At 35.6% G+C, this 144,179-nt stretch overlaps 6 protein-coding genes and 1 non-coding gene across 10 annotated transcripts; 4 read left to right on the forward strand and 3 right to left on the reverse strand.

The window, feature by feature from the left end:
• The first annotated feature begins 6,670 nt into the window (after positions 1 to 6,670).
• LOC112747887 (uncharacterized) lies at positions 6,671 to 8,092 on the forward strand. Its single transcript, XM_025796097.3, has 2 exons — positions 6,671 to 7,334; positions 7,450 to 8,092. Exons 1-2 carry the CDS (start codon positions 6,784 to 6,786, stop codon positions 7,634 to 7,636), a joined length of 738 nt encoding a protein of 245 aa, XP_025651882.2. The 5' UTR covers positions 6,671 to 6,783; the 3' UTR covers positions 7,637 to 8,092.
• Positions 8,093 to 11,424: 3,332 nt separating this feature from the next.
• Positions 11,425 to 53,331, forward strand: LOC112747894 (uncharacterized). 2 transcript variants are annotated; one of them, XM_029293120.2, is made up of 63 exons: positions 11,425 to 11,691; positions 12,659 to 12,762; positions 14,003 to 14,137; positions 14,224 to 14,274; positions 15,236 to 15,330; positions 15,433 to 15,542; positions 15,923 to 16,024; positions 16,888 to 17,076; positions 17,158 to 17,318; positions 17,926 to 18,096; positions 18,772 to 18,864; positions 18,978 to 19,296; positions 20,204 to 20,308; positions 20,421 to 20,516; positions 21,395 to 21,462; positions 22,175 to 22,295; positions 22,394 to 22,588; positions 22,678 to 22,881; positions 22,989 to 23,098; positions 24,347 to 24,443; positions 24,534 to 24,632; positions 24,729 to 24,890; positions 24,970 to 25,044; positions 25,119 to 25,604; positions 25,685 to 26,158; positions 26,977 to 27,090; positions 27,168 to 27,352; positions 27,535 to 27,643; positions 27,805 to 27,948; positions 28,068 to 28,358; positions 30,355 to 30,999; positions 31,150 to 31,341; positions 33,037 to 33,140; positions 34,584 to 34,873; positions 34,962 to 35,046; positions 35,147 to 35,470; positions 36,014 to 36,373; positions 36,472 to 36,961; positions 37,736 to 37,899; positions 38,315 to 38,477; positions 38,613 to 38,882; positions 39,011 to 39,208; positions 39,857 to 39,899; positions 40,131 to 40,255; positions 40,334 to 40,843; positions 42,232 to 43,002; positions 43,099 to 43,172; positions 43,330 to 43,678; positions 43,759 to 43,857; positions 43,940 to 44,092; positions 45,084 to 45,265; positions 45,580 to 46,092; positions 46,736 to 46,913; positions 47,016 to 47,152; positions 48,065 to 48,191; positions 49,164 to 49,385; positions 49,489 to 49,848; positions 50,643 to 50,801; positions 50,881 to 51,165; positions 51,241 to 51,456; positions 51,589 to 51,641; positions 51,911 to 52,019; positions 52,470 to 53,331. In XM_029293120.2, exons 5-63 carry the CDS (start codon positions 15,315 to 15,317, stop codon positions 52,806 to 52,808), a joined length of 12,585 nt encoding a protein of 4,194 aa, XP_029148953.1. In that variant the 5' UTR covers positions 11,425 to 11,691; positions 12,659 to 12,762; positions 14,003 to 14,137; positions 14,224 to 14,274; positions 15,236 to 15,314; the 3' UTR covers positions 52,809 to 53,331. The 2 variants fall into 2 exon arrangements, with proteins under 2 accessions (XP_029148953.1, XP_025651886.1); XM_025796101.3 differs by having other exon boundaries at positions 11,445 to 11,691; positions 15,425 to 15,542.
• A 3,526-nt stretch (positions 53,332 to 56,857) lies between these two features.
• Positions 56,858 to 65,442, forward strand: LOC112747896 (lon protease homolog 2, peroxisomal-like). Its single transcript, XM_072218498.1, has 18 exons — positions 56,858 to 57,073; positions 57,181 to 57,314; positions 57,639 to 57,751; positions 57,851 to 57,953; positions 58,198 to 58,367; positions 58,958 to 59,049; positions 59,355 to 59,534; positions 59,619 to 59,702; positions 60,454 to 60,581; positions 60,746 to 60,947; positions 61,039 to 61,245; positions 61,751 to 61,881; positions 62,317 to 62,530; positions 63,026 to 63,328; positions 63,542 to 63,736; positions 64,202 to 64,447; positions 64,599 to 64,700; positions 65,000 to 65,442. Exons 2-18 carry the CDS (start codon positions 57,208 to 57,210, stop codon positions 65,081 to 65,083), a joined length of 2,661 nt encoding a protein of 886 aa, XP_072074599.1. The 5' UTR covers positions 56,858 to 57,073; positions 57,181 to 57,207; the 3' UTR covers positions 65,084 to 65,442.
• Positions 65,443 to 66,034: 592 nt separating this feature from the next.
• Positions 66,035 to 83,384, reverse strand: LOC112747895 (uncharacterized). 3 transcript variants are annotated; one of them, XM_072218497.1, is made up of 24 exons: positions 83,353 to 83,384; positions 82,899 to 83,067; positions 79,260 to 80,246; positions 78,619 to 78,734; positions 77,668 to 77,879; positions 77,456 to 77,575; positions 77,183 to 77,311; positions 76,951 to 77,076; positions 75,462 to 75,517; positions 75,235 to 75,334; positions 74,759 to 74,876; positions 74,403 to 74,609; positions 73,882 to 74,206; positions 72,653 to 72,746; positions 71,706 to 71,814; positions 71,360 to 71,622; positions 71,105 to 71,229; positions 70,395 to 70,629; positions 69,498 to 69,686; positions 69,128 to 69,411; positions 68,260 to 68,464; positions 67,942 to 68,181; positions 67,471 to 67,556; positions 66,035 to 66,558 (listed from the first exon to the last, which is right to left on the reverse strand). In XM_072218497.1, exons 3-24 carry the CDS (start codon positions 80,099 to 80,101, stop codon positions 66,399 to 66,401), a joined length of 4,341 nt encoding a protein of 1,446 aa, XP_072074598.1. In that variant the 5' UTR covers positions 80,102 to 80,246; positions 82,899 to 83,067; positions 83,353 to 83,384; the 3' UTR covers positions 66,035 to 66,398. The 3 variants fall into 3 exon arrangements, with proteins under 3 accessions (XP_072074598.1, XP_025651888.1, XP_025651889.1); XM_025796103.3 differs by lacking the exons at positions 82,899 to 83,067; positions 83,353 to 83,384 and adding an exon at positions 81,655 to 82,129; XM_025796104.3 differs by lacking the exons at positions 82,899 to 83,067; positions 83,353 to 83,384 and adding an exon at positions 80,862 to 81,998.
• A 3,951-nt stretch (positions 83,385 to 87,335) lies between these two features.
• LOC112747899 (regulator of nonsense transcripts 1 homolog) lies at positions 87,336 to 99,580 on the reverse strand. The gene is made up of 29 exons (XM_025796108.3): positions 98,711 to 99,580; positions 96,816 to 97,067; positions 96,559 to 96,729; positions 96,381 to 96,431; positions 96,139 to 96,231; positions 95,899 to 95,994; positions 95,019 to 95,069; positions 94,815 to 94,933; positions 94,157 to 94,265; positions 93,385 to 93,507; positions 93,214 to 93,285; positions 93,057 to 93,128; positions 92,865 to 92,931; positions 92,348 to 92,490; positions 92,198 to 92,269; positions 91,993 to 92,121; positions 91,698 to 91,853; positions 91,396 to 91,509; positions 91,185 to 91,283; positions 91,028 to 91,105; positions 90,761 to 90,895; positions 90,455 to 90,529; positions 90,211 to 90,325; positions 89,140 to 89,507; positions 88,977 to 89,039; positions 88,818 to 88,889; positions 88,524 to 88,655; positions 88,309 to 88,428; positions 87,336 to 88,159 (listed from the first exon to the last, which is right to left on the reverse strand). The coding sequence occupies exons 1-29, from the start codon at positions 99,233 to 99,235 to the stop codon at positions 88,037 to 88,039; spliced, it is 3,795 nt and encodes a 1,264-aa protein (XP_025651893.1). The 5' UTR covers positions 99,236 to 99,580; the 3' UTR covers positions 87,336 to 88,036.
• A 21,419-nt stretch (positions 99,581 to 120,999) lies between these two features.
• LOC112753231 (small nucleolar RNA R71) lies at positions 121,000 to 121,103 on the reverse strand. The gene has a single exon (XR_003177624.1). It is a non-coding gene; the product is annotated as a small nucleolar RNA R71 (small nucleolar RNA).
• An 8,406-nt stretch (positions 121,104 to 129,509) lies between these two features.
• On the forward strand, positions 129,510 to 133,174 carry LOC140179070 (uncharacterized). The gene is made up of 5 exons (XM_072217665.1): positions 129,510 to 130,106; positions 130,206 to 130,754; positions 130,857 to 130,981; positions 131,092 to 131,335; positions 132,740 to 133,174. Exons 1-5 carry the CDS (start codon positions 129,510 to 129,512, stop codon positions 133,172 to 133,174), a joined length of 1,950 nt encoding a protein of 649 aa, XP_072073766.1.
• The last annotated feature ends 11,005 nt before the right edge of the window (positions 133,175 to 144,179 follow it).

The following is a 144,179-nucleotide window of genomic DNA, read 5'->3' on the forward strand; positions in this document are numbered from 1 at the left end:
CACAACAGACACGCGTGTCTGACGAGTGTCGGTGAGTGTCGTATATAAAATGTGTCCGACACGCAGACACGGCAACTCAGCGAAGTATCCATGCTTCATAAATAACTACTATTTTAAAATATATGAATAATTAAAGTCAAATTCTATAAAGTTTACCATAAAAACAAAACTCTAGAAAAATTGACTTGCTAATTGTCACTATGTCCCAACATATTTGTTCTTTTATAAATCGAAAATGCTATTTTGATAATTGAGTTCTATAATTCATCCAATAGCTCAAGAACATTCTATATAAATTTGCAGAATTAATTCTTAAATTGGTCCTGAAAAGATCATGCAATTGTTATTTTCATTTTCGAATAATTTTTTTAATCAAATTAGTCTCCAAAAGATTTAACATAAATCGTATTTGTCATTCTGTTAATTGTTTAACCCATTCTGTTAACGTTGTTTTACGTGTAGCATTAAGTGAAATGACACCATTTGTGGTAACAATGAGTTATGCTTAAAATGACGTCGTTTCTTACTTCCTCAGCCTCCATTACTCTTCCCTCAAAAAAGACAAAACAAACACAAAGAAGAGGAAGAATCGATGACCGTAGAAACGGCGGAGGCACCCCTTCATCGGCAACGCTTTACCGACTACGACTGCGCTTGAGCGGCTCGGTCTCTAGGCCACCATTGTTTGGGCGTCCTGGGCTCAGTCTTTTCCTCCCAGTCAAGAGAAACAGAGAGAGAAGACGAAGAATCAACGATCATTGGAATAGCAGAGATGTTGTCATCGACTAAAATCACATTTCATTATAAATTAGTATTACCCACATCCATTGTTTATGATAATTGATTTATTTCTCTAACCTTGTATAAAAACTTTATACTTGATGAGCATAGTCAAATTGATCAAATTACTCCACATATCCATGGATTAAATTAACGAACATAGCCAATTAATCATGGTAGTAGTATTATTTTTTGTTGGGTTTTTTCTCTCCTTTGTGAGGTCCAAGCCCAACTTTTTTAGGGGTGTATTCTTGCATCCTAGTGTCACAACCCTAATTCAAATTTTGGGATCATTTGAGAGAAAGAGAGTAGCCACCAAAGAGAGAAAGAGAAGGGGGAAAACAGAATTCCTGTTTTTGCCCAAAGCAGTAAATTTTAAATGACAATTTCTCAGTTGTTCACCGTTGGATCGGCTTTAAATTTAAACTGCGTGTTTCTATCATTTTGTTCTTCATCTGGTCGGTGGAGATGTTGATTGGAGATTTTCAGTGAGAGAAATTGGCTTCACAAGAGAGAAATTAGGTTTTCCATTTTTACACAGAGCAGCAATTTTGGAACGGCAGTTTCTCATTCTTTTACCGTTGGATCAACGTGAAATTTGGACTGTAGATTCTTCACATCTTGTTCTTCATTCTGAACGGTGAAAATTTTAATTGGAAGTATGTAGAGGGAGAAATTGGCTTCGACAGCAGCTATATTTTTGGGTATATTTCATCTTCTTACTTCTTATTTGTGAGCTTTGATGCTTTGATATTTTGACTGGTTATATACAGGTTTTTGTGCTTTGTTTGAGACTCTCTTGTACCTCATTTGATTATAGTGGAGCTATTTCATTAGTCTGGACGACCCGTGATTTTTACCTCTCACATTGAGGGGGTTTTCCATGTTAAAATCTCGGTGTGTTCTTGTTATTGCTTTACTTGCTATATTTGCTTGTTATAGTTGCTACCATATTGAGTTGTGAGTGCTTCCATATTGTTCTTGTGTTGGATATTTGTGTCGTTTTCGCTGCTAGGCTCTTTCATACGAGAAACTGAGAAACTGCCATTTGAAATTGAGAAACGTAAATTTCAACAGGCTAACGAGATGTCGCATTATGCTAGGGCGGCTGACTTCGAGGTTAGTTGTGTTCTGTTTGTTTAATCTAAGTATGTAGCCTGAAGCAGTTATGCGGTGCCTGAAGCAGCTTCAGCACCTTGTTGTACGACTATTTCCAATCCTTGTATATTTGTGCAATTGCCTTCTGTTTTTTCATCCACACCTTTCTGTAGGATGGTTTGAAATAATAGCTTGCCTGCATCGCACCTTGCAAAACTGGAATACTCACAGAGGGGTTGGACTGAATCAACGGCAATATGACCCTGTAGATTAGACTGCTGTCTAACTGATGATGGTCTTGAGACATGGTGCGTGCTAGACAACTGTGCGCTCCACCAACCCTCCGAACCTCCCTGAACACAACAAAACGGTATTGCTTCAGGCATATCTCAAACCTACTTAATATATAATACAGAAGTATTAAAAAGCACAATTAAAGTTACACTTACCAGTATCCGAGGTTCTGCCAAAAGGCCAACGGAGGCTCCATTGACACCCACTTTCAGCTTGAAGACACTGCACATGGTACTTTAATTGGTCTAATTCGATCATCCGGTACTCCGCACTCCTGTGAATATTATAGTTTTTCACACCCTGAAGCACTGTCTCTCAGTTTTTGAACCTGTGGCCGACCTAAAACTCTACCCGCCGTATGGGTTGTAATTCTCTTCACCCGTATCAAAAAACGGAGTCCTCTCATGCATGGCGTCTAGATCCAGGCTGTGATAGTGACTTGGCACTGCCGATAGCGTCGGAATTGGGTGAGGTGGCAGCAGGACATGGCGCGCCACAGTCTGGGCAAGTGTCTCCGGAACAAACTCATCCTCATCCCCACCATCGGACGAATCACTATCTGCACTGGCCGCCACGTAATCATCTTCCAACTCCTCCTCGCGCTCCTCTGCCTCATTCACTGTAATGGCGACATGAATGGCGACATGAATGGTCCTGTACATAGGTCGAGTGTACGGAACCACCACAACCACTATGTCTCATCTCGGCGAAAAGCTCCATTATATGCTCCACCATGATCCTCCCATGGATGTCGAACATTAGTCGCACATGCTTGTCCCCTTGAAGTTGGAATAGTCGAAACTGGAAGACTACGTTACCCACGGGTGCCAGCAACCTATACGCCACCCTTCCGATCTCCCTCACTTTTATACCACCGAACTTGCTCAATATCAAACTCTTCCAATTCGGCAACGTATTCACACGCTGACCGCGAAACAATATCGGATCCTCACACTCAAATGTCACCCGTTGTCGCTATTTCTCATATGATAATTAGGATAAACAAGCACAATTATGTATGGACTGTTACTGGCCATTAATGCCTTATTTTCGTGAGAAAAACCAGACATAAAAAGGATAGAAAATGTTTGTGAAAAATATCAAAAGTTACACATCCTTTTATAGCTGTCAATTTGTCTTCTATCTATTTCGTTTACACAGTAAACGAGATGGACATTTCATGTATCTCACTTACAGAATTATATATATATTTCGTTTATACTGTAAATGAAATAAGACCGAAAAATTTAAATCGATAAATATTTTTAAAATTATTGATTTTGATAATTATTATATTTATTTTATTTATAAAAATAAAAAATCCGCAAAACAGTCTATTACAACTTCTAATAGTTAAAACATTTTAGTTTAAATTTGTGATATTGATACTACCTAGAAAAAGTGCACATCATCTTTTATTTTAAATATAAAAATCAAATCAAATGAAAACAATTATGTTCTTAGATTGATTACGAGGGTGATCACTTCTAGAGAGTAGAGGTTGTGCCGGTCAATGTCGGGCGTCGAATAGCGCAAAATGTTTCCAAGTCACAATGAAAATGATGACGATGATTTGAGCGAGTTACTACCTGAAAGGTACCTCAACTTTTTAAAAGTGTAATTATTTTTGGGTGTTTTTAAAAGTTTAGTATATTAAACTTCTAATATTTTAGACGCGCTTAAAATTAAGTAAATTAATATATCTAAAGTTTAATATATTAAGATTAATTTATTTGTCAAACGCATGTTATATGTATTATTTATTTAAATAAAATAATTACTTAAATACAAGTTTGTTTACAATATAAGAATACCTTGCTGTTCATTATTTTATTAGTACCTCTCATGAAAAATCCCTTGTTCTATTTTTATATTTATTTATCAACCATGATTTATTTATAATTTGAAATTCTTCGAGCTGAAGTATATTGCCACTTCAATCAGGATTCAAGCCGGTTAATGGTATCACGAGACATTTGTGACGGAGTAGGACGGTTAATGGCATCAGGTGCAAGAATGGTTTGATTATAAATTTTGAGTTAGTTTTGAAATTACAAAAAAATGTTTTATTAGCAGAATACTACAGCCTTCGAGAATTTTTATAAAGTCATGTTAAATTAGTCAAATTTGTAAATAATAAGGTCCATTCCAATAATAACTCTACAAAACGGTTTACGCAAAGTCTAAAGTCTAACATAGCTCAGTTGAAAACACAATCCAACATTGTGTAAGGGAAGGAGGGATGGTTAGTGGTATTAAATTATGAGTTTAGTTAAATATATATTTTAAGGAAACATGTTAAAATATTATTTAATTTTTATAAAAAATATAAATTTAAAAGTAATTAATAATTTTAACATATATCTTTAAAACATGCATTACTTAAAACCCATATATTACAGTAAACTATTAAAATCAATATTAATTTTAAAAAAATATTGTTGAAAATGTCTTCCACTTTCGATAAAAATAAAATATTCTCAAATATTAAGCAAAATAAAACATCTTTAAAATATTTTAAAATATGACAAAAATAATAACTTTTTTTATAAGTGACAAACATAATTAACCTATATATTTGATCTAAGATTTTGTGTAAATATTTAAAAATATATAAAAATAAAATAAAAATTTGATCTCTAGAATTTGTATAAAAATATTATGAACTATAATAAAAAGAATTGCAAAAAAATTTAACTATACATAAAAAATGATAAAATTATCTTTTTTTATTTATATTTAAAAAATTACATTAAAATTTAACTTTAAAATATATTTTGAAAATATATATGTAATATTGGTTTTCTATTACATTATGAAATATTTTTACAGTTAAAAAGAATAAAGATATTTTTATTTTTTTATCAGAAAATTGGGAACGGATTTATCCCTTGTACTATACTACTATTAGTGTAGCATAGTAATTAATATGTAGTACTATACTGCCATAGGAGTATTATTTTGACAGCGACAAAAGTAAAGAAAGGTTATGGTTAGTGGTTGAAAAATTTGAAGTGAGGAGGTGGTCATAAATGGGGGAGGCAGGTGGCCCGTGGACCCAGTAATTTACCATCTGAGAAAACCACACACCAAGACATTTGACATTGGGCGGTGGCTTGTATAACTTGTGACCGTTACACCTACGCGCTTTGCGCGAGTTTGGAGGGGTCACTCTTTCTTTTCTTTCCTTAACTTAACCCACTACGCTTCGACGTGGACAGGAAGGGGGGGACATGTGCGGTTTGGTCGCACCTGGGCCCCTACCACTTCGGACACACTCAAATACTCCTCAACTTGCAAAGATCTTTCCCCTTCTTTCTCTATGGGACTATAACCCCCTCCTACTTTCTCTAAATCACAAAATTGCCACTAACTCAACCACCCCACAAACTCCCTCACAATGGCATTATTGAAATTGTTTCCAATATTAGTGGTAGCTGTCTTCACCCTAGCTACCATTGCAAATACTTTTTTTTTTCATTTGGTAATTTATTTATCATTGCAAAGCCGAATGCTTTTTTTTAAAAAAAATGAGAAGTAAAACTTGAATTTCGAGATTTTTAGATAAAAATAAAAAAATTATATATTCTATTTGAGTTATAATTTGTTGGTATTGCAAATCCAAATGTTGAATAGGCTTAATTAAATTAAAAGTATACTATGTGATTCAAGTGTTAGGCAAATTTTTAAACAAAAAATCTTATGCTCCAAGAGACAAAGACGGATTCTTAACGACAAAGAAGGTAAATAAAAGGTTTCATTTTTGTATATGATTATTGTAAAAGTTTACAGCAAAAAAATAAATAAATTTTTGATTTTTTGATTCATAAATATTTAAGTTTTTAAAAATTTAAAAATATATTTAAATTTTTAATTTTTTTAAAAATTAGACACATCAATTTTTTTGTTAATTTAAATTTATTAGACCTAATAGAAAAATCAAATGTGGTTATTCGTTATTCTGATTTGGCCGATACATAGATGCACATATGAGAGTGTTTTTAAAATAAAATAAATTAAACTCAAAAATTTATATATTAAGATCTTGAGAAGGTGAAAGACTTAAATATATTTTTAAATTTTTAAAAATTTAAATGTCTACACACTAAAAGGTTAATGATCTATTTGTCATTTTCTTCCGTTTATATTAATATTTTTGTTCTTTTAAAGATATTTACTCTTAAATATAGTGATTAATTTTTTTATTATAAATAATTTCATTTTAAGACAATATATTTGTTTAATTATTTTTCTCAATTTTTTTAACACAATTAATATGAAACTTAATTAGTCTTGTTTATGTATAATTAATTAATGAGACATCATAGTTAAAAAATAGATTTATTTTTAATATTAATAATTAAGTTATGAATACATACAAATTGAACTAAAAAAAAAGAATATAATAAATAAATAATTATTTAAAAGATGTTTTTAGTTCAAAACTAGAAAAAAGGATCTTAATAGTTAAGGTGTTTTATGAAAAAAAAAAGAGAGTATAATTATAATTTTCAATCAATGTATTTATAATGTTTTTCATTACAAAAAAAAACACCTAATAAAACCAATATAAAATGGGAATATAATTTAGTTGAAGGGGCAAATGCAGGCATGTATTTTTGGGCCGATGGATTCATGACTAGGACGGATTCTGATAAGTTGAAAAACCAAGGATTGCCGTTGTTTATTATAGCCCCCACTTTTGTATTCCGCATACAATCAACCACACTCTATAACTATCACCCTTTCTTTCTTCTTCCCCCTTCACCACCTACCTTCAACCTCCTTTTCTTAAAAACCACCCTCCCATCACACACTCTTTCTCTTTCTCAAACAAACGCATTTCTCTTTGCGAACATGGCTGCTTCAAATAACCAGAGACATTGTTTCTTTGACGAAGACGATTCTGTGGTTGACACAGAGCCTGGCCATTCAGGTCACAACTACTTCCAATATCAACACACCCTTGTTTCCAGGACTATGGGATACGCTACCTATTACAGAAACCCTGGCGTTAGAGGAGCACCCTTCTCGCTTTCTTCGCCGAGATCTGCCGCCAGATTCTACGATGCAAGATTCGAAGATCACCAACCTCACTTCCTCCATTCTTGTTTCCTCTGCAAGAAGCCACTCGGGGAAAACAGAGACATCTTCATGTACAGGTTAGAATCAAGATTCAAGAATTCCAGATCCCTTTCCCCAATTCCGCAATGGATTTTTGTTATTTTAGATTTAGGGTTTGGATAGTTGGAATCTGATTTTGAAATTTGATGGCAGGGGTGACACTCCTTTCTGTAGCGAAGAGTGCAGGCTAGAACAGATTGAGATAGACGAAGCTAAGGAGAAGAATCGGAACCTTTCTTCTTCCATGAAAGCTTTGAGAAAAAAGGAGCAAAGAAAATCCACATCACCAAACAGGGCTCAAGAGTACTCTTTCCGTACAGGAACGGTTGCTGCCGCTTAGATGAAAAAACCAACCACCTCGATGCAATTTTAGGGTTATCAGAGAGAGAGAGAGAATACACTAAAAAAACAACAGAAAAAAGAGAAAAGTAAAAACAAAAAAAGAAAAAGTAGAAGAGAAGGTGTTTCTTTTTTTTCTTTTTTTTAATTTTGGGGATAGATCTTTCTTTCTTTCATCGAAGAAGGTTCGAGAGAGAAGAGATCCAGTTGTGGAAGTAATTTTTGTTCATCAAGCTGTAAATGTTACGCCTGTTCAGAAGAGTGTGTGTACTGTAACGCTTGCGGGATCCTCTCTCCGAAATGGCTTATTTTCTGGGGATTTTTTTTCTTTTTTGGGGTGGGAAAAGTATACCAAACGTTTTGGTTTTCTGCTACTTTCATGTAATGTATTTACTGTTATGTATGTTGTCTCAAAAATGTTTCATAATTTTAACGAAGAAACTGAATACGAGCTAAATTTCCTTCTTCTTTCTTTTGTTCTCTCTTTAATTTTTATTTGTTCATGATATTGGTTTAGAGAAGAAATTGATAATAATACTAAGAAGAACAGAATCTGATTCTACCGTTTACTAATTACCATGGTTGTTGATGATTGTATTCAGTTCTTTTACTCTCTTTCCCATTTGATATTACATTCGTATTCTGGAGTCACAAAAGAAACACAGCTGCTAAAAATTTCTTTCCATTTCAAAATTAAAACCCAAAGGTAAAAGGTGTGAAGTTCATTCAGCACATCAATCTTGAGACAAGTTCCTATAGCTCAGTACCTCAGTGTACTTTTGGCTTTTTTCGGTTACTAAAATATTTTCTAAATATATATACGATGCTCTGGTCCGTACGGTAAGACATGAAACATGTCTAAGTAGTTGCTGCTGTAGAGTGCTATGAGTTCTCATACCTGTAAGCAATCATCCATCTTCAATTTTATTTTGTTTTCCCCTCAAGAACCACAAAATTAAAGTATGATGAGGTAAAGTAAAAAGTGTAAAACTCCATTTAAGATATCATCTTCAATATTCATGTAATGAAATCCAATTATTCTCGGCTGTATGGGGTGAGCATAGCATCCCATGACCGACGGCGAAAGCAAAGCATACTTTCTTTAATCGCTTATATTAATCAAGATATTTAAGGCAGCTGAAACTGAAAGGCAAAAAGTTATAAACCCGTGACATATTTGGTTAAAATAATGTTAAATGGTTACTTCAACTTTAAAGAAGAATAATAAAAACTCCACATTAGTTACTTCCAAGTTCCAAAATATGTTCGGTGGTGGAGGGCATCTAGAGAACTTAAGAGAAGTGAGTATTAATTGTCATTGACTTATTTCTAATGGTGAAAGGCCAAAACCATAGCTTCATTGTCCAATAACTTAGCTTCCCAAACCCAGTTGCCAGAACCGTTGCTGCCAATTACTTTTCACCATATATTCTGTTGCCATTGGGTATTTTGGAATTAAATGTTCTAGCCCTTATTTGACCTGTCCTATTTTCTTGTCAAGACTTTTTCTCCTGTCTTCATTACCCTTTGGTAAAAATAAAATTTCGGAATATAGCATAGTAGTGAATAAAAGTTACTTCTTTGTTCTGATCAAGAGCCATGAACATTCTTATCATTATTGTTTGGCTACTTGTTATAACGAAAACATCAAGCTTTTGCAAATTTATCCCCAGCAACAGTAGCTGAAATGTGAGCGTGATAGTAATTCAGGAGGGGAAAAAAGTCATAAACTGATAATAGAAAACATGGTGCTAATAAGCTTAAAACATTAGCAAAAACGTCTTTTGCGGCATCAACGTTAACTCTGAGACGCATCGGGCTTTGCAGAAATAAAGCTAGAAATGGACGCTGTTTTGAACCCAGCAGTATTGAAGGGCCTAAATGGCGTTTACCTTGCGAAGAGGCTTTTCCATGATCCACATTTTTCTCTTATTCGTTTTCAAGTGGGTCATCCCTCTTTCCTCAACCCACCCACTCCCCCACCAAAAAAGGCCTTTTAATTTCCTTTTGGTGGAGCGTCTAGTGGGTCTATTTCAATAAATAAACAAATTTGTAGAATGAACGGCCTTGGCCCCGTAAGAGATGGTAATCAACCTCAAATATTGAACACACGGTCTTGGTCTTGCTGCAGTGGTCATCTCTAAAATTTAAATTTTATTTTAGAGAATAAAATATAATTTTTTATCATTAATTTTATAAATGGGATAAAAAATAAACATAAAAAAAAACTATTCAAAAGTAAAAAATCACACTTTATTTTCTAAAGTAAAATTTAAATTTTAGAAAATCCAAATCCCGTATGGTTTGCAACAAGTACACTCGGATTCGAGATTTAACTAAGCCAAATAGCGGATAAAATCTTTAAATACTGTGTGTCTCGTATTGTGTTCCGTGTTTATGTGCAGTTTATATGGAAATAAATCCCCTCCAATGAAAAAAAACCCGTGAAAGAATAAAGTGTGATATTTTACTTTTAATTCTCTAAGTAGGACTAAAATTAAATAAAAGAAAAAAATAATAAAAAATTAAATTACACACTATATAACATCTAATTTTTTTCACTGAAAAGGATCCACTCTCCACTCTCCACTCTCCAGTTTATGCATATGATGATGAAGTAAACCTTTGGTTTTTAGTATCAAATTTAAAATTAAAAATAAATATTGATTAAGAGAAAAAGGTTTTAATTTTTTCATGAATTAAACACATAAAATATCTAGTCACCAAATTTTTTTAAAATTGTTAGTTGATTTTTGTTGAAACTTTTTATTGATAATATTTTTAGCAAATAACATGACCCTTTTAATCTTTTATCCTAATAAGAAAGCTTTCGTCTTAGTTCTTAGTTCTTACTCTACTTTATTTAATACAGATACAGGTAGTGGTAGATAGACGCATCGACGTCATGGTCATGGTTAATATAATAACAGCGTTATACAAACTTCTGGCTACCCACGAAGGCCACGGCATGCAAGGTGGCGAGCTGGCCTGCGTTGCTGGCGTTGTGCCGGTGTCAGTGTTGGGCGCATCGCGCCACGTTCATAATTAATACTACCATCCTTGCATTAGTGTGCCACACCGTTTTTTCTCTTCAGTTTTTTCTATCTTTTGCTTTAAAGATACGTATTCATTTTATAAATTAATTTTTAATAAAAAAATTAATTTTCACTTTTTTTTTTCAAAATTGCAAATACAATCCACCATAATATCTTCTTTTAAACAAGTAATTGCCACTCGTATTAGGTTTTATGGTTTTTAAACATATTCTTTATTGCTAAAGAAGTTTAGAAATTGTCACATCTCACATGTTAAAAGAAAGAGGAATTTAACCTTCTTTGATATTTTGGGGCACCACAATTAATTATAAAACTATATTTGCAGTAAAAAAAGAGCATTAAGTTAGTTTGTATTTCATTCAATATTTTATGATAAAAATAATGTAGATATTTGTGGGTAAGTGCAAATTAAATTATCAATTTTAATTCATTTTATAAATACAGGACTTTTCATCGAGAACCGCCTCGAGGTATTCCGTATTCGCATGTGCTGTAAGCAAATTAAGAATAAAAAAGCTCGCCGTTTCCAGTGCGGTCTGCACCTCAGTATTACGCTTCTGTTCAAATGCCATCTTAGCATAACATGACCTCACGTGGTCAAATGCTCCACGTGCTCAACTCTTAATGGTTAAATAAATTAGTGTAATGTACACCCTCATTTCACAGGATCCACACTCTTGCTGTACCTTCCAGTCCTCATTTTATTATTTTTTTAGATATTTATTTCTTTTTTGATGAAGTATACAATAACGAAGACGTGGCATTAAAGCTCCGTATCACTCATTTCTTGTGCGTTTTTTTTTCTTCTTGCTGCTTCTTCTGATAAACCTCTTCGTCGTCTTCGTCTGTATAACCATCACGATCATCGCTGTAATGAGTACATGATCATCACAGTGGAACAAGATGCTGGAGGATCAGGTAGCGTACCTCTTGCAGAGGTACCTTGGCAATTATGTCAGAGGTCTCAACAAAGAGGCTCTCAAAATCAGTGTCTGGAAAGGTTCGCTAATTCCTCAGTCCTCGTTTTCTTCCTTTCGTTTCTTCTTTTTAATCACTGTTCGATTGCTTCCTGTAACAGTAGTTGCTAATTCTTTTTATTAACTCCACTGCTGAGTTGAGATTAGTGTGAGGCTGAGTTTGTGAGTAAACTGTAGTGGTTGAAATTGATATTGAGAGCACGATGTTTATATTCGATGAATCGAATTCATGTCTTCAATCTGTTGACTGTGCTGGCACAATCGAAGCGATAATGCGCCAGTGATGTATTAGCAACTTTTGTTTGAAATTTTTTTCCCTCTCTGGTGAATGTGAAATTCATGCCGTAGTTTAACTGGATATAGGTGAATGAGCGGTAAAAACGGCAATGAACAAATGATTTTGCGATCAGCAGATGACACTTAGCTACATTGCTTGTTCAATGTTGCTTCTATATTTCTCAGTGTGTTGAGATTTGCGAAAGATGAACACCACTTCACGTTTTATAGCATTTTAGGATAAACTAGCCTTGTTGCTAATTGTGTTCCTTGCCGTAGATATTGGACCAGGTTTTAAGTTGGTCGCACAAAACTTGTTGCTAATTTTGTTACTTGGTCATATTTTTTACTTGCTACTAATTTAGCTGATGTCCTCACACTTGATTTTGTTACATTTATCTATGGTGAATGGAATTATCAACCACTTCTGAAAGAGTGTAAACCAACCTTTAGGAGAAAAAAGAAATGGATATTTCAGTACTTGATTTGCTTTAGTTGTCTTGATCTATTGGTGTGTTGTTCCGAGGTGAATGCACATCTTTGGAGATGATTAAACTGTGGCAACGTAGAAGTAATACACTAATAATATTGTACTATCTTAAGATTTTGAAAGATCCTATGGATATACACGCTTGTCTGCCCTGTCATCAAATTTACTTAAAGCATTCTTGATCTCTTTTGGTCTTTATAACTGGTGACTAAAATATGACACAGGTGATGTGGAGCTGAAGAATATGCAGCTTAAGCCTGAGGCTCTAAATGCTTTAAAATTGCCAGTGAAGGTTAAGGCAGGTTTTCTTGGATCAGTGAAACTGAAGGTTGGTGGTTGGTTAACTGCATCTGATACATATATTTTGAATTGTGATATTGTTGAATGGTCAATACTCCTGTGTTTTTTCTTATGGTTGTAAGTTACTTAACACATGTACACATATTCACATTTTTGCATTTCTTGTTCTTTTCCGTTTGCTTCTGTAGTAAATCTCTTTGATCTAGTATTAGAATAGAGGAAAATAAGAGAGTGGGGAAGAAGTAAATGTCAGGAAAAGGGGGTGGGTCGGGGGGGAGGAGGAGAGAGAGAGAGAGAGCTTAGAAGTTGGAAAATATGAAGAGATAGCTTGTATCTATTTCTCAACTTGGTGCCTTCATCATTTTCGGTTAGGAAATGAAAAGTTGAGATAGCTATGAAGTTCGAAGGCATCTATTTCAATTATTTCCATTGTGAAATTTGTCTTTTTGCAGCTCCCTTTGCTAACATTGTGGTTTAACCATATATTTCATTTAACATTTTTTCCTATGGGTTTTTCAATTATTTATTTATTATTTTTTAAAAAATAAATTTCAAATGTTTTTTTTTCATAGTTACGAGGTTAGATATATTTCCATCCCTATATTTTTCGGTAGGTGTTTGTGCCCTTGACTTGGAGCAATTTCCGTTGGTTCTTTTGCAAGGCTTTTGAAGAATGAGGCATCTATGTGTGTGTGTGTGTGTGTGTGTGTGTGTGTGATATTTTACATTTTACTTCTTTTTATTGCTGTTTATTTTTTATTATTTATATCTATTTTTTGTGTTGAAGGATACTTATAGTTGTATTTGTTAGATATATAATTATTCATGTACCTCTATCTAACGACTTAGCCTTAAGGAGAGATGGTATTGTGACATGATATCAGAGCTTCTATGATTAAAACATCTAGAGTTTAATCCTTGCTCCCATTTTCCTAAATAAAGATAGAGTTTCTTTATAAGTAAAAAAGAGACCTGTACTTATATATGACATTTATTTGTTTCATGACAGTATTGCATGATTTTTTACATTTTCCTTCTTGTTCTTGCTGTTTATTTATTTTTTTTTTTGTATTGGAGGGTACTTTCCATCCTTTTACTTGTAATTCACTTTTTCCCTTCCTATTGGATCAAGTTCCTTGTATCCATATAAAGAGAATCTGGGTTTTTATGCTTATCTTAACTTATGCATAAACTGAGCAGGCTTTTTAAGTAGCACAATCCTTTCGATATAAAGCGATGGTTATATTTATATTTTTGCTTTGTTAAAGGTTCCATGGAGTAGGCTTGGCCAAGATCCAGTTTTGGTATATTTGGATCGCATTTTCTTATTGGCTGAACCTGCAACTCAAGTTGAGGGATGTAGTGAGGATGCTGTCCAAGAAGCTAAAAAGAGCAGAATACAGGTCAGAAGTTTGAATTTGGTCAACAGATAATTTGTTGCTAGACAATTTATTTGCTGAAGAATACTTACCTCTCTTTTGACAAACAGGAGATGGAATTGAAGATATGGGAGAAGTCGCAACAGTTGAAGTCTGAAATGGTATCAGCTTTGTTTCATTTATTTGTTTGTTGTTAATAGCAACTTGTTATTATTGTGAGTTGAAAATTTCACATTATGTGGTGTCCAACCAAAAATATCTTGCCTAAAATAAGTTCAGAGGTAGTGACAGCCATCTTGTAACATTTTAATTCCGCCAAATGTGCCAAAGGACTGTGAAACCAGCACCATCATTGCCACAAAAGTTTTCTTCTCTTGGCCAAAGTCTCTTGAGAATCTGAAATTGTTTAAAAGTTGGATCACACGCCCAGCCCGAGCCTCATAGAAACTGCAAACAAAGTATTCCCTATAAAAGTTGCCAGTCAAGACTGAAAGAAACTTATTTTCTGTTCAGTTACATGCCAAAATTCCGAAGTAGTATTTATATTCCCCCCCTTCTCTTTTAATAAATTTACTATTATTTATGTATTTCATGTCCTACAAGGGTCCATTTCTTTCTCTCTCAGTCTCAGTCTCTTTTTCTTTTTCTCTTTTTTTTTTTTAAATAAAAACATTCTTTAAAAGTCAAGCAATATGTTGTTAACTTTTTTTACTTGTTTAAATTCACAGATTATAAATGCTCAAGAAGTCAAGTTAGTGAATATTGAGAACGAAATACTTTCCAAAACACTCTAAAGAAGCACCTATTACTACATATTGAAATTTATTTTAACTTATTCATAAATTATTTATCAATAATTCTTTTCAAAAAGAACTTAAATAAGTTATTTACTCAAATAGGCCCTTAGTGAATTGGGTATACATTAAGGTTAACTAAGGGATTTTGGGGGAACAAGTGCTTTCATTATAGTTTCCTTGCACATATGCATGCCATATTATTCAGGAATATGTACTCTTAATGCCTCCTTTGGAGCCCTGTGTATGTTACTAAATATGTGCGTGGATGTTTGTGTATGTTCAAGAATAACTTATATTGACTTTTATATCTTGTTTTATTTTGAAGAATACATCATGGTTGGGATCCCTCATCAGCACAATAATTGGAAATTTGAAACTTTCAATTTCCAATATTCACATCAGATATGAAGATTCGGAGAGGTAGAGGAGGGTTTCAAATGTTCTCTTGATGGTAGTTTTAGATGGTACACAGTTTCGTATATCTTTCTTTAGCCTAATATAATCTGCCTTGTAGTAATCCAGGGCACCCATTTGCAGCTGGTGTTATGTTGGACAAACTCTCAGCCATGACGGTAGATGATACTGGGAAAGAGACTTTTATTACAGGAGGGGCACTGGATTGCATTCAAAAGGTTCTAATTTATCTTAATATGAATTGATATCAGCTGTCATGATGAAATCGTTTTGTACTGCTTTATATGCTTGTATCATTCTAGTGTAATGTTTCCTGCAACAAACAGTAGATATCAAGAAGATTTTGTATTTGAAGTTTCCTAGGGGTGAAAATAAGGTTGTTATATTATTGATTCTATGTATAATCTTTTTTATTTGCTTCTTTTAAGGAATTGTGTTACTTACCAAAGAATCATAGTTACCAGAAACCGTAGTTAAATCCAGAATTGCAATATGATTACATTCTTGTTCAAAGGTCCATAATGATTATTTCCTTTCTATAGCTATTATGTTGCTAGTTTTTTTTGGTGTAAAATATATTTTCCTTATTGTTTTGCAGTCTGTTGAGCTTGATCGACTTGCTGTTTATTTTGATTCTGATATTATTCCATGGCATATTAACCAAGCATGGGAAGACTTGCTTCCTTCAGAGTGGTTTCAGGTATGTATTTGGTGGATAGTAAGGGCCGAGGGTTTTCCTTTCTCTTTCTCCCAACCTTCTAAACTTAGTCCTTTTCTGTTTCTGTATATTATGGATGTCAGGAGAGTGTGTGTATACAGTTTAGAAGGTTCATTGGAACTTCTTTGCTTTTTGACAACATTAGTTTCTCATGTGTTGTGATGCTATTGGTCTCTTTAGATGTGTTTCTCTATGAGATATACAGTGTGTTAGGCATGTGTTCTTACCTGGCTCAGTTTACTCGGACGTGCATGTTTTCATTTGCTTCTTTTCTTTTAAAGATACCTTGTCCTCTACAGAAATTGCCCACCTGCATGTGCACACGCAGGGATAATAAGGAATGAACCTTTTTGGAATATTCCGGTAAGTTTGGTTGTGAAAAGATACTATTTTTGTGGAGCAGATTGATGGATAATCCTGCTTGGGATATAGATGCTCTATCTTGATTCTTTAGTCATGCAGATTGTGTTTAGTCCACTTATTAACCAGAAAAGTGGTAGAATCTCACCTAAGGTGGTCTGCTCATGTAGAAGACAAATTGAAAGATTGAAGGATGGCCAAATTTTAGGGATGTTTAAATGGAATGCAATTTATTTGGACATATGAGGACAAAATAGAAGTACAGAAGCTTTAATGTTCTATGGTTTGGGATATTTACCCTTTGGCGTGGGCTATGGAATGAAAGATTGAAGGATGACCAGCTTTTAGGGATATTTATAATTTATTATGCAATGCAATTTATTCGGACTTATATGGATAGAATAGAACTACAGAAGCTTGAATCCATCAGTTATCAACATATCTTTGATATTCAGTATCCTCATCAAATTTTTTCAAAAATTCAGGTATTTAAATTTGGAACTAAAGATGGGAGGCCTGCTGATAATTTATCAAGGAAACATTCATACATTCTGCAACCAGTAACTGGAAAAGCAAAATACTCCAAGCTGCGGCAGAATGAAACTACTGATAGCAAGCAGCCTTTACAGAAGGCAGTTGTCAATTTGGATGATGTTACAATCAGCTTATCTAAGGTTCTATTGATTCTTATTCTTTGCTTTCTTTTGCTTCCAGGGATTGTTAGTGGGGTAATCTATACAGTTCTATCTTTGTAGGATGGTTATAAGGATATTATGAAATTAGCAGACAATTTTGCTGCATTTAATCAACGTCTGAAGTATGCCCATTTTCGTCCACTGGTAGCAGTTAAAGTTGATCCAAAGTCTTGGTGGAAGTATGCTTGTAAAGCTGTATCTGACCAGATGAAGAAAGCGAGGTAATTTACACCCCCCTATTATGTTCACAACCTGATGCAATAGATGTCAAGATACAATTTGTGAATGCTAATTGCTCTAGATAAAATACGGAGCTTGCACAAGTAGCCCACAATTGAGGAGGATAATATGATGTGAAATAACAACAGTGACGAGTAAGATATTACTAGTCCCCATCCTAGAAACAAGTTGATACTCACATCTTTGTTCCATGCATTAGCTATAATATGGCTTCAGAATTCAATCCACGTGCTTAAGATTTTTTAATAAAATTTTTTGTATGATTTTGATTGTTAAATTAGAGAAAACAAGAGAAAAGAAAGGGTAGGAGAGAAAACGAAGGTAGTAATAGCATTGATCTGATCTCAGGATATTTCTGGTCTAAGATGACTTAGATTGTCATGTCCATTTCTTGACCTGAGTTTTTTTTCTAGTTTTTAGTGTATTCTTCAAACCAACCACCTACTTTAGTTTGCTGTTTAAGCTTCAGAATATTTTAGGGACATTCTCAGATTAATATAAGAACTTCATGTGTTGTGATGGGAATTGATCTTTATTTATCATATTTTCAATACACTTGTTTTATTAAGAATATTGTGTTACTGTCAGTGGAAAGATGTCCTGGGAGCAAGTTTTAAGATATGCAAGCTTGCGGAAAAGATATATCTCTCTCTATGCTTCACTGCTCAAATCTGACCCCAGTCAGGTGACAATCAGTGGCAACAAAGAGATCGAAGAACTAGATCGTGAACTTGATATTGACCTTATACTGCAATGGAGGTACTTTAGTTTCAACTTTATCTTAATATTTAATATTGATTACTCATATGGAAAAACATAGTATATACGGTCATTATTAGTTGGCAGGTATAGTGTGATGTTAACCGTCAGTTTGCATTCTGCATACATTTCCTAGGTAACTATAGTATCAGAAGGTAGGCTCAGGTTTTCAAGGTAGATTATATTACATCAATTTGAATCTTTAGCCAGCCGTTATGTCAGAAACTGGTTAAAGAAGTTTGTAATGCTACTTTTATAAAAAATCTTGCGTGTTTGCTGGTGTGAGTGTCTATTAAGCTTCTAGTATCGACTGTGTCTATTTTATTGGCTGAATTGAATGATGCATAGCAACCAATCTTACAACCAGTTTTAGCAAAGTCATGTTACAAAATTATTATGTCATTTCTTGGTTGCTACTTCAATTAAGAAAATCTTTTGTGGAAATTATAATCGCTTTCTTTTCCGACTCTGACACGTTGAGTTCTTGTCTTAGGCTCTGCCTTGATAATTAATAAGTTCACTTTGTAGGCTCTGTATTCAGGTGAAAGTTCCATAATGATTTCTTGTCGTCATTGTCTATTTGGGTTCAACTAAAATTGTAATATATAGTAGACTTTGGAATTGTCTTGTTTCCTGTTCAACTTTGGAAGTATTCCTACTTGATGCAATTTACAGAATGTTGGCTCACAAGTTTGTGGAGAAATCGGCTGAATTGGATCTTAACTTGAGGAAAAAGAAAGCAGGGAAATCTTGGTGGCCATTTGGAGGGTGAATATTTTGTCTTCAAATATTCCATCTCTCATAATGACAAAGATTTTTTTCTTTTTCTTTTTAATATAGTTTTGACAGTATTGCTGATGTGTGATCACATACACTGGCAGGACCAGTGAATCTCCTAAAGAGGGAAGTGAGGAATTTAATTTCACCGAGGAGGATTGGAACCGATTAAATAAAATAATTGGGTACAAGGAAAGTGATGATGGGCAATCTGTGACTAGCAAGGCAGATGTTCTTCACACTTACCTGGTAGTTCACATGAATCATAATGCCTCAAGGCTTATTGGGGAAGCCAAAGAGCCTGTTGCTGAATTATCATGTGAGGATCTCAGTTGCTCTGTAAAGCTTTATCCAGAAACCAAGGTCTTTGACATTAAGTTGGGCTCCTATAAGTTATCATCGCCAAAAGGTCTCCTTGCAGAGGTATGACTTATCCTCCTCTTGTTCTTCTTCCTTTTTATGCCTTTTGTTTTTGCAACTGAATTTTCTCCTTACAATTGATGTTAATTTTGTTGATTTATATTTTATGCTTAACAACACAATTGTGGCATAATAGAGTTAATTTGAGCTGTTAGGGAATCTATCCTAGCTGGCACTTCCTATAACTACCATAACAGCTTCTAGACTCTTCTAGATTTTTTACTCAGCTAGACACTGCCTTAGTCGACACATCTGCTGGCTGCTTAGTTGTGGGAATATGAGCAACCAGTAATTTCCCTTCCATGACCCTCCTTTGTTACAAAGAACAGATTCAACTCCATATATGTCGTTCTATTATGCAAAACCAAGTTGCGAGCTAGCATTATAGTACTGAGGTTGTCACAGTAAACCATTGGTCTTGAAGTGGGAACCTTCAGTAAAGTGAGCCAAGTTTGGACCTAGATGAGTTATGCAGTGAGGTCTATCATGCTTCTATATTCTGCCTTTGTACTTGACCGAGCAACAGTAGGCTGTTTTCTGGACCACCAGGAAATGAGGTTAGGTCCTAGATAGACATAGACCCCTGATGTGGACTGCCGATCATCTACATCTGTAGCCCAGTCAGCATCACAGTACCCTCGCAGATTCAGGTTCATTGGTCAGGGGCTGGTCGGAGCAGAATTCCATGTTCCTGGGTGCGAGTAAGGTACCGGATAATCCTTTTCACAGCCTTCCAGTGCTCTCTTGGGGAGAGGACATAAAATTGGCACACTTTATTCACATTAAATGAAATTTCGGGACTTTTACCAGTAGCATATTGCACGGCTCCTACAACCAATTTTTTCTTCTATACAATAACAAGAAAAAAAAAATTTGTGGTATACTCAATCTTTGTTCTTTGACCTTTCAGAGTGCAACTTCCTGTGACTCGTTAGTTGGTGCCTTCTATTATAAACCTTTTGATGATAAGGTGGACTGGAGCATGGTTGCCAAAGCTTCTCCTTGTTATATGACTGTAAGCTGTGAATATTAATTCCTATTATCATCGATTTGACTATTTTCTTTATATTATATTTTTTAAGTTTTTGGTTTAGTTGTTTACTAATTTGTTGTTAGAATTTTGACAGTATATAAAGGACAGCATCGATCAAATTGTGAAGTTCTTTGAAAGTGATACTGCTGTAAGTCAGACCATAGCACTAGAAACTGCAGCTGCTGTGCAGGTACTATATAACATCGCTGCTATTTTAAAATTGTTTTGGAATAGTGAGAATTATATATTAATTTGAGAGTCCTAGTGCATGAGACAGCGATACTTCATTTGAGTTGTGAGCGTTCTGGTCCAACCAAAAGCATCAAAGTGCTGCCACATTGCATACTTCCATAACCGTTGCCTTCTTTTCTCCAAAGCCTGACCTTAAGAAACCATTTGGATATAAGGATACTCCTAACTTCACAATAGCCTTGGAAAAAAATTGTTTCAAATATACCTCCTCCTGAACAAGTGGTGCATAGTTTCTGAATTTGAGGAGAACATTGCAAAGTCCGGAGATAGATCAATATGAGGAGAAGTAGTTAGCTAACCAATTGTGTTAATCATATCACATTTCTTCTATGGTGGCAAAAGTCTTGCCTTTAGAGGAAACTTTGAAAGTAATATTCGGTTCCAAATTGATTCATCCAAATGTGATATCTGGTGATTTTGTGTGCGATGTAGGAATTGGAAGGATTTACAAATATGTAATTTGAAGGTCCATTGTATACTACGTTATATTTTTTTTTAGATAAACCATGTACTGTGCTTATCATCCCAGTCTCCATAGAAGCATGTGTTTTATTGTTGTTTCTGTTATAGGGATTACATTTAGTCCCTCCTCTCCTGCAATAAATATAAGGCTTAAACCTGCAGAGGGGCGAGGGCAAGTGAGTCCAAAGATGTCCACAGTTTTTGTGTTGTTACTTCATTTTTCATAGTATATCTTACATAGTTGTAAAGGTGGAAAAAGTAGAATTTATTTTAGTCCTGGTGGAGAAAGATGTCGATTTATGTCATTCTTGTTCATGTAAAGAAAATTCTCATTGGGCGGTATATTGTTCCCAGATGACAATTGACGAAGTGAAGCGCACTGCACAGCAACAAATGAATAGGGCGCTGAAGGATCATGCTCGGTTAGTTTCTTTATAGTCTTCTAAATTTGGATTATGCATGTGTGAGATATTGTAAAACTGCCTATATATTTGAGCATGAAATTGCCCTGTATGCTGTTCTTGTTGAAGTATGACAATAGAATATCACTATTTTGATTCTCATCTAGAGCAACTTATACTAGACCCAGTATTACTGAAGGGGTTAATAGGGGAATCTGACGGATGAAATACACAACACTCCAGCTCTCCTAATGATGAAAAGAAAACAGTGATTTATAGGTTTATTGACATAATCCCAACGAGGAATGGAAGGTATTAGTTTGGTATTTTGGAAAATTTGTATATGAGTCTATAATATCATCTGGTACATTTTTTTGGTTAGTGAAATATACTGAAAAATAAAAAGGAATGGAAGGTCCCTTTCGTGGTGATAATGCAACATTGCTGTTGGTTATGTCTTACATTACAATTTAGTACAGTAGCACTTGAATTTAACATTTCTACTGGGATTTTTAATAATGATTGATGTGTGTTCAAGATATTAAGCTGAAGACAGCTAGATGCAAGTTTATTAGCTCTTGGTTTTGAGTTTTACTGGATAGGACAATGGAGACCCTGGATAGTTTTTACACGGTTTTCTAATAGCTCGTTCCATTTCTTTGTTCGCTCCTCAGGTTAAAGGGTTTCTTCATGGAAACCTTTGTGCTAATCTTTATTGTTGGTCATCTGCCAGGTTTTCGTTGAACTTGGATATTGCAGCTCCCAAGATTACTATTCCTACTGATTTTTGTCCCGACAATGTGCATGCTACAAAGCTTTTACTTGACCTAGGAAATTTGATGATTAGTACCCAGGTTGGATATTCTTGATAATTCTTGTAATATGTCATTTTAAATTTTTAGGGTGTTGAATTTGTTTAAGTTGTTAAATGGCATAAGAAATGTTTATGCAGGATGATCATGAACAAGAATCAACTGAGGGGAATATGTACCTGCGATTTGATTTGGTCTTAAGTGATGTATCAGCATTTTTGTTTGATGGTAATTATCACTGGAGCCAAATTTCTCTGAATAATTTAGCCTCTTCTACCAGCAGTGGTTTCTTCCCAATTATTGACAAATGTGGCGTCATCCTACAGCTTCAACAGGTGTTATTCTTTACCTGTTGAAAATTTTGAATTGTTAGTGATGAGTTCTCTCATTATGTTGAGGATTCTAATTTGTTTCTTGTGATCAGATTCGGTTAGAAACTCCATATTATCCTTCAACTCGTGTTGCTGTGAGGCTTCCATCATTGGGCTTCCATTTTTCACCTGCAAGGTATCATCGACTGATGCAAGTGATAAAAATCTTTGAAGGGGAGGATGATGACAGTTCAGAGTTTCTTCGTCCTTGGAATCAGGCGGACCTTGAAGGTTGGTTATCTCTTCTGACATGGAAGGTAATGGTCTCTTGCATCCTGCTTGATTAGATATTGAATTTTTTGTTGTTCATTTAGTTTCATAATCTGATATGCAATATTATTCCTCTTAAACAAAATTGCCATAGGGTGTGGGAATTAGGGAAGCTGTTTGGCAGCGGAGATATTTTTGCTTAGTTGGACCTTTTCTCTATGTACTTGAGAGTCCTGACTCAAGGTCTTACAAGCAGTATGTAAGGTGCATACTCTTCCTCGTATCTTGTTATTAGATTCTCTGTGTACAGTGTAATTTTGTTGATATGTTGGAGCTGATAGTACATCATGCTCTTAGAAAGAAAGAAGAGTAATTGTCTAAAAAATAAAATGCATATATTTGTTTGTATTGTCCATTGCATGTATATTTGTGAAGTGGTTATTATAATTTGTATCTTAAATATTGGTAGTAACCTCTAGATGAAGTTTTGACTAAGCAAGTACCAAATATTACATGAACTATTTCGGCACCTTCAATGGATCAATTTTCCATGGATATGCTATTAGATCAACCACGTAGGGAACAGAAGTTTCAGAAAGTTATTCTTTAATAATACTGTTTTATGAAAACTTGTTCATTTTTAGACAGTAGCAGTTAGGCACTACTGTGTGCTTGTCAACCATTTTTCTTTTTATGACTCAAAATTATTTCGGTTTATATAAAAAAAAGTTTTTACAATGAATAAATTTGAAATGAGTTAAATAAGAACAATTTGAGTAACATATGAATAAAATGAGAAAAAAGTTCACCTTCAAATTTCAAAATAGTAGAGGAAAGAGAGAGAGAAAAAGGGGGGGGGGGTATTGTGTAGGAAAATATGGTAAAGTGTGGAAAGGTGGAAGGAAACCATGAGTCCTGAAAAAACTTGTTGATCGTGGGTTTATGATAAAATAATGTATATTCACTTATTTAACCTTGTGGTCAAGTTGTTTCTCACATTAGAGTCGTTGGATAATTTTTTTTTTGGGGTATAAAAGATAGAGAGAAATACTTGTACCAAAAAGTCAGTTATTCCCCACAATATCCTTTATCTATTGTTATAGATATTGACATAACTACTGCTATTTTGTGCCATGTTAGTTTGGGTTTTCAAGTTGTCAACCCCGGGCCCCACACCCACCCACAGAAAAAAGGGGCAAAAAAGGTGATAGTTTTCATGCATCATATAGCCTCTGGCGTTTAAGCATATTGAGAGAGATTGCCACTTTATTTAAGAGAGTTTTTCCATTGAACTTTTTACTAGATAAAGGTATTCCCTCTGTTGCGCTTGTTGGTCTCTATTAAGTGGATTTGCATGGTGGCTGCAACTCATTCACACAATTGATAAACGAGTTCGGTTGTTTATTTTAATTCTTTATTGTTCTTTTCTTAGCATGTGCTTGAGGATTGTATCTTCATATTTTCTAGTTTCTGTGTATGTTATTAACACTGCCTGTAATCTGATTGCTATAGCCTACGAGGAAAACAGGTATATCAGGTTCCACCAGAATTTGTTGGTAATGCAGAGCGTGTTTTGGCTGTGTGTAGTCCTAAAAGGTCGAACAATAAGGTAATCACTCTTTGCCTAATGTGTATAATCTAGGGATGAAATCATTCTGTTATTTCCAAGGAAGTAATAATAGTAATTAATCATGCGTAGATTGTTGAGGATACGAATGCACTGATTTTACGTTGTGAATCTGAGGATTTAAGGAAAACCTGGCATAGCCGCTTACAGGGGGCTATTTATTATGCATCGGTTTGTTACCCCTTCCCTCTCCCTTTCCAAAATGTTTGCCTTATTTTCCATAGTTTTCAAATATGAATTATTTGTTGCTTCATTATATTTGTGCAGGATTCTGCTCCTATATCTGGTCTGTCCGAAACCTCATCAGATAATGAGGATACTGAATCAGAACATGATAATCAGGGTGTGACTGAGATAGCAATTGCTGAGAGATTGTTTGTAGCAGGTGTTCTTGATGAATTAAAGCTTTGCTTCAGTTATAGCTATCAGGTTAGCTTTTTTGTATCTGGTTAGTTACTTTAGTTTTAAATCTGAATTTCCCATGTCCAAAATGTGCTTCTTTCTGTAGTCTGGTCAGAGCTTAATCAAGGTGCTTTCAAGTGAAGAAAAGCATTTGTTTGAATTTCGGGCTATAGGTGGTAAGGTAAGATACATAGTCTGTTTTTTGCTTAACTTGATTATATATTCTTCTCTTTTGATGTTTTAATATTATAACAGGTAGAGCTTTCTATCAGAGACAATGACATTTTCATTGGGACTATCTTGAAGTCTTTGGAAATAGAAGATTTGGTTTGCCAACGGTCCCAGCCTTGTTATTTGGCTAGATCGTTCATTGGGACTGCGGATGCACATTCATTATTTCATGATACTATGGGGGAGGATGTACAAAGTAGTGAAGTAATCCCCAGTGAAACTGATGATAAGTTTTATGAGGCACCTGAGACATTGACAGATGCTGCTGATTATCTTCTGCAATCACCTGTAGGAACACCGGCGAATGCATCAAGTTCCCATCAGGAAACTAAATATAATTATTCATCATTGGAACCCCCAAAGTTTAGTCGCATTACTGGACTTCTGCCGTGTGATGCTCCTGCTGGTACTATGGAAGTTGAACTTAGTGAAACACTGGAGAGTTTTGTAAAAGCACAAATTGTTATTTATGACCAGAACTCTACTCGGTATAATAGTGTAGATAAGCAGGTGGGTGCCTATGAGTAATGACAAAATGACATTCTGTTTTGTGCGGGTTCATAGCTAATACTTTACATATTTGATTTCAGGTGATAGTGACTTTGGCTACCTTGACATTTTTTTGTCGTAGACCGACGATCCTTGCAATTATGGAGTTTGTTAATTCTATAAACATTGAGGATGAGAACCTTGCAACATCAAGTGACAGCTTGTCAACAACCATTGTAAAAAATGATGTGTCAAGAGATGCAGATGATCTACATGACACTGCTGTTGAGGAACATGCTGTTAAGGGCTTGCTTGGAAAAGGGAAATCTAGAATTATGTTCAATCTGACGTTAAAGATGGCCCAAGCACAAATCTTTTTGATGAAGGAAAATGAAACTAAGCTTGCTTGCTTGTCACAAGAGAGTTTGCTTACAGACATCAAGGTGTTCCCTTCCTCCTTTAGTATTAAAGCAGCGTTGGGAAATTTGAAAATAAGTGATGACAGCCTACCTAACAGTCATTTATATTACTGGGCATGTGATATGAGAAATCCTGGGGGCAGATCTTTTGTGGAGGTGCTTCTTTTCCCTATCTTACAATTTTAAATTTTAGCATGTGCGATCCATGCATGAAGTTTTAAGTGCTATTGTTCACTCTACATAGTTGCATTTGGATAGAAGGGAGTGGTATTATTGGTAGAGGAAGAAAAGATGTCTTATCCGGTCATGGTTTGAGGAGGCTTTTTACTCGGTTTTTCCCCCTTCCTTCCTTTTTTGGTGTTTTGCACATGGTTTCTTTGGAGTTGTGGCAGAATTGCAGATGCACTGGCAGACGATTTTTATTGATTGATCTGTTTAGGGGAGGCATATGAGATATTTTTATAACAAAATACGATTAACTACATAGTAACAAATAAAAATGATGTGCAGCCAAGCCCTTTGGTTTATAGGAAATGGGAAGTTACATTTTTATTAATTGATCTGTTTAGGGGAGGCATAAGAGATATTTTTAAAACAAAATACGATTAACTACATAGTAACAAAGAAAAATGATGTGCAGCCAAGCCCTTTGGTTTATAGGAATGGGAAGTTCCTTCGAACAGCTGCAGGGATGGATTATTATTATTATTATTATTGATAAAAAGAAGAGATTGCACACATTATGAGAGAGAGAGAGACCAAAGGGGTAGAAGGGTCTTTACCAACTTAAGTTAGTTAGGGACTGTTAGGGTGGAATCTATCCTAGCTGGCAACTCCTATAACTGCTCTAACCTAGGCCCTTCTAAATAGACACAAAGGCAAATGATGAGCCTCTACTTTATAATTCACACAATGCTTAGTTTCAGACTTTCAGTATCACGAATTTAGTACTAAATATATGCATGACTGTGCAGTTGGAGTTCATGTCATTCAGTGAAGATGATGAAGACTATGAAGGTTATGATTTTAGCCTCTTTGGTGAGCTTTCTGAAGTGCGGATTGTTTATTTGAATCGATTTGTGCAAGAGGTATTTGATTAATTGTTTTAAGTTCTGTGTACTTTATGGATATCAGGTATAAGATTCTGCGTGTAAAATTTGAACAGGTTGTTGGCTATTTTATCGGTCTTGTTCCTAGTAGCCCAAAAAGTGTCGTCAAAGTAACAGATCAAGTGACAAATTCTGAGAAGTGGTTTTCAGCTGGTGAAATTGAAGGATCACCGGCCGTGAAATTTGATCTTTCTCTCAAGAAACCCATAATTTTAATGCCTCGGAGAACAGACAGCCTCGAGTAAGTTGGAGATTTGGATTTCCATTGTCACTTCTAACTTTTATTGCTAAGTACTAAGTTTTGCATCAATATTGGATCTGACGTAGTTGTCATATAATTGATAGAAGACCACTCACTCTAACAGCATAAGCGGTTGTGGTTTCATTGTTTTAACTTATGTTGGTGAAATTTGTTTGTCACAGTTTTCTGAGGCTTGATATCGTTCATATAACTGTGAAGAACTCTTTTCAGTGGATTGGTGGAGGTAAAAGTGAAATGAATGCAGTACATTTGGAAACTTTGACGGTCCAGGTAAGATTTGTTACTCATAATATGGTTAGAATGGATCATCAATTATCGTGCTGGACGGTTTGAGAATAGTAGTTCCCTTCCTGAAGTGGTCACCTCACGCTTTTTTTGTTGTTGTTGTGACATCCTATAGCTCTTTTAATCAACTGGTTTCTGGCATGCAGGTTGAAGATATCAACTTAAATGTTGGAACTGGAACTGAGATAGGTGAAAGCACAATTCAGGATGTGAATGGTCTATCTGTGATTATTCATAGGTCACTCCGAGATTTACTGCACAAATTTCCGAGTACTGAAGTTATAATCAAGGTGATGCATACTTCTTTCGGAGTGAATGGAACCAGTATAGCTAATCTTTCAAATGTCGATGCCATTATTTCCTTTATTTTCCTCTTTCATTATACTCTAACATTATTGTGTTTCTACAGATTGAAGAGTTGAAAGCAGCAGTATCAAATAAGGAATACCTGATTATTACTGAGTGTGCTGTATCTAATTTTTCTGAGGATGCACATATTCCTCCAGCTCTGAATCAAGATTCCTCCATGACATCAAATGACACCACAGGGGATATTGTCCCTGAGGCTACAAATGGTGTTAATTCGAGGGCTATGAATCTTGAAGCCTCTATTTTGCTGAAAGTGTCTGTGTCCGTAGACCTTGTTGAATTGAGCTTGTATACGGGGGTAACCAGAGATGCATCTCTGGCCACTGTACAGGTGCGTTATTATCTTTTCAAATGGATATGTTTTTAAGTTGCAACTCAGGTTTTTTTTGTTTGTTTTTTTGTTTTGCCTTGTTTTGTTTTCTCTTCAGTTGCAACAGTTCTTTTTTACCCTTTAAATCAGTTTCCATATAAAAGGGCAGTCCGGTACAAAACATCCTGCATTAACCTCGTAAATTCATCACTGTCTATTCTACTACTTGAACCCAAGTGAGAGTATATACAGAAGTAATTTTAAATTATGTTCTGTTTATTTGTTGCTCCTACAATACAGTGGGCCTGTCATAGATTAACCCTTAAATGTAAGGATTAAATTGAAAATTAGTGTCATATAAATTTATTCCAAAAGTATTTTTGTTGCTTCATAGTATGTATTGTGATTAGATCTTGAATTAATGTGTTATACCTCTAAAGCAATGATCCAATGAATAGAAATCGGGGATCATATTGAAGATGTTCATATGTTGAGTGACTACAAATTTTTCTTTTGAGACCTAACTAAAAGTGTAACTATTGTCATGAAACACTTGTCCCAAAAGCTAAGGGTGCGTTTGGTTTGCATTTTTATTTTCTGTTTTCATTTTCAGTGTTTTCTGGATTTTGTGAAGGAAAAAGTGAAAACAATAAAATCCTGTTTTCTGTTTTCACCTCCTATTTTCACTTTTTCCTTCATAAAATCTAGAAAACACTGAAAATGAAAATCGAAAATGAAAACGAACGCACCCTTAGGTAGAGGGGTACATGAATAGTTATATCTACCATGCCCCCACACGCAAGATTCTCTTTTGGGCTTGAAGTGCGAATCTTTTCATGGACCTTTTTGGTCTGTTTTGTTTGCTTTATGCTTAAAGTTCTTTCTTTTGGTAGGTAACAAGGATTGAATTCTACGCATTTTAGTCATAAAAGCTCTGATACTATGTGACGAAACTAATACTGAAAAGCATACTTAGGTATACACGAATGGTTATATCTATAGCTACTGAAATTTATTATTTTTTTGTTTTTTAATTAGAAGAAAGAATCTCACATAGAAGAGAATTGTTTATTTTATTTTATTTTATTTTTTTAAATGTTGTGGCCTCAAATGAATTCCAAATATTTTGTAACTTGATTAATGGTTTGAAGCAATTTTTTGGTTGAGATTACACAAATTAGATTGGTTTGAAGAAATATAGTGAATCAAAGTAGCTACCAAATTAAAAAAAGGGGTAGGATATGAATCCTCCGATGTAAAAATTTCACAATCTTGTAATGTCTTCATTTTCAACACTGATGAAGGTGGGAGGCTGGAAGTGAGTCAAGCGAACTCATGAGCCAGCTCGAACTCGACTTATTAATAACTCGATAAGCTGAACGTGTGAGTTGGTGAGCCGAGCTTGAGCTTGGATTTTAGCTCATAAATTAAATGAGTCGAGTTTGAGGTTGGATAAGCTCAGCTTATTAGCTCGTGAGCTGGTTCGATTATGTATATAATATTAAAAGTATAGATTAAATGCATATAGGATATATATATATATATATATATATATATATATATATATATATATATATATATATATGTTCTTAATTGTTTAAAATTTTATAATCATTTTTTATATATAATTTTGATGTAGGACATAAATAAAAAATTTATAATTGACAGATAGACAATATATTAAATTTATTTTTTTAATGTTTTTTAATATATATAAGTTATAATTTATTGATATAAAATTATCGATTATGTTCCTATTATTTGAGTCAGCTCGTGAGCTTTCGTTGAGCCGAGCTTGAGCTTACGAAATAGGCTCGTTAATGAGCCAAGCTGTGAACTAAGCTTAATTTTCGTGAGCCGAGCTTGAGCTTGGTCCACTTTCAGCCCTAGGTGGGACCATCTAATCAATGATGAAAATACACACACGACAAGTGTCATGTGAAATTTTCACTTGAAGATCCATTCCCAAAAAGAATCAATTCTCATGTGGCTCAGCTCTTCATTTTCTGCTGTGCAGGTTAGTGGTGCATGGCTTCTGTATAAATCTAGTACAGATGGAAAAGGATTCCTCTCTGCAACTCTCCAAGGTTTCAGTGTGTTTGATGATCGTGAGGGTGTTGAAAAAGAATTCCGGTTAGCAATAGGAAAGCCTGAAAATGTTGGAGCCAGTCTTCGAAATGCTTTTTCTCATCAGCAAAACCAGGACTCAGTGAATAGTAGCATAGTCAAAGAGAATGGTTTCCCAGTTCCAACGATGCTAATTGTTGATGTAAAATTTGCTCAGGATTCAACTTTTGTTTCTTTGTGCATACAGAGGCCTCAGTTGCTGGTTGCACTAGATTTTCTTCTTGCTGTAGTTGAGTTCTTTGTTCCAACAGTCGGCAGTATGCTGTCATATGAAGAACACAACATGTCTCACATGCTGGAAGCTGTCATTATGGATCAATCAATCTACATACAACCATGTCCTGAATTCTCCATCTCACCTCAAAAGCCTTTAATAGTTGACAATGAAACTTTTGATCATTTCATTTATGATGGCCATGGTGGAACCTTGTATCTAAAAGATGGACAGGGATTTAATCTCACAGAAGCTAGCTCAGAGGCTTTAATATATGTTGGAAGTGGGAAGAAGTTGCAATTCAAAAATGTTGTTATTAAGGTCAATGGGCTTGTTCCATCAAATTTCCTTTTAAAAGTAAAAAAAAAAAAAAAAATTTTAAAGAATCACTTTATGATTTGAAGATACATGAGTATGCCAAAATAATGACATAACATAACATTGATGAATACTTTGGTTTTGTCTTTGCAGGGTGGACAGTACTTGGATTCTTGTGTTCTTCTTGGAGCAAATAGTAGCTACTCAGTTTCAAAAGAAGACAATGTCTACTTGGAAGATTTTGAAGAAAGTCCTTCTGAAAGGTCTTTGAGAGGGAACATTCTTGATGAACCGTATCAAAGCAATGCAGTTAACAACTCCACAGAATTGATCATTGAGCTTCAGGTTAAGTGTTGCTGTAGTTTAGTATTTGTGCACTCATTTATGCGATTGCGTCCACTTGTGTTTATTAACCATAGCTTTGTGGGCTTAAAGTTTGATATTTACCAACACTTAACAGCAAATTTGATACTTACAGGCCTCAGGGCTCTTTAAAAAGAAGAAAGAATTCAATGAATATAAGTTCAGCTGGAGATGCAGTATAATGTGTTGCTAACTTAAGAGGTGAAAATTGGAGATTATACCTTCTTACTAGACACATGATGTAGGAACTTTAGGTCCATCATATTCATACCAAATATTGGAAAATAGAGGGAGATGCAACAATAAGATAGCAAGGTGGAGGAAATGTTGAGTATTGTTTGTATAGGAAACTGTTATCCAAGCTTAAGAAGGAATTTATATATAAAACTAGCAAATTTGTATGAACCAGGTTGTTGGGAAATAAAAAAAAACAAGAATATAATCTCAATGTTGCAATGAGGATGAACTCGAGATGATAGAATTTGGAATTGTTGTGTTGGAGAAAAGTTGGGATAGCACCTATAACCTATTCTCATTTAGGTCTGTCTAGCGTGGTTTGGTCATGTAATGAGAAGACTTATAAAAGATTTGTATGTCTGATAGTGGGCAATTGTAACAAACCCAATAGGAGCAGGGGAATCAGGAGTGAAGGGAATAGAAGTTTCCAAGATTCCTCCCTTACTTTTTCACTACAGCTGCAAAAATAGAAGGGGTAGGATGGGGAATAACAGAACAGGGAATCAAGTTGTGTAACTAACTTGCCACGTGGATTAGGAGATGAGGGAAGCATGAGAGAGGGATTTTGGGGGAGAGAATGGACAGATTTGGAGTGAGAATGGAATAGGAGTAGGAGAGAGGCTGGCTCTCTAATTGCAGCCCTGCATATCAATTTCTCTGTGTACTTCTGCATTTTCTATATTCAATAAAGTATGGGTTGAGATCATCTTGATCAATCCCTCTTTCTATTTTTGTGTGTGTGTGCTCTGTCAGTGCAGGTACCAGTTCAATAAGTAGTTCAATAACTAATTATAATCATACATGAACCTATAATATAGAACTTAAATTTTAATGTTATGTTCATAAATATGGTATATGATAGGACAAAATGATGTTTGGTCTATGTAATCAGTTCCTTTTATCAGGAAAACTCATAGTTGTTATGTAAAACTAGTTTACTTTTTCTTCCAAGGGAATTGAATGGAAAATCATTTGGTTAAAGAGGATAGCTATCATGCCAATGCCAATGCAATTACTGAAAATAGTAAGCTGCTATACTTAGGGTTAGGTTTTCTTTTTTTTTTTTCCCCCTCTCATTCTTTGTTCTCCCTTTTGGGTTAAAAAAAACTCCAGAAACATGTTTGTATTGAGACTTTTATGCTGAATATCTGTTTGCGCTCTGCTAAGATTTGGTTTATGATGCAGTTGATTATGCAATTTTAAGATTTCAGTAGTGTCTAGTCTTTCGGTTTATAGGACTTTCAGATTTTAAATTGTAAGCGGTGGTTTCTTTCACCCTAATTATTGTGTTGATTTTCCGACTATATGATGCATGATCATTTCTTTATAAGTATGGCACCAAGACTGTCTTATGACAACTCATAAGGGGCAATGGTTGTCATTTCCACGTCCCTCTTTAATTCGCTTGTCTTACTATTTGATTTAGATATCCCATTGCAGGCTGTTGGTCCAGAGCTTACCTTCTATAATACATCAAAAGATGTAGGTGAATTATTAAACCTGTCAAACAAACTCCTACTTGCACAGTTGGATGCATTTTGCAGGTGAACTTCTCTTCTGTTAATTGCATACATATTTTATTACTAATATTCCTTCTACTTTGACCATTTTGGAACATCGGGTGTGTTTATGAAAGCTGAAAGATTAAACTTATTTCACTAATTTTTTGGTATATAGTAATTTATGTGATAAATTAATTGTTGTTTGGACAATATAGCTGAAAATTTTAAAACAATCCCTTTGGCTGTGTGTGGTTCCAGATGTGCAAATATCTGTATTAAATATTAGATAAAATAATGCTCATGATATGCTCTTTATTTTGGATAGAATTACTTTTTGTTGGTTACCTTTTGGTCCCGTTCTCGTCATGTTATTTGACATGCACTTGAAAGAACATAATATAAGAACATTGTGAATTTCACTAATAATCAACCTGCACAAATAACCCACAATGTACAGCAACCTTGCAATTATTTCCCAATAATTGACCAATATTAATTTGCCTTAATTTATAGATAATTAAATCTAATCAATATCTTCATGTAAATAATGGAAATAAATCTGAACAAAATTTACAAGGAAAGAATGTTTGGTAATGTCAATGCTTCTCCTCAATAGGTTGATGGATACCCATGATTCTTAGATTGCAAGTAAATTCTTGAAATTGTTCTGTAGGCAGGCCTTTAGTCAACAGATTTGGCAACTAATTTATTAAAGGAACATGTATTGTGGTTATTAGTGCACTGATCAACTTCTCCTATTGAAATGTGCTTAAGGAGAAGTTGGATGTGGAACCTAGAGGGAGGTGGCAATTCTTGAGGTGGTAAACTGGTAATTCTTGTGTGGGTTTGGGTTTAAGAGGAAGAAAACTAGAAAAGACCTTCAGTACTTCAACCAAGTCTAAGGAAAAATTAACATTTCACGCACACTATTTAAATATATCAATGAAACTCTAAAAATAACAAATAAAATAAGAACAATAATATAGATCAAATGCAATTTTAACATATTTTCTTTAGACAAATTTTAATTATATTTTATTGGTTATTAAATATTTATTGTTTTAAATTACTTTAAAAAACTATCCACTAGCGTAGGCATATTTTTACCAAAATAATTAGAAAAAAAATATACACACAAATTTAAAAATACAATGAGGAAGATAAAAAAAAATGAAAGAAGTGATTTGTTAGTTGTTGTTTGTATATGTGGTATATCATTGGGTGGAGTGCAAATTTTGAGTTGAGGTGGAGTGCAATTTCTTCACTCATTTCCTCTTTACTTTAGACATGATGTGTTATCATATCTCTGATGTTTTCATCATTATTTCTTTGACTCATGATCATTGGTACATATTGTGGGGAACATGAATATGTTTTTCATTTTCAACAACTTATGATAGGTTACGTTCTTTCTTTGAATATGCACTGTGTTTTTGCTTGTCCTTACTTATCCCTGATATTTTGCTTTTTGGGTGCCTCTAAAAGGATTGTTTTGAAGGGTAGCAATACTGAGATGAGTGCAGACATTCTTGGTTTGACTATGGAAAGTAATGGAATCAGGATTTTGGAGCCATTTGACACATCCTTGAAGTATTCAAATGCTTGTGGGAATACCAATATACACTTGTCCATTTCAGATATTTTCATGAATTTCACTTTCAGTATCTTGAGACTATTTCTGGCTGTGGAGGATGATATATTGGCATTTTTAAGGATGACATCAAAGAAAATGACAATGGTTTGCTCACACTTTGACAAAGTTGGAACTATAGAAAGTATGTTTATATTCTCTATTTTGTTTCTACTTTTGGTAAAATTTTTGAGAGCGTGCTTAAGACTAGTCATATTTATTGCATCACGCAGATTCTCGTACTGATCAAACTTACGCTGTTTGGAGGCCTCATGCACCTCCTGGTTTTGCCGTACTTGGTGACTACCTGACACCACTGTCAGTCAAAATTCTTGATTTTTATTTACCTCCATATAGAATTTTTACTTTTCCTCTTCCGTGCTGATTTGAATGTTACTATGGTGTATTTGCATAACAGAGACAAACCACCAACAAAAGGAGTTCTTGCAATAAATACCAATTCAATCACGGTTAAGAAACCTGTTAGTTTCAGATTGATTTGGCCACCTTTACTTTCTATGGGAGGTGCCGAAATAGGCAGTTCTAATTTGTCATGGGAAACTGAGGAGACTTGTTACTGTTCTATTTGGTTCCCTGAAGCTCCCAAAGGTTATGTTGCACTAGGTTGTGTGGTTACTCGTGGAAGCAAACCACCTCCTTTATCTTCTGCTTTCTGCATCCCGTCTTCTTTAGTCTCTCCTTGTCCATTGAGAGATTGTATTGCAATCAGCACCACTGATATGTAAGTGGAATTTATCTTTTGGTGTTTTATTGTAACATACAAGTCCAGATTATACTTCTGTAATATTAAATATTAAATATCAAACATCTTATTTAATGCCAATATTAGTGCCTTGTGCTATGGTATATTTGGTTTATACAATGATTGAGGTGTACACTAGCAAATCCGAGACCAATTAGGTTAGTAAGACACAACTTTACGCAACTGTAATATAGCTTTCAGTTGTTAAAGTTCTTGAGTTTTTGGAATTACTGCTATCTATGCTATATAGCCCAGCCAACCTTGACAAAAGTATAGGAACTACCAAGTATAGACTCCACTATAAGTTGGAGGATGTGATGCATCCTGCCAGAGTTGTCTTTCAGATATCTCTGTAAAATGTAAATACGTGTAATCTACTGTAAATTCAATGTATAAAGATTTTGAAGTTCCACTTCAGTTCTCAAAACTCTTTCAGACACTCACACTTGCACTTTTCTGTCTACTTTCTTTAATTTCTTACCCACTAGACACTTCATCAAAGACTGTATGTCTTGATTGCAGGTTTTCATCCAGTGTGGCATTCTGGCGGGTAGATAATTCTGTTGGCACTTTCTTGCCGGCGGATCCTGTTACTCTTAATTTGATAGGTAAAGCATATGAGTTGCGTTGGGTTAAATATGATTTTCTGAAGCCAGCTCTAGCGGCATCAAGTAGTATGGATTCTCGTGCTTCTTCTGGTAGGCATCAAACCTCACAGCTTGAGCAGTCTTCTGAAGGAAATTCTAATAGGCGCTTTGAGCCTGTTGCTAGCTTTCAGTTAATTTGGTGGAATCAGGGATCACACTCAAGAAAGAGGGTATCGATATGGCGTCCAATTGTTCCTACCGGAATGGTGTATTTTGGTGATATAGCTGTTAGAGGGTGTGTATTTCACTTTTATCTGCTCTTTCATTTAACTTTATGTTTCTTAATCTTGCTCTCTACAAATTATAGAGAACTAATGTGGATCTGCTTTTTAGGTTTGAGCCGCCAAACAACTGTATTGTTTTTCATGAATCTAGTGATGAAAATATTTATAGAAACCCCATCGATTTCCAACTTGTTGGACAAGTAAAAAAGCAGAGGGGAATGGAGAGTATATCATTTTGGCTTCCACAAGCGCCTCCTGGTTTTGTTTCCTTGGGTTGTGTTGCATGCAAAGGAAAACCAAAGCAGAATGAATTAAGCACACTAAGATGCATGCGCAGTGATTTGGTTACAGGAGATACTTTCTTGGAGGAAAGTGTATGGGATACATCCGATGTCAGGCGTGCAAGAGAACCATTTAGTATATGGGCTGTGGGGAATGAGTTGGGGACTTTTATTGTCCGCAGTGGCTTCAAAAGACCCCCAAGAAGATTTGCTTTGAAGCTAGCTGATTCTAGTGTGCCAAGTGGTTCAGATGTTACAGTCATTGATGCTGAAATTGGAACCTTCTCAACAGCACTTTTTGATGACTACGGTGGATTGGTGAGAATAAAAACTCAGTTTGGAGTTATACATATATTTCTTCTCTGAATATTGGTAACTAATAAGCTTGGTTTTGTCTAGGGTTGAAATTTAAATGAATTAATTAAATGGGTGAATTCCTTGCTTTTTGGCTGCAAAAAATATGTTGATTTGATCATTATATGCCCAATTTAAAGAATTGTTTGTTATAGATATGGTTTATGGTAAGATATAGTTGCATTGTGTGATCCTTGAGAAGACCCCACTTAGTGTAAAAATGCTTTTTTGTTGCTGTACAAGATTATGTGAAGTTCTGTTGTCTTTTCTAATCCTTTCTTTTCTGAGTTTCTCTTGGGGTTGCATTAATACATTTTACACAACTCTATTATTTGACATGCCAAGTATCAGTTCACTCATTTTTGTTTGAAAAGAAACTTGACAAGAAACATTTAGAAATTGCTGCAGAAATGGGAAGTGTTGGTCATCTTTCTTCCTCATTTTAGTTGTTATAGACTCGGAGATAAAGATCTGGTTGGACTCTAAGGTCCAAGCTGCTTTCGATAGCAGTTCAGTACTGACCATTTGTCCACACCAACCTGAAATTTTAATGCAAATATTTTCTGGGAGATTTCTTTCTGTGGAAGACTTTGTAATGCATGGATTCTTTGCCATGTCTTAGCTGTCAATTTGTGGTCCTTGATATGACCAATCACTGATTTCTATTATAAAGTTTAATTGTCTTAACCTTTTATAATTTCTCTATTGACTTTGATTCCTTTTCTTTGAATTTGGCAGATGGTTCCTTTGTTCAATATATCTTTGAGTGGCATAACATTTAGTTTGCATGGAAGAACCGAGTATCTGAATTGCACTGTCAGTTTCTCCTTGGCTTCCAGGTCATATAATGATAAGTATGAAGCTTGGGAGCCACTTGTTGAGCCGGTGGATGGATTTTTGAGGTTAATTGTTCTTTGTTCCCAAATTATTCTATTCTTGTGCTTAATGTTGCCTTCATTAAAGTGCATGATAGGGAATTCAAGCAAGCCTTGTGGGTAGGTTAGGCATCTTGATTCTCCCTTTGGCAAGGTGCATAATTTTTTTAAAATTCAAGCCCACCCTTACCTGGGATTTAAGCCCCATTGTGTCCCATTTTTCAATTCCACTTTGCCAAAACCACACCTTGCCTCTACTTTTCCCACTGGACAAACCAGCAATGCCTCTATGTTGTCAAAATTGCTTGTTGAAGTCATTTTATTTATTTATTTGCCAAAAATTACTTTTAGGAAAAAAAATGTCCTTGCTTGTTTTAAAATTATAATTATAAGTAAAATATAGTTCCTGTTTGGTTCTTGTCTAATCAAAAGCTACCTGTAGGTACCAATATGACATCAATGCTCCGGGTGCGGCATCTCAGTTACGTTTAACATCGACTCGAGATCTGAATTTAAATGTTTCAGTTTCTAATGCTAATATGATCATTCAAGCTTATGCTAGCTGGAACAACCTTAGCCATGCTCATGAAAGTTACAAAAATAGAGTAAATTCCCTTTAATCTCTCTCATTTCTGCTGCCCAACTCCCTTGAGCCTGTCTCTATCTTTTTCATTGTACTTCACTTTCTCATTACACTTTTTCATTTGTTTCACCTTTGTGTTAATGTGGTTATCTGACAGGATGCATTTTCTCCAACTTCTGTTGGAAGCTCTATCATTGACACACTCCACCGGAGAAATTATTATATAATCCCACAAAACAAACTTGGGCAGGATATTTTTATCCGTGCTACTGAAGCTAGGGGTCTCCAAAATATAATTAGGATGCCATCTGGGGATATGAAAGCTGTTAAAGTTCCTGTGTCGAAAAATATGTTAGACTCTCACTTGAACGGGCAACTCTGCAGAAAGATTAGAACAATGGTGACTATCATTATAACAGCAGCACAGGTAGGGTTTTGGTTCTTTTAGTATATTATTTATATTTGATTGTGGAATTATAGCAGTGTCCTTTTGAACACCAATACTGCTCTGTTTGTCGTCACTAACTTGCAAATTTTTTTATATTTCTAATGAAGTTTTCCAGAGTGGAAGGTTCAGATTCCCAGCAATATACAGTGGCTGTCCGCCTATCTCCTAACCAGAGCCTCCCCCCTGATGCTTTAGTTCAACAACAGAGTGCACGCACATGTGGAAGAAGGGCTCATCATTTATCAGATTCAAATCTGGAGTTTGTCAAGTGGAATGAGATATTTTTCTTCAAAGTTGATTCTCTGGTATTTAATTGTTATTGTTAGTTGCTCTTATTTATTATTTCTGAAGTTCATGTGTGTTGGGATTCCCGACTCATTCATTTTCATTTCCTAATTGCAAAATTCATTTGGAATATGTAATTTGGGTAATTTTGTGTCTTCAATGCGTGGTCGGACTTTGGTGCTGTTCTAATTAATTTTCGAAATTGTGGCTTGCTTATGGCCAGCAAAGTTTTGTGTCTGTTTCCTTACATAATATGATTCGGTATATGCCCCTTGATTTTGAGTTAGCTTCATGGATGTGGTTTGGAACTTGCTAAGAAGTTGCAACTATTTGCTTTTAACGGCTTGTTACTTACATTATGCTTTGGGAATTCTATGCTTTCCTTGAGAAGTTTTGGTTCCATCAAGTGGAGTAACATTAAAAAGTTGTTACCTTTGTTGGATAAGTAGTTAATTGCATCTTTTCTTGTAAGTGGTTACTTTTGCCGGATGAGTATTTAATTGAATCTTTTCTTGGTAAAGCTTATTTTCTAGTTATTTTCTTTCCTGAATTATTTTCCACGAACGAATGAATTTTGTGTTACCAAACACATGCCATCACTTTTTTTTTTTGTAATATTTTCTATTTTGCATCCATTTGACACCATTCGCTTCTGCTCATTTTTGCAGGATAACTACTCTCTGGAATTAATTGTTACAGATATGAGCAAAGGTAGTTCTTTAAAATTCCAACCAGACCTAAGTGGCATTAAATTTGTTTAAATCGTTGTAAAGTATTTCTCCCAAATTGTTAAGCTATTAGACAATGGCACATAATTTGATTTACTTAAATGTTGTGTGTATATATATTTGGTATTGAAAAGCTCATACCTTCAATACCCCACCCCCCACCCCCCAACCCCCTTTTTCTATTCTTTTGGTTTGTTCATTTTCATATTTGCAGGTGTTCCTGTTGGGTTTTTTTCGGCTTCCTTGAACGAGATAGCAAAAACTATTGAGGACTTCTCATATGTCCATAATTTTGCCAATAAGATGCACTGGATAGATTTATCTGCAGACAACTCCATGGTGAGTGTTGTGTGTGAATTCCCCCCAATCCCCCCCCTTTTTTTTCTTCGATGTACTTATCTCAATGATGTCATGCAGAACTTTCAGGATAATCATTATGAGAAGTCTGTACGAAAATTACAATGTGGTATACTAGTGCACAACTCTGATGTTGAGCATACTAATCAGCCCAATAATTATGATGGCCGTAAATCTGGATTTATTCAAATTAGTCCTAGCAAGGAAGGTCCTTGGACTACTGTGAGGCTAAACTATGCTGCACCTGCCGCTTGTTGGCGGTTAGGTAATGATGTTGTTGCCAGTGAAGTTAGTGTGAAGGATGGTAACAGATATGTGAATATCCGGTCTCTTGTTTCTGTTCGTAACAACACAAATTTTATTCTTGAATTATGCCTTGCACCAAAATCTTCAACAGAAAAGGTGAATTTGCTGAAAGATACAAATAACTCTGAACCTATCCTACCAGAGAAAAACAGAGTTCATACAGATGAGTTTTATGAGACTGAAAAGTTTACTCCAGACGTTGGTTGGGTTAGTTGCTCAGGTTCTCCAGGGCAGCATATGTCAGAAGTGGGAAAATCCCAACAGGTGACTGATTATAGCCTTTCTTTCAATAAGAAACTGTTTCCTAGCAGTTTTCTCCTCCTATTGCATATGAGCGCAACTTCTCCTTCCTTTATCCTGCTGGTCAAACCATAATTAAAATCATCATATAATTCTTGTAACTTTCTTGTGACCTCTCTGTTAAACATTGGAAAAGAAAATGTTCTTGGGAAAATAGAATCCGTGGTATATGGGTTGCTTCACATTAGGTCGCATATCAGTTAGGCATGTAGCTGAAGTGCCCTTTGTAGTTGATTTGCGCAATCCTCTCCCTTTAAATTAGCTTTTGTGGTAATTGGTATTAGTTCCAAATCTAATCATAATTCAAATCCATAGGAAATTTCAAAATAGAATAAACATTAATATAACCCTTATACCAGCCTCTATTAAGGATATTGGTTAGAATTACCCGCCAGTAACTAGCTACATGTTATAACTATATCTATATGTTGATTTTTCTTCCAGTTTTTGTATTTTGGATGGAACAGTTTTCTTGCGTATTGAGCGCAACAAACATTTCAAAGGAAAATGCTTTTAGCTCATAGTGCATAAGGTTTTCATGTTCCAGAATTTGGTGACCTTAAAACAATACAGGACATGGATATGATAAGCCAATGTGAATTTAATGCAGTGAAACATTAAATTGTAAAAAAAATAGTGGCACAACTATGATACATCATATGAAATTAGCATGAAATTAATATGAAACGAAAATCCTAGACTAAGAAGATAGCTGTGCATGTAGAGATATAACTATACATGTGTCAAGTCCTATCAGCTTAAACTTTTGGAAGAAGTGGTTTCATGACAACATGTAGCTCAAGTTATTATAAAATACAAAATATATCCATTTATGTGTCTCTTCCTATCAGCTTAAACTTTTGGAAGAAGTGATTTCATGACAACATGTAGCTCAAGTTATTATAAAATAGAAATGTAATAAAGTAACTATTTATCTGATTATTGAAGTTTATTCATTTACATTGTATAAAATTCAAAGTGTTGAAAGTTTATAAAACCCAATAATTATTTTAAAGTTGGTTTAATTGCTTTGGAGATAAGTTTCATCCCAAATGACTTCAATTGGTGCTTGGGTAACCCTTTCCCTATGAGATTTAAGTCTGTTACAAAGACCAATATATGTTTTAAATTCAGTTTACAAAGACTCAATATTTTGTAGGTCCATATAGTTTCACTTGAGATGACTTCATAGGTATTTGGGTTCTCCTTTCCTTATGAGCTAGTTTCTGGGATTAAGTTAGAGGGCTAATTATTGCCATGTGATTTTGCTGTGGTGGTTGTTCTTTTTTATAGAAGAACATGAGTGTAGCAATTTCATGTGTCCTGTTTTCTTTTCATTCCCTATAATCCAGGTTTTTACTGGAATTGATCTACCACAAGGCTGGGAATGGATTGATGATTGGCATTTGGATACAAAAACTACTATTACTTCAGATGGCTGGATTTATGCCCCTGATGTGGAAAAATTGAGATGGCCTGAATCCTTTGATCCAAATGATTCCCACAATGCTGCGAGGCAGAGGAGATGGCTAAGAAGCAGGAGGCTAATAGCAGATTATTGTGTGCAGGAAATTTCTGTTGGGTTGCTGCAACCCGGAGAAACTCTTCCACTTCCTCTATCTGGCTTGACACAATCTGTACAATATTTCTTGAAGTTAAGACCTTTCACTCCGACGAATCCCAGTGAATACAATTGGAGTTCTGTAGTCAACAAACCTGGTCAACCACAGGATGCTGGTCAGCAGGGGCAATGCTCAAGGTTATGTGTTTCGGCTCTTTCAGAGTCGGAAGAACTATTGTGCTGCAGTGAGATGCATGGAACTTCAGATGGCTCCCACAAGTTGTGGTTCTGTGTAAGCATACAAGCAACTGAGATTGCAAAGGATATGCATTCAGATGCTATTCAGGATTGGTGCTTGGTAGTCAAATCTCCACTACTAATCAGCAATTTTCTTCCCCTTGCTGCTGAATATTCTGTTCTTGAAATGCAACCAAGTGGCCACTTTCTTCCATGCTCGAGAGGAGTATTTTCCTCAGGAAAAACTGTGCATATATACGCTGCTGATATTAGGAACCCTTTGTTTTTATCATTGCTTCCTCAGAGGGGTTGGCTCCCTATACATGTACGGGCTTTTGTTCCTTTTCTTTTCTTTTCTTTTCTTTTTTGTTACATTGCCGTTATGGTATTAATGTTCAACCCTTTTTTTCTCTCTGAGCAGGAAGCTGTTCTTATATCTCACCCTCATGGGATTCCATCAAAAACAGTTAGTTTGAGAAGCTCAATATCTGGAAGGTTGTAAATATTCAATTTGTTTTTCAGATGCTTAGAACATCAGTTATTTAGTGCATCCTTGTTCTTAAAATTCTGAGTTTGACAATATTTTTTATATACACATTTGAGGGGCATATTAATTTACAGCAAACCTGTCTTACATGCCTCTGCTTTACAGGGTTATCCAAATCATTCTGGAACAGAATTATGAAATTGAACACCCCTTGCTGGCTAAAACAATTAGAGTCTATGCTCCTTATTGGTTGGGAGTAGCAAGATGTCCTCCACTCACATTTAGGATTCTGGTCGTGTCGGGAAAAAGACATATGGCAAAGATTACATCTCAGGTTGAGATTAACAAGAAAAATGCATCGATACTTGAAGAAATAACTGAAGAGGAAATATATGATGGCTACACAATTGCATCTGCTCTTAACTTTAATGTGTTGGCTATCTCAGTTGCTATTGCTCACTCAGGAAATGAACATTTTGGACCTGTTAAAGATCTTTCTCCTCTTGGAGATATGGTAATGTATAAATTTAACTGTTTAAGAAACAAGAATTCATTGTAGAGATGTTTCTCATAATTAATTTCTTATATGCATAGGATGGCTCGTTGGATGTATATGCATATGATGCTGATGGCAATTGCTTGCGGCTTTTTGTTTCTACGAAACCATGTCCCTATCAATCTGTTCCAACAAAGGTTGTTACAGATGATCAAACTTATGTACATGTTTCCACATAGTCCAGTTGTTATAATCTTGTATTTGCAATTGTCTGAACAGGTAATATCTGTCCGGCCATTTATGACTTTCACAAACAGGCTTGGACGAGATATATACATCAAGCTGAGCACTGAAGATGAACCAAAGGTCCTGCATGCATCTGACTCAAGGGTATCTTTTGTGTGTCGGGGAAATGGACCTGAAAAACTCCAGGTTGGCTATAGTTCATATTTGATATATTGCAGCAACAGAATTAATACCAATGACTTGTTGCCGGTTCGAAGGCATAAAGGCTATCTCCCCTGATGTGTGTTATGTGTGGGGCAAATTCAGAGTCCAACTCACATCTGTTTTTGCATTGCCCAATAGCTTTTTCTTTATGGAACAATATGTTTAGCATTTTTTATGAATGTTGGGTGTGCCCTGTAACCCTAGACCAATTTCTATTTACTAGGTTTGTTGGGTTCTGTAGTCGAAAATAGGGAAAATATTTGTGGCGATGTGCAGCTTTTGCCACTATTTGGACTATTTTATTGGAGCATAATGCACTCACTTTCATGAAAGATTTTCTGGCAAGCATGTTTTAAGGGATACTATTAGATGCTTAGCATCTAGTTCGTGTAAATCTCACGATCTTTACAGAGTAATTTTCCTGTTGGACTTGTTGAGAGACTATAAAGCTATGCTTTATAGATAAATCTTGTGTTTTTTTGCTTCTGCTTCTGAGAGGGGATTCCTTATCCCCCAATTTCTATTATCCTTCCCCTGATCTAATTTAATTCACATTTCTCTTTGTGGAGGGAAATTGTTACATTTCAAGTTTTGAATTTTTAATGGTATAGTTATGTGTTGTATTATTATGAGTAAATTTGAATTATTGGGATTTTGTTGCTGTTTGAATATGGTTGCATCATTGTAAAAGTAGACTATTTTGTATTACTAACAAAAATAATAGGGCCTAATTAATTTATTATATTAGAGTTGTATAATTGTGGGTGAACATGAGCAAGAACTGCCATACCTTAGTATGTCAAATGAGAGATTATTCAAGGTATACTAACAAAATAAAGCATGGCCATACAGTTCTGCATTATTCGATGACCATTGGTGATTTAGATGTTGTTCTCATCGTATTAGTTATTATCAATTCTTGTCATCCATAATCTATTGTTTAATTCTAATTATACAATTTTGATTATTTCAGGTGAAACTAGAAGACACTGATTGGTCATTCCCTCTCCAAATTCCAAGAGAAGACACACTTTCTCTAGTTTTAAGAACACATGGTGGTACTCTTAAATTTTTGAGAACTGAAATTCGAGGCTATGAAGAAGGATCCCGTTTTGTTGTGGTATTCCGCCTCGGATCAACTGATGGTCCCATCAGGTATGCCACTGGTGTAATAATATATACATCTAGTTAATTGGAATATGTATATATGGCATAATGGCTTTCCTCAAGCTACATAAAGGAACTCACGTAAGGGCATGCTTATGGGTGCATTTAAAAACAGACATGCATGCTACATTTGCTGTCTTTACAAACAAGTTTTTATGGGATATGATTTGCGGTTTGGCCTCTCATGTAGTTTCTTGTCATATGCCCCCCCCCCCCCCCCCAAAAAAAAGCGCGCGCACTTCTCTCTCTATCACTCTCGATATTTCTTGTCATATCTATCTAGATCTGCTTCTTTGTTACAGAATTGAGAATAGAACAACAGACAAGCCACTTAGTATTCGACAGTCAGGATTTGGGGAAGACGCCTGGATTCATTTGCAACCACATTCAACAATAAATTTTTCTTGGGAAGATCCATATGGCGATCTCTTTTTGGATGCTAAGCTTAGTTATGTTGATAGTAGTCCATTATGGAAAGTTGATTTTGGAAGGACCGAATTATCTTCTGCAGAGCTTGGGTTGCAATTTGATATCATTGATGGGGGAGATATAATAACTGCCAGGTTCAGAGATGATAGCATCCTGAAGTCAAGTTCACATGAAGATATAAGAGGTTCAATGGCTGGTGGAAATAGGAGGGTTTCTGGGGTTCAGGTCGATATGCAGAACAGTGCTATACCTTTTGAGATTTTAATCGAATTGGGAGTGGTTGGAATTTCTATGATAGACCATAGACCAAAGGAGCTCTCTTACTTATACTTGGAAAGGGTCGTCTTATCATATTCAACTGGATATGATGGTGGAAGAACAAGCAGGTAACAACACTTGGTTGGTTATGTTAATATTATGAGTTTTTTGGTGTAAGCATGACAAGCTACACAAGAGTGTGCTTGTGTGCTGCATGCATAATCTTGTGTTTGTTCATAAATACTTGTGAATCTTTTACTTATGGTTCTGATTATGCACTTCATTTTAATTTTTATTGGGTAGATAAGATACTTTATTGATTTTGATTAAGAACTAACAATATGACAAAAAATAATTTTGAATATCTGCGGAAAACAAGTTTTAGCTTATGTTTTAGGATTCTGTTGGGAGGATGTAGAACTTCTTTATGAGTAAAGTATTTTGAGTCTCTGAGACCTTTTCCTATCGAAATATTATCTGTCAATTTAAGTGTTACTTGATTATGCTAGGGTTCCTGCTTTATAGGACCTATACCTTTATGTTGCATACCCTGTTACTTTTTAATATTGAATTCTGATCTCTACCTTGTGGTCGGTAGTTCCCTCTGTTTATGACAATCTATCAATTTTATTTGACAAGCTGCGCACTAAGAAACTATAAGGTCATAGTGGTCATATGTAGTTATGTACCGTTGTTCTGTTTTCTATTTCATATTTTGTAAGATTATTATGAATGCTTCATGAAATTGATTGTCAGACACTTCTTTTACAGGTTCAAGCTAATTTTTGGTTATTTGCAACTTGATAATCAGCTTCCTTTAACATTAATGCCTGTGCTCTTGGCACCAGAGCAATCCCCTGATGTGCAACACCCAGTGTTCAAGATGACAATTACTATGCAGAATGAGAATAAAGATGGTATTCAAGTTTACCCATATGTTTACATACGGGTATGTTTTACCTTATTTGATGCTAAAACATGATCTTGGATATTCTAAAATATTTAAATATCGGGCTATCTATTATTCCTTTATATTTGACCGACACTATAGGTAACTGAGAAATGCTGGAGACTTGATATTCATGAACCTATTATCTGGGCTATTGTGGACTTCTACAATAATTTGCAGCTGGATCGATTACCTAAAAGTTCAACTGTCACAGAAGTTGATCCAGAGATACGTTTTGAGTAAGAACCTTACTTCTTTTTTATGTCTTCTTAATTACAAATCTTTGCATTTTTTATTTTTTATTTTTTTCTGCCGAGACTTCCAAGTATATTCTAGCTAGTTATATTTTTTGTTGGACTTCCAATTTCCTTCATCAGCATCAACCAGGCTCAGTGCTGTCCGCTGGCAAAGCATTCATAATCTAATCTTCATTGAAAGGCTATACATCTAAATTTTTCTCTTACAATATTGCAAATTTTGTGTGTGCACTCACGTCTATATATATATATGTATATATATATATATTGCGACATGCGAAGGATGTTTGGTTATTTCAGATGGTTGGACAAACAAAGGCCCTCTTTAATAAGTCACTTGGAATATAATCCATGCAAAATCCTTTTTTTCTGGATTAGTTAAATTGCATCCCTTAGTATTGATTAGCTTATTGTTTTTTTTTTTTTTTACCATGGTTAAAAAGGGCTTTTTCATGAATACCTTCATCAAACAAACTATTCCAAGGTTGCTCTGTACAGCTTATTTAAATCTAATGCCCCTTTTCTTTTGCATGAATCGGATCTTTTATGAAAGGAGGAAAATGCATCTACTGTTTTTGCATTATATATATATATATATATATATATATATATTCTTTCTTTGTTGCCAAAAATAACTCATTGGTTTTGTGGCTTTGTTTGAGTTGGCCTTAATAGAAATTAGAACGTTTGTGTTGGAGTTTGAGGTTTCCTCAGTAGGTAGCATTATGCAAATATGAACAAGGCTTAATAAGCTGTTGTGCCCTGGTTAAGCTTGAGATGGGATAGCTCCTTCTACTCAAAACTAAAAGTGATTGATTTATGCTAGTATTTATATGTTATATGATTTTGGTTGAAAAGAGTGTGATTTTTTTAACTTCATCTTTAATCTTGCAGCCTAATTGACGTTTCAGAAGTAAGGTTGAAGTTGTCCTTGGAGACTGCACCAGGACAACGACCTCATGGTGTCTTAGGCATATGGAGTCCTATACTTTCAGCTGTTGGTAACGCCTTCAAGATCCAGGTAAGCTATCTAATCTAACATAGAGCATTGCCTGATATTGTGATTGTCATTCACACTAGATTCTCCTTGCCCTTCTTTTTTCTTGAAACTGTTGTGTAAAATAGAGATCAATACCAATAAAATTAAAGTGTTAACATGATGTATGCTGTTTTTTTTTAACCCTTGTCTTTTTGGGAGTTATATTTTCTTCCAAGATTGGGCCCTTATAAGTACTATAAAAGAGGTAGCAACATTTGTTCCCATAAATCGTAATGGCCTACTAAACATCACATATATATACATACCACCTTGCATCTCTCTCCTTGATATACTGACACCTCAATATGCTCCTAATTCCTTTTTACATTTTATGTGATCATGTCAAATTTCCTTCCTTTTCTTAAGAGAAGGGGAGCCTCAGAGAAACAATTGAGTTGTCTCCGTGTGATCTCAAGGTCACGGGTTCAAGCTGTGGAAACAACCACTGATGTAATAATGTGGTTAGACTGTGTGAATTACACCTTTTGGGTGCGGCCCTTCCCTGGATCTTGCGTTAACGCAGGATGCTTGTGCACCGGGCTGCCTTTTTTATTTTTACTTAAGAGAGGAAATATGTACTTAGGATAGGATAGTGTGTTCTCCAAAACAAAGGAGGGAAACAAAGATTGAATGATGAACTTGGAAAATGAGCTGTCCAGTCTGCTTCTTTCCTGGAATTAATCCCTTGAGAAGAACATAAGCAAAACTCCAAACAGGAAGAACTTTTTTGGCCACAATGCAAGGATTGTGTCAGCTTGTGGTACTTGCAACATGTTTGTTTCATTGTGAATGCATAATGCATGCACTTGGCTTTTAGTCCAAAAACTTAGTCTACACCACAGTTCATCCTTTCATTATTTAGCTACATTTTCCTCAATCCAACGCCATGGCTTTCAGAGATATGAGGTGACTCTGTAAATTAATAATGATAACACTATTTTCCTCCTTCTTCAGGTACATCTGAGGAGGGTGATGCACAGAGACAGATTCATGAGGAAGAGTTCCATTGTTCCCGCCATTGGAAACCGTGTTTGGAGAGATTTGATTCATAATCCTTTACATTTAATATTTTCTGTTGATGTGCTTGGTATGACAAGTTCAACGTTGGCTTCTCTTAGTAGAGGGTTTGCTGAGCTTTCCACAGATGGACAGTTTCTGCAATTACGGGCAAAGCAGGTAAGCATCTTTATTCTAATTTCTTCTTTCTTATTTTTTTTTATTATCTTAATTTTTTGGTTTTGTAATACCATGCAATCTAATGTTAACTTCCTTGTGACAGGTTAGATCAAGGAGAATCACTGGGGTTGGCGATGGGATTCTTCAAGGAACAGAAGCTCTTGCCCAAGGTGTTGCCTTTGGGGTCTCTGGTGTAGTGAGGAAGCCTGTGGAGAGTGCCCGACAAAATGGTCTCATAGGATTGGCTCATGGGCTTGGGCGTGCCTTTTTAGGTTTTATTGTGCAGCCAGTAAGTGGGGCACTAGATTTTTTCTCATTGACTGTTGATGGAATTGGTGCAAGTTGTTCCAAATGCTTGGAGGTTTTCAACAACAAGACCACCTTCCACAGAATTAGAAATCCTCGGGCTATACGTGCAAACGGAGTACTTACAGAATATTGTGAGAAAGAAGCTACTGGGCAGGTGCGTTAATTAGTTGCTTTACTGTGAGTGTTCTTAACTCCATAACTTCTCTAAATGTGATCTAAATGACCTCAAAAATGAAATTTACTAAGAAAAGGCACCATTAATGTGAACTACATCACCTTGAAAACCATTTCAAGTTTGTGGGTTTATTTTTCTCTCTCTCTCGTGTGTGCGATATTTTTTTTGGGCAGAGTGGTGATCTTCCGCTTTATATTTTTGTTTATATAGCTGCTAATCTCGTGTTTAAGCAGAACTTCTTGAGGAAGTTACATTATCAATACATAAAAAATGAGCTCCCTCCTGTCACCGTAATAGCTGCTAAGGCTTTGATCTGATGATTGAATTTATTGACTACTGTATCAAGACACAAGAAAGAAGTTTCACTAACGAGATACTTGGTAACTGTGATGCAAAACATTGGCCTCGTAGCCTATTTCAAGGTTACAAGAAATAATTTTAGGAGGGCGAGGGTATTTCCTTCCCTTGCAATCATGTAATGTATATGTAGCAACAAATTGGTATGAAGCTTGCTTTCTTTCTTTCTTTCTTTTTTTTCTTTTTGTGAAATTAGAGACGTGTTATGTGAGAAGAAGAGCATCCGGTGTCCACTTACAAGGTGTGCATCAATATGCATATCAAAGTTGAGTCTGGTGTAGATGCCTACCACATCCAATTGCTTTTGTTGTTTATTTTTAAAGCTTCTGTGTCATTAACTGTAAATTTTATGTACTATATATTGTGCAATACTTTATATATGCGTTCTTTCTCATTTTTTGTTTTCTGGATTTTAGATGGTGCTTTACCTTGGAGAGGCAAGTCGGCACTTTGGCTGTACTGAGATTTTCAAGGAACCTTCAAAATTTGCATTGTCTGATTATTATGAAGAACATTTTATTGTTCCCCACCAGAGAATTGTTTTAGTTACCAATAAACGAGTCATTCTGCTGCAGGTTAGTTCAAGGTACTTTATTCATACGGTTTGTTCTCTCATCTAGAGAGTAACTTAATTGATTTTCCCCTTCTATCTAGTGTCTTGCTCCTGACAAGATGGACAAAAGACCGTGTAAAATCATGTTTGATGTGCCTTGGGATGAGTTGATGGCACTGGAATTGGCAAAAGCTGGTAGCAGCCAACCTTCTCACTTAATCCTACACCTGAGACACTTCCGGAGATCTGAAAAGTTTGCTCGAGTGATAAAATGTAATAGTGTGGAAGAATTTGAAGGAATAGAACCCCAAGCTGTTAAAATATGTTCAGTGGTGCGTAGAACATGGAAGGCATATCAAGCTGATATGAAGAGCTTGGTTCTGAAAGTAAGTGATAATACAAACATTCATTTCAGGAAGTGGAATAGAAATTTTGACAGAATTATTTATTCTTACTTCCAGGTTCCTTCAAGCCAAAGGCATGTACATTTTGCCTGGAGTGAAGTGGATAATAGAGAACCTCGTACATCTAACAAAGGCATTATCAGTTCAAGAGATATTTCATCACATAATGCAACATCTGATGATAGACGGTTTGTTAAACACAGCATTACTTTTACAAAAATCTGGAGCAGTGAACAGGAATACAAAACCCGTTGCTCGTTATGCAGAAAACAGGTTCTTTAATATTCTCCTTTACACAATCCTGATATTAATATCTCTCAAGTATGCATTTGTTTAGGAGGTCATAAAACTAAGTAGTGTTTTTTTTTTTTTTTTTTAAGTCTAACAAGCCATCTTATGTTTCAGGTCTCAGAAGATGGTGGAATATGTAGCATTTGGAGGCCTGTGTGTCCTGACGGGTAATGATCCATCTCATTTTCACACATTATTCCCTGTCCCCATCCGTCCTCACCCCCTGAACTGATCAGATTCCCTCACGCTTCCTATGAATTGAAGCAAAAATGAAACGTTCTCTGCCATTTCTATTGATGTAACCGTTCTACAAGCATTAAGGATTCGGATTAAGCCATGTGGAATTATGAAATCCATTTTTGTTACGATAAGCAATGCACAAAAGATGTGCCTTTATGTAAGTATTTGTAATGCAAAATCAATTTTATGTTTCCAGATACACATATATTGGGGATATAGCTCGTGGTGGCATCCATCCTCCAAATGTAGCTGCCATTTACCGCAAGGTTGATGGACATTTTGCTCTCCCGATGGGGTATGACCTGGTAAGACTATAATTAATGAGCCTGGCAATTTTTTTTTCCAGCTAACCAAGATGTTATGAGTGGAAATTTGTGGCCAAATTTTTATGTACAACGAAGTTAAATCAGTTTTCCCTAAATGCTTTTCAACCAATAGCAGATACGTTTTTTCTTAATTTTTAAATTAGTTTCCGTATCAGTTGGTATTTTCTTGCACATTTTCAGACGATACCAGTGGATGTACTATAGTAGAGATGACATTGATTTCAGTGCACTTCTCTATTGTTCTGCATATTTGTAATTTGTCAGTTGAATCAGACACGATCTTATTGTTCAAATGTCATCTTATAAAGAACAATGAGTTTGACTATGTTTTTTGTTCTTCCCACAATGCTTGCACTATGATGGTGGACCGGATCAAATTTGGTATCTATTTACATTTTTCGCCTAACAAAGGATTGATGCCTTCCGCAGGTGTGGCGAAACTGTTCAGAGGATTATGTCAGTCCAGTATCAATTTGGCACCCAAGGGCTCCAGATGGGTTTGTTTCTCCAGGATGTGTTGCTGTTGCTGCTCATATGGAACCAGAGCCTGATCTTGTATACTGTGTTGCCGAGTCATTAGTGGAGGAAACAGAATTTGAAGAGCAGAAGGTTTGGTCTGCACCTGAATCGTATCCATGGGGCTGTCACATTTATCAGGCACAGAGTGATGCATTGCATTTTGTTGCTCTAAGACAAATCAAGGAAGAATCGAACTGGAAGCCCATGAGGGTCCGCGAAGACCCTCTTTGTCCATTACAATCATCATAAACAATTTTTTTGGGTTAAGGTTCTTTCTTGGATTGCCCCTTTCTAAAGAATACAGTATTGTAAGTTGGACGATCGTGGCTGTGTTACTTGTATGGTAGCAACTAGGTAGTGCTTTGCTTGTAAAGGCACTAGTATGCGGGAGCGCAAATGCAATTTCCCTTCTTTGCTAAGGACTGGAGAGCATTGCTATATTGCAAAGACGCGTTTGGTGGTTTATATTTCACCACACAGATATTTCATATTTGATTGTGGCGTCCACCAGTTAGTTATACGGTTTACACACTACACTCGAAAAAGGGCTAGCTCGTGGGGTATGCTTTAGAGATTCATTGCTTGGTGACTCGGTTTGAACATACATGTTGTGAGCTGTTGAAAGATTGTCTTTTATCTATAGGATCAGTTGTAAATGCGCATATCAAATTTATGTATAGTGTTTTCTTGGCTGATTTCATTTTCAGAATTGTAATGTACGATAGCATTTTCATTTTATATAAGTCAATATCTGTACGGTGCTTATGTAGTCCATCTTCGTTTGGTGAGAATTGAGATAAAAAGAAAAGCCCGCAGTTAAAGCCTGCATGATCTCTCTCCATTCGTGAAGATGGTGGCATCCCCAGCGCACTATTATTCAAACAAATAAATGAATGTGGATTATCACATCCCAAAAAAAAAAATGTGAGAAAAAGAAACACACCCACACGTGATGGGAGCTAAAAGCAGCTAAGCTATGGAAACAACTGATAGTGAAGGTATGATAGGTACTAGAAAGAGAGAGAAGATGAAGCTAGATAGAGTGAGATATTTCTCTTTTTTTTTTTTTTTTTTTTTTTTGACAGAGACAGAGTGAGATATCTGTTATTTGATTAGAATGCGAAAGTAATGGATCTAGGTTGGCTAGTAGTCATTATACAGGGGACTAGTGTGTCGATACTCGATAGCTAACTTAACAATAGCCCAACCACTTCTCCACAGTAGAGTGATAACGGCATAATCTCTAACTTACTTTCTCTAATTTTGGCTAATATTGTTAAAGATATAATCATTTTATGTGTCTTTTTTTATCAATTTAAGTTTTTTAAAGAAGTAATTTTATCACATGATATTTTTTTTTACAAAGTCATTTTATGTGTTCATGTGTCTTATAAAAATTTAAAATTTATGTGTCTACGTATTTAATATCGTGTCTTATATTTGTGTCGGTATTCATATATTATAAGTAGGAAAGCTTTGGTCCTGTACGAATTTTAAAATTAGACAGTTATATTTAATTTGTTTTTGTTGGTCGAGGATGGAATCATGGAATGTTTATTTTAGTTTCACATATTGATAATACTACCAATCATTATTACACGACTAAATTGGTTTTTTTTTGTCATAATTTTGTGTCACGGGTGACTAATTGGTTTAGTTAGGAATTTTTCCTTTTAGACAAAAGAAAAATTCAAACACAAGTTTTTAGTTTAATATTGGTTTAAAAAAATTTGCTCTCAAATTTTTTTCTAAATAAATTAGCTGAAAGAGTGAAGACTGATTAAGTTATTTATATTATTAGCCATTTAGCCCTACGTTTCACTTTGAATAAACTATTTGATTACTCTAATTTATATAAAATAGAAGGACAAATCCAATGTTTTGATAATTCTTTACTGTAAGCTAAAATGCAAGCTTTATTAATGATATCATCAGTAATAGAGACTTTGTTCAACTAGATAAAATGACTATGAAGATGCTTCAGTTAGTTATACCTACCTCTGCCTCCATGCAATAATTTTAAATCTACTTGGCGCTACATACAAATGTAGCACGTAGCAAGTGAATAAATTGTTTAGTTAGGTGCAGAGTGAGAAGAAGCAGGACCACAAAGGCAAGCAAACTACCCCAATCCAATTCCAATCCAAGCAATTTCATTAGTCATTATAGCCATATGAATACCTACAAATATAATAGAAGTAAATGGTAAAATTTATTACGAAAAAAATATAAATTTTTTAAATTATTCGTCAAAAGATTTTTTTAATTAAATTTATCTTTTAAAAAATTTAAATTGATTATATTACTCTTTCTATCACTTTTGTTGCTCATAACATTAGAATTTGCTTATATTACACATTAAGGGCTTGTTTGGGTGAGCTTCTAAGAAAAGATCTTTTTTCGAGTTATCTTTTTTTAAAAGATCTTATAGAGAAGTAAAAGTAATTTTATGTTTGGATATCTCATGTAAAAAGGTCTTTTTATCTATCAATTATGTTTGGGTATAACAATATAAAAGTACTTTTTTGTTTATTTATTACATGAAAAACATCTTTTTTTTAAGGAAAAAAGATCTTTTAAAAAAAGATGTAAATTACAGCTTCTCAAAAAAGATCTTTTTTTGATTTTACTAGTGCTTTTACTTTTACTACTAGAAATTTGCCAAACACGTTAAAAAATAAAAAAAGATATTTTTTCATTGAAAAAAGATCTTTTTTTAACAAAATAATGGCGCCCAAACATGCACTAAGTAACATCATAGTAACCTGATGTCCTAATTGGCTATTAATACAATAATTTATGAAATTAAATTAAATCAACTCTAAATTGAGGAATTTTAATACCTCAAGATTATTTTTACTTTGAAATTGATTTGATTTAATTATATAAATTTATTATGTTAGCAGCTAATTAGAACGGTTATATGTATGTTGTGGTCAGTGTAGTGTTATTATTTAATATGTCACATCAACAAATTTTAATATTGTAAATAACGAAAGCGACAAAAAGACTAATATAATTAATTTAAAATATTAAAAAAATTAATTTAAAAAATCTTTAAAAGACAAATATAAAAATTGAGTGGTATTTCAGATTGGGAGAGTATTGGGAACCAGTATTAATTGTGTACAATGTGTATAATAAATTAAAAAAATATAAAATTAAAATTAGATCATTAATTAATTATTTAATTTAAAATTTTAAAATTAAGATTAGTATTTAAATTCATTCACACTATGTACGATTATTTCTAATCTACGTTCAAAATTGACCGTCATCTTCTCCGGTTTTTACCTTGCGTCACTGAATTCCTCCGGCCATACCGAGGCCGCCGCATCCTTCCGCCGACACTGTCCTCACCTCCGCCGGTCAGCCCGATGCGCCTTGCCCTCCGACGCTCAGCCTAACGTTGCTCTTCTTCTTCGGATCCAAGCATGGTTAGCTTTTTCATTATTTGAGTCCTATGCTTCACAAGGTAAATATTTAATGCGTTTCCCGACCGGAGAAGTAATTTTTGGGGGAGAAACTATGCGTTTTTGGGATCTACGTGCTCCCTGGTTAGAACCTCTAAGAGGTCCCAATGGTTTGGACTTGAGTAGACTTAAAAAAGACATACAGCCTTGGCAAGAACGTCGTTCCGCGGAATATATGACTCATGTGACTATTCCTTCAAAATTATGTTTCACCACAATAATAATTTTTTCTATCTATTCATCTTCTTCTTCTATTTTAATGATCAATTTAGGATGGTCATTTTAGTAGGTATACACGGATGATTATTTTATTTTTATGTAGATGATTATTTTGATTGGATTGAGTTTAGTTATATATAATTAAAATATATTAGATGTTCAATTCATTAGGTATGCGGATGATTATTTTTATCCGTAAGTGGATAGTTATTTTTATTAAGGGTGAGTGGCGTGTGGCAAACCAAATAGCGATAGTGAAATGAAATTATTATTGATGAAGGTGGGTGGTTGCCGATTGTAGATAGTTATTTTTTTGAAATAACTAACCGGATTTTTTAAAAATTTAAAATTTAAAATTAGAGAATTTGAAATTTAAAATTTGATGTGAAATAACTGAGTAAGAGTTTTTAAATTTATTATTTCGTAGGTAATTTTTATTTTTAACTCATATTGTACACATTGTACAAATATTTCATTGTCTGTCTACTCTATTGAACTCTTTCAGATTTTGACCTTGACCACTTAGCCAATATGATATAGCAAATTAGCAATACACAGTGGGAAAACATAAAACACATAAATACATAATAGACCAATAAGATTAAAGAGCAATACCACTACCCGAAACGGCATACGTGTTGTGGATAGACCTGAAAATTGAGCACATTCATAAACACACACGCTGCCAAAATTACAGTAAAAACTAAAGGTCCCAATTTGGATGCGACTTCCTCACACACTGAAAGCTAAGCGCCTAAGCCAATAAAAACCAAACCAACGAAACATACCTTACTCACTTCTCAGCTCTGACACAACCCAACCGTACGCCACATCCCATTTCACTCCTTTCTTAAGTTTCTTCCTTTCATTCGATTCGTCTTTTCAGTTTTTCTCTTTTCGCTTTTTCAATTATTTCGCTCCTTTTTTAGTTGTTTTCCTCAGAAGACGAAACGAACATGGCGGAATCGGTGGAGCTTCCGAGCCGGTTGGCAATCCTTCCTTTCAGGAACAAGGTGCTGCTTCCCGGCGCCATCATCAGAATCCGCTGCACTTCTCCAACCAGGTTGGTTCCTCTACCACTTCAGCTCCCTCACATTCATTTCTTTGGTCGCTGAGAAAAATAAAATGAAATTTATGTGATTCAATCGTATTTTGATTCTCCGAGCTCAAAAATCCTTTCTGTGATTTTGCATTACTTAGTCTGTTTCATTAGGTAACTTTGTGCGGAGTTTCCCCTCGCGCTTTTTAGTTGATGTAACCATTGTGTTGTGGATGGACTCTGCTAACTACTGCAATGCGTTTTCCTGTGCCTATATGTTATAGTTTCCGAGTTAAACTTTTTCACTATATGGCGTGCATGTGGATGTGTTCTTGATTGAATATGCAGTGTGAAGCTGGTGGAACAAGAGCTTTGGCAGCGAGAAGAGAAGGGGATGATTGGCATCTTGCCAGTTCGTGATGCTGCTGAAGTTAAGCCAGTGGGTCCCACTATGTCTCAAGGTGATACATTGCTTGGTAGTTTTCTTTTTTCCATTTCTTTTAAAGGAAAAAGGAGCATATTGTCATAATGGTTTTGTTTACTTTCTCTTGTAATCGTAGGTCTTGATTCTCTAGATCAAAGCTCAAAACTTCAAGGTGGTTCATCTGATTCTCATAAACTTGATGCAAAAAATCAGAATGATGTTGTTCATTGGCATAACAGGTATATCTCAAATGAGTTTCTACTATATAACATATATATTCAGACCATATGTAAAATATTTTCATTTGATTGATTTTGATTAAGTTTGTTGACTTTATTCTGTTAAATTAATTGTTCATATTTTATATTTGTACCTTAATTTGATCATGTTACTAGTATGGTCTAAAATAGTAATTTATATCGTGGAATTATGAGAAATTAAATCCTCAGATTGAGGTGAATTTTAATAGACCTTCAATTCCAGGGGGGTAGCTGCTCGAGCATTACACTTATCAAGGGGAGTGGAGAAACCAAGTGGGAGGGTCACGTATATAGTTGTTCTTGAAGGTTTGTGCAGATTCAGCGTCCAAGAACTAAGCACAAGAGGGACATACCATACTGCAAGGATCTCCTCCCTTGAGATGACTAAGACTGGTAAACTATTCTTCCCCGTCGCTTAACATCAGCTACTACATAGGAAATGGATATTTTAAATGGATATTTTATGCTGAGGATATTACTTTCAGACTTTGTTCTCTTGATGTGTCTTTTTCTCATTTCATCTTTGTAGCCATTTAAATCACTAGCATTCAGATAATAATTATAATTATAATATTATGTAGAAGATAAATACATGTAACAATATGTTCCACCCAAGGATATCACCATGAAAAATTGCACTACTGGATGTAAACATTCTAAATTATGGTTTTGTTTTCTTACTATGAACACATAGATCATTGAAGCATGTTGAATATTGAACAAGTAACTGGTATTGGAAAATATGATAGTGCTAGCATGGGTAGGCTATATGTGTCATGGCGAATTGGTTAAAAATTTGATTATTCTTTTAGTATATAGTTGTTGTAGCTAACACCCAATGTTCTCTATGTTTTCCCCTACCTATACCTATATTGATTTGTAAGGGAAAAATAAAAAGAACTTTGAATTATTATTATTATTAATATAACTCCTTTGGTTCATTATCTTTGAAGAAGCTGAGTTGCCTCCATTTTCTAATGTAGAGATGGAACAGGTGGAGCAAGACCCTGATTTCATAATGCTGTCTCGCCAATTTAAAGCGACTGCCATGGAGCTTATTTCTCTTCTAGAGCAGGTAGAAATTTGTAATCCAATAATAAATGGCAACATTGACTAAAGCATGGAAGACTGTTTAGCATTGATCTTTGAAAAGTTCTAGCTTTCAGTTAAGATCATTATATATTTCTAATCCATGATTGCATAAAGTATTTCTTGAATATATAACATGGAATCTCTGGATCTAGATTAGGATAGCTTGTAAATAATATAACTTGTTACTTGACTATTGTATCTTAGCTATGTACTCTCGAGGATATTCTGTGCCTGTTCTGTTTCAATGTCAGATTAGCATTACTTGCTTATATGTATGCTTGTTTATAGAAACAAAAAACTGGTGGAAGGACAAAGGTTCTTTTGGAGACTGTCCCAGTTCACAAGTTGGCTGATATATTTGTTGCTAGCTTTGAGATAAGCTTTGAAGAACAACTGTCTATGTTGGATTCAGTTGATCCTAAAGTGAGGCTTTCAAAAGCAACTGAATTAGTTGATAGGCACTTACAAGTAAGTTACAGGATATATGATGCTTCATATGGATTTGATTTTCCATTGTTTGTCTTTCATTCGGCTTTTGTTCATTGCCAACAGTCTATACGTGTAGCAGAGAAAATTTCACAAAAGGTTGAAGGACAACTGTCAAAATCTCAAAAGGAATTTCTTCTGCGTCAACAGGTTAGCTTTCTCACATCATATCCTAAATACATGGTAAATGCAAGGGTACAGGTGAAATACCGAAAGGGATTTATACCATAACAAAGTTAAATTAAATTAAATCTTTCAAGCTAGAAGCTTCCGATGACAATGACTTCTACGGTGTAAGAGATTTATTCATGTGTAGGAGCTAGTGATACAGGCTATAGCTGGCTGTGAATGGCAGTTTGTGAAAACTTTTAGTGCCTCTATTATCACGTTGTTTAGGCAATCAGCATGTCTTATAGTTTGCTCAAATGGTGATTTTTGTACCTTTTGGATTTCTATAAATTATATACTTATTCCTCTCTGTAGAAAATATTAAGTGGAAATATAGGGAGATAGAAAGAGAGTATATCAATACTATAAGTCCGTAACTTGTTAATAAATATAAATTATATATTAAACGAAGTTACATGTAACAAAGCTCATTAATCGTTATACTAAGGCAATGACTTATCGTTTAGAAGCATAACATGAAAAGATTGTTGTCCTCTAAGGCTGCTAGCTGTAGTTTTTTAGATGATATCGGAATAGCTTTGCCCCCAAGGACTTGGGCGTGTTTGCTTTCTTCTGGCAGCAATTTGATGCAAATGGTGATATATTATTGCCAAGGACTTAAGTCTTTGCTTTTGGTCGATGTTGTCACAATGAAGTATTTTTTGTCTCTATAGTCTTGTTTGAGCTTTTATCTGATTGAACTGCTCTATGCTTTTTGTAATATATATTTTAGATGAGGGCTATAAAAGAGGAACTTGGTGATGATGATGATGATGAGGATGACCTTGAAGCTCTGGAAAGAAAGATGGAAAGTGCAGGAATGCCACAGAATATCTGGAAGCATTCTCACAGAGAATTGAGGTACTTTCAGTTGGAAAAGTAGTTGCAAATGATGATGACTAATCTCAGAGGGAATTTCTCATTATAAATTTCAATTTCAAAAAACTCTAGGATCACCATGGTTCCAAGTATTTTAAAATTTTATGTAGAAAGTCAATTGACTTTAATGTGATGTTATCCCTCAGGAGACTTAAAAAAATGCAGCCCCAGCAACCTGGGTATAGCAGTTCACGGGCTTATCTGGAACTTCTTGCTGATCTGCCATGGCAGAAGGCCAGCAAAGAAATTGAACTTGACTTGAGAGCAGCACAGGAGCGCCTGGACAGAGATCATTATGGTTTAGTCAAGGTCAAGCAACGGATAATTGAGTACTTGGCTGTTCGCAAGGTGCTTTGTTACTCATCCCACCTATAAATAGCTAGTATTCTGTTGCACGGTGCAGTATAATGTATATCTGATTTAAATATTTACATTGCAGCTTAAGCCAGATGCAAGGGGCCCTGTATTGTGCTTTGTTGGACCGCCAGGTGTTGGGAAAACATCATTGGCATCTTCTATTGCTTCAGCTTTGGGCAGAAAATTTGTGCGCATTTCCCTTGGTGGTGTCAAGGATGAAGCTGATATTAGAGGACACAGGAGAACATACATTGGAAGCATGCCTGGGAGGCTCATAGATGGACTAAAGGTTCACAATTCAACTTGAATATTGAATATAGTATCTGTTTTGTGTTGTATGGTATTTGCAATGCTTGGAGGAAGCCATTGATGGCTAGAGGTTTTATAATACACAGAATGCCTGCAAGAGCTTATATGCTTTTGGCCATTCGCTTTTTGGACTCTCCTATATGTATTTCTCTTTAATCCTGGAAAATGTTTTCTTTAAGGAGAGGGAGGCCACTAAGACTGGAAATTCATTCAAAATAATTAGAGAAACATAAATTTGGAAATGTTCATCGAGAGCTTAAGAAGTAGTTTCAACTTGATTTCATGTGGCTAAGTTAATTTATCCTTTCGCGATCGTATGATGTGAGGTTATTTTGAAAAAGCTGCGTGTTTATTTTTCTTCATGTACACATATAAGATACACTTTTAAAGTATAAAATTGGGCCAAAATAGATAAAATTTATCAAATACTATAATTGCTTTTTCCCCTTAGGAATCTCATACTGCTTTTGACATCTGACCTTTAGAGAGTAGCTGTCTGCAATCCTGTCATGCTGCTCGACGAAATTGACAAGACTGGTTCTGATATTCGTGGAGATCCAGCTTCAGCATTGCTAGAAGTTCTTGATCCAGAACAAAATAAAACATTCAATGATCAGTATCCTATAATCTTCATTATATCTTCCCTCTCTTAGTAGTAAGTTTTGCCAATTCATGTAGAAAATCTTTCTCTGGTGGAGAATGGTTTCAGAGTTTTCTTCTTAGTTTTAAATGATGCAGTATCAGTTATCCATTTCCAGATTGGGTTAAATTTTTTTTTCTATCTTTCCATTTCCACCATTACTGGAAAAAAAATCTGTAAGATTAAAATTATTTTTGTAATTGATTATAAGAAAAATAGCCCGCTTTTTTTTATTTTGTATCAGCTGTGAAATTCAATTCATCAAGGATGATTCAGCAATTTTGTATGGGAATTATTATATTAGTCTTTTATATCCTGAGAACAAGTTAATTTCTGTTGTCATAACTATCTTTTATTGCACAATGCAAGTAAATATATAAATAATCCAAGGTTGTTCCTTAAGTGAGATAGCTATTTGAATGTTCCATTTGATCTTTCCAAGGTAATATTTGTGGCTACAGCAAATAGGGCACAGCCGATTCCACCACCTCTCCTTGACAGGATGGAGGTCATTGAGCTTCCTGGATATACAGCTGAGGAAAAGCTAAGCATAGCCATGCGACATTTGATTCCTAGAGTTTTGGAACAGCATGGGTTGAGTTCTGAATTTCTTCAAATTCCAGAGGTATGTTTTGACGTAAATGAAATTTTTGAAACAGTGAGAAAAATGGTTCTCATTCACTGGAAGTACATATATTTTCAGTGCCATCAAAAAAAGAAAGAAGAAAAGAAAGAAATAAAAACCATCAAACGAATAAATTTTCTTTTACCATGTTCCGAAGAAAAATGAGACCTGACACTTCACTTGGGTTTAAATGGTTATATGATGTTCAAAATCCAAAATAATATTATTGTGTCCATTCAATCAGTCCTTCCCAAGTGTGCATAATAGTGGAAACTTAGCTATATTTTTTAATGTCATCATACATTTTCTTAATTGAGCACTGGAAGTATATCTTTAGTAGTCCCAAGGGGCTGCATTCTTTGCTTTCACATTGTCTACTAAACACAGTGGAGCTAACAAAAATATGCTGCATAGTTGTAAAGAGATACTCTATACAGTTTATCTATGAAAGCAATTTTGTTATATAGGATGCTGATCAGCATTATTTTAATGAAGGGGATGGTCAAGCTTGTTATTCATAGATATACTAGGGAAGCTGGTGTACGAAATTTGGAAAGGAATCTCGCTTCCCTTGCTCGTGCTGCTGCTGTAAGAGTAGCAGAGCAAGAACAGTTTGTCCCACTAAACAAAGGGATGGAGGGACTAGCTACACCACTTCTGGAAAACAGACTTGTTGATGGTGCTGAAGTTGAAATGGAAGTTATACCAATGGGTGTCAACAATCAAGACATTTCAAACACATTCAGGATCACCTCTCCGTTGGTTGTTGATGAAGCCATGCTTGAAAAAGTGCTTGGGGTAAATGAAATGAATTTAAGTCCCTACATTTTTGGCATATGATTTGTTTGCTTCTCTAAATGTGGTACTATGTTGTACTGCATTTTTAGAGTGTGGCTCTAATATATTACGTGAACGGGAGCTTTGTATGTGATGTCCTCTTGAAAGGGATCTTATATATGTAATATGCTTAAAGGTGTGTTGCGCCTAATATGCTGATGTCATCAATTGCAGCCTCCAAAGTTTGATGGAAGAGAGGCCGAACAACGTGTGGCAACCCCTGGGGTATCTGTGGGGCTAGTTTGGACTAGTTTTGGTGGAGAAGTTCAGTTTGTGGAGGCTACAGCAATGGTGGGAAAGGGTGAATTGCACCTGACTGGACAACTTGGTGATGTCATCAAAGAATCTGCTCAGATTGCTTTAACATGGGTAATTGTCTATGTCTAATTGATTTTTAGCTCACTTTTCTCATGAATGTGTTTGTTCCTCCTAAATTTTCTCAAATAATATGTTTCATGTTTCATATATTCATAAGCCTTTACATAACCAGATAGGTCTGTAAGAGAATTGGCTCTTAACTGTTATAGGAATCTCCATGACTTAGCAATTTAAAGTGAGATCCAAGCTACCCTTATTCTTGAAACAGAAGTTGAACCGTAGGTTGAAACCTAAGGATTAAGTGTGTTACTAACAAAAATTCTTGAAAGCATTGAATTGTTCCTCCAACAGTTAGGAATAACATTTTCTTCAATCTGTTAGACTGAATTTTGGTCAAGTCAATTCCAGTATGCATGATGCACCTGTTAACACCAAGTGCCACTTCCACTATTATTATACATGTCATAATTTAAGGTTCACTACTTGTTTCATTGATTATTAAGGATTTATTTATAGGTAAGAACAAGAGCAGCTGATCTTAGGCTGGCTGCCACAGAAGGCATTAATCTGTTGGAGGGCCGCGATGTACATATACATTTTCCTGCTGGTGCTGTACCTAAAGACGGGCCTTCAGCTGGTGTGACTTTGGTCACAGCATTGGTATCTCTTTTCAGCCAGAAAAGAATGAGATCAGATACTGCTATGACAGGGGAAATGACATTAAGGGGTCTCGTACTACCTGTTGGTGGTATCAAGGATAAGGTACATTTACTTGTGTCCTATTGACAAGTGTAAACTTTATGAAAGATGTTACTGGTAATGTATAGCGGTAGGTGCAAATACGTGATTTATTCTGCGTTCATCTTTAATGCTACAAAATTTTATTATTAGTGATTCCTTAATTTTTTCACAGATATTAGCTGCACATCGGTATGGTATTAGGAGAGTCATCCTACCTGAGAAGAACTTGAAGGACTTGGCTGAAGTACCATCCTCGGTGCTGAACAACTTGGAGGTAAGTTTGTTTCTACATTTTTGTTCAGCAAGTCTGGGCAATTTTATAGTTGGTGTCAAAATCCGTGTATCCAATCTGACACTTAATAGTGGACAGAAAGAGTAACTAGTATTAAGGTATATATATACACGTATTTGGTGTTAAAAAATTTTCTCCTTTTTGGACTTGAATACATTCTCAGATAGCATAGGCCATGTGCATATTTTTGTATTCAACTATCTTGCTTCACGAGGACCTTAATGACTTCCATATCACTGAAATGAATCATTCATAGTTTCCTTTCTGAACTTTCTAAACAGATACATCTTGCAAAGCGAATGGAAGATGTGTTAGAGCAAGCTTTTGAGGGCGGGTGCCCTTGGAGGCAACACTCAAAATTGTGACAGTATTATCCTTAAGACCTTGACTAGCACGTCCTACATTCAACCATTTGGTCCCACCATGATCTATATGCATTGTCGTTAATATTGCGGCATTGGAGACCGCTCATTTAAATCTATTACGGTGGACGGTGATCGTGTTTGAGCAAAACTTGAGTAAGACACGGCTTGGAAAAGAGCTGCATATTACAGAGACCGACCCCATTTACTGTCGGTGCTCTTTTGTAACTTGTAAGTACTTTTTTCTTTTCTGCGTTCGACTCGCAGTTAACCTACTCCCTTTTTATTCCCACTTTATTCTGTAAATTTTGTTGTATCAATGTAATTTTTATTGTGCATAATCTATTCAGTTTTTTCACCAACCAATGGAGCACTTCTGTATTCTCTCTCTGAGTCAGTTGGTTCACCTACGTGTTACAGAAATCAAATAAACTATGAAAATGGCTAATATACGATATCCTCAATTTCTCACTATGATTTATAGAAATTATTTTCTTAAATTGAAAGATAGAGAAAGCATTCATCTATATGGTCAACTTTTTTTGGTTCGGAATCTATATTATTCGACTTTAGTTTGCACAAGAATAGTCAAATGATGGCAACTCAAAAATGTCTTCATGTGAGACGTAATTGCGTTCGTCAACTGCTTCCCGTATTGTTCTTTTGAATGGGAGCGGCTCTATTTTCATAATGCTGAGATGTTAAAACTTAAAAACATGATGATTCAAAACCTTCAATATATAGGAAAAGGGAGCTTTTATCACATCCGCAACCTCAGTGCACGTTAGGATGTCAGGCTTAATAGGAAATGCTATCCAATCACTGTGATCCTTCATACTATACTATTCCGTATAAAAACACCAGGAAATGGGAAGAAAACTGGTTTTAGAAAAAAAGGTAAAGAACGACAAAAATGGTAGACAAAAGAAAGGTTAGAGTTTCTTCCCTGGGGTATGAGAAAGAGAACCACTTTATATGCTTCTATGGCATTTAATGGCAAAATTTGCAGGAAGAAAAGAAATAAAAAATTAAAACCACCGAAATTTACAATGAAGAAACTGAGATCTTCAGTATTAACCTCGGAAAAAGCAGCCAATGTGGGGAATCCTACGTGCCTTTGTTGTACTCTCTGGTTTTTTACAATGAAGCAAAGCTACAGAACTGTACTTGATTGATTCTCCTGTACATATCTCTGAATGTATTTACACAGCACTGCTCAGAACCACAACGAAACAAAGCCTCCTTCTGAACCAATGGGTTTGTCAAAAAGCTTAACATCCATGTTCACATTCTAATGATTCTTTCCTCCTATTTGCTATCATAAACCAGGTTCATGAGCCCAGAAAGCATCTGGATCCGGACAAAAGAGAGAAAAATCTTGGATTTCTGTATTTGCTATGTGCCAATTGACAAAGCGAGCTTGTATTGACTTGAACAGAAAAAGGATGACCGGCAAAAGCCAGCATTTATCATCTTCCCTGCAAGACAATCCATCCAAACTTGAAAACAAGGACCAACATAAAATTTACTAGAAGCAAAGCAAAAAGCCCATCTAAAAGCAGTTTCTCAGAGGAGTAAATAAATGGTTTTATTTAAGTTTTTCTTTTTTCATCACAAAGCCAGTGCCTTATTTGTGATCACTCAAAACTCCATGAACAAAAAATTATGAGGGGCATCCAGCGGTTATTGGCAAGTGGTGGGCTACTGGAAAGAGATAGATAGAAGCTACAGACCCAAATTACCGTGGATGAGACCTTGGGAATTTGGCATCTCAAATATTGCTCTATGTTGAAATGTCTATAATGGACAAATGAAGATGGCACCAATTTACTCAGACCATGCTTACATCAGTACTGCCATAAGGTTTAGTGATCATTGGTCGTCATGCCAGTGCCTAAAGGTTTATCTCAGGATTATGCTTTATCTAATATAACATGTTATTCATTGGAACCTATATAAATTTTGAAATAGCATCCTTGTTTTCCAGAACTCTAGTCTTTTTATGTTAAATGATTATTCATTATGGACATATATGATTTACAACATCACTCTTCTATGTGTATATGTGTGATATTCTAGTTTGCATGCAGCTTCAACATATAGAAAATAGAAAATAATTATAATAGATAACACGTGATATATTTCACACACAAAATCATTCCAAGGCTTCCTACAAAGAAACAGTTCAAATATTAACAGACTCAAACCAGCCATCATGTTCAAATATGAGTTACTGTAAACATGGATTAGAAGATGCTATTATTCTTTAGGGTTGGCTATTTATTGTACTGCCAGAGGTAATTTAGATAAAAATAAAATATAGGTTGTTTGTAATACATGTCAATGTTGAATAAGATCAAATGGTGCCATTAAGAAGTTGGCACCCTTACCTCTTAGTATTCCGTGTATTTGCCTCATCAGGGTGCTGGAAGTGAGATAATGCATAATGAACAAGGCAACAAACAAAAGCAACTCCCTGCACACAGACACACACACACACAAGTTAGATGAAAGCAGGAAATATTTCTAAATGGTTGCACATGAATATTATATCTTGAAAGGCTAAGAATTCAATTTCTAGAATTTTACAACTGTCTTCCCCTCCACCTATCATGTAGTGGTCATTCGGCCTTGCCACCTTGGCTTGGCAATATCATTTTCTTCCCATTTTTATGGGTCACTGCTGTTTTCTTCCTTATTCTCAGTTTCCTTTTTATTTATTTATTTTGTCCCAAGTTGAGGGGGAAGATCATTACATTAGATTGATTAGAGGTTTTGTTTACAAGTGAAGCTTGCTTGCTGCTGTTCACTTATACACATGCAATAGACAGTTGGCTGAATTGTACAAAGAAAGAACTTACAATATTGGACAGAGAAGTGGCATTCCATAGTGCATATACTCTAGAAAGTGAAGCTCTTCTAGGTTCCTTGCTGAATAAAGCATTCAAACCAGCAGGGAATGGAGAAAGTAGAGACAATGGAAGGATTAACAAAACAGAAAGAAAAGCTGCAAGAGAAATCCAGTAGAACTGAAGCAACATGAGGAGAGTGACAGAAAGATCTGCTAAAAGCATCAAAGAGATCAGCAGCTGCACAGTGTCCTGATAGAGATACTGAGCATTAGATAACATTCAATTTATAGCTGAACAGTGAGATGAAATGCCAAAAAATTTAACTACCTGACGACCAACAGGTCTAGTGTTGCACAACAGCAAAGAAAGTGGGAATAGAAAGTCCCTTTTGAAGTCTAATGATCTCAAGGTAGCATCATTTATTAGGCCCCCATTAATTCCTCCAGTTATCCTTTTAAGAGATAATGAATTGCTGATGTAGGGCCAACTATGCTGCAGTTGCATCAGATTCTTTCCATGAGCCACATTTTTCCTGCCACGAGTATCCAAATAAGAATCCTTTCTAGCTAATAAACATCTAGTATCTAAAGGCAAACCATTAATACTCGCAGTACCAAACTAACTAGAACATTGTCAAGAAATGACGCAACTATAAAAGCTTAAAGAAAAAAGATATCAACGCTTTTTGCATCCCCGAAATGCCTTCTGCCGAGAGAGTTGAACAGTTTTGAAACATTGACAGAGCATAAGCACACAGACATTGTGTTGAACTCAAATATCAATTTAAATTAGCATGGGAGCCAAGGATCAACTCTAAACACTCATTGATACCATAAAAGGATAATGCACCATAAGATTCCAAACTGTTGTGCTACACTTGAGAATAACCACTTAGCACCTTTCTTATCCATCTAATGTTATCAGGTCATATTCCTAAACACAAGCATTATCTAAACTCTCATTTCTATCACTGACGAAATGACAATGGTGATGACTGATTAACAATATAAGCTTTATGGTTTTGAACAGTAAAATTTCCCATCTTCCTTTGAGTAAGCACCATTATTTAGGTACAGTTGGCATTTACTACTAATAACTCATAGCACCAAACTAAATAATTCATCCCGGTGATGTTAATAGGATTGAGTAGAAAAATAAGGGCTGCATACAGCATTAACTTCAGATCATAAATTACCTTATAGCTTCATCAGAACCAACCCAGGTATCAGACTGGTGCAAATCATGTAGGGAATAATCACCTACTGCGACAACAATACCCAGCTGATAGTAACCAGAAGCAGTTGCTTGGAACCATCCTAGCTCAATTTTAACTCCATGGAACTCAAGTTGGGGGTTTGCATGGCTATTTATCCAATCAATAACAGGACCTAGTGCAGTACGAATTGACCCTTGCCTCACTGTCCGTAACTGAGCATTCAGGCCAGCTACCAAGCGATTCCAAACAGTTGCTGGGACATGCTGTGATTATAAAATGTGAGATTCATATATCAGTTACACGTAGAGGTAAATAAAAAACTGAAACAGTAAGATTCAACTTAAGACACCTGGCCAAGGAGGTTGGTCAATAGTGTATCGTTGTGAAGATTATAAGGTGCCATGTAGCTTCCATCCCCACCAAAAATTATGCACATGGGAAATCTCTTTTGTATAATTGATACAATATCTAATCGCTTCTCATCACCACCAAGGAAAAAATCAATGTATGCAACCATTAAATCTGGTGTTCCCCCAACCTGCATCAATGGTTTCTTAAAGACATTAATAAGGATGGAAATTTGAAGCCCACAACTGGAAGGTCATAGATTCCAATACAGTTAGTTATTCATGAAAATAGATGAGTTACACATTAAAGATTCAGATTTATTACATTAACATATATACATGGATAACATTGTTATATATAAATAATATTGTTTTACTTTTGTGAGAAAATAAGGGAGACAATGCAATATGGTAAGCTTGAGAGAACATCACCTGAATTCTCATGATATAGCTATATGAAGGGTTAGCTATATACAACAGTACCTATTACTTCTATAGTTCTATGTTACTCTAAATGATTCACCTCGTCAAAAAGCTACTAGATTATTCCTTCAATATACACTAAAACCCACCAAAGCCCCAACACAAATTCCACGGGCAATGTTCACAACATCAAAGTGATCATCAATCTAACCCCTGAATCCTTTCTATTTCCTCTCACCCCTTATTGTCATGGACTCCACATATGAACACTCAGATAATTTATTACAATTGGATATTTTCCACATAAAACTTCCTAATTTGATATGTTTAGGACTTAAGGGCTTCTGCATTCTTGGATCTGTCTATTTTGTGTCTTCTCGATGCGAAAAATTGTAACAGTAATAAAAGCCACTAAACAGGAACTTCACATAAATTATTCCATGATGTTAAATACTGTGCTAGAGTGCAAATCAAACCTTCATCCCTTTGTACAAAGCTCGTGATCGACAGGAGCGTAGGCATGCATGATCATATTCAGATTTCACATATTCCTGAAGGCGACTAATTTTTACTCTTCGTCGCCAATGTTTCCAGGACCAAGCACAAGGATATGCAATAACTGAAAGTATGCTGTGCACTGATCCCTCCCACCAATCATATGCAGCAACAGAGTTGATCTCATCAATAAATCTATTAAATGCATCTTCATACCTGCATACCAGTTAGGTTAAATCTTAATTTAAATCATAATTATGACATTTTATAATATGATACAAGACTAAATGTTTATGTAATATAAGCTTTTCAAACTAGGGTTCTTCTTTATCTTCTCCTTATATAAAAAATGTTTGATACAGAATTTGTAGTCAGGAGTGTCTCCTGTACATAGACCTTTTTAATCTATATAAAATATTTCATACAAGAAGTTTTTCATGGTAAAATATCAGAACTCCAGAAATACAATAACCTCAACCTAAATAAAAAGGTATTTACTGAAGATCTACAATTCGAACAAAAAATTAGAATTAAGTGTTTGGTTGATGACAAGAAAAAAAATGCAAGAAAAATGTTCATACACTAGCAAAAATACAACTCTACAAGTGATTTGGAATTCATTCATACAACCCGCATACAGAGCAATATGTTATAAAGAATCCATGACAAATGAATATGTAGCTTCTCTTACACAATTTCAATTATAGCATGGGGAGGTGAATAAGGAAGATGCCAAGGTTCTCTGAAAGTATTAGGACCCATGAAGTACATTCTGTGCACATGACTTTGAGTCTCTTCAGCTCTAGCACCACGCACCTAGTTTACAATAAAGGAATATATATATATATATATATATGCATCAGAAAGTTTCAGAGGTGAGTCAAGACTTAAAAACCTCTCCATAAAAAGCTAATTAAACACTGGAATTTTGTTATCAGAATAGTACCTCAGAAAGAGAAAGAAGATACGGAAAACGGTGATGATTATGGTCTATTGAACTTGAACTAGGATATGAACCAGAACCAATCAACTTGATTCTTAAGGTGCTTAGTAGCAGAGCCAGCAGCAACAAAACCAATGATAACATTACTGAAAATGGCCAGGGACCCCCAAAAGTATAAATAAGTTCCTCTAGAGGTGTGTAGCAATTCGGCATTCTGTACTTGTCTGATATACATCTATAGGGACAATCTTTCTGAGTGACTCCCCCTGCAATAAAAAATGATTATCCTAGAAATTTAAGAGATAGCATAGATTTAGGCATCTTAAGGCAAGAAACATATCAAAGATACCTCGTACATATATGTAATTTGCACGATTTGGGAGAAGATCAAGAGGACAGGGAGTGCAAAGAAATTCATCAGAACCATCAACATCTTTGTAAGTACCAACAGGGCATTCCTGAAAATTCGATTGCTTTGTTCAATAAATTGCAGAAAATATATGTCCAGTACTCCAGTGCATAAGAAAGAAGAATTAGATTTGCAGAGAATATATGTCCAGTACTCCAGTGCAAGAAGAATTAAATTGCATGTTCCTACTTTCCTCAGCTCCTTAGTTTCGTTGATATTCTAGTTTTCTCATCTCTTGAAAATACCCTATCCCGGTCCTAATGACTTGTTCTATAATCTAAATAATATTAATTTTTATTTGCTATTCAGACAAAAGAGGTAATTACAAAAAGAAATTAGGCTCACATGTAGTGTAAAGCACCTGAATCCTATAAAAGTAGAGATGTCTAAAACACACATTTAAGTGTTAGTAATTGTGCTCACACAAACCATGTCCATGTAAAGAAAGGCATATGCTGTTAATGAAGTCAACAGATGGCTTTTAGATTACACTGTTTCTGTTAAATAAGAACAGCACTTTATTAGAGTACATTTTAGAATCTGTAGCACACAGACAACCAATCACACTGCCTAACAGAATCTGTTGGTAGAACATATTTTCAGTTATAAACAGCAACCATTTTTTTTTTATTCTCTCTCCCAGTATTGGATTTTGTTCACTTTTCTGATACTATTCATAACAGAAGAGAAAAAGAATGAACAAGAGCAGAGATATCACCCATAAAAAGAGGCATAAGTAAAGAGTTTTAGTAGAGATAACCAGTCTGTTTGCATATTGATTGTTTACTTAATTACAGAAAGTGATATGTATAGATCTCCAAACACAAAATTCAAAAAAAAAAAAAGAAAGAAAGAAAGAAAGAACAAGAAAAATTGAGTGAACAAACCTCACAAAAAATGCCATAAAGGCCTTTAGGACATGCTTTCCCAGTTACTGTACCCTCCTGTCCATAATGGCCACCTTCATTCCCAGCACCTCCACTGTTTAAAATCTTAAAATTTCAGTTGACTCAAATCTAGATAATTTTAGAACAAAGGATGTCTAAACTTAGGTCTTGGTGAAAATGCTTGAGCAGAGTCACAGATTTTATATTTTAAAACCAAAAATAAGTAAAACTAGAAAGTGCTGTCAATAAATCAATAGGAAAAAATGAATAGAAGACTGTTCACTGTTACTGTTCACTGTTATTGTGCAAAGTGGAGTATATGGACTAAGTAGAATTATAACTATTAAAATCATGTCAAGACCATTCATTCTTGATATGACCATACATGACAAACATCCTCAAAATAGAAAATACAATAGTAAAATTATGTTATTGAAATAAAAAACATCCTCAATATGTAATTTTTTATATAATTGAAGAATTCAATGTGAGAAATTAATTATTAGATTGGTGGTAGGTTGGTTGCAAAATTTACTCTCTGGTATTATAAATTATTAAATTAATGTAGCTATGGTGTCAGGTGATATATGTTTCTCTCTATCTTATTACAAACTATGTGAGAGTGACCTCACGTTGGTTACATAGATGTAATTTTCTATGATATTATAAATGTGGCTATATAAATAGATGTCTTTCTCTATATTATTAAAATCTAAATTTAGAATTGACAAGACAATTTTAAAAAGAATTTAAGAACTTAAGTGTCATTAGCTCACTCTTTTATCTATTCTTTTATATAATTTTCATAATTTTATAAAATGAGTGTCATTAGCTCACTCTTTTGTCCATTCTTAAATTCTTAAATCTTAAGTTCATATATTACACATTTAATATGAACTAACATCCTTTATAATATCTTTAGCATTCAATTCGATGCTAAAGTAGCAATCCCTTGTCATTCTGGCTCACTAGTCTCAAAAATTCACAAGTCAAGTTAAATTCAAATAGCATCCAAATCAACTAGAAAATAAAATGCATAGAATATCTAGACATATTTACGTAAGCAAAACTCATTGACTTATTAAAAGTACCCACCCTTCCTTTCATATTTCAAGTAGGTCACATTTTCTGGTGACCATGTACTCAGGCATTCATATTCCCAACATTTCATTACAAGATTCTGGAAAAGATTTAACATGATCCTTGAGCTAAAAAGAACTCAGACAAACCTGTTGTTCATGGTGCCACTAACACTTGCAACAGGAACATACTCTTCCGCTGTACCAATTCTTGACCAATGGAAATGAATTCTCCCTCCACCTCCACCACCGCCACCAAGGGAGCCACCATTACCCCCAACAACAGATAAGGATGAATTCTCCAAAAGTTTGAGTTCCTGAAGGAAAAGAAGTACTGTTCCACCAGAACCTCCACCAAGACCACCAACCAAAGAACCATCACTGCTTGTTATTGCCTTGTTAAAGCTTTGGCCATCAGCTCTCAAGGACCCATATAGGTCAAGCCTCAAAAGTGGCCACTGAATAGATCCAATCACTAGCCAAAAAATCGAATAAAAATTAATACAACTGAAAATTATAAAAATAGATCATTTCCTTTGTATAAGGACCATAAAGTATAAACACAATGATATAGCATTTGCAGCTATCCACATCCACCTCAATAGTCCAAAAACATAAAAAGAGAATCCCTTCTTGAACAATTCAAGTCAAAGGTATTCAAAACTATTTACCAATCATTCCACCTCCAACATGTCCATATGACCCATTAGGGCCCTGAGTTCCACTACCCAATTCACACGGAAAAATAGCATTTCCATACTCATCACCACCAATGCTCACTCTCCCATTGAAATATCCAGACCCTCCTCTTCCACCATGTCCAGCACCACCACCAGCTCCATTCAAAAAGTTTCCCTTTCCAATACCTTCAGTGCAACCTGAAAAAGGTCTCAGTCTAGTCAGAATCCCAAAACTACACTATCTCAGTCTAGTCAGAATCCCAAAACTACACTATCATTATTTTGTAATAAGAAATTTGGAAGAGAAGAAAGCAGCCAAAGAAAGGCTTGAAGAACTTTTCTATTACCTAATTCTGATGCAGTAATCACACCATCAGTGCCAACAATCACAGTTCTTGCCCTGTGAATGTGAACTATGCTTCCTTTCATAATGCCATTTACAAGAAGATCCTCAACACGACAAATCTTCAAAAACACAGAGTAGCACAATAAGATTCTAATTTAACAATACCATTTCCTGTGCAAGACCCGATGACAATAACCATGCCTAACAAAAGGTGCTAATCATTGAAGGAGTAATTTGAATTGATGACTATGATAACAATGATAGAAAGTTCTGATATTCTTACAACGACAGTATACATATATAGATATACACTGAGCATTACAGCATGAGAAAAACTAATACTCTTTTTGAGTATTTATTATAAGCCCTAAGTTTTTCAAATTATATAATCGCATTAAATGCAACATATGTGGGCAAGAAAAAATTGGTTCCAACAATAACTACTCAAAATAAAATCTATTACTTAACAAATCTTACTTGAAGAGAGAAGGATAGTGTATAATTGACATGACAGTCATCAGGTGGAGTTATCAAATCTATTGGGCATCTCTGTGTGTCGCAAAGATGCTTTGTCACCCTGCAAAGGTTGTTTAAAAGATAGAAACAACAAACTGGATTAAGTTTAGAGTTTCTTTGGTTTCACACTTAAATAGCTTGTATGGTAGCTGTTTAATCAATCATTGTGTCTAAGCAGCCATACTTACGTGCCTCTACTAGCATCATCATCCAAAGGGGCTTGAAGTAAAGAACCTGGGCCAACCTGTCACAAGAGAAAGGCTATTAAAATTCCGAAAACAAATATGGGCTACAAAACCGACTGAGCTTCAAACATAGTGCAGAATTTTTCTTCAAACAGAAGCTGAGCTATATAACCAAAATCGACTGAACTTGACAGTAAAGCCTTAAAAAGGGAACAGCAATAGCAGATTCATATTGCATGCAAATACAACAATGTCCACAAAGTCTTTTACTGCAAGAGGGAGTTAGCTACATGGATCAACAACAGCTAAAGGATCCTATTGTAAATCATATAGACAAATCACAATCTAAGTCCTTCTAAATGGTTTCTTTGCAGGCTTTTTTACTTTGTGGGAAAAGAGATTTTATTAGAAGAGAAGAAAAGACTACAAAACAGGATCAGGGGGAAAAAATAACGTAATGCTAAATCGTAAGTAGATAAACCATGCAGCAACAAATGTCAATCCGTTTGTGTATCTGATAATGACACTCCATGAAATAAAGCAAGAGCAGAGCACCAAAGAGAATATTGGGAAAAAAAAAAAGTAAACGTACAGTTGAAAAGGAATTACAAAAACTCTAGCACTCCTTTAATAGGAGCCAGAGAAAGTGATCAAACAGTTGTGGAAATTTCTCTAAAATTACTCAGATTGCAGTATTGCACCAAGATGATATCAACCTCCAGTTTTGGAAAAATAAAATAGATATTCTAAGCATTAGAGTTTGCCTAGTCTCTACCAAGTTTCAAATGCAATTTTTTTTCCTAGCCTAAACTGGAAATGACCCTTCCCCTAACATCATATAGCCTCTACACATATTCACCCTGAATACACTACTGACAGCTCTGCAATTTGTTAGGACTAGTGTCCACTATGATTCACCAAATTCTGCATTGGTTCCTATCATCATTTCAAACAAAATACACCAAAGCACAACATAAACCAAGGAACACCACAAGATCTTAGCATCTTTATGGGAGCCAAAAACATCTTGAATTAGTAAGGAGGAAATGATGCAACAGATCAATTGGGCAACCCTATGACTCTTCAAGATATTAACCTAACTATGGGGCTACTTTCACTTTGATTGACTTTCTTACTGGCAGTTTTACAAGTCATCTCCCAAAATTATCAAACCACCAAAGACAAGATTGTATAATCATTTCAGAATAGGTATCACTCCAACTTTCTCAATAATGTATTCATTCTTATGTTATCTTATATAATATGGCCACTCATACAACATCCTTTCCTCTGTTTTAATTCATTTACACTGTAATAACAAAAATATTTAGTTCCACTAACAGAATAAAGAATTATTAAACCTCATTAATTCAATATATCTCTTTGGTATCAACTCCCTGAAATAAGGGGGATCCCTAAACAATCGTGGAAAACTCTTGTAAGCACACCAAAAACCATAGAAACTACAAGTATAATTTATATCATTACTTACAGTTACATTATAGAAGAGAGACAAGGATATCCGCTGGCCTTTGATTGTATCGCCGTCCCCGGTCAACTGCAGCAGTCCTTGACCATATAAACCCAAATTTGTATTCGAACTAATGACAGAGTTTTGCTGAAAAATAGCAATCACAATCAAAATGAAAGCTCCAGCTGACCAAGAATAAAATATTGATCTATGGACACAAGCAGAACATAACTTTAGATTAAGACCATTATACCCTTAAAACAGCCAGGTTTCTGACTTCAAATACCGAAGCAGTCACAACAGTACTTTCACCACCATCAATTTGGATTGAGGAATTCCACATGAGTAACATCTTAACAGCAACTCTAAATGCTCCAAAAACCTTCATAAAATTAAAGCATTTGTTAAATAATGAGTTAAAAGCAGAGCATAAAGAAATTGGGGACTAAAACAATTCATGTGAACATAGATTAGAAAATGCATAAAAAATCATAACAGAAAAACACTTTGAATTGCAATCTAGTACCTTTATGATAGAATCACTTAATAAAAGCTCTTCTGCAACAAGCTCAAATTCAGAAATTGGATAATCAGATAACCCAAAGGTTAAGCTTGCTCCATAATAAACACTTATTTGGCCGCTAACCTTTAAAAAAGTCAAATAAATACAACATATTGAAATTCAAGTGGCTTACAAAATCCTTCAGATTGGGGGTATTGATTGTATTAATTTTATACCTGAGCTCTGGACCAAACAAGTGGAACCAAAACTTTTCCTTTATTTTCCACATAAACATTTGACCATAAAGAAGGAGTGGTTGAGAAGTCAAGCAATGGGGTTTCAGTCTCTGTTGTGATATTATCATTGCCAACTCTCAAACTTCGTAAATTCGCATTGAAATATGTGCCCGCAGCTCCAGAATTCCCAGGACAGCCAATACTCAAACCTCCTGTTACAACAAATGCATGAACTGAGTAGGAATGCCTTCTTGCTATACAGCTAAAGAGAAAAGCACACGTGCATGTTACATCTGGAACTATTGAAACTATAGATATGACAATGTCAACCAAAAAACTTTTTATCGAAAGAACATATCTCAAAACATCAAATGCCTGATGGTTTCAACAACATCAAAAGTTTCAGATTATGTATGTCTACATGTTAATAAGAATCCCATTAAAGTGAGAACAAAGAAATACAAAGAAGGTGGGGGAAAAAGGGTTCTCCTATAAAAAAACCCAAACGCACACACACAAAAAAGGGCAAACGTCTTCAATCTCTCAACATGTCCAAGGGGGAAAGTATCATGAGCTTTACACCAAATAGATGCTAAGCGTCTAACCCTAAGACTTGTTTTTCAAAGAATCTATCATTAAAGGTGTGTGCATTAAGCTCCAACCAAATAGTCGAAATAGTTGCAAAGATTGCACTGTTCCACATAACTTTTGCCTCTTTACTACTACCAAACCCAATAAACCTAGTCAATAAGACCGTGCATACTGAAAAAACTATTTTTATTTTTTTTAAAAACGCAGATCGTGCATACTGAAAATTTCAGTGAAACTTTTATATGCTTAAAAGAATGCTCCATTTTTTGATATTTTGATTCACATGGATTAATCTAACAATTCAAATCAAGTAGAACATACTGTTTTAACTACCACAAGTAGAAGAATATTGGGACAAACCATGAACAGTAATTATTAAATCTTCTTGTATGCTGTAACAATCAAGTGATACTCTTCCTCCACCGCCTCCACCCCATCCTGTTCCACCAGCAGCACTGATGATACCATATCCCTTCCTATACTCATCCAAACAGTTAAATCCAACAAAAGAGTTACAAGAAAAATAAAGTAGAAATCATAAATTAATTCAATAGTAAACCTTCATATAAGAGAAGACAAACCTACAAAACAGACACAACTTGAAAACCATAAACAAAGGCATGACATTTCGGAAAACATTTAAAATCTGGAAGACAAAGGAACTAACAGTTGCAATTTGTAAATGGCCTAGGGCTATATACGTAAGCAGATCCATATAAAAAAAATTCGACAGCACCATCACCAAAAGCTACAAACCTCTTTGATAATTTTAATTAACAGAATTTTACAAATATCTGCAACTGTCTTACCATCTTGGAACCCTTTAATATGTAACTAGACAACTCATTATCATTGCTACTATTATTAAAACTGAATGAAATTTCGTATAAACGCATTTTGCACTTAAATTAATAGATATAAACATCCATAACAGTCCTTCAGCAGTCATAACATGAAAAAATAGGTATACTGTCAGAGATTGACAAGTAGTTGATACTCACAGCTTTACAGCATGCAATACTATGCTTCCACCAGAGCCACCTCCCCCATCAGACCCACCATCACCACCTTCTACAGTGACAGACCCATTTAGATATAAAGTGTCCTTCACTAGAAGCTTAACACGCCCCCCACCATTCCCTCCATATGGTTTTTGAGTAGATTTTCCACCACCCTTACTCCCATAACTCCATGGATCAGATATTGTAGACCAACCATAAACATCACCGCCCCAGTTTGTGTTATTATTTTTTAAACAAGATGCACCACGCCCACCATGTCCCCCACCACCTCCATCATAGCCAACAGGTGTGCCACTGGTTTGAGCAGGTGGTGACCCACCCAAAGATGATGAGTTTATACAAGAATTGCGTTCCATGGTTAAATTGGCTGCAGATAAAACAACAGAACCAGCAATAATAGAAGCATTTTGACCAAGTTTAATGCTGCCTGACACATTGACTGTTATTGTACACCCTTCTACGGGACATAAAAGTGAAACATGAGAAAGTATCTCCAAATTTCCAACACCAAATATGTTAATATCATGATTCAAAGTATGAGTTGAGCTTAGCAAGCATGTGGTATCAAAAGATCCTACACCTTCTAGGTCCTCACAAGAAACTGATTCAATCAATGAGAATGAAGAAGTTGATGTTTCAGCAAATGCAGAACCACTGAGTTGAGATTTGTATCTTAGAAGTGACCCAGAATAACCCAACCAATCCTCTAAACCAGTACTCCTATTCAAACTCTGTCCTGGATCAAAAGAAAGGCAACATATATGAAGATACCCAAACAGAATACAGCACCAGAGGCACCTATGCATCACAACAGATTGCATCACCACCTAGGCCCAGTATGTATAAAATAGAAATCAGAATGAGTGTAAGCTTCCAAACGGATCAGCAACTATTATAGACATATGTTTTACAGAAAGCTAGATCCATAGGTACTGGCACTCCAGGCAACCACTTTTATGTTGTGTTCTGCAACAAAATGAAAATGAAATATCAATATCAAGCAACTAGACGAACAGAAAGGTTACAGTACTTTTTCCCTTCATGTTTTTACATACAGAAACCATATTCCATGAAAATAAAAATAAAAAATAAAGAAATTAAAAATGAAAACTAAAGTGTGATGTATGTAGAAGCTTCAAAAAATTCCAAAGTTTCACTGAGAAACTTATCCAACGAAGAACTTGGAAGCAAAGAATTACATTAAAATTGTCAAATGGACAAGGGATATCACTATATTGTTCTCAAACCTACTAAGAGCAAGACAAGTCAATTTTATTATTTAATGGCTTAAGAAGCCCCTCTTCTGTGAGGTTTCCTCCACTGTTACTATCATTTATTTAAAATTATTATCATAAAAACATCTTAAATTTCATAGTTTGCCATTGATTAAAAATAAATAAATAAAAGAGATACAGAGAGAGAGAGAGAGAGAGAGAGAGAGAGAGAGAGAAGCATCACATTTCAATTTGATTACTTCCCTAAACAGCATAAAATGAAAAGAGACAACATAACTTCAAACAAATATAAGACTGACTCAAATACAAATTAACCAGGTCAAAGTCACTCTAAATTCTACAACACCTTATCTCAAGTGGGCACCATACTGAAGGTTGAGTCCCGTTGATCTTCTCTGCTAAAAACTGTAATATAGGAGACATATACCTCAAACAAATCATCGTTCTAATCACTCTTGTTTCCGAGTACTTTTAACTCTATCATGATTCATTACCATTATCTAACTTATGAAAGCCGACATAACATCATCATCCTCCTTCGTTACAACATGGATCTGTTAAACTAATTACCTCAAGTTGGCCTATCTTTGTAAGAAGAATCCATCTCCAATTACAACCAGAACCATCACTAGTAAGAATTATATCAAACATGGGACTATAAATTTATATATTAGGCTCTACACGTTGCATTAGTATTTCACATTAAAAATACATCAAAAAATTTTACAACACCAGCAACATGCTACTATTGCTAAGCCTCTGGTCATAAAAATGTATGCATGTTGTGACTATGCCTCCATTTTCAACCGCATCACTTATTCACAATTTAGAGTATCCTACACCGCTCACATTGAAATTCAAGTCCATTAACTACACAGACCACCGAAACTCAATCGATGATGAATCCATTGACTGTAAATCAGAATAAAAAAAATAAAAAATAAAAAACACAACCTCTAAAGCAAGAACGCATGCAATGCAATGCGATCCGAATACCGAACGCAAAATAAATGTAGAATCTAAAGCAATAAACAGCGATCAAACCTAGTGCGCATAGCTACCGATGCTAAATTTAAACGAAGGAAAATTACGAAATAAAAAGGAAAAGAGGAGAATCAGGGAAGAAGAAGTGAACTAACCGCGAGATGAGAGCGAGGAAGAAGATAAAAAGCAAGAGAGAGAGAGAGAGAGAGAGAGAGAGAATTGCAGTGAATCTTTGATTCTAATAGTAGTGAAGTGAAGCTGATTGAGTAAACAATAGTAGTTGTTGTTGATGTCAAAGTCAGGATTCACAAGATGATGGTATGCGTCGTTTCGCTTTAGCTTTTACTTTATGCTTTTCGTAAATTAATACATCAGAGAGAGAGAGAGAGAGAGAGAGTATGTATGTATGTATTTGTATATGTATATGTATATGTATATGTGTGTGTATGTAACTATGTATGGGGAAGGAAGGAAAGGAAAGTCACTCGGAGTCCAAGCTACGTTATTGTAGGAAGCTAGCTGGATTCTGATAGATTCATTAGCGGCTTTTCAGAATGATTGGGCCTCCTTCCTTCTTTCATTTGCCCTCCCTTTTCTCCCTTAATTTCGGGAATGCCCTTCGCCTTTCCCTCTCTCATTTCCGGAATCTGCTATTGATTTATGTATACTCTCACTCTTGTAAGGATTACCTTTATGCAATTTTTGTGATAAATTAACTTAATTTTTTAGGATAAATTTGCTTTTGTAATATAAAGGAAGATACTTCCAATAAGATTTTATAATTTTTCTTTTTTTGTGTCAAAAAAAAAAAGTTAGAAAACACACTAAACACTAAAGACGCAGTCTCACTACAATAATACTGTTAAATTTTTTTAAGGTTCATCTCATTATTGCTATATGTAATTAGATGCTGCATATTTAGCCAAAACATCAACAACTATGTTGATATCTCTTTGAATTAGAGTGATTTTTACTCTCTAATTCCAGTTTAAAATCTCTTTAATTTTAGTCACTAAATCATTATCAGAACTTTGCATTTGGTTGTTCCTATTATTAACAAGAATAAAAGCATCCAAATAATCTGTCTTGCAAGTGACCTCTCTAAACCCAACTTCCTATACTAAAATTAGTCATCTCCAAATTGCAAAAAGCTCGTTTCGAAGAATAATAGCAGATGATAAAGAACCAATACAACCACACAACCAAGAGTCATTATAGTCACGCAATACACACCCAAAACCAGCAGATTCACCAAATTTACTAGCATCACAGTTTACTTTAACCGAAAATTGAGTAGAAGAAGACCAAGCAAGTAGCAAATAAGGAGTAGACACATAATGCATAGATAAGAACTTATAAAGTTCAGATTAGGAAGCATGAATAAGAGCTATAACCTTACCCATTCTCCATAGATTAGCCAGATTAAAAACATCATTGTTAAGATCCCTCCAAATCCACCAAATAGTCGCCGAGAAGAGGAAGGTATTGGAATTCATACCTCTGCGCAACCAACAATCTAACTGCTGACCGTGAACTTCCAAATTCAAACTATGTCAAATAGCTTTACCCTTGGGACACTCATGAAGACAGTGAAAAATCGTTTCAGGTTCAATATTACAGCAAAGGACACAAATCAGAGCTGCCCAAATTTCTATGAAATCAAAAAGCAATTGTGGAAATTGCATCATGAATAATACATAGCCAAATAAAAATTTCATATTTTTCGAGAACTCAGATCTGCCATAACAAGATCAAATAAGGGAGTGTGGTAACTCTCAAGTTTTCACTGTCTATTCTCTCAAAAATTACTGATATTACTCTCAAAATCAGAAATATGAACATATAGCACTTACTTGGACAAAGAACCTTCCATCCTCCATTTTCCAAACCAAAAAAATTGGTTAAGAGGACTACAATATTATATGTGAAATCATCCCTTAAAAAATAAAAGATCTTGAAAATACTCTTCCATACATTATTATTTAATTTAAGTATATTATAAAAATATTATTTTATTTAAATGGGATTAAATAAATAAATTATATTTTAATATAAATATCTTTATAAAAAAATATTTTTAATATTTTTATTGAAATATGTGCCAAACTATATATAGATTTAATTATATATACTTAATTTATTAAATAAATTTTTTAATGTATTTTATGTAAAATTTAGTTTTAATGTAATAATAATTTATACAGTTATCTAATTATATTTTTTTAGATGATTATTCATATATATAGTCAACATTAAAAACTAAGAGATTATTATTTTTATTGACATAATATTATGTAATTAAAAATATTTATAAAATTATTTTATACTAATATTATATTAAAATTAATTTTTTTTATTTGAATTCAGAACATTGAATTTGAATTAAAATCTAAATAATTAGGTTGTCATATTGTACTTAAGATTTCAGGAAAACATAAAAATAATATATCTTTATAAATAATTGTCAAAAATGAACTAAATTCCTTAAATCAAACACCCACTTATATTAACATTTGCTATGTCCACGAATACACAATCTAATGTCCGAAGAAACTTTTACCTAACTTGTATGACGTGTATAGTGGCATGATGAGTTGGTATACTCACAAACTTCTCCAAAATATGAATAGATCCACGAGTTGCGTGGCAATATAAACTGAACGAGACTAAAGTGATAATTTAATCAAAGATGATGGGCATTTTGTTTCGTTTGGCAAGCTGTACAACAAAATCCAAACTACTTAAAATGTTTAATACGTTAATTCCTCTATAGTTTCTTTCATGAAGGGGTCCAGTGTGAAAGCTCCAATTGCAATTGCCATTAGTGTTTATAACAATTCCAATTCAACTAAACCACAGTATGATATATACTCAACGACGTATAACGGCACACGTGTCCTGATTTCTTACTTTGACATTTGTCTAATATTATTTTTGGTGTGGAATAATAAGGCATTCAAAACCAGATAGCATTTTCAAAATTGTTAATCGAGCTTTCAACAATTGAAAAAAGAAAATGATGATGATAGATTGATTGGCATGTTTTTCAAGTTCCCCCTAGGGGGCGGTTGTTCGTAATTTTCCTTTTTTTATATATAATGGTGATGTGTTCAGTGTTGTATTATTTCTTACAACAATCTTACTCACTAACTCATATTAATGTAACACCATATTCCATACTCCTTTTTTTCCGGTATTTATGCACAATATTTTTTAGATTTAGTTATTTTATAGTTTTACAAAATTTTTAATTAGGTTTTTATATATTTTTTTAATTGGTCTTTACACTAATTTTTTTTTAATTGAATCCCTATACTTTTTTTATTTAAGTCTCTGTACTAATTTATTTTAATTAAATTTTTATACAATTAAGTCAATTACTATCAAGAGAGATCTAATTGAAAAAAAATTAATACAAAAATCAAATTGAAAAAATATAAGAATCTAATTAAAAATTTTACAAAACTATAAAGACTAATAAAATAATTAAAAAAATAGTGTTTGGACAAGAATGTTGCATCATACTTTATCTCTCCTTAGACTCGAAAGCAAATCCTTAGAATTTAGAAAAGCCCATTCCTATTTCCTGATAAGCAATTCAAGAATGATAAATGAAATGCCATAGTCAATTCATGGGCCGAAAACAAGAAATAAATTGTTACACTACATTAGTACATTCAGACCCCAGATAATGAAAATGTCATACACACATGACACATGTTAGCCATTGCTTTATGATAAATGCGGTCAACAACTCAATATCCTATGAAAGAGCACAGGAACCAATCTTAACACACTGTACAATAAAGCGTTTATACATATTAACGATTCACATTTCACACGTTTGAATATTTTTTTTAACAATACTACATGACCATCAACAATTTATACATATATTTATAAAAATTGACACATATAAAATACATAATTTACACTTATATTTACTAAAATTTATATACATAAACTAATATAATTTATTTATTAAAAATAATTTAGTATTTATTTTGATTAAATATTGACTAAAATTACTAAAAATTACTAACACTTAAGTTTTTCTGTATTTTTTTAAACAATCTCCAAAAATTAACTATTTCTAATGATACAATATATATGATTTTATAAAATACTTTTTACACCATTAAGTATAAAAAGGGAGAAGAAAAAAGAAAAATATGGCCCTCCAATAAAATACTCCAAAAAGTGACAACCGACAACACAGAAATTATAGCCTAACCACTATTGCATGTATATATCCTATTGTCCTGAAACTGAAAGTGAAACAAAGGAGCGTATAAAATAATTGGTTGTGTGAATACTAGAACAACTGTGAATCATATAAGTTCGATTTTATATACAGTACCAAGTAGGAAAGCCAAGAATATATTATAGTTAGTTAATTCACTTAAATTATAACAAATTATATAATATTTAAATATATGATCAAATTGATTAATAAATATATTAATTTAATTTAATGAGATAGAATAAATAAATTTTAAAAAATAGAAATATACAATTTTATTATTAAGGGAAGAAATTTAATTTAATATAATAATATTAGACATCAGTAGAATGAGGTGAACAATTGTCAACGGTTTATCGGATACAATACAAGTATACAAGACTTGGGGTACTATCCACCTGTCAGGATAGGATCAGATGGATGATTGTGTATAATTTATTCTTCTTGCCTTTTTAGGAACACCCCAAATTAGAAAGATCCCTAACGTTAATTACGAAAGGGAAGGGGTGTCTGCGGTCATGCTTCAAATGGAAAACTACAAGAGCAGCAGTAGCAGGATGGCAGAAGACAACTTTCCAAATTCAAACAAACAAGACCGTACAGTCAATAATAGTTAGAATCATTTACATGGGAGTAAGAGAAATCAGCGTAGGGGGGAAAAACCTAGAAATCCACGAACTAGAAAACGTGTGCGATACCGTCACCGGTCGAGTCCTCACCGGCTCATGGATATGGGACTCGGCTCTAATTCTCTCCCAATGGATGATGAACACAGCTCAATCGCGCTCCCAACCGGAATTCGACCTTACCGGAAAAACCGTTATCGAACTCGGCGCCGGAGCAGCTGGCCTCCCTGGATTGACGGCGGCAATGCTGGGAGCCTCCCGCGTCGTGCTCACCGACATCGAGCCTCTCATCCTTGGTTTGTCTAGAAACGTGGAAGCAAACAACCTGGACCACGTAGTACACGTGAGGAAGCTCGTTTGGGGCACGGACGAGTCGCTCGGCGAGTTTGACGTTGTTCTCATGTCCGATGTTTTCTTCGATCCGGACCAGATGGGTGCGTTGACTAGAACGCTGAAAAGCGCGTGTGGGGATCTTACTAGAATTTGGGCAGCCACCGAGATTCGACCATGGACAGGGAACTGCCTCGCCGCCTTGGCTGATCAGGGTTTTGGGTTAGTGGAGCTTTCCGACCCAGTAAGTGTAGACCTAACTGGGCCTGGCCCAAAACAGCAAAGTACCTCATTTGCCGTTTTCAGTCTCGTGAAGCAGAGTGATGCCGGCCACGTACCACCGGCGTTTTCTGATTTTTGGGGCTAATGCTTTATGTATATAAATAATTTACTTGGGAGACCGGAGTGCCTGGTCTTCGAGAAAGAAAGTTAGATGATGTTCAGGATAACGTTGTTGTATTACTATATGACCAAAAGAAGAAAACATTATTCGAGGAAATCAATTTAATTTCATTTTCTTAGAATAGACTAAACCATACTCAAAACAACTGCTCATATAAACCACTAGATTTTTTCTTTTTGGCGGAAGGGGCAAGGGGAGGGGGGAGTGAGAGAGAGAGAGAGATGGACCTTGAAATGAATAAGTTCTAGGACTGTGTCTTGTCCTTTGAAGGGATTACTTAAAGTAACCCGGTCAACTATGTCTTGCAAACCTAATTTACATGTAAAATAATTATCACAACTTTATATGCCACCGTAAATTCTGAGCGGCAAGCTGCATAGTCAAACATTTTCCAACAATATCATCATTCAATGTTTCAAATTATATCGAGTACATAAATTACATGTTAGGTAGAGCTGAAAGGGTAAACCGCATCAGGGCCTTCTGTACAAAAAACATTCCCTTGGCTGCAGATTGATGCCGTATGCATTATATTACTATGTATCAGTATCTCCGCGACTACATTGTAGATTGTCCCTTCTGCTCCTAGACGGAAGGAAACCCTTTCGACAAAAACCATTCCATGTAATGCTTTCTCGAACAATTTCATTTGAATCCCAAACCAACACAAAATTTCAGTAAGGTAACGGGTTATCTTATCTTTCATTTTTTTCCCGCAGCCTAGGATTTGCTGCTTCTATCGCCATAATGCCCCACAATTCCACCAAGTCAAATCATAGATACCAATCCTTCAATATGGGTCCATGCAGGCAGCGATCCCAGGAAGCCAATCCCTCGGATGTAGCCAGCAAACATATTCCAGCAAAAAAGACAGGCAGAGTTGCTGATAGCAAAGACTGTAACCCATCAAAGCCATATTACGCTCCTTAAGCTGCTCAACCGCTATACTGAATTTTTTGATTTTGGGAACTCTGACCCTGAGGCTGCTGTTGGGAAGCCTGCAAGTTCATTGGCTGTGTGTTGTAATGAGAAAAAGGCTGGGAATAGAGAGAATTCATCTGCAAAGAAGCCAGGAAATTTACCACAAAAAATAATGACCGAGTTCCATGCATCAAAGTATTAAAGAGCTAATCAACTGGTGAAATTAACACGCCCCCTTAAATTTTATAAATATTTATTTGAAACAAAAGCTGAAACTAGAGGAAACCTGTGATTGGAGAGGATTGGCGTTAGCAACACCAAAATGGCTCTGTGTTGCATCATCTTGCAAGGGATCACCAAATCCAGCTTGAGTGAAAAGGCCTTGCGATCCATGGGCCATGTAGTCCTGGGAACCAACAGAAAGGAAAATCAGATCAGGAAGGAGAAAGAAGCAACTGAAGGAGAACAAAGTGAAAGCCCATCATTAGCCACTTCAACAACCTGAGACATAAATTCATTTCCAGAACCAAAACGTGAATATCCGGCTTGAGAGTTTTGGTTCATAAAGTTCCCTGGGAATCCACCTTGCGCTCCTTGAGTAGCATAATCAACAGCATATCCACTTTGAGAAGCCTAAAGGTAATCAATCAAACACACCCAAAAAAAAAAAAAAAGAGGATACATCAGCAAAGAAACTAACAGGAAAGAACAAAGCACCCTGTTCTCTCATTGATGAGCTGAACTTAGGACTTGTACACCTTCCATGTACAAAAATAACTAAAACATTTCCCAAACCTGGGTAGCAAAATCAGCAACATTATAAGGAACATGCGATCCCTGGCTTTTGAAGTCATCACCCAAGAAGTCCTGATGGTAAATTTAAAATGGAATGCAATGAATTCCTATGATAAATTTGAAACAAAGTCAATCTTAAGCCAAATTACTGTTAAGTACCTGAGACATTCCAGGAACAGAAAATTGATCTCGAAATGATTGACCTGTCCCTTGGACTGGCATCTAATATGCACAAGGAAAATAATCAGAAATTGACCCTGAATATTACAATGATAGGGAGCTGACTACATAACACAAGAAGATAAATGAAGAAGGTACATACATTATTGGCAAACCCAGGTTGAGATAACGGACCACCAACAGATGGCTGGCTGTTTGGACTCTCCAAAGCAGGAAAATTATATGTAGATCCAATATTCCCAATAGGCTGTTGCGTTCCTTGGTGAGGAAGACTGCCAACTGGAGCACCAGAATTACCTCTTCCAGCCCCAAAACCCCGACTACCTGGTGATGGTACATGAGGAACTGCCCCAACAGGACCATGTACAGCTCCACGGGATGGAATAGCATATGGCTGAGATTGGGGACCACCATGGAAAGGAGGCAAGGGAACCCTTGGAATAGGATACCCGGCAGGATGCACTCCAGGCTTCTGAGTCCCATTTGGTGGGCCAGGCGGAACATAAGATCCTACATTTGACACAAAAAAGTGATTGAAACACCAAAACAATAGACTTAGGGTATGTTCAGGGTTTTGGTGGGGAGGGAAAGGCTTTGGAGGGTTAAACTTAAATCCCATTCACGAGTTCTATTATTCGGAGGGCGAGGAGCCAAGGATTTTGAAGGTTTTTGTTAGCCCTCATTTTCAAATTTCCCCAAATTGGGGGGTTTTCATTTGATTTTAACTATTTTATCCCTACTAAAAAAAAGGCAGCCCGGTGCACGAGCATCCTGCATTAACGTAGGGTCTAAGGACCGACCGCATCCAAACGGTGTAATAGACAGAGTCTAATTACATCAGTGGATGATTCCACAAGCTTGAACCCATGACCTTGAGGTCACACGGAGACAACTCAACCATTGCTCCAATATGTAAAATTGTAAAAATGTATAACCCCTCTAACATCTAAAACTCACGAACGAAGGGGTCTTAAAATCTTAAGCCCTCCCTTCCCTTCCATTCCCCTCCCCTTCCATCCCCTCCAAAGCCTTCCCTTGCCTTTCCCTCATGACTTGAGAACATACCCTTAAAGAATTTTCTGGCTATGAGTACACAATGGAACTCTAAGACAATCACATAGTGTTAATGATTATAAATCCCATCTAATACAGATAGCAAAAAAAGTTTATTTTAAGGAGGGGAATGGAGGTAAACATATAATGCAGTACATACCCCTTCCACGGCTGCTCCTTCGGTCTGAAGTAGTGCCAGCACCAACAGAACCAAAAGTATCATTAGCCGCAATTCCAGGTCCACCACCATAAAAGAGCCTTCTTTCATTGTAAATCTGAATGAAGGTAAGTTCAACCACAACATTAATATGTAATCATCTCAGAAAAAATACCTCAAAAGATAAGCATCCTGGCACCAGCAGGTATAATAAAAAAACATCGCATTGCATTCCTGTAACACCTACCTTCTTGGGTTTCTGGAATTGAACCATACTCTGCTTCAAGTTATTTAAAGGCCCTTCAACTAAGCATTCATGTTCCTGTTTGAAAAATGGAGCATATACTGTTTAGAAAATAAAAATGGAACTTGAAAGGAGGGGGAGATTGGTATGGAATCACTCCTTATGTTGGAAAACTTAAACAACAACTCATAAGCGGGCTGGTTAAAAAAGAGCACGAGAATCGTGAAGTTTGAACAGAAATTTTATAATACTTCCAGCTCTTGCTTGGAAATAACTATCTATTGAGAAATCAACACCACTGGAAGATACCTTGTAGTGTGTCAATAAGCTATTCCATAGAGGTTGTTTGCTCAGAACTTTAGGGTTTCCCAGAATAACAATACCATATCTTGCTCGTGTCAAAGCAACATTGAGCCTCCTAGGATCATTCAAGAACCCAATGCCCTAAAGAAACAAATATAATTCAATGAGATCCATCAAACGCAATAACAATAACTCCAAAAAATATAAAATAAGATACACATCAAACTTTTTAAAAAGACATCAAGTAACAGAGCAAAGAATGGGTAAACCAACCTGATGTTCATTACTTCTAACACAAGATAGAATTATGTAGTCTTTCTCCCTTCCTTGAAAGGAATCAACACTAGCAACCTGAAAAGAACAAAATTTTTGTAGCAATTGAAGCCCGGTAAGCAATAGAATATAAATCCAGATGGTATCTGTATCAAACCTCAATTTCCTTGTAAAGTTGTTGTCTAAGAGCCCCATTTCTTGACATATAGTTCACAATATAAGCTCTTTGACCCTCATAAGGTGTTATAACACCAATCTGTTTGACATTAAAAAATAAGTAAATTAAAATAAATTTAAAAAAAGAGCAACCATAATAATCCCAACATAAAATCATTAGGGTTAATCCAAGTGCTCTAATTTAGAGTTACCTGACTTGGAACCACACCACTTTTTAAGAAAGTGGTGACAATCTTTTCTACATTTGCAGCTTCGGTCCTATTTAAATAAGACGTTCCACTTGCACTTATCTCTTCTTGACCCATCTGTAAAACGATTATATACTTGGGTTAAAAAATTAATAAATGGAAGAAAAATGCAATGGACAAAATTATGACGAATACCCAAAAAAAGGTAACTAAAATGTTGATTATTGACCAATTGTGAACAAAGAATATTTCTACCAGAAGAACAGAAAACAATACTCACTACACAATACATGCATTTACAGTACCTGAACATAGAAAAACATGGGACGGTTTGGCACAGGCCATGGGAAGTCGATTCCTGACAACTGCCTTTCATTAACAGTAACGCCATTTTGCAGGGTCCCTTCGTAAAAGCTGTTTGAGGGAAATTCAGATAGACATGGATGCATACGGTACTGAACCTGTAAGTTGAAATGATGAAAAGAACTTCAGCGATTGCCCTAACAAAAACAATTAAGTAGCTTGTCTGTATAACTAGGGATAGCACTTCACAACAATTGCAGCAATGAATTGTCTCTTGCAAACTTAGCAATTCATTACCTGTAACCTAATTGGTTTAACACCAAGTAGGACAAGGCGTTCAAAAAGCGACTGCGCTAGCCCAGCACGAGCTGCTTTCTTGCACATAATGACTGGCCCAAGTTGACAATGGTCACCAACAAGAACCACCTATACAGATATTTTGTTACATACATCAACATTCAAGGAAAAAAGAAATGCATTAACAGATATAAACCCCAAATACCTGCTTTGCACCAAGAACCAATGGAATGAGGCACTCAGGTTCTGTTGCTTGAGTAGACTCATCAATAAGTACCTGCCAGAAAAAATTAAAGAAAAGTCAGAATTGAACAAGAATGATGGCAATTATATATAGCAGCAGACATATTCCAACCTGACGGAACCTAAAATTTGCAAGTCGAGGATCCCCAGCACCAACACATGTACAGCATATCACATCAGCACTTTGAGAAATCTCCCTCTCTGTTGCTCGCTTAAGTGCTTTGTATTTTTTCTCATCACTGCTGGAAAGTTCTCCTGTAATAGGATTAAAAAATGGTGGTTAATTTTACTCTCATGCATTACCCACAACACAGAGTTCAAATAGCAGTAGTAACAGCCTGAGGAAAAAGAGAGGGAGCAAGAAATAAAGTAAAAATTCATAATTAGAAGAAAATGTGATCATTAATTGGCTAGAAGTAAACAAAAAGTCAGATTATTTTTATCCAAAGATTAACAATTACACAAATTTATGATAGCTGTCTTTTCTGAATAAAATTTAAGTACAAGCAGCTAGTGCAATATACAATATAGCGTAAAATGCACCAAACTTGGCCACAATTCAACCCAGTATGATAACTAGACAAAACAACCCAAGTTCTGTATAGCTTTTAAGAAACTAAATCCCAAACCTTGTTCATCCTTCAGCTGTTGTAATTTATGAAGTTCACTCTTGTCGGATGTGTCAAGATGCCGAACCTGGCAAAAATCACCATTATCATGTATCATGTAATCATAATTACTTATATGAAACATGAAGGAGGAAAGTATACATACTAAAAATACAATAGCATGAAACTGATCCGGAATATTACAAAACTAACCTGGTAATGAAGTGTTAAATGCTCAACAGGAGAACTTACAGCTTCCCTTGACTTTGCACAAAGCCGAACAACCTTGAATGAAAGAAATGCATGTATTACACATAGGTTCAATTTGTTTATAATAACCAATTCTAATTGGAATATATGGCACCCATACCTTTAACCCAGTAGCACTTATTTTTTCAGCCAGCTGGTCCACAGCAACATTACTAGGTGCACAAACCAAAACCTGAAAATTAAGTTGGCAGGGAAGTGAGGGAAGAAAATAAATGACTAAAACGAACCACGAGAAAAGCATACAATATCCAAAAAGGGAAACAGATCATACCTGTCCCTGACCTTGTTTGGCCATGTGATATACAAGTGCGGCAGAAGTTACAGTCTTCCCAGTTCCAGGGGGACCTTGAATCAAACTAATAGGTCTCTGAAGGACACTTTTAACCGCAAAAACCTAAAAAAAAAAATTAGAAGATCTGTAATTTAGAGTGCACCAACATCCAGCAAAAAATTTGGTGGTGTCAAATCACATACGAAATTTTATGAAAGGGATTCCTCCTTCATAAGGTGCATAATAACATATAACCCCACTAAACTACATATTTGGATCCAAGACAAGTAACAGTGTTAGCGATTGTGAACAGGAAGCCACCAAGCTTGGAGCTTTCTTATGAAAGGAAGAGAGCATGACAGGTTTTTATCAAACCATGATGGATTAAGGTTTCCATGAAGCCTTTCCCTAGTTTTGAAGATATTTTAAGGACGACAGAGAGAGATTGGAAAGTGACATATATTCCATTAATCTTCCCAAGTGCTCAGGTAATTACTTTCAAAATTTTCCCAACAGGTTTTGGAAAACAGACCAAGTTAGTTTTATAACGACAATAATACTTTATTATTCACATAAATATCATTGTTGAGAAAACAATATTTTACATATTATGAATTGCAATGTCTACATATTATTAATAAAATTTAAATCTATTATGTCTACATATTTTCTACTTTATTTTAAAAATAAAAAATAAGGAAAAAAAAGACCACTTTATTTTTCTAAATCAGACATCCAAGGGCAACAGAGATTAGTCAAAACAACAACATACTTGAGATGCATTAAGCTCAGGAAGTCCTGGTGCACCAAAGCGACGAGGCAATGCATTACGCATCATCTGCACCTCAACTTCATGACCCAATAAGTGATGATAAATATACCTACATATTAAACAGCAATTGTGAACACCTGAACAATTATAATTCATAATTGTTGAGACATCATACATAATTACTTATTTTTAAATAAATCAGAACCCTGCCACGACACTATTCAAGTCATACAAAACAAACAATAAATACTGTCAAAATAATATATCAGTAACTCGCACAGTCAAACCTAGCTCCAAGATCATCCAACAGACACACAACACTAAGACACATGTCATGAAAAGTATGGTATAAATCAACAACTCATTACACACCCATTTGTCATCACATTCCAGTTAATAAAGAGATACAGCCCAGTCCTTGCAAGTATATGTAACTGTAAGCATGTTCGATAAATTTTATTTTAAAAAAAAAATATGTTTTTATAGAGACATCGTTGTCGAACAAAAGGTAATGTGTTCAATGAAAATTTCATTCCTGAGCCAAAAAAATTATTCATTCATTTGTGGAGTGTTGCCAAACAAAGGAGAAAGATAAAAATACAAGACAAATATAGAGCAATATAAATCCATAATTAAACCTTACAATGGAACAACTTACCCGCTTACACTTGTCTCATCCACAGCAAAGGTTTTCATAGCTCCCTGCATCCTGTCAAAGCTTGTACTTTTCCAAACAAAATCAACACTGAAACCATGGTTTATATCAACTGGAACCCCCTGCATACATCGAGGACAATAAGCACTCCACACAGACAATGTTCAAAGGCACAATGCAGGTATCAAAAAATAGTACTACACTTACCTGACTAGCACGAAGCTCCAGTGCAACCTCCTCTTGTGCAGTTAGCTTAATCTGAAGACAAAATACAATGCACATTATATATACACAGTATCTATATCTATACATCTATATCCACAATATATAAAGGGGATTCTCTCACTTGGTGTCCAAAATCTTCATTTCCTTAAATATCCTTTAAAAAAAACTTTTTGCACTGTCACTTTATCAAAATTAAACTCTTCTAAATTAACTATTCATAGAAATACAAAGGACCACTCTATAAAAATAATTACCTACATTTTTAACGATAACTCCTCTTCAAAAATAACTATCCACACTTATGAAAATCACTCGTTTTATTTCCAACACCATTTTTTTTATTTTAAGCTAAAAATCTATATCTTATTATCTTTTATTTTTCAAAAATAAAAATGCAAACTAACAGGCAAGGAATTGACTGTTATTTTGTTAATATTATATTATAGCAATTAAAGTAAAGAACACCAAAGAAAAATTATCTAAAAGCAGCTATTGATTTAAAAAGAAAAACTTCAATTATCCATACAAAGAGTGAGGCACAGTACTAAACAACTGGACAGCAATTAAAAAAAAAAACACAGACTACAGTCTTCTTTTGCTTTCAATCAGAAAAGAGATATCATGGGTGTTCAACTGCTCTAAGAATAAGATACAAAAGGATATCAGAAACAGAAAGTAAGGAGTTTTAATCATTTGAAGATATTTCTTCACGCTATTTATTAACCCTTTTTTTAACTAATATTTATAAATTAAAGTAGAGAGAGAGTTGATGTTGAGGTACAAAAAGTAGCCGACAACATTGCTTTAGTTGTAGATACAATAGTTAAAAAGAATTAAAAATAGAATTAAACAGAATGCATACCACATGACCCACTGACTGCCAGGCAGGATGTGCTGCATCACCAGAATAACGCAATCGTAATTCATCACCAGGTACAAGCCGTAACTCATTATCTTCCTACAATATAGCACAAAATTGTTTATATTCCATAGAGAATTAAATTACAAAGAAAAATACTATGAATTGATTAGGAGGGCAAGAAAATAAATATGATATAAAACATAGCAGTAACAGCTGCCAAGTAGGCAAATGATAAAGCACCTTTGGAAAGACAAAGTATGCAACACGCTTCTTGTTAAGACCAATATCCCACCTAATTGTCACGTTGTCCTTGCTTTGAGATTCCTTCATCATCTACATTAACACAGCACATGTAAGACATCAAAACACGTCACAAGAGATGAGGGTATAGCAATGATGGATGTTTACTACAGTTAAGTAACTTAGTAAGTCCCAAAAGTACAATATCTTAGAATGGAGCAAAGGGAAACAAAAAATATTACCTTATCATAATCAGCTTCAAGCTTGATAAGAGGCGCAAATACATTTTGATACTGAGACAAGTCATGCAAAAAAATGTTATACGTTAGAAAGGACTGTCAACAATGAAAGTATCAGTATCCTCACCAATCATCATATTACAAAGATACAAGTTATCACCAAGTCATGCTTGATACATACCTGATATGCATCTTCGTATTTTAAAGCCACGGGCTGAGGTTCATCATCTACACCAGGCTTCTCAAGGTCCTCAAAGGAAGCATCTGGATTTGTCTTCCATAACTCTTCCACCTTATTTATTTGCTGTGCACTTATCTGGCGTGCCCTTAACTGCTCCTGTTCAGATGGGACCTGCAGAAGACCATATTATGTCAAAGATGGGGGGGATAATATGTCATCAAATTAAATGAATTAATACCCAGGGAAGAAAAAGCAACCTTGACAAGCCATTGCAAGAAACACCTATCATCAATCAAGGGGCACCACTGACTAAGGTCCCAATTCATGTCCTTCAAGGCATTGACACTCAAGCAAGGCTCACGACAAAGAAGAACAACTACACTTTCAGTCTTCGCAGAAATAAATCCCAGTAGAAACACATTCCGACACCCACAGTTGTAGCATTCAAGAATTGTTTCCCCCAATGGACTATCTTTGTGCAGACATACCTCCTTGTGTTTTGCCCGAACCTATATGGAGAAAGAAAAGAAGCAGAAAAGCTAAGCAACATTTGTTCACCAAAGAACAATATACACTTGGCCCTCAATTCAACAGCAATATTGGTCAAACATACACATTTCACCAAAACATGATTCATCATTTAAACCTTTCATGACTTGAACAAATCCATGGCCTGAGCTTTATACAAGACTTTCAATTAACTTTGAACTAATAATAACATATTAAGTACTATGAGCAAAGATAATATTTTGTTCACAATAAAAAAAAGATAATATTTTGTTAAAGCAAATATTTTCAGTATTATCTTTCATTCTATATGTGTATATGACTCATACAACAACAACAACGACAACAAAGCCTTATCCCACTAGGAGTATATGACTCTTGCATTATAATAAATCTTTTGCAATATGTTATCAAATCTTATGATTAAATAGTGGTCATAATCAAAACAACCTTATTGTGCGGCAAACAATACACGTCAAATTTTACCATTTACTCATAAGAACAATGCATAAAAAAGAATAGAAAACTATGCTTGCATCTAAGTATGGCACTAGGACTATTAGCAGCCTAAAAGTGCAGAGCAAACACTGCATCAGCAACTGAAACACAACTCCTAAATTAGAAAGAAAGCGACTTAATGTAGCTTTCAAGCATTACAACAATAAATTTGAATTATTGATCTAAATTTACGAGGTTCAAGCAGCCCTAATCACCAGATTTGTTACCAAAATGTTCAACATTATACCTCATAACTAACCATAACTTCTCAATAATTAACTTGATGTCTCGTCAGTAGCCACAGTAAATCTATATAACAGTTACTGTATGTTAATGGCCAAATGTTTATCACCAATATTCATCCATAAATTAAGAAGAATGGTATTTCTTACACCAGGTTCTTAGTTCAGGTCTCAGATTACATGAAAGCTCAACCAAAAAACCACACGTGATGGAGATGGATGTACAAACTCAACTGTGTTCATGATATCCCTTTGAACATATCCGGTGTTGCTAACATATCTTCCTTACGAAGTCATTAAGACTTAACCATGCAACTATTTTCTACATATCAGGAGGGTGTACATTATGCCATACCCAGGCTTCAAACCCACCCACTAGGTAAGAGTTCTAAATTCAGGTGTGGTACATGACCAGAGGTCCATACACCACCTACTTATCCCAGCTCAACTTCTTCATTTACCTCAACATTGGTACATTAGCAAACATGATTGCCCACTATTTATCATATCTAAGACGATTACTGAGTATAGGGATTTCTTCCAAACAAACTCCTTTCCGGCAATCTATACATAACAAAATTTCTCCCTCCTTTCACGCGTAATTTTAAAATAGGCACAAAAAGAACCACAAGTATGCCCTCCAAAACAGAAAGTTTTTCCTAAAATTACCAGCTATAACTAAGTTTCTAAACACTCAAACTGTAACTACAGCACTCTACTACTTCCCTCAATCTCACATTCTCAGATAAGCATACAAATCATACAACTTAAAATCGCCTAACCCTTTCCCACAATCTCTAAAACAGTCCACCGCTAACCCAAAAACAAACAATGATTTAACAACGAAGAAATCAAATAAAATTAAATTAAACAAAAAAAATTGCAATGCCGTGGTAACAACTCACCAGGTGATTGACGATATGAGATCCAGAGGTGTTCCCCCGCGAATTACAGAACCATTTACGACATGAAGGCACGTTACACCTCACAACACAAGCTGGATTAGAGACCCCACAATACCGGCAAGCATGCTCGGTGAAATCCCCTTTGCCATAGTCGAAATTATCATCATCCCCGGTGTCCTCAAAATTCAACCCGCTCATCCCCGCGACCAATGCATCCACCATCTGGCTGTTCCCGCCACTGCTGCTCCCTGACCTCCCCTTAGTGCCACTCCCGGCAGCTGCCGAAACCGGAGAGGCATCCGACTGGTGATCCGACCCAGCTCCTCCCCCTCCGCCACCGCGCTCCGACGTATCGGCAAGCGAATCAGAGGGAGTGGGCCACGCCACGGAGGACCTAATCGGGTCGCGGAACTCCGGGTAGTCGAAATCTTCGCCCTGAGTGTTGAATTCGAGGAAGGTGTACGCGTCGTTGGCGGTGTCTGGTTGCGAAGCGGTGTCGAATAGATTGCTCTGCTGCGAGTCCATGGCGGAATAGGGTTATCGAGTATCGATAATCGGGAAGCGCGCGATCTTAATTGGAATTGATTAGAGTTAGGGTTTTAAGATTGCGCGTTTGCGAAGGGTGAAAGGGGTTATGAATTGTGAATGATTAGGGTTAGGGTTGGGGGGAGAAAGGAACGAAAGAGGAATAGAAATAGAGAGCTTGGTGTGTTGGGGACGGAGACACAAACATGAAAGCACATAATAGTACAAAGGGAGAAAGAGCGTATGCGGCCTACTGTACAGACGTACCCCAAGCAGCATACCAAATACGGGAACACGTGAGTACCACACGCTCTACACTTATCACGTGTTGCTGGATAATTTTTCAAAATAAATTAAAGATAAACTAGTTAAAATAGGATAATAAATCTTTGAAAGATATAAAAATACGACAAAGATAACTAAATATTAAATATATGTTCAAAAAAATATAGTTCAAATTTGATCTAATTTTTTATAAATATTATTAGAAAAATAAAACCATTTTATTTTTAAAAATTTGTAACGTTTTGTCAAGTGAATTTTTTTTAATTTGTTGTGAATGTCCAATTATTTTGAAAAATAAATTATAAACATGGAATTGTTTTCAATTTTTTATGTACACCTTATAAATAATTATTTAAATATTTTTATAAAAATTTAAATCAAATGTATTAATTATTTTTATGATATTTTAAATTATTTAAAAATTTATTTATCCTTTAATTAAATTTTTAAATATTATTTTTATCAACAATATAAATTTGTAAATATTATTTTAGTAAAAAATTAATTATCAACAAGCATGCAAGTAAAGTCTCTATTATCTAAATCAGAAGATGGATACTAATTAGCAAACAACCTAAAGTATTTGATGGAACTTCATAAGAGGGTTCATCCAATGGAATTATGCAAAATATTTATTAAATTATTCCGTTTCACTATTTTATATTTTTATATATATTTATTGTCAACAGATATTTTATATAATTTTTAATAACCCCTCCATTAATAAAGAGTTTTGAAATAAAACAACAATATTAGTTTCTACTTAATTACTAGAACCAGCATACACATGACTTGAATAGAAACTCGTAGGTATTAATTAAAAACTTAGTATTATACATTGTTTGATTGAGCTGTCAAAAATATTTGTTACTGTTATAAAATAAATAATTAAAAAAGAGAAAATAAAAATAAAGAGATATAAATAAATAACTCTAGCATACAACCTAATTAATATCTCTAATATATGTAGTAATGTATAAAATAGAGAAAATAAATGATATGGTATAAAGAGAGAGGAAACTAATAGAGAGAGAATTTATATTGTATAAGAAAAGAGTATAGTATTGTTGTTTCTGTGTATAATTCACATGCCATACTATCCTAATTTATACATATAAAGATTTTATTTTCAACTCTCAATTAAGTTGAATTCATCTTTAAAAAGATGATTTATTCAATTAACAGTCTAAGTCATAAATGGGCATCTATGTGTTTTTTCTTATTACAACATTGCTCTTTAAATAACCATTTAAGATTATACTTTATTAAAATTTTACTAAAGAAAATTCAATGAAAAAAAAATTAATGAAGAAAAAAGAGTACAAAATCCTTTGTGATAGGAACTACCTCATTAAAAATCTTATTAAGAAAAATCCAATGGAAAAAAACCTGACCAAGAAAAAAAAGAGTACAATCTTCCCCTCTTGTCGACATTATTTAATATCTCGAAATCAGCGCATCCCAATCAGCTGTACCAATCTTTCAAAAAATAATTTTGGAAGTGACTTTGTAAATAGATCTGCCAGATTATCACTTGAGCGGATCTATTGGACATCAATTGTCCCTTGATTTTGAAGATCATGAGTGAAGATGAATTTGGGAGAAATATATTTTGTTCTATCACCTTTGATGTATTCACCCTTAAGTTGAGTAATGCATGATGTATTATCTTCAAATAGGACAGTTGGAGCTATCTTATGATCAATTAATCCACATAATAACAGAATATATTGGATCAGACTCCTGAGCCAAAAACACCCGCAACTTGCTTTATGCATCGCTTGTATTTCAACATGATTAGAGGAGGTTGCTGCTATCGTCTGTTTCGTAGACCTTCATGATATAGCTGTACCACCATATGTGAAAAGGTATCCTGTTTGAGATTTTCTTTTGTGTGGATTAGACAAGGATCCTGCATCTGCATAGCCAACTAGTGGTGACTTAGATCCATAGGGTTAAAACAATCTCATAGCAACCGTTCCATAAATATATCGAAAATTTTGTTTGATTCCATTCTAATATCCTCTGGTTGGAGAGGAATTATACCTTACTAGTAAATTTACTACAAATGATATGTCAGATCGTGTATTATTAGCAAGGTACATTATTACTCCAATAGCACTAAGATATGATACTTTAGGACCAAGGATATCTTCATTTTCTTCTTTAGGACGAAATTGATTATTTTCCACATCCAAAAATCTTACGATTATTGGGGTACTTAATGGATGCGACTTATCCATATAAAATCTCTTCAAGATCTTTTCTGTGTATGTTGTTTAATGAATAAAGATCCATTTTTGTATGCTCGATTTGCAGGCCGAGACAAAATTTAGTCTTTCCAAGAGTTTTCATCTCAAACTCTTCTTTTAAAGTTTTGATAATTGTTGGAATCTCTTCAGGAGTTCCAATGATATTTAAATTATCAACGTACACAGCAATTATAATAAATTCAGATGCAGAAAACACAGGGCAGATATCATCATTCTTAAATCTATTTTTTTATTGATACTCAATAAGACGATTATACCACATTCGTCCAGATTGCTATAGACCATATAACGATATTTGCAATTTGACTGAGTATAATCCTTGTGAATATTCAATGGATGATATAGATATCTTTAATCCTTCAGGGACTTTCATATAGATATCACAATCTAATGAGCCGTATAAGTAGGTTGTTACCACATCTATTAAATGCATATATAGTTTATGATATGCGGATAAACTAACCAAATAACGCAATGTTATTACATCCACTATAGTGGAATATGTTTCTTTATAATATATACCAGGCCTTTGTGAAAAATCTTGTGCCACAAGTCGAGTTTTGTAGCGTACAACTTCATTTTTGTCATTTCGTTTTCTCACAAATACATATCTATATCCAACAAGTTTTACATCTTTTGGTGTACGAACTACAGGTTCAAAGACATTACGTTTTACAAGTAAGACTAACTCAACTTTCATAGCTTATTCCCATTTTGGCAAATCATTCCTTTGTCGATATTCTTCGACTGTTCTTGGCTCAAGATCCTTACTTTCATGCATGATATTTAATGCCACATTATATGCAAATATTTCATCGACAATTATCTTATTTCGGTCCCATTTTTTTCCTATAAAAACATAATTTATCGAGATATCGTCATTTTCACAATTTTTAGGCACCTGAACATCTTCTGACATTAAAATTATATAAGAATTTTGGATAATTGCAAATGTCTTTACTATGTCTTTTTCAACAAATATAGTATTTACCTCTTTTCTTTTTTTGAAGATTTTTGTCTTTGGCACCGATAGACCTGCCACGTTTCTGTCGTGAATTTGTTTCGGTGGCTATTTGTCCGACTGGGACCTCAATTCGAATTGGATCATTTTCAACTGGTATATAGGATTTGGTTATCCTCTTTGTATCAGAAAATGCATCAGGCAATTCATTTGTCATTCTTTGCAAATGTATAATCTTTTGAACTTCTAGTTCACATTGTCTTAATCGAGGATCTAAATGCATCAAGTATGATGCATTCCAATTATGTTTCTTTTCATGAAGCTTATTCTCTCCCCTTAATGTTGGAAATTTTGATTCATCAAAATGACAATCCGTAAATCGAGTTTTAAATATATCTCTAGTTTGTATCTCCAGATACCTCACTATAGAGGGAGAATTATATTCAACATGTATCCCCAATTTTTTTTGGGGTCCCATTTTGGTGCGAGAATGTGGTGCAATGAGAATATATATCGCACACCCGAATATTTTTAAATAAAAAATATTTGGCTGCTGGCCAAAAGCTAATTGCATAAGAAAAAAATGATGGTAACTTGTTGGCCTCAAACGAATAAGTGCTGCGACATGTAAAATAGTATGCCTCCAAGTCGAGGTTGGGAGATTTGTTCTCATAAGAAAGGATCTAACAATTAATTGGAGGTTTTTAATAAGTGATTCTGCTAACCCATTTTGTGTGTGAACATGAGCTACTGGATGTTCAACGCTTATTTCGTTAGCCATGTAATAAGTATCAAAAGTTTAGAAAGTAAATTCACCAGCATTATCAAGATGAAGTGCTTTGATTGAATTTTCTGAAAAATGTGCTTTTAATCGAATAATTTGAGCAAATAATCTCGCAAATGTCATGTTGCGAGAAGATAATAAGCACACATGTGACCATATCGAAGATGCGTCTATTAGAATCATAAAATATCTAAAAGATCCACATGGTGGATGAATAGGTCCACGTATATCGTCTTGAATCCTTTCTAGGAATTAAGGGAACTCAAATCCAATCTTTACTGGTGATGACCTTAAAATTAGCTTTCCCAGAGAACATGCAACACAACAAAATTCACTAGATTTAAGAATCTTCTGGTTCTTTAGTGAATGTCCATGAGAGTTTTCAATAATTCTCTATATCATGGTTGTTCCTGAATGACCCAATCGATTATGCCAAGTTATGAATTCATTTGAGCTAATAAACTTCTAGTTTACAATGGCATGTGATTTAATGGCACTAATTTTGGTATAATATAACCCAAATAAGAGTGAGGGTAACTTTTTTTAATATAATATTTTTATTTAAATCATTTTTATAAAAATAAAACTTAACAATAAGTTTCTTACATTATTTATTTACATGAATACATAACAATCTCACATATTAAACTATCCCATTATTGATCAAATGATCAATATTTCCTTCAGGATCCTCAAAGAAATCAGATACATCATAATGAGTGGTGTAATTTTCAGCATCATTTGAAACAAAATTTGTTTACTTTCCTTTCTCATCATTTTTCAAAGATACTTGACAAAGATCAATTAGGTGCCTTGGTATACGACAGGTGCATGACCAATGGCCCTTTCCACCACAACGGAAATATTTATCCTCTGTTGATTTATTTTACCCAGTGTTTTTTTTATCCCACTTCTGGTGAGATCACTCGTGAACATAATTCTTCTCCCTTCCATAATTTTTCTTGTTACTAAAACCTTGCCATTTACCTCTTTTGGGGTAATGATTTGTCACATTTACTTCAGGAAATGGGGCGGTGCCAACTTGGCGTGCTTCATGATTTTTTAAAAGCAACCCATTGTTGCGTTTAACAACAAGAAGGTAAGAAATTAACTCAAAATATTTTTTAAATTCTTTTTCTCGATACTATTGCTGCAGGAGCACATTCGAGGCATAGAAGGTCAAAAAAGTTTTCTCTAACATATCATTATCAGTTATCTTTTCCCCACATAATTTCATTCGTGAGGTGATTCGAAATATTGCTGAATTATATTCATTTATGGATTTAAAATCATGTAGATGCAAGTGCGTCCATTCATATCGGGCTTGAGAAAGTATCACTGTCTTTTGATGATTATACCTTTCTTCAAGATTTTTTTCACATGCACGATCTTTTAATGTGAGATATTCATTTTTTAATCCTTCGTGAAGATGACGACGAAGGAAGATCATGACTTTGGCTTTATTATTCTGGGATGCATTATTTTCAACCTTAATGGTATCTCTAAGATCCATTGAATCAAGATGGATTTCAGCATCTAGTATCCATGATAAATAGTTATTTCCTGATATATCAAGAGCATTAAATTTAAGATGAGAGAATTTCGACATAATGAAAATTTATTACTTGAATCTCCCTAAATTTTGATCAGAGTCTCATGTTGATAGCGTGTTATAAAATAAATAATTAAAAAAGAAAAAATAAAAATAAAGCGATGTAAATAAATAACTCTAGCATTCAACCCAATTAATATTTCTAATATATGTAGTAATATATAAAAGAGAGAGGAAAAATAAATGATATTGTATAAAGAGGGAGGAAACTAATAAAGAGAGAGTTTATATTGTATAAGAGAAGAGTATGGTATTATTATTTTTGTGTATAATTCACATGGCACACTATCCCTATTTATATCTGTAAGAGAATTTCATTTTCAACTCTCAATTAATTTAAATTTATATTTGAAAAGATAATTTATTCAGTTAACCGCCTAAATTATAAATGGACATCCATGTGTTTGTTCTTGTCACAACAGTTACCAAGGTAAGAAGACCCGATTAAAACAGGTATAGGTCCGATTTGCCTTAGTAGAACGAGAAGGAATGAAAGATAGTTTCTCGCAGACGAGATTGTCCTCGGTATAGGTGCTAGAAATAAGAATAGTGACAGAGGCGATTCTAGTCTCAAGAAGTTGGGAGGGTTAAATTGAAAATTTGATTCTTGCAAAGAGGATGGATGCAGCGTAGTAAAGAGAAGGTTGAACAGAGAGAAAGGTCAAAGAAGGAGGTTGGAGGAGGTGGTGGTTGCTTAACGACTTTCTTCTTGTGACACTAAATCTAAGGAAGTTGGCTTCCGACGTTGAGAATAATATTGTACCTGTCGAGAATAATGGGTAGAATCACTATAAGTGCCATTGAGTATCAATGTAGATCTCAAGTTATAGGAAGAAGAAAGAAGAGCCTTGGTGTTTCCCAATGAGAACATAAGCAAAGAAGATAACATTTTTGCGGTTGTGTTGGTGGAGAGAATGTGCGGTTAATGGAAATGACATTGAGAATGATGAGTTTGTGGTAGTAGTATGTAAGTTGAGTTGTGCAGAGCTAAGCTAAAATGATAGCAGATACGATGGCAATGAAAGAAATGGAATAAGAGAAGCATGTTGAAGCGTGGTAACATAAGCATAGCCATTGATGGAGGAGTTAATAAAAAATTATACAAAATATTTATTGACAATGAATATATATAAAATAGTAATAAATTGGGATAATTTTGTAAATATTTGCATATCTCCGTTTCATAAAACTCTCTTATAAAGCTCCATCGAATACTTTGCCAGCAAACAAATCCTATCAAAATAAAAAGAGAATAAAATAGTTAAAAGCTAAGGTAAAAAAACGTAGTCAAACTAGCTGAAAATAATTCGTAGATTCTCCAAAGTTAAAAACGTTAAGTGTATCTCCCATAACCACATTTCTATATAAATCAAATAAGTTATATTCGATTTAAAGAGGTTGATAATAAATCAAACGAGTGTATTTTAATTGATGCATAGTTTGTGGCAGCTAGTAATTCAAGTGAGGTTGTTTCGAATTGTTGGGTTTGGTCGTCCATAATAAATTGACACAGTGAACTTCAATTTATATGTAAACGTGCTTCAAGGTAAATCGATTTACCCTCATTCGATTTACACACAAATTTCTGCATATATAATTTGAATTCACTTAATTTGAATTATATTGCACTAAACAATTTTTTTTCAAAAATTTTAAAATAATTCATTATAATATTACTAGTTATGTGTTAAAAAAATAATTGAAATACCTTATACTAAACTATTATTTTAGGAACTACATCATATTTCTTTACAAAAAATTAACTTTTAAGATATTAATTAATACAATAGTGTGTATAGTTATATATTATACATATAAAATTACCTATTAATATTCAATAGACGATTTGGTTGAATATTAGCAAATAAGATATAATAAATATGAATATTATGGAGATAATTAGTATTAAATTTCTAAATTACCTTTAAATTAAACGAAAATATTATTCATATATAAGGTTATCTGGTTCTAAAGAAAGCAGGACCTTAAAAACAAATCTTACTTAAAAAAATAAACTTACCTAAAAATCTCACTTTTAGTAGCAAAATTAAAGATATTAAATTTCTAATAAAAAAATTAAAGATATTTGTAGTAAAATTCATATTGTCTATTAATATTATGTATTATTTATGTACTCTTGCTATAATTAATTATCATCAATGTTAAACTAATAAAAAATTAATCTAAGTAACGAATGATTTAAAATTTTGGATTTTTTTAATTTAAATAATTTTGTCAATCAAATTTTATTACTTGAGATGATGCAATAAATTGATGATAATATATATGAATTGTTTGAGTCTGATTTGTTACTGTATTGCTATATTGAGTAATCCAGAAATCTTTTATTTTACTTTTTTTTGTGACTTAGCTATGCTTAAAATAGTTTGATGACCGGGTCCAATTTTTAGGAAAAACAATGCCCTTTTTCCTACCAGATCAGGAGTTTGTGCAGTGCTTCGGCCACACCGCTACCGTTGTGGCGAAGCTGACACCTACATCCACAGCCTTCTCCAACCACTCAGACGCCTTCATCAGAATGAAGTCCTAAAAGAATAGTTGCAGGAGCTTGAGGGAAAACCGAAAGAGAAAGAAGAATCTAAGAGTTCCGATGCCCCAAGTCAAAGGGATTAGAATCCAAAGTAGAGGAAGAGCCCTGGTGTGATTCGTGGAAGACCTCCTATTCGTCAAGGTTTCCAAGGTAGTGGGAGGCCTAGGAAGTGGCCGCGGACTTATGATGATTAGGTGTTGGATCTTAAAAGGTATAATCTTTTTGGAGTTGCATATTTGAGTTTGTTGCTGTTGTGGATGTTGTGAAGTTGTTTAATTGTTTTGCCTGAATCTGCTAAATGTGTGTTTTTGGTGGACTTTGTTTTGTGATTGGATGTAATTTTTCTTGCCCCTACCATGTAATGCATGTTAATTTTCCTTGTCCAGGATCTCTTTAACTCAGGTTGGTAGCTTTATTGTGATGGCCAAATTGTATGTGTGATATTTGTTCCTGTATGTTAGTTGCTTCAGAAGTGATAGAAATGATAGAATGATGATATACAATTTGTTAGGTTAGTTAAATCTGATATGAGCTTACTATTTGCATCGAGTTTGCATCCCTATTATTATCTTTTAACCTTGTGATTGCTTGGATTTCCGGGGAATGCAGAATGAACTGAGAAATGTTAAGTTTCTTTGGTTTGGAAGGGGATCAGAGTACACTAATTTTTGTGGAGTTGAGGCGCCTTCAAGTCCCGGCTTCTGAAATTGCAGCCGACATTCGAGTAGTTGTCTGAATTTCCACGGCTAGTAGTACTACTGTTGTGTTGATATGTTTAGATATTGTTCATAATATATTTTAGGAATCTCTCTTTGGGTATCTCATATATGCTTTTGTAACATTGACGGTTGTGCATAGCTTTTCTTAATTCTGAATATTTTTTTTTTGCCTTGGCCCAATGCCAAACAAACCAGGAAACTGGGTTGGGTCAGGAAACAACATAACCTTAAGCTACTGATGTAACACCCGATCCCTCTCTTCTTCCCTCTCGCTCTCCGACACTTGATTTCCGTCAGCTGCACAGCCGTTACCGTCGCCGGTCCGGCGTCGATCCCAGAGGCTGAGCTAGCACCGTTTCTCCCCGCCCCGCTGCCTCAGATCGTCAGTTCTGCTATGGCCTATTCCATCTCTCTTGCTGCTACAACTGATTTTCACCGCCGCCGTCTGATGCATTTGTCCGTGGGTGAAGCCGTTTCTTCCGGATCTCTGCCATTAATCTTCGTCGCCAGCAAAGCTCCGGTTGGCTCCTAATCCACGCCGAACTTCTCTTTCCCTGCTTGACATCCTTGCCCAGGTGTGTTAGTGTTATTCACGGAGACGTTTGTCCTTCCCGGTGAAGTCGTATTAGCACCGTTGACAACTGAGAGAGGGTTTATAGTTCCCAAATTTGGCATCAGGTCTCTCTGTCACATTGATTCCCCAAAATTCATATTTCCTTGCCTTTGAATTATGGAATGCAATGTGTTTTGAGTCTTGCCCATTAAATGGCTTCGATTGGAGCATCCATTCTGGTTTGAAGCTTCCCTCCTCAATTGTTCTGCTATCTCTGGTGGGGGCTTCCATCTCCAATTTTCCTCTAATTGGCCTGTCAGGAAACATTTCACCACTCTATCTGCAACTTTATTTCCCTCTCTAGGGATCCACGTGAAGCCACAATTGGAAAGACTCTCAGCCAGAAGAAAAATATCTCGAAGAATCGATTTCACCTATCTTATATAAGTTTTTTATTTCACTGCTTGCACAAGAGGTAAATTATCTGATTCTATTAAGATTTGCTCCAAATTAAGATTTGTAGCTAAAATTAGTGCCCTTCTTATTGCTTCTGCTTCTGCAGCCAGGCTGGAATGAGCTCTGATTCTCATTGATTCTCTTTTTAACAGTCTCCTGGAATTGTCTCGAATCACAATTGTAGTTGCTCCCTCTGTCATCGATCTACTATACGCAGCATCTATGTTAGCCTTCAGCCAGTCCCTCGGTGGAGGTCTCCAAGTAATGCTCTTTCTGCTTATACTCCTGTTATGGTTTTGCCTGAGCTACTCCTTTTTTTGCATTGCTTTCCTGATTTCTGATTCTAGGATTTTAGCTCTGATGATGGTAGCATTGGGGTTGGGGATAGTGTTTTGGAATATAGTCTGGTTTCTCGTTTTCCAAATCTCCCAGCTTAGCACTCCAATTCTTCCAATCAGATCCTCTGCCTCTTCCTTTCCTTGTCCTCTAATTTTCCTGCACATTTCAAGCAGCCATTTTGCGAAAGTCTTGACTGTCTCTGGTGTTGGTAAACATTTACTCTGTTCTTCAAACCACATGCTCTAGTCCACGGGCATAGAAGAATTGCATGTTCCGTGGTCTTTATTCCTTCCCTGCAAATTCGACAGATAGGAGTATTAGTTATTTTCTTTTTAAATAAGTTATTATATACTGGTATTATATCATGCGCAGCTTTCCATAAAAACATTCTTATCTTCGACGAAACATTCATTCCCTATATCTCTTTCCAAAGATCCATCATATTTGTGCTTGTTGACGGTCCCGCTCTCTCGCTGACCTGTTTTTCCTTCTTTACCACATGATATCCTGTCTTAACAGTGTAACCCCCATCCCATCTAAAAGGCCATATTAGTCTGTCCTTGCTCCTCAATAGACTTATGGGTGTTTGCAAAATTTTGTTGCTTATGTTCTCCGTAAATAATTCTATTATTCTTCCTTGTTTCCATCCTTCTCCTTGGATGATGAGCTTGTTTACTTTGTCCACTGAGTAATTTCTGCTCAAAAGGATTTTACTCATGCCCATAACCCAGTTGTCTTCCCATATCTTTACTTTTGAGCCCTTTTCAATACTCCATCTCCCATTCCTTTTTAAGAAATCCCTGCCCTGGATAAGATCTTTCCAAGCCCATGATCCCCCACTCCCGATGTCTGCTTCCCAAAAATCACTATCCTCAAAATATATTTGCTTTTAGAATTGTTACTCATATTGCATTTGGATTTTCATTCACTCTCCATGCTTGCTTGGCTAGATATGCTAAATTCTGACACTGTAAGTCCCTAAAACCTAACCCACGATCCCTCTTGCTTTTGCAAACCTTTCTCAAGCTTTTCCAGTGTATTCCCTTCTCTCTCTTGGTATCTGCCCACCAAAATCTTGCAACTTTTGATCCTATTCTTTGGCAAAAGTTTTTGGGCAGCAAGACAATGCTCATAGCATAACTGGGTAGGTATGGCTTGAATAACTGCTTTAATCAAAGTCTCCTCCCTTGCCTAGTTGAGTAGTCGCTCTTTCCACCCTTCAATTTTATTGTCTATCCTTTCTTCTAGCCATGCCAACACTTTGTTTTTCGATTTTCCCCAATGTGCCAGTAATCCGAGATATTTCCCAGAATTTTCCAAGTTTGCATGCCCATAATCTCTTCTATATTGACCCTTGTCTGAATCCGTACCTGCTGTCCAAATATTATGCCCGATTTCTCTAAATTTATCTTCTGTCCCGATGCATCCGTGTATCTGTTCAGAATTAAGATGCTTTGATAAAGTTCTCTTCTTTGGCTTCCGTAAAAAGAATGCAATCGTCTGCAAACAGAAGGTGGGTGATAACTGGTACTGTTAGAGCAAGTTTAACGCCTGAAATACGTCCTTCCCTTTGTGCTTCCTCCATAAGTGTTGTGAAAACCTCTGCCACCATAATGAAAAGTTATGGCGATATAGGATCACCTTGTCTTAGACCTCTTTGAGGTTTTATCCTTTTAGACAGCTTACCATTTATTTTAAATTTATAACTTGCACTTTTGACACACTCCATTACTAATTGTATCCAGCTCTGCTCAAAACCAAAGGAATGTAAAATTTTTTCCAAAAAATCCCACTCTAATCTATCATAAGCCTTGTTCATGTCCAATTTTACAGCTAAGTTTTGGGAGCCAAACCTGCCTTTTTTGTTTAAATTGTGGAAGGCCTCCTGAATAATAACAAGGTTGTCTTCTATGAATCTTCCTCCCACGAAAGCGCTTTGGGTAGGGGAGTTAATTTATCAAGAAACTTTTTTAATATAAGGACAATGATTTTCGTCACGCTCTTGTAAATGTAATTACAGCAGCTGATAGGTCTTAATTGGCTAAGGCATTCTAGTTGTTTAACTTTGGGAATCAGGACCACCGTAGTCTCTTCCATGTCCTCTGGCATTCTCCTGCTAGCAAAAATTTCCTTAATAACATCACAGGCCTCTCTACTGATGATATCTCAGTGCTTTTGAAAGAATAAACCATTAAGACCATCTGGACCAGGCGCTTCCAGGCTTTCCATACTGAAGGCTGCATCCCTTATCTCCTTATCTGACACTTCCTTTAGAAGCTCCCTGTTCATTTCTATCGTGACCCTTTTCGGGATAATTCAGGTGCATTCCCCTACTTTGCTCCTTGTGGTTGTGGCAAATAGATTAGTGAAGTGTCTCTCCACTAATTCCATGATGTCCTTGCTCCCTGTGATCCAGTTTTCCTCTACGTCCTTCAATCTTTCGATCTTATTCAAGTCTCTTCTTTGAATTGTCGTTGCATGGAAGTAGGAGGTATTTTTGTCCCCAAACTTTAGCCATTTTAATTTTGCTTTTTTGGCCCCAGTACTTTTCTTCTTTCTTCCAAAGCGGTGATATTTTTACGTTCAGATCCTTGATCCTTTTCTGCTGCTGTTCTGAAAATTCCTGATTCTGAAGTTTTGAGATTTCTTCCTTAAGTTAGTTAATTTTCTTATCTGCTCTAGTGAAAGTTCTTTTGCTCCATTGCTCCAATTCCTTCTTGCAACTCTTGAATTTTTCTTGTAGTTTTTTTTCCATTTATTCCTTTTTATTCTCATGCTTTTTCCATCCTTGCTTGATGATCTTCTCACAATCTTCGTGATCTTCCCAATATGCTTCATACTTGAAATGTCGTTCGAATTTCTCTCTCAGTTCCAGCCTTAAAACCAAAGGACAATGACAAGATCCTATCATCGGGAGGGCTGTGAGGGTTGCATTCTGATATAATCTCCTCCACTCCCAGTTGACAAGAACCCTGTCAAGCATTTCTCTTGTAACGAAGCCATTCCTAGGATTGCTAAACCACGTGAATTTTTCTCCCTTAAGATCAATGTCCATCATTCTATTACCATTCACAAAATTCCTAAACTCTTCCACCTGCTCTCTTGGCTTTGGGTGTAAGCCCACCTTTTCTTCCTGATTCAAAATATCATTAAAATCCCCAATGAACAATTGTGGTTCATTTTGATTCTGATTTTGAGCTACTTGATAAACCCCATTTGTAGGGTTTATCTTGTATTGAGTTTTGGAGATTTTATCAACTTTTACCCACATTTATTCAATAAAATAGCATGGTTTTATAACTTCTCCCTTAATTGTGCTTAAGAGTGAAAACAAACTTTTTAGGATTCAAAGTAGCTAAATTTAATTCACCTTGATTCCATTAGATGCCTTGATATGTTTGTTAAGTGATTTAAGGTTTAGGAGGCAAAGATTGGATCAAGGGAATGAAGAAAGAAAGCATGAAAAGTTGGAGAACTCATGAAGAAATGAAAGAACCGGAAAGCTATCAAGCCGACCTCTTCGCACTTAAACGACCATAACTTGAGCTACAAAGGTCCAAATGATGCGGTTCCAGTTGGGTTGGAAAGCTAACATCTGGGGCTTCGAAATGATATAAGATTTGCCATAGTTGCATCACGCATAGGGGCGCGCATGCGCACGGTACGCGGACGCGCCGATGGTGGCACATGACCCACTTAATGCAACACGTGGCCAGCGATTTTAGAAGCATTGTGGGCCCAATCCAACTCATTTCTAATGCTATTTAAGCCAATGATTGAAGAGGAATCAACTTACTTTTGATCATTAGTCATAGTTTAGTTTTAGAAGTAGTTAGAGTTAGAGAGAGAAGCTCTCTTTTCTCTCTAGAATTAGGATTAAGAATTAGGGTTATATTAGGATCTCATAGTTCTAGGTTTAATTCAAGTCTCCTTCTACTTCTACCTTCAATTGATGATTGCTACACTTTGGTTCTTCTCTCTATCCCTATTCTCTTGTTGTAATTTCTCTTATTTTGTTTCTAGGTTTTGTAATTGAGATACTCTTGTTCTCTTTGTTTTCTTTTAATAATGCAATTTGAGGTAATTTATGATAATTGTGATTTCCTTAATTGTTGCTGTTAATTCATTGTATTCAATTGTAGTTAGAATTCATACTTGTTGTGATTTACTATACTTTTCTTTGGTGCCTTCCAAGTGTTTGATTAAATGCTTGGAAGAATGTTAGACTAGAATTTTATGTTCTTGGCTTGAGAAGGTAACTTAGGATTTCTTGAGTCACTAGTGTCCAATTGATTGATAGTTGATAGCCCTTAACTCTAGCCCTCATTAATCCAATTAGTGGAAAGCTAGGATTTATGGAATAGGATTGATATAACTCACTTGACTTTCTTTTGTTAATTGATTTAAGGATGACTAAGTGGGATTAATCCTTGCAACTACCATACTTGTGGCTAGTGATAATGATGAAGACCCTTGACAACCAAACCTTGCCAAGACCATTTTGTTAATAAAGTTTTCTTACCATTTACTATTCATATTTCTCATCCAAAACCCCAAAATAAACAAGTCCATAACCAATAACGAGAACACTACCCTGCAAGTCCTTTGAGAGACGACCCGAGGTTTAAATACTTCGGTTTATAGATTTTAGGGGTTTGTACTTGTGACAAACAAATTTTTGTATGAGAGGATTATTGTTGGTTTAGAGACTATACTTCAACAAGATTTCATTTGTGAAATTCTAAACCGTCAAAAATCCAATCATCACTACTAAATCCTTCCATTGCTTCCTTCTCTACCAAAAATTAGGGTCTCCATACACAAAACCAAGGTTCTGAAAACCGAACCGGTTATCGAACCGCTCTAGCTACTGGTTGACTGGTTCATAGGTTCAATCGGTTCGACCGTAGTTGAACCGAAAAAACCGTTTTATAATAAAATAATAAATAAAATATAAATAAACACATTAAAACATAATTATAGTCTAATATAAATCTTAAAATATCATCCCAATTAAAAGTTACATAAATCAGAATATTATGATCTCATTCAAATACAAACTCAAAAGTCAAATAACAAAAACAACCAATCAAACATAAACATGCCAACATCCAACTATTCAAGTTTGATAGAAATTTTCACTTACAATAGAAAGCATCAAAGCTGTTGATGGTAATACAGCAGTTCCTCCTAGAACATAAAGACCCACAGAATCAATACTTCTTGCAACTTGCTTGCATTGAATTCCCTGGTATTTTCAGAAGACTCAAAACAAAAATATTAGTGTAACACCCCAAGAATAAACAAACACATAAGCATAATTACAAAATCATAGGACTTGGCACAAACATAATGGTGAAAATCCATAAATCAGGGGCAGTAATGCACATCTGACTAGAACCAAAATAAATCTTCCACGTATTTTGTATTTAATCTTTCTAGGAATATCTAGCCTTTTCTAAATAAAGTTGGCAAGCAACAATTGTCATAAACCACAGGTCATTCAGACCAAAAAAGAAGCACCACTATAATCAAATAAGGATACAAGAGAATCTCAAATAATTGCATAAATCATGCTTACAGTAAGTTAAAACAACCAAGCACCAATGCATATAAATCTGAACCAAAAAGATGAAAACTTACCTGAGAGAGTTATAGCCAAGGATGGAGCTGACCGTGGTTCCAAGAATGAAGAACAAAATGAGAAAGCAAAACAAGAATCATCGTGCATCTATGCACTAAAAGAGATTTCAGTGGAAGTGCAGGATGAAGATACAACTGAATTTGTGAAGGATGATGGGAAAAAAACCTTGACAATTTCAGTGGGATTGCTCGATGAAGAAGTAACATTAGAGTTCGAATCTATGAAGCATGATGAAGATATGGTCATAATACTACTAAGTTATAAAGAAAAAGATTTCAATATACATAATACACTCACTTTACATGGCAATAACCTCTTTAATTAAGTCCAAAAGATCAAATATTCTATCACAATACTTCTTGAATAATTTGAATTCCACCGCAGCTTAATATATGTACAGAACATTTACTCTTGGTATTAGAATAGCATATTATAGGCATCTAATAATATTAACTTTATCCAATGATTCAATCTATGGTTAAAAATGATTACACAGCAATAACTTCATCCTTCTATTTTGAAAGCTTATACACCTCATGCATGCTGTCCTACAAGAATCTTGCAACACAACAACTCTGTGAACTCTTTCCACAAATTAAGCTATCACTTACTTTTTCTCTGTGGAAAATAGCAAAAATAAAATTAGAGGAATAGAAAAATGTACCTACAACAACAAAAGCTTTTCAATCATAAGTGCCACTACTCTAACTTTCTCCATCATGTCCTTGCTTTTCAATAACATTAAGCCAAAATCAGAAAACACGGTATCTGGTTCCCAACACCTTAATCCAGCTTAATTACCACCTCAAATGATCTTAGAATTACATGAAGATATGTAGCCAACGTATAGGATTACATCTTGATATGTACATAAGCCACCTGCAGAAGATAGTAAAAACTAAAAACATTAAAAAAGTACATTTAATTCATCCATTTGTTTAATACATCTAAAAACAAATCTCAAATGTTGGATACATGGAAAAAGGATATTCCCTGTGTTTCAATTTTTGTTTTATGGTAATTGTTATCATCCTCTTTAAATGTGATTTTCTTTTGAAACATATGAGTTAACAAGTATTACCTATAGCAAAGATTGTTTCCGAGAGACACCGAGGGAGACAGAGCAGCAGACGGTGGCTTTGAAGGTCGCGATGGCTGCTGCTTCGAAGGTTGCGCGATGGAGGCTTCGAAGGTTGCGCGACGGAGGCTTCGAAGGTTGCACTCGCTGCTGCGCGATGGAGGTGAAGTGACCGAGCACGAGGCGGTGGCTGTCCGAAGGAACGACGACGGCGACGGCACGAGACGGTGACTGGACGGAGGTGAGCTCGATGAGATTGAGGAGCCCTCCCCCTGACTGAGTGTGTGCGAGACTGAGAGGAGTAGATGACTGAGGAGCTCGATTAGGGCTTGGCTGTGTAATAGTTAGGGATTTTTGGGATTGAAACGGCAACGTTTAGTTGCCTTCTCTAAAAACCGGTCGGGTCACGGTAAATATCAAGATTCATATTTTTATTCCATAAAATACTTAGACCTCCGGACAAGCCCCGGAGTTCTACACAAAAGGATTTATCAAAACGGAGTTCTCTCTTTAACTTCCTGATTTTACATTCCTTAGCTCTTGTTTCCATAAGAAAAATTATGGCGACTTGCTCTTTTTGCAAAGATCTTTTAATTCGGAAACTATTGTGGTTGCCTCCACACCCCGACAGTTCCAACTTACTATACTCATGGCTGGGGTTGGGCATGTATAGGTGATGAGCGGATAATTTATACGCTTTTTGGCATTGTTTTTAGGTAGTTTTTAGTAAGTTTAAGCTACTTTTAGGGATGTTTTCATTAGTTTTTATGTTAAATTCATATTTCTGGACTTTACTATGAGTTTGTGTATTTTTCTGTGATTTCAGGTAAATTCTGACTAAAATTGAGGGATTTGAGCAAAACTCTGAAGAAGGCTGACAAAAGGACTGCTGATGCTGTTGGAATCTGACCTCCCTGCACTCGAAATGGATTTTCTGGAGCTACAGAACTCCAATTGGCGCGCTCTCAATGGCGTTGGAAAGTAGACATCCAGAGCTTTCCAGCAATATATAATAGTCCATACTTTATTCGAAGAATCACGACGTAACTTGGCGTTGAACGCCAAGTTCATGCTGCTGTCTGGAGTTAAACGCCAGAAAAACGTCATGATTCGGAGTTGAACGCCCAAAACACGTCATAACTCGAAGTTCAACTCCAAGAGAAGCCTCAGCTCATGGATTGATCAAGCTCAGCCCAAACATACACCAAGTGGGCCCCGGAAGTGGATTTATGCATCAATTACTTACTCATGTAAACCCTAGTAGCTAGTCTAGTATAAATAGGACATTTAACTATTGTATTAGACATCTTTGGTCTCAGTTTTGTTTTATTCTTCATCCTAAGAGACTATTGATCACGTTAGGGGGGGCTGGCCATTCGGCCATGCCTGAACCTTTTGCTTATGTATTTTCAACGGTGGAGTTTCTGCACACCATAGATTAAGGGTGTGGAGCTCTGCTGTACCTCAAGTATTAATGAAGTTCTATTTTCTTTTATCCAAATCTCTCTTATTCTTATTCCAAGATATTCATTCGTACCCAAGAAAATGATGAATGTGATGATAAGTAACCCTCATTATCATTCTCACTTATGAAACGCGCGTGATTGACAACCACTTCCGTTCTACATGCAACAGAGCTTGAATGCGTATCTCTTAGATTCCCCAACAGAATCTTCGTGGTATAAGCTAGATAGATGGCGGCATTTATGAGGATCCGGAAAGTCTCACCTTGTCTGTGGTATTCCGAGTAGGATCCTGGGAATCCGGAAAGTCTAACCTTGTCTGTGGTATTCCGAGTAGGATTCCGGTAATGAATGACTGTGACGTGCTTCAAACTTGCAAGTGCTGGGCGTTAGTGACAGACGCAAAAGAATCAAGGGATTCTATTCCAGTAGGAGCGGGAACCAACCAGTTATTAGCCGTACTGTGACAGAGTGCGTGAGCATTAGTTTTCACTGCGAGGATGGGATGTAGCCATCAACCATGGGTGATGCCTCCAGACGATTAGCCGTGCGAGTGACAGCCGCATAGGATCATTTTCCCGAGAGGATTGAAAGTAGTCACAGCTGATGGTGAACCCCTATACAAAGCTTGCCATGGAAAGGAGTAAGAAGGATTGAGTAGAAGCAGTAGGAGAGCAGGCGTCCTTGAGCCATGCAGCATCTCCATTCGCTTATCTGAAATTCTCATCAATGAATCTGCATAAGTCTTCTATCTCGTTTATTATTTCTATTTTCTTATTTATATTTTTGAAAACCCATAAACCATTTTAATCTGCCTAACTGAGATTTGCAAGGTGACCATAGCTTGCTTCATACCAACAATCTCTGTGGGATCGACCCTTACTCACGTAAGGTTTATTACTTGGACGACCCAGTACACTTGCTGGTTAGTTGAACGGAGTTGTGAGCTTCTCTAACAATGCCTGAAACTCTTTTATCAGAATTTCGTCCACCAAGTTTTTGGCGCCGTTGCCGAGGATTGTTCGAGTATGGACAACTGACGGTTCATCTTGTTGCTCAGATTAGGTAATTTTCTTTTCAAAAATCTTTTTCAAAAATTTTTCTTTTATTTTTCGTTTTTCAAAAAAAATGTTTTCGAAAAAATTTAATAAAAATACAAAAAAATCATAAAATCATAAAAACCAAAAATATTTTGTGTTTCTTGTTTGAGTCTTGTGTTAATTTTAAAGTTTGGTGTCAATTGCATGCTTTAAAAATTTTTCTTGCATTTTTTTTCGAAATTCCCATGCATTCATAGTGTTCTTCATGATCTTCAAGTTGTTCTTGATGAGTCCTCTTGTTTGATCTTGATGATTTATTGTTTTGTGTTGTTTGTTGTTTTTCATGTGAATTTTTGCATTCATATTTTCCATGCATTAAAAAAAAAATTTCTATGTTTGGTGTCTTGCATGTTTTCTTTGCATAAAAATTTTTTCAAAATTATGTTCTTGATGTTCATCATGATCTTCAAAGTGTTCTTGGTGTTCATCTTGACATTCATAGCATTCTTGCATGCATCTTGTGTCTTGATCCAAAATTTTCATGTTTTGGGTCATTTTTGTGTTTTTCTTTAAAAATTCAAAAAAAAAATCAAAAAAATATCTTTTCCTTATTTTCCTCCAAATTTTCGAAATTTTGGGTTGACTTGGTCAAAAATTTTTAAAATTAGTTGTTTCTTACAAGTCAAGTCAAAAATTTCAATTTTAAAAATCTTATCTTTTCAAAATCTTTTTCAAAAATCATATCTTTTTCATTTTTTTTCGAAAATTTCAAAAATTATTTTTCAAAATATTTTCAAAATCTTTTTCTTATCTTTTTATCAAATTTTCGAAAATTAAGCTAACAATTAATGTGATTGGTTCAAAAATTTGAAGTTTGTTACTTTCTTGTTAAGAAAGGTTCAATCTTTAAGTTCTAGAATCTTATCTTGTAGTTTCTTGTTAGTTAAGTCAATTTTAAAATTAAATCCTTTTATCTTTTATCTTATCTTTTTCAAAAATTTTATCTTTTTCAAAATTTGATTTCAAAATATCTTATCTAACTTCTTATCCTCTTATCTTTTTCAAAATTTGATTTCAAATCTTTTTCAATCAACTAACTAACTTTTTGTTTGTTTCTTATCTTTTTCAAAACCACCTAACTACTTTTCCCTCTCTAATTTTCGAAAATTCTCCCTCTCTTTTTCAAAAATTCTTTTTGTTTTAAATTTTAATTTTAATTATATTTTGTCTTTGATTTTCTAAAATTACTAACCTCTTTTTCAAAAATTATTTTCGAAATCTTCCTTCTCTTTTCTTCTTCTATTTAATTATTTAATTACTAACACTTCTCTTCACCTCTCTTCATCCAAAAATCCGAATCCCCATCTCCATTCTTCTAACCCCTTTCTTCTTCTACTAACATAAGGGAATCTCTATACTGTGACATAGAGGATTCCTCTTTCTTTTCTTGTTTTCTTCTCTTTCATATGAGCAGGAACAGGGAAAAGGGCACTCTTGTTGAAGTTGATCCAGAACCTGAAAGGACTCTGAAGAGAAAATTAAGAGAAGCTAAATTACAACAATCCAGAAATAACCTTTCAGAAATTTTCGAACAAGAGAAGGAGATGGCAGCCGAAAATAATAATAATAATAATGCAAGGAGAATGCTTGGTGACTTCACAAAGCCAACGTCCAAGTTTGATGGAAGAAGCATCTCCATTCCTGCCATTGGAGCCAATAATTTTGAGCTGAAACCTCAGCTAGTTGCTTTAATGCAACAAAACTGCAAGTTTTATGGACTTCCATCTGAAGATCCTTATCAGTTCTTAACTGAGTTCTTGCAGATCTGTGAGACTGTAAAGACGAATGGAGTTGATCCTGAAGTCTACAGACTCATGCTTTTCCCTTTTACTGTAAGAGACAGAGCTAGAATATGGTTGGATTCACAACCTAAGGATAGCCTGGACTCCTGGGATAAGCTGGTCACTGCCTTCTTGGATAAATTCTTTCCTCCTCAAAAGCTGAGCAAGCTGAGAGTGGATGTTCAAACCTTCAAACAAAAAGATGGTGAATCCCTCTATGAAGCTTGGGAAAGATATAAGCAGTTGACCAAAAGATGTCCATCTGACATGTTTTCAGAATGGACCCTATTAGATATATTCTATTATGGTCTCTCTGAATTTTCGAAAATGTCACTGGACCATTCTGCAGGTGGATCTATTCACCTGAAGAAAACGCCTGAAGAGGCTCAAGAACTCATTGACATGGTTGCAAACAACCAATTCATGTATACCTCTGAGAGGAATTCCGTGAATAATGGGATACCTCAGAAGAAAGGAATTCTTGAAATTGATGCTCTGAATGCCATATTGGCTCAGAATAAAATGTTGACTCAACAGGTCAACATAATCTCTCAAAATCTGAATGGATTGCAACATGCATCCAACAGTACTAGAGAGGCAGCTTCTGAAGAAGCTTATGATCCTGAAAACCCTGCTATGGCAGAGGTTAATTACATGGGTGAACCTTATGGAAACACCTATAACCCATCATGGAGAAATCATCCAAATTTCTCCTGGAAGGATCAACAAAAGCCTCAACAAGGCTTTAACAATGGTGGACGCAATAGGCTAACCAATAGTAAGCCATATCCATCATCTTCTCAGCAACAGACAGAGAACTCTGAACAAAACACTTCTAATTTAGCCAATATAGTCTCTGATCTGTCAAAGGCCACTTTCAGTTTCATGAATGAAACAAGATCCTCCATTAGAAATTTGGAGGCACAAGTAGGCCAGCTGAGTAAGAAAGTTATTGAAACTCCTCCCAGTATTCTCCCAAGCAATACAGAAGAGAATCCAAAAGGAGAGTGCAAGGCCATTGATTTAATCAAAGTGGCCGAATGCACTAGGGAGGAGGAGGACGAAAATCCTAGTGAGGAAGACCTCCTGGGACGTCCTTCAAGCAAGAAGGAGTTTCCTATTAAGGATCCAGAGGAATCTGAGGCTCATCTAGAGACCATAGAGATTCCACTAAATCTCCTTCTGCCATTCATGAGCTCTGAAGACTATTCTTCCTCTGAAGAGGATGAAGATGTGACTGGAGAGCAAGTTGCTCAATATTTAGGAGCTATCATGAAGCTGAATGCCAAGTTGTTTGGTAATGAGACTTGGGAAAGTGAATCTCCCTTGCTCATTAGTGAACTAGATACTTGGATTCAGAAAACTCTACCTCAAAAGAAACAAGATCCTGGCAAGTTCTTAATACCTTGTACCATTGGCACCATGAGTTTTGAAAAAGCTCTATGTGATCTGGGGTTAGGGATAAATCTTATGCCACTCTCTGTAATGGAGAAGCTGGGGATCATTGAGGTACAACCTGCCTTGTTCTCATTGCAATTGGCAGATAAGTCAATAAGACAAACTTATGGAATAGTAGAGGACGTGCTAGTAAAGGTTGAAGGCCTTTACATCCCTGCTGATTTCATAATCCTAGACACTAGGAAGGAAGATGACGAATGCATCATCCTAGGAAGACCTTTCCTAGCCACAGCAGAAGCTGTGATAGATGTCAACAGAGGTGAGTTAGTCCTTCAATTGAATGGGGACTACCTTGTGTTTAAGGCACATGGCCATCCCTCTGTGACAAAAGAGAGTAAGCATGAAGAGCTTCTCTCAGTTCAAGGTCAAGAAGAGCCCACACAGTCAAACTCTAAGTTTGGTGTTGTGAGGCCACAACCAAACTCTAAGTTTGGTGTTCAAACTCCATATCCAAACTCTAAGTTTGGTGTGGGGACTACACACTAAAATTGACCTGATCATCTTGTGGCTCCATGAGAGCCACTGTCAAGCTATTGACATTAAAGAAGCGCTTGTTGGGAGGCAACCCAATTTTATTTATCTAATTTTATTTTATTTTGTTTCTTTGTTATTTTTGTGTTTAATTAGGTACATGATCATGGGGAGTCACGAAAAAGTCAAAAAAAAATTAAAAACAGAGTCAAAAACAGAAAAAAAAATTGTTCACCCTGGAGGCAGCGCAGACTGGCGTTCAACGCCAGTAAGATGCATCTGGCTGGCGTTCAACGCCAGAACAGAGCACCATTCTGGCGCTGAATGCCAGAAACAAGCAACAACCTGGCGTTTAACGCCAGGAATGTGCACACAGAGGACAAATTGGCGCTGAACGCCAGATACAAGCATGAAACCGGCGTTCAACGCCAGAGACATGCATTACATGGGCGTTGAACGCCCAGAACGTGCACCAATGGGGCGTTTAAACGCCAGAATGATGCATGAAGGCATTTTACATGCCTATATGGTGAAGGAATGGTATTTCTTTTCACCTCAAGATCTGTGGACCCCACAGGATCCCTACCTCAGGATCTGTGGACCCCACAGGATCCCCACCTACCACATTCCCACCTTTTCTTTAATCCTAATCACACTCTCCTAATCCAAATCTCATTTTCACTCTTTTCCATGTCACACTTCCCAAAAACCTTCACCAATCACCTCAATTCCTCTTCCCAATTACCCTATTCACCATTCACATCAACCTCCTCTTCCCCATAAACCCCACCTACCTTCATAAAATTCAAATTCATTTTCCCACCCATTCCCACCCAAATTGGCCGAACCTATACCCTCCCCTCTCCCTATAAATACCCTTCCCTTCTACTTCAATTTTCACACATCACAAACCCACATTCTCCCACATAGCCGAACCAACTCTTCTCCCTCTCTTCCCTATTCTCTTCTTCTTCTTCTACTTTTCTTTTCTTTCTTGCTCGAGGGCGAGCAAAATTTTAAGTTTGGTGTGGTAAAAGCATAAGCTTTTTGTTTTTCCATTACCATCAATGGCACCTAAGGCCGGAGTATCCTCTAGAAAAGGGAAAGGGAAGACAAAAGCTTCCACCTCCGAGTCATGGGAAAAGGAGAGATTCATCTCCAAGAGCCATCAAGACCACTTCTATGATGTTGTGGCAAAGAAGAAGGTGATCCCCGAGGTCCCTTTCAAGCTCAAAAAGAATGAGTATCCGGAAATCCGACATGAGATCCAAAGAAGAGGGTGGGAAGTCATAACCAACCCCATGCAACAAGTCGGAATATTGATGGTTCAAGAGTTCTATGCCAATGCATGGATCACTAGGAACCATGATCAAAGTATGAACCCGAATCCAAAGAACTATCTCACAATGGTTCGGGGGAAATACTTAGATTTTAGTCCGGAAAATGTGAGGTTGGCGTTTCATTTACCTATGATGCAAGGAGATGAACGCCCCTACACTAGAAGGGTCAACTTTAATCAAAGGTTGGACCAAGTCCTTATGGACATATGTGTGGAAGGAGCTCAATGGAGAATAGACTCAAAAGGCAAGCCAGTTCAACTAAGAAGACTGGATCTCAAGCCTGTGGCTAGAGGATGGTTGGAGTTCATCCAAAGATCCATCATTCCTACTAGCAACCGATCTGAAGTTACTGTGGATCGGGCCATCATGATCCATAGCATCATGATTGGAGAGGAAGTAGAGGTTCATGAGGTCATTTCCAATGAACTCTACAAAATAGCCGACAAGTCCTCACCCATGGCACGGCTAGCCTTCCCTCACCTTATATGCCATCTATGTTACTCAGCTGGAGTTATCATAGATGGAGATGTCTCCATTGAAGAAGACAAGCCCATCACCAAGAAAAGGATGGAGCAAACAAGAGAAGTTCCTCACGGCCCTCAAGAGGAACATGAGGAAGTTCATCATCAACAAATGCCTCAAGGAATGCACTTTCCTCCCAAAAACTATTGGGAGCAACTCAATACCTCTTTAGAAGATTTGAGCCATAATGTTGAACAATTAAGGGTGGAACATCATGAACACTCCATCATTCTCCAAGAAATAAGAGAAGATCAAAGAGCAATGAGGGAGGAGCAACAAAGGCAAGGAAGGGACATAGAAGAGCTTAAGGACATTATTGGTCCTTCAAGAAGAAGACGCCACTAGAGGTGGATTCATTCCTTGTTCTTTATTTCTTTCTGTTTTCGGTTTTTAGTATTATGTTTATCTATGTTTTGTGTCTTTGTTTCATGATCATTAGTATGTAACCATGCCTTAAAGCTATGAATAAAACCCATTAGTCTTTCACCTCTCTTAAATGAAAAATGTTTTAATTCAAAAGAACAAGAAGTACATGAATTTTGAATTTATCCTTGAATTTAATTTAATTATATTGATGTGGTGGCAATACTTTTTGTTTTCTGAATGAATGCTTGAACAGTGCATATTTTTGATCTTGTTGTTTATGAGTGTTAAAATTGTTGGCTCTTGAAAGAATGATGAACAAAGAGAAATGTTATTGATGATCTGAAAAAAATCATGAAATTGATTCTTGAAGCAAGAAAAAGCAGTGAAAAAGCAAAAACTTGTGAAAAAAAATGGCGAAAAATTGAGAAAGAAAAAGAAGGAGCAGTAGAAAAAGCCAATAGCCCTTAAAACCAAAAGGCAAGGGTAAAAAGGATCCAAGGCTTTGAGCATCAATGGATAGGAGGGCCCAAGGAAATTAAATCCAGGCCTAAGCGGCTAAATCAAGCTGTCCCTAACCATGTGCTTGTGTCATGAAGGTCCAAGTGAAAAGCTTGAGACTGAGTGGTTAAAGTCGTAATCCAAAGCAAAAAAGAGTGTGCTTAAGAGCTCTGGACACCACTAACTGGGGACTCTAGCAAAGCTGAGTCACAATCTGAAAAGGTTCACCCAGTCATGTGTCTGTGGCGTTTATGTATCCGGTGGTAATACTGGAAAACAAAGTGCTTAGGGCCACGGCCAAGACTCATAAGTAGCTGTGTTCAAGAATCAACATGCTTAACTAGGAGAGTCAATAACACTATCCGAAATTCTAAGTTCCTAGAAGACGCCAATCACTCTAAACTTCAAAGGAAAAAGTGAGATGCCAAAACTGTTCAGAAGCAAAAAGCTACAAGTCCCGCTCATCTAATTAAATTAATATTCATTGATATTCTGAAATTTATAGTATATTCTCTTCTTTTTATCCTATTTGATTTTCAGTTGCTTGGGGACAAGCAACAATTTAAGTTTGGTGTTGTGATGAGCGGATAATTTATACGCTTTTTGGCATTGTTTTTAGGTAGTTTTTAGTAAGTTTAAGCTACTTTTAGGGATGTTTTCATTAGTTTTTATGTTAAATTCACATTTCTGGACTTTACTATGAGTTTGTATATTTTTCTGTGATTTCAGGTAAATTCTGACTGAAATTGAGGGATTTGAGCAAAACTCTGAAGAAGGCTGACAAAAGGACTGCTGATGCTGTTGGAATCTGACCTCCCTGCACTCGAAATGGATTTTCTGGAGCTACAGAACTCCAATTGGCGCGCTCTCAACGGCGTTGGAAAGTAGACATCCAGAGCTTTCCAGCAATATATAATAGTCCATACTTTATTCGAAGAATGACGACGTAACTTGGCGTTGAACGCCAAGTTCATGCTGCTGTCTGGAGTTAAACGCCAGAAAAACGTCATGATTCGGAGTTGAACGCCCAAAACACGTCATAACTCGAAGTTCAACTCCAAGAGAAGTCTCAGCTCGTGGATTGATCAAGCTCAGCCCAAACATACACCAAGTGGACCCCGGAAGTGGATTTATGCATCAATTACTTACTCATGTAAACCCTAGTAGCTAGTCTAGTATAAATAGGACATTTAACTATTGTATTAGACATCTTTGGTCTCAGTTTTGTTTTATTCTTCATCCTAAGAGACTATTGATCACGTTAGGGGGGGCTGGCCATTCGGCCATGCCTGAACCTTTTGCTTATGTATTTTCAACGGTGGAGTTTCTGCACACCATAGATTAAGGGTGTGGAGCTCTGCTGTACCTCAAGTATTAATGAAGTTCTATTTTCTTTTATCCAAATCTCTCTTATTCTTATTCCAAGATATTCATTCGTACCCAAGAACATGATGAATGTGATGATAAGTAACCCTCATTATCATTCTCACTTATGAAACGCGCGTGATTGACAACCACTTCCGTTCTACATGCAACAGAGCTTGAATGCGTATCTCTTAGATTCCCCAACAGAATCTTCGTGGTATAAGCTAGATAGATGGCGGCATTTATGAGGATCCGGAAAGTCTCACCTTGTCTGTGGTATTCCGAGTAGGATCCTGGGAATCCGGAAAGTCTAACCTTGTCTGTGGTATTCCGAGTAGGATTCCGGTAATGAATGACTGTGACGTGCTTCAAACTTGCAAGTGCTGGGCGTTAGTGACAGACGCAAAAGAATCAAGGGATTCTATTCCAGTAGGAGCGGGAACCAACCAGTGATTAGCCGTACTGTGACAGAGTGCGTGAGCATTAGTTTTCACTGCGAGGATGGGATGTAGCCATCAACCATGGGTGATGCCTCCAGACGATTAGCCGTGCGAGTGACAGCCGCATAGGATCATTTTCCCGAGAGGATTGAAAGTAGCCACAGCTGATGGTGAACCCCTATACAAAGCTTGCCATGGAAAGGAGTAAGAAGGATTGAGTAGAACCAGTAGGAGAGCAGGCGTCCTTGAGCCATGCAGCATCTCCATTCGCTTATCTGAAATTCTCATCAATGAATCTGCATAAGTCTTCTATCTCGTTTATTATTTCTATTTTCTTATTTATATTTTCGAAAACCCATAAACCATTTTAATCTGCCTAACTGAGATTTGCAAGGTGACCATAGCTTGCTTCATACCAACAATCTCTGTGGGATCGACCCTTACTCACGTAAGGTTTATTACTTGGACGACCCAGTACACTTGCTGGTTAGTTGAACGGAGTTGTGAGCTTCTCTAACAATGCCTGAAACTCTTTTATCACAATTTCGTCCACCAATAGGCCCGCCTCTTCAGCCATTGTACTGCTGAGAATAGTTTGCATTTCCTCTACAACTCTGTCTCTCTCTGTTACCTCTTCCTTCCTAGTCCTTTTGGTCTTGGTGTTGTCTTGAAGCAATTATTATTCTTCTTCTTCCCCTGCAACTTTAATCATCAAAGTGTCATGTTCAGCCCTCTTCCTCTTGATATTAAATTTGCTTATGATCTCCATTGTGAGCCTCTTTTCCCACTCATCATACATAGCTTGTGTCTCTATTCTCCCACTTTTATCTTCATCCTCTTCCTCAGCTAGCTCCACAAAATATGTGCCTCCTCCTCCTGCTCTCTGTATAATTAAATTCTTCTCTTTTGCCATGCCATCTTTCTCTTTCTCCTTCTCCTGAGTGCCCCAATTTCCCTGATGTCCTCATTAGATTTTAAATAATTTCCTTTGTATTGTTGTACCGTTTCTCCTGCTGCATTTGTTGTATTTTTAGCACCAAAACTGGCCTTAAGAATCTCCTTTATTGTTTTTAGGCCCAATTCATCCTCCGTATTGTTGTCCTGCCTTCTACAACCCTTTTTTTGTATCTTTTTGGTCCACTTCCATGAGGCTTGTATGGTCCAAATTGTTTGGACTTACTACTTCTTGGTTAATGCTTTTCTATTCTCCCTGTTGTTTTTTCATCCAGTACCCAACTTCTATTCCCTCATTTTTTGGGCCGGCCCATTAGTATTCACTCCTCTTCTAGTTTTGATCGCATTTAAGTTATCCTCCTGATTACGAGGGATTTCTTCTACCTGCTCTGCAGCTCTGAGATTCATTTGTCCTAACTGCTCCTGATTTTCTGGTGCTACTTTTTTTTCCTTTTTTCTTCCTTCCCTCTTCTAGATTTCTACCTACTCCGCTGGTTGCAGATTTCTATTGTTCCTCCACTCTCTCATAGTTGTCCTGGATGTCACACGCCTCCGTCTCTTCATCCCCTTCTTGTGATTTGCTCTGCTTCCATCTTCTTCCCTCTCCCTTATTCAGAGATTCGGCTAGGTCTACCCCTAACCCATGAGTATATTTGGGTACGTCTGGATTCTACGCCGCCATGGCCATCTCTTTGTTGCATTCTTTTTTGCTGTGTATTATGACCCACAGTTCATACAGTAACAATCTTGAAGGTGCTCATATTTAAAATGAACCGAGATATTGGGAAGGTTTTTCCTTGCCATATAGAAACTGTGGGTAAAGGCTTGAGAATATCCACGTCTACCCTTACCCTTAGAAAAGTTCTCATGAGCACATGGTTCCTCATCGGATCTTCCACATTCAACGTGTTAGTGTAGTGTGCACCCATAGAACCTTCCAGTAACTGTAAATTAGTTATGCCTTAGGCAGTTGTGCCAGCTCATCCCCAAATTAGTTAAAACCTCCCTAACTAACTTGAGCTGCAACACCATACACACATACACACCTTCACTCTCTGTATATATGCACTTCAGTGCAGCAACCAAAAATATATTTTCTGTAATTCTGTTTTCTTTTTCTAAATCAACAATGCACTCTTCACCATTCTCTATGTTCTTCTCTCTCTTACTACTGCTTATTGTCGTTACTATACTCTGATTCTCTCTTCTTCAACATGCTACTAATACCTCACATGGTATCAGAGCTGCACGGTTCAGATCCATGGAAAACTCAATGTCTTCCGCTTCACAGAATCAAGAAACTAGAGCTTCACAGCTGCAACCAGCAGCTTCAATGGCGTCCATAGCGAATTTTCTAGCAACGATCAAGTTGGATGAGGACAACTTCAAAGCTTGGAAGCAACAAGCACTGGCGTGCGTTAAGGCCAACAAACTTCAAAGTCACATTACTGCTTTATCAATCCCAAGAAGATTCAATTCAGATAAAGACAAAATTGTCGGAAAAGTGTCACCTGATGAATGTTTGGTAGCCTGGATGCTCTCTGCCATGAACAAACCCTTTGTCAACAAGGTTGTAGAATTTGGATACGCACACGAGATCTGGGAAGTGTTGGAGGAGTACTTTGCTGCTAGGCAAAAATCAAAGATTCGAATGTTAAAAGTGCAGCTAAAGATGATCAAGAAACAAGGTGCCTCTGCAATTGAATACATCTCCAAGATCAACAAGGTTGCAAACTCTCTATCTGCTCTTGGAGCACCATTGTCAAATGAGGAACACATTGAAGCAGCGCTGCAAGGTTTGGGTGAGGACTTCAGTGCCTTCATAACTATGGTGAACTCCAAAATTGATCACATGACTGTTAGCGAGTTTGAATCCCAGCTTCTCTCCTAAGAAGAGGTAAATGAGAGATTTCGAAAGACAGATCTGACACTGGTGCACGCAAATCTGGCTCATAAGGAATCCAGCACAAGCAGAGCTGGAAACGAGTCTTCACTAGAGGAATCCTATCAGATCTACAACAATTATAGTAGAGGGCAATCTAGCATAAGGAGCAGGGGAAGAGGCTTTCGAGGAGGAAGGTCAGGGTGGCAAGGAAACAGACCTCAATGCCAGCTATGTGACAGAGTTGGGCACACTGTCTGGGAGTGCTTTCACCGGTCCAACCAGAACTACCAGAATCCACAACTACAGAGCTTCAACACTGGCCCTGCCCCACCAAATCTTGGTTTTCACCAGCAAGCTCAACACTCAAACAACACCAATCAAAATCCTCCTCAAGCCTTACTGGCCACCAACACCTGTGCTGACCAAGGGTGGTACCCAGACTCGGGAGCTTCCCACCACATTACATTCGATCAGATGAATCTGATCAACAGCTCTGAGTACATAAGTCCTGAGCAAGTGTTTGGAGGTAATGGCAAAGGTATGAGTATTGCTAACATTGGGAGATCAATCATGCATGCCTCTATGTCAAAAACCTTCTTTAACCTTCAGAATCTGCTTCATGTACCCACTATTTCTAAGAACCTAATCAGTGTTTCAAAATTTGCATTAGACAACAAAGTGTTCTTTGAATTTTGACCTCATTTATGTGTTGTGAAATGTCAGGAAACCAAGAAGACTCTGCTCCAGGGCAGGCTTAGCAATGGTTTGTATAAGTTTGATGATATACAAATACCAAGACCACTGTGGAATTGTAATAAAGCTCAACTACTTGATGTCGAGCAAAAAAAGTAAGCATGTGCAAATATTGCAAGAACAGAAAACAAAACAAAAAATAAAAGAGCCATAGGCAGCAATAATAAAGAACAAAAAATAGCAATGAGAGCAATAGCTTATGCAGATCCCTTGGTCAATCGGCAACTATTGACTCCAAAGCTGGTAGCATTGATTCTACAGCTAGAAATTCTTGTGTAATTTCGCATACCAAAACTGTCAGCAATAAGCATAATGCAATTGACAATGTCTATAAAGTTGATCATTTTGCAACTACTGATTCTTGTTGTGCAATTAGTAATTCCTGTAGTACACTTTATGATCCTTGTTGTGCAACTGACGATTCCTGTAATAATTTCCAAACTACAGCTGTTGATCATGAGCATCCCTTTTTTGATAATCCTTACAAAAATTTGCACTTTTACAATTCCAACCCCCCTGCTGCCACTTTCCCTCTCCTTCCTCATTTAGCCATTCAAAACAAACCTCCAGCCTTCCTTATAAAGGCCACAACCAACTTTGCCACCAAAGAGCACACTAATTCTGACCTAAAACACTCTCATAGTCAACCAACCACACCAAAACCAGATCACACTAATCCTAATTCAAAACACTCTCTTACCAAACAACCAGTCACAATAAGACCTTCCAAAATTAGTAACACCTCCCCAACAGATTCAGCCCCTAAATCTAACCCCACAGTATCCCTTGACCTTTAGCACCAAAGGCTTGGCCACCCCTCTCACTATATCACCAAAGCCATCCTCAAAAGCCTAAACATTCCCTTTACCTAAACCACCAACAACCCATGTAACCCCTGCCTCACCAGCAAACTACACCAGCTACCTTTTCCTCCCTCTCAAACCAAATACTCCCAGCCATTAGAATTAGTCTTCACTTACCTTTGGGGCCCCTCTCCTCAGCCCAGCAGATCTGGCTTCAGATACTATGCATGCTTCATTGATGCATACAGTAGGTATACCTGTACTTACCTTCTCAAAACCAAGAGCCAAACCTTTCAAGCCTTTCTTCAGTACAAAGCAATGATTGAAACCAAAATCGGCCAAAAATTGAAAGCTCTCCAAACAAATAATGGAGGCAAATACCTATCCAACTCCTTCAAAAAATACCTTACCGACCAAGGAATAACTCACAGACTTACCTGTCCTCACACTCATCAGCAAAACGGGATTGTTGAGAGAAAACACAGACACTTAGTATAAACCTCTCTCACCCTTCTCTCACAAGCTTCCCTACCTCTTTCCTTTTGGGATGAGGCAGTTCTCACCTCAACCTATCTAATCATCAGACTTCCATACCAGTCCTAAACCTCAAAACACCACTAGAAGTGCTATTCAACATCACACCCAATTATGCTGTCCTAAAACCTTTTGGATGCCTTTGTTACCCTTGGCTTAGACCTTACAATAAGCATAAATTCAACTACCACTCTACAAAATGCATTTTTCTAGGGTATTCCTGTAACCATAAGGGCTACAAATGCTTATCTCCCTCAGGCAAAGTATACATCACAAGAAATGTTGTCTTCTACGAACATGAATTTCCTTATCCAACACTTTTCAACAATAAAAAAATCAAACCAGCCTCACCAGCCTACCACCATCCCTTCAACCACATACATCTTTAACCCCTGTTGCATAGACACTCATGATTTATCTCCCACTAATAGCAATATTGTATCTATGCCATTAAATTTTTCACCTGTTCCTGACACTGTTGTACATGCAGATTCTGTTGAAAGAATTTCCTTGTAGGTTGCACCTAGTTCAAGTGTACAGCCTTCAAGTGCTGCCTTACCTACTACTATACCTCAGCTCTCCAATACAGCATCTTCTGAGCCTACTGAACATCTACGCTCTGCTGAAACTATTGTCACTAGTCCCAACATTCAACCTTCCAATGCTGCTCTGCCTGCAGCTCCCCAAAATAGGCATCCCATGATGACTAGAAGCAAGTGTGGAGTATTCAAGCCAAAAGCCTTCAGTGCCAAAATAAATACTGATCCAGGCTCTGCCTACAGCACACCATCGTCAGTTGCTGAGGCTGTAGCAACCCCAGACTGGAAGAAGGCCATGGAGGAGGAATACTCGGCCCTAATTAAAAATTGCACATGGCAGCTAGTTGACCCCCCCTCTGCAATCAAATCCTATTGGCTGCATATGGGTCTTCAAGGTGAAGAAGAACACTAATGGGACAGTCCAGAAATACAAGGCACGCCTTGTAGCCAAGGGCTTCCATAAAAAATAAGGTGTTGATTACGATCAAATCTTCAGTCCTGTGGTCAGACCAGCCTCTATTCGGGTTATGCTTAGTGTGGCTCTCACCAATGGCTGGAAAATTCTCCAGTTTGACTTCAACAATTCCTTTCTCAATGGAGATCTCCATGAAACCGTGTACATGCAGCAACTAGAAGGCTTCGCATCCTCAAACCCTTATCAAGTTTGCAAGCTTCAAAGGTCCTTCTATGGCCTCAAGCAGGCTCCTCCAGCCTGGTTTACAAAACTAAGCTCTGCTCTCCAAAAATTTGGCTTCACAAGTACTTAGTCTGATGTCTCCTTATTCACAAGATTCACCTCCTCTTCCTCCACTTACATCTTGGTGTATGTCAACGATATCCTGGTCACTGGCAATTCGAAAAAGGAAATCAAGGAACTTGTTCATCAACTTCACAACACCTTCTCCCTAAAAGAGCTGAATGAGATGCACTACTTCCTTGGCATTGAAGTAGCCAAGACCCCAAATGACTCAATCACCCTGAAGCAGACAAAGTACATCAGAGATCTCCTGAGACGAGTTTAAATGGGTAATGCAAAACCTGTGCCCACCCCCATGAGTTCATCACTGAAGCTATCCGCCTTTGGAGATGGTGCATTCAGCAATCCATCTTTATACAGGTCCATTGTAGGTGGCTTGCAGTATGCCACAATCACAAGACCTGAAATCTCCTTCTCAGTGAATTAAGAGGCACAATTTCTCTATAACCTTCTTTAATCTCATTGGAAGGCAGTCAAAAGAATTCTTCGATACCTAATAGGCACAGCGCAGTATGGTCTGAGATTCAGCAGGTCTACAAGTCTCAAAATCTATGAATTCTGTGACTCCGATTGAGCTAGTGACATTGACTATCGCAAATCAACTAATGGTTATGATATCTATCTTGGGTCAAATTTAGTTTTCTGGCCAGTAAGAAGCAAATAGCAGTCTCTAAAGGCAGCACAGAGGCCGACTTCAGAGGAATAGCAGATGCTGTAACTGAAATTATCTGGCTGTAAAACCACAACCAGAACGCAGTTCTCCTATCTGCCAATCCAATTCTGCACAACAAGTTGAAACACTTTGCACTTAACCAGTCTTTTGTTCAAGACTATATCTCAAGGAAGGAAAATTTCGTTAAACACATTCCAGCAACCAAACCTTTCTCAGCAGCAGCCTTCCTTAAGTTTAGAAGCCTGTTAATAGTTTTTTATGTAGAATCCTAGAAGGCCCTTGTTTTGAGGGAGCATGTTAGTATAGTGTGCACCCCTAAAACCTTCCCATAACTGTAAATTAGTTATGCCTTAGACAGTTGTGCCAGCTCATCCCCAAATTAGATAAAACCTCCCTAACTAACTTGAGCTGCAACACCATACACACCTTCACTCCCGGTATATATGCACTTTAGTGCAGCAACTAAAAATATCTTTTCTGTTTTCTGATTTCTTCTTCCAAATTAACAATGCACTCTTCACCATTCTCTCTGTTCTTCTATCTCTTAATACTGCTTATTGTCTTTACTGTACTCCATTCTCTCTTCTTCAACACGCTATGATACCTCACACAACGTACATAATTTAATATATGTGAATTTTACTATACCCTTCCAATTTTAAAGGGTAACTTATTCTTGTTACATACCACAGTATTAGTAGTTGAATTAAATTGGTTTTGTTATGGTTAAATTTAACTTTTTATTTAATCTAAATTTTGATAAACCAACTATAACTAGGTATGGTATAATTCTTTTTGTAATTTATAAAAATCATTAAAAAAAATTCATTTTGTAATTTATTCTTTCTCAAACCACGTATTTATTAATTATTTCAAACAACAAAAAATCTTAAAAAATAAAATAAAACAAATATAAAAAAATTATTTATTAATCATTTTGTAATTTTTTTTCTCAACTCACATATTTATTAATTATTTATTAGTTTAATATTGATGATAATTAATTATGACAAGAGTACATGAAAAATACATAAAGACTACATAATATTAATAGGCAATATGAATTTTATTACTAATATCTTTGATTTTTTAAATGAAATTTATTTTCAAGGCCTTGCGTTTTTTCTTAAAACTAGGTAACCTTATTCAAATAATATTTCGTTCGATTTAGAGGTAATTTAGAAATTTAATACTAATTATCACCACAATATTCATATTTATGATATCTTATTTGCTCATATTGAACTATATCATTTATTGAATATTAATAGGTAATTTTGTATACACAGTATATAATTATATACACTATTGTGTTAATTAATATCATAAGGTTAATTCTTTGTAAAGAAATATGATATAATTTTTAAAATAATAGCTTAGCATAATGTATTTCAATTAATTTTTTTAACACATAACTAGTAATATTATTATTTAAAAAAAAAATTCAACAATTTTGTTTAGTGCAGTATAATTCAAATTCTATATATAGGAATTTGTATGTAAATCGAATGAGTGTGAGTCGATTTACTGCATATTTACGTGTAAATTGAAATATTTACTATGGACGATTAAACCTAATATTTTCTTTTTCAACTGATTTAATTACGTTTTTTACCATACAATCTAAGTAAACATGGACAATGATCAAATAAATTTGCTCGTTAAAAGTTGGAATAATGAAGATCAAACATGAAGGCTCAAATCTCAGACAATTAAGTAGCATGGTTAAGATTCAGAATTATATTTATTAACTAGAGATTATAACTAAAATTTTAGTTTTTAGATAAAAAATTTTAATATCTATATTAAAACCTCAAAAAAATTCTGTAACTACTTTATGACTCGCATTTCGTCTCTACAATTTTTTAGAATACAACTTCTTATCTTGTAAGGATGTAAATTACTTTTGAATAATAGTATCATCTGTAAGACAGTTTTACCATAAAATTAAATTAAAAAATTAAATCAAAATGTTAAACAAAAAATATATAGCTTAATGATATAATAATAATGGTATGTCCCATTTTATTTTAAAAGTAAAAAAAAATATAGCACATACTTTTTTTTTCTCAATGTTAAATAAGAGATAGATATATATGTAATTTGACAAGAGAAAATATTGGGGATCAACACACTCAGCCAACTTAAACAATTTATTTAAAAGTTAATTTTATTTTTTTTTAAATTAAGTTTTAAATAATTAAGATTAATCAGATTTTGAATAATTAAGATTAGGCAATGTAACCTCCTTTAAATCCAGTAATCGCTGTGTGGACAGGAACTCTTTCATCACGTCAACATTCTATCACACAGAAATTTTGCTGCCGTTGCATCTCTTGCACCGCAGTGCACCATGCGGTTGTCGCTGAAGGGGCTTCTCGCACGAGTTCTGCATGCGTTCCTTCACGTCCTCACATCATCGCTACAATGAGTTTTTGCGTGAGTGACGCAATCGCTCTCCCCTAAAGCTGCTATTGCTACATCGTCGTTCGACGTGTCGTAACGCCGTGATCATCGTGCGTCGCCGTTCACCATGTCGTGTCGCACTCCTTCATCTATCTCATGCTTCCTATCGTGGCACCGTTGCTAATCACTTCTCCATCGCGTCGCCGTCTTCCCTTTCGCCGCACTCTCATTTTTTATGTAATTTGAATGTTTTTTTCATGTAATTTAGATATTTTTTCAAATGATTTAGATATTTTTTAAGTAAATACCAAATCAGTACTCGAAAGATTCTGGCGGTGATAAAATGGTACTTGACTTTTGTTATTGACAAAATAGTCCATAAAAGAGTTTAAAATTTGACAAGCGTGTCTCCGAACTCGCCGGAGCAAAGCTCGAGCAAGCATAATGCTGACATGGCCACCGCATTCTGGTGACCTGGCAAACCGTTTCCCAAACCCTAATCCCTTCCTCCCAACGCAGACTCCCCCTCCATCTCCCTCCCCATCGCAGCCCTCCCCCTACCCATCGCTGCCCTCTCCCTTCCTAACGCACACTCCCCCTCCTTCTCTCCATCGCAGCCGTTACCCTACCTAATGCACACTCCCTCCCCATCGCAGCTTCTTCCCCAACACACACTCTCCTTTACTTCTGCCTCCCTAATTGTAGTAGTAAAAGCAGCAATAACAGTAGAAACAACATCATCGAAATTCCAAATAGAACTAACAGAAGAACCTGCACATTTAGAACCTAACCTTGCTTGTTCCTCCTTCTCTCTTTTTTCTCTTTCCTTCTTTCTCTTCACGAAGGACCATAACAATAATAATAACAATATCCATTCACACACACACATACACACATTTACACAAACACGTAACATGCATATATAAATATAAAGAGAGAAAGAGAGAAAAGTTGGGAAGCTGAGGAGATGCGGCTATTCCAGGCCTTGTTGTAGCTCCGATGGTGATGACGGTAGTCCTTGATGGTGTTCTTGCAGTTGAGGTTGCTGTTGTTGTTGAAGTTGTTACTGCGATTGGGAGAGAGAGGAAAGTGTGTGTTGGGGTTGTTGTTGCTGTTGAGGTGATTATTTATGCGAGTTGTGGTGTTGAGGGAGGGGGGAGTGTGCGTTGGAGATGGGGCTGTGATGGGAGGGAGAAGGAGGGAGGCTGCGATGGGGAGGAAGAGGGATGTGATAGGAAGGGAGATGGGGGAGGAGTTTGCGTTGGGAAGAAGAAATTAGGGTTTGAGGGATGGTTTGTCAGGTCACTAGAATATAGAGGTGGCAAAACAGGTTGAATCCATTGGACCGACCCGCTAAACCCGCTAAAAAAAGGCGGGTCGAGTTAGGATTTGGAGCCCGCCAACCCGCACCGTCAAATTGGCGGGTTTTGGCGGGGCAGGACAGGCCAGTCCGTCGGGGCGAAAATTTTTATTTTTTATTTTTTATTAAATAAAAGAGTGATTGCTATTATAATATTAATAATTATAGAATTTTCAAACACTTTTTTTGTTTTTGTTTTTATTCTTCTTTTAGTTATTAATTTTATTTATTTTATTTTACAATTTCGTATATTTGTTCAAATTATGTGACTTGTTTTTTAAAATAAAGATGGTTTTATTGATAAATATTATTTTCAATAATTTTATTGAAGTTAAAAATTAAAAAAATAATAAAAATATTATATTATAATTTGACTATTTTTTATTTGTCTTTAATTTTTTAATTATTATCTTTTAATTATTTTTAATGAATTTTATTTAAACAAAAAAAGTCAAGCGGGTTAACCCGCCGACCCGCCAATTCGCCATAAAGTGGGACAGGCTAGCATTTTGAACCCATCTTAATTGGCGGGGCGGGCCGGTCCACCCCATTTATTGGATGGGCCTAGACGGGACGGGACGGGTTGGGACGGGCCGACCCGCTTTGCCACTCTTACTAGAATACGATAGCCACGTCAGCATTGTGTTTGCCAAAAATTTGCTCCAGCGAGTTCGGAGATACGCTTGTCAAATTTTTTAATTTTTTAGGAACTATTTTGTCAATAGTAAAAGTCAAATACCATTTGATCAGCGTCAGAATCTTTCGGATACCGATTTAGTATCTACTTCAGATATTTTTTAATATTATAGATCTTTTTGTCCCTTAGTAAAAAATAAATTGAAATTTAAAATACATAAAAATATCCAATTACAAAAAAAACCGCAACCTTTTGAATTTTTTAATGTAATTTAAATATTTTTTTATATAATTTAAATTTTTTATATATTATAAATGTTTTTTTATCTCTTAGTAAAAATATATTAGAAATTAGATACAAATGTTCCTTCAAAGAAAAAAATATTTAACAACGGTCAACATAAGTTATATATAAAAATGTCAATTAGAAGGTTTGGTTATTTATGTATATAACAATCTGTCATATATATTTTTGGTAGGAATAAATTAGGATAACAAATCAAGCGGTTATATTAGGAAAAGATTTGTTGTGATTTGTTGATATATATATATATGAAAGTTTGTATCAAAGAGAAAACAGACCGATTACCATTATTTAGTTCAAATCTTTATAAAAATCTTCAAGTCTCGTTCTGACATATGGCCTAGTTTGTAATGTCATATCATCGTCATTTTTTTTGTCTTGTTGAAGCAACTGATGCCTCTGCCTCTTGTAAAGTATCTCCCACAAGCATGTATAAATTTGCTATAATCTTTTCTGTTTTTATTACCACAAGAGCTCCTTTACAACTTTCAAGATCCCACCTTCAATATGGATCTTGCAGCCAAGTTCATCCAATTGCCCAATCGACAACAAATTCTTCTTCAAGCATTTCACGTGTTTTACCCCTTTAAGTGAACGAATAGAACCATCAAACATTTTTATTTTGACAGTACCCATTCCAACAATTTCTAAGGCATGATCATTTTTCATAAACACCGATCCTTCCAAGACAGGTTCATATGTACAAAATCAATCACGATGAGGAGTCATGTGCCATGTTGCTCCTGAATCAACAATCCAAACATCAGTGAGCTGTTTGCTGCCTTTAGAACCAATTGTTGCTTCGCCATACAGGATTTTTCCATTATCAGAGGTGCTCGCAACACATCCTTGAGAAATTAATCCTTCTGGAACCTTCTCTATACTCTTCTTATTCCAACAATCTTTTTTGAAATGCCTTCTCTTACCACAATTGTAGCATTTGACCTGCTTCTTACTTTATGACTTTGGTCTACTTTGACTCCCACTGGAACCACGCTTCATTGATCTCCCTCTTGTCATCAACAAAGCATCTGCTTGTTTTGAGCTCTCTAATCTATCTTCCTTATTCTTGCGCCTAGATTCTTCTTCAAGAACCGCAACAGCCATGTCATCAAAAGAAACATAATCAGTCAAAACATTATTAGTTAAGTTAATGATAAGCTGATCATATGAATCTGGTAGACTTTGAAGTAAGAGCTCTGTACGTTCGTTTTCCGCTATGGTATATTCCAACGATGAGAGGTGGGGAAATAGTGTATTTAGATTGTTGAGGTGATCCGTTGCCGACGTGGACTCACTCATTTGAAGAGTATAAAGTCTTCTTTTCAAGAATATCTTGTTGTGAAGTGACTTGACTTCATATAATTTGGTGAGAGCATCCTAAATTTCGTTTGTTGTCTTTTTCTCTGCTACACTTGATAAAACTGAGTCAGCTAGTGCCAAGTGTAAGTTTGCAACAACATTGTTGTCCATCTCCTTCCATTTTTCATTTGTAATTCCAGTGGGTCTACCTTCAATTGCTGTCACGCAATTGTCTTTTCTCATAATGGCTTTTATCTTCAATTTTCATATGGAAAAATTACTCCCACTAAATTTTGGAATTTCATACTTTGCGGCCATTTTTTTAGAGGGTAACTCGTAGCGAAAAAAAAAATATATTAATCAGCAACCTTTGGCTTTGATACCACTGTTAGGTACCAGACAAATGACACAGCAAAATATAGATATGAAAAATTAGAAATTTGTATAAAATATGGAAACAATTGAATAACTTTCTTTGAGAATTACAACTTCTCTCTATCACAAGGAGACCACAATAACACTCTCTCTTGACAAAAAGAGAACACACTTCTCTCTACATATAGAAGAAAACTACTCAAAGAAATATTATATTATTCTATCTGGATGACTTGATTGAAATGAATTAAAGAAAACCTCAATTTATAGGTGAGTCTCTTTAATATGAACCATCCGTCAATTAGAGGTATATAATTCTTCTCTTTTTCAACCATTAAAATCCTATGGTTATAAACTAGGATTGTTTATTACCTTTCATTTTATTTAGTTTTTATTTATTTATTTATTTTCTAAAATTAGCTTTACTAATTTTCACACTCTTGCGGTAATAAAAGCAGAAAAAATTGCAGCAAATCTATATATGCTTGTGGGAGATACTTTGCAAGAGGCAGAGGCATCAGTTGCTTCAACAAGTCAAGAAGAAATGACAATGATATGTCATTGCAAACTAGACCACATGTCAGAACGAGGCTTGAAGATTCTTGTAGAACGTAATCTCATTCCCAAGCTCAAATCGGTAAACTTACCGTTTTGTAAGCACTGCGTTACAAGCAAACAACATAGATTGACGTTTGGTAGATCAACTTCTCGGAGCAAGCATATATTGGAGTTGATTCATTCTGATGTGTGGAAATCGCCAGAGATGTCCCTAGGAGGAGTAAATATCTTGTATCATTTATTGATGATTACTCTAAGAGGCTATGAGTGTACCCGATCAAGAAGAAGTCAGACGTGTTTGCGATGTTCAAAGAGTTCAAAGCAAAGTTAGAACTTGAATCTGGAAAGAAGATCAAGTGTTTAAGGACAGATAATGGAGAATATGTCGATGGTGATTTTCTAACATTTTGCAAGCAAGCAGGTATTCAACGGCAATTCACAGTTGCATATACGCCTCAGCAAAATGGTGTAGCAGAGCGAATGAATAGGACTCTCCTAGAAAGAGCATGAGCTATATTGCAAACTGCAAGTTTAGCTAAGTCTTTTTGGGAAGAAGCTGTTAAAACCGCTTGTTATGTGATAAATCGGTCACCATCAACTGCAATTGGGTTGAAGACACCAATGGAGATGTGGAAAGGTAAGCCACCTAATTATTCTTCTTTACATATATTTGGTTGTCCTGTGTACGTGATGTACAATTCCAGGAAAAAACAAAGCTGGACCCAAAGTCTAGAAAATGTATATTCTTCGATTATGCTGACGGAATTAAGGGGTATTGCCTGTGGGATCCCACTGCTCGCAAGGTAGTTGTCAGTAGAGATGTAATATTTGCAGAAGATGAATTGCAAAAGAAACAAGAAAATGATAGCACTGTTAAAGAGATAACCACTGTTCAAATAGATGAAAAATTCAAAGAAGATGATCTTTTTGAAGTAGAACCACAGCACGAAGAACAAGAAGCAGAGGCCAATGACATAGAAGTTCGTCAATCCACTCGACAAAGAAGAACACCATCATGGCACTCAAATTATGTTTTAACAAACCATGATGCATATTGTCTTTTGACAGAAGATGGAGAGCCAACAACTTTTTTGGAGGCTATGCGCAATCCAGACGCTTCTATGTGGATGACAGCAATGCAAGAAGAAATTGAGGCATTACATAGGAACCATAACTGGAAACTTGTTGAACTTCCAGCACGTCAGAAAGCCATTGGTAACAAATGGGTTTACAAGATCAAACGAGATAGTAATGATCAGGTGGAACGATATCGTGCAAGATTGGTTGTCAAGGGATATGCTCAGAAAGAAGATGTTGACTTCAATGAAATATTTTCTCTAGTGGCGGGACTAACGACTATTAGAGTAGTTTTGGCTATGTGTGCTGTATTTGATTTACATCTAGAGCAATTAGATTTAAAGACTGCTTTTCTTCATGGAGAACTTGAAGAAGAGATATATATGCTCCAACCAGAAGGTTTTGAAGAATAAGGAAAAGAAAACTTGGTTTGCAGGTTAACTAAATCTCTGTACGGTCTAAAGCAGGCACCAAGGTATTGGTACAAGAGATTTGATTCTTTCATTATTAGCCTTGGATACAACAGAATTAGTTCAGATCATTGTACCTATTACAATAGATCTGGTGATAATGATTTCATCATTTTGCTGTTGTATGTGGATGACTGATGCATGAGCATCTTTCCTATCTTTTCCTAGTAAATTTGCATTTAATTTGTTGAGTTTAATAAATAATTAATTATCTTTTAGTCACTATGGATGCTACTTTGAGTTGTGTGCAATTCTATTTATTTTAGGAAGCATTCGGATGGATTTGATGGAGTTTATGCAGAAAAAGAAAAGAAGGCGAATGATGTTGTCAACCCTGACCTCTTTGCACTCAAACCTGAATAACTTGAATTACAGAGGTCCAATGGACGTGATTCTAGTGGCATTGAAAAGCTAACTTTCAGAGCTTTCTAACGATATATAATAGTGCACACTTCTTCTCCAGCTACACTGCCAAGACTGCGCCTAACCTGAGATTTCTCAAGTTAGGTGCAAAACAAATTTAAGCACGCACAAAGCAAAGGGCCACAACTCAAGTTAGGCGCCCAAGTTTGCAAGTTAGGCGCCAGTTTCACAAATAACACTCCCTAGAGCACTGACTAGGCTGTGCCTAACTTGAGATTTCTCAAGTTAGGCGCAAGACACTAACAAGCACGCGCAATGCACAACAACAACTCAAGTTAAGCGCAGAAGTTCACCAAGTAAGGCTCATGATTGGTGGTCCCAACGTCCGAATTAGGAGTGTTCGAAGATTTAATTAATTCTGATTTAAACTTTATTTTATTTTAAAATAGGAAAAGATATTATTTTAGTTTTAAAAAATAGATTTTAAATTAATTAGGATTAGATATAAAAGGGAAAAGAAACTTCTCTTCTCTACTAGCTCATTCCAAAATTTACAGTTTAAGGTTAGGAGCTCTGTCTATTGTATGAATTGATTCTATTGTTTTTCTATTTTAATCCATGTACTGATTCATATAATTCAAGAATTGTTTTCGTTCTTTATTTTATAAAATCGGGTGGAACGGAAGTATGACCCTCTTTCTAATTGAGTTCTTGTATAATTTGAGAAAGCTCTTTACTTGAACAACAGCTTGAAAAAATATTCTCCTAAATTTCTAATTATCTGTATTTAACGGGATACGTGACATATAATCCTCTTATATTTGGGTAATTAGGATTTCTGTGGCATATAACTAGAATTGAACTTCACCCTCTAATTGGAATTAATTGACCAAGGAATTGGCGGTTGATGAGAGTTAGAGGAGACTAAAAAGGTCTAAGGAATCAGGGTTTAGTCACATATGGTTTGCCATGAATTAAATCTTGCATGATTAAAATAGTTAATAAGAAAAGTCAATCAGGAAAATAGATAACTCTGAAGTCTTAACAGTTTTTCCTTATATTATTCTCAACTTATCTACTGTCTGTCTTCTGATATTCTGAGTTTACTATTTAATACTTTTTGAACTCTCAAACAC

The sequence above is a fragment of the Arachis hypogaea genome, chromosome 15, assembly GCF_003086295.3.
Source record: "Arachis hypogaea cultivar Tifrunner chromosome 15, arahy.Tifrunner.gnm2.J5K5, whole genome shotgun sequence".
Classification (NCBI taxonomy): Eukaryota; Viridiplantae; Streptophyta; class Magnoliopsida; order Fabales; family Fabaceae; genus Arachis; species Arachis hypogaea.

Excerpts from the sequence above, each read along its gene's own strand:
- LOC112747887 (XM_025796097.3), top strand. The coding sequence starts at position 6,784 with ATGTATTTTTGGGCCGATGGATTCATGACTAGGACGGATTCTGATAAG. Across the intron at positions 7,335-7,449 it reads AGAGACATCTTCATGTACAG|GGGTGACACTCCTTTCTGTA; the intron begins GTTAGAATCAAG and ends ATTTGATGGCAG.
- LOC112747894 (XM_025796101.3), top strand. The coding sequence starts at position 11,595 with ATGCTGGAGGATCAGGTAGCGTACCTCTTGCAGAGGTACCTTGGCAAT. Across the intron at positions 34,874-34,961 it reads CAAAGTTGGAACTATAGAAA|ATTCTCGTACTGATCAAACT; the intron begins GTATGTTTATAT and ends TGCATCACGCAG. Across the intron at positions 40,844-42,231 it reads AAGTGGGAAAATCCCAACAG|GTTTTTACTGGAATTGATCT; the intron begins GTGACTGATTAT and ends CCTATAATCCAG.
- LOC112747896 (XM_072218498.1), top strand. The coding sequence starts at position 57,208 with ATGGCGGAATCGGTGGAGCTTCCGAGCCGGTTGGCAATCCTTCCTTTC. Across the intron at positions 57,315-57,638 it reads CGCTGCACTTCTCCAACCAG|TGTGAAGCTGGTGGAACAAG; the intron begins GTTGGTTCCTCT and ends TTGAATATGCAG. Across the intron at positions 62,531-63,025 it reads AATTTCTTCAAATTCCAGAG|GGGATGGTCAAGCTTGTTAT; the intron begins GTATGTTTTGAC and ends ATTTTAATGAAG.
- LOC112747895 (XM_072218497.1), bottom strand. The coding sequence starts at position 80,101 with ATGCAATCTGTTGTGATGCATAGGTGCCTCTGGTGCTGTATTCTGTTT. Across the intron at positions 78,735-79,259 it reads GTATTGCATGCTGTAAAGCT|GAAGGGATATGGTATCATCA; the intron begins GTGAGTATCAAC and ends GGATGAGTATAG. Across the intron at positions 69,412-69,497 it reads TGACCAACCTCCTTGGCCAG|CATGTCCCAGCAACTGTTTG; the intron begins GTGTCTTAAGTT and ends TTATAATCACAG.
- LOC112747899 (XM_025796108.3), bottom strand. The coding sequence starts at position 99,235 with ATGGACTCGCAGCAGAGCAATCTATTCGACACCGCTTCGCAACCAGAC. Across the intron at positions 94,266-94,814 it reads GATGAGACAAGTGTAAGCGG|GTATATTTATCATCACTTAT; the intron begins GTAAGTTGTTCC and ends TTTAATATGTAG. Across the intron at positions 91,106-91,184 it reads AACTTTACAAGGAAATTGAG|GTTGCTAGTGTTGATTCCTT; the intron begins GTTTGATACAGA and ends TGTTCTTTTCAG.
- LOC140179070 (XM_072217665.1), top strand. The coding sequence starts at position 129,510 with ATGGAAAACTCAATGTCTTCCGCTTCACAGAATCAAGAAACTAGAGCT. Across the intron at positions 130,755-130,856 it reads ACCTTCAGAATCTGCTTCAT|GAAACCAAGAAGACTCTGCT; the intron begins GTACCCACTATT and ends GTGAAATGTCAG. Across the intron at positions 130,982-131,091 it reads CTTGATGTCGAGCAAAAAAA|ATCCCTTGGTCAATCGGCAA; the intron begins GTAAGCATGTGC and ends TAGCTTATGCAG.